Source organism: Quercus lobata, chromosome 2 (assembly GCF_001633185.2).
Source record: "Quercus lobata isolate SW786 chromosome 2, ValleyOak3.0 Primary Assembly, whole genome shotgun sequence".
Classification (NCBI taxonomy): domain Eukaryota; kingdom Viridiplantae; phylum Streptophyta; class Magnoliopsida; order Fagales; family Fagaceae; genus Quercus; species Quercus lobata.
In genome coordinates, this window is record NC_044905.1 from 14640190 (window position 1) to 14784368 (window position 144179).

Here is a 144179-nt window from a genome sequence, read left to right on the forward strand (position 1 = left end):
AGTAAATGGGGTAATTGGTATCAGACCCGTACCTTCTCCCTTCATTATCTCCTCTCAAGCACGTTACCGAACCAGCTGGATTTGAAGGAAATTTATTAACCTTGAAACTCAATCTTGGAATAGGGGTGTCAATTCGGGTTAGCATGTCGGGTTCGTGTCATGTCAAGGTAGGGGTATTCGACTAAATGACTCAACCCTAACCCGACCCATTTAATAATCGTGTCATGATCCTTCAACCCTAACCCGACCTGTTAATAAGGCGGGTTGACCTGACCCAACCCATTTGACATGCTTAATAAACAAGTCGTGTTGGGTTAACACGAATGTAACACAACCCATTTCAACAAGTATAATATTAAATATAACATCCATCTAGAAATAATTTTTTTTACATCCCAAAAAGCAGTGCATACACTTCTTGTCTTCAACTCACATTCAAAATAATATAGTTCAACAAAAATATAACATTCATCTAGAAAATAAGTTCTTTACACTCCAAAAGAAGTGTATACACTTCAACACAAATTCAAAATAACTAAGTTTAACAAAAATAAAATAACATAGTTCAAAAAAAATATATAATATCCTTGAAACTCGTCAAATGTTAAGTATCAATATTGAAAAAATTTGAGTAAACAGTAGACTAATCCTGACTATGACCACGATTATCATCCATAGATTCTTTGTTGATATCCAAATTCATAACATTTTCCACAATCTCATCCAATTTTATTTGTGCAAGTTCTATGCCAAAAAAAAAAAAAGTATTAGTAGTTCTAGAGTCTGTAAAGTTTCAATTTCTAATTATATCCCTTATAAATTTTTGTAATTACTCACTTTTCTTTTTAAATTTAAAATATATGTTGGATATAAAAGATATTTGACAAATCTAAATAAAATAAATATTTATTTGTTAAATGAGTTAGTTAGGTTGTGTTAAGTGGGTCATTTTGGGGTTGACACAAATAAATTGGCGTGTCAAACGTGTCTATTGCGGGTTATGCAGGTTGACCCGCTTATGACACGTTTCTTATCATGTCGCTTTCGAGTCGACCTGTTTATGACCCAAACCCATTAAGGTCCAACTCTAACCTGAAAAAACCCGTGTTGGGTTCGTGTCGTGTTCGCGGGTTGGGTCGAACATTGACATTAGTAAGAGTAGAATCCCAAAGTGAGCTTTTATGATAATAAGGAGTTTCCTTTTCAAGTGGCCTTGCCGTTTCAAACATTTTCTTTGGTTCAACCATCTTTTCCAAATTAGGCACTAGAATGAGGCTAGAATTAATGCCCTCATTACTTTCAGTTAACGTTGATAGAGCCTCATTCTCAATTAATATCAATTCCGTTTTATTAGGGAGAGAAAAATCCAAAATTTTGATACTATGAGAATAAATTTCTTTCATTGCCTGCTCCGTACTCGTTTCTGCCGTTACCAAACCTTTTGAATTAATTACAGCATTAATTCTCTCCTTATCGTCCTCAGTTACCGTATCAGATTTCCCTACCACTGTCTGATATGGTGCCGCTCTGAGATAGGAATCGAACTGTCGTTTATCAGTGGTTGGAGAGCTCTTGCTACGAATCCATAGCTCGCATTGTTTGTCATAGTGTTTCAAACGACCATACCTCTCATACTGAAAACAAACCCATGATTTCTCCCCATTCTTAAGCTTGAACACCCTACCTCGGCATAAAGGAAGAGTAATATCCACTGTGAAACGTTCCCGAATGAAGTTACCTCCATCATCATCTGTGGATTCAGGTGACCTTCGGACCTCTCCAATGGTTTCCCAAATGCTTTCTGCAATATCATGAACCTGAACCCGAAACAATGCTTTATCAAAAACTAGATCTTTGAGTTTTGAAAACTCTTCAAATGTTTGCAAGACCACAAGGTGTTTGTCAAAACTCCATGGCTGATTTTTGATTATCCTTTCCACATCTGAACTGTTGTCGAAAACAAAAAGCACCCTATGATCTCCCAGATTTCGAATTTTGTAACCATTCATCGACCTCCATCGCTGCTGAAACGTACGAACCACTGCCTCCACAATGAGATAGCATGAAGTTAAAAACTTTGCTACTATAATGTATTCCCCTGATTTGTGAATTTTTGGAAGGACAAAACCAGCATGTTCTCTATCAGATAAGACAATTCAGACAAATTTTTAGTGAGGTCTTCCATGGTGAGCAGTGAAGAATAGAAAGAGAAGTAACACTGCATAGAAGAGACAGAAGGAGTAAAAGTGTTTCCCAAAACCTCGAACAAAACAAACCAACAAACTCAAGAGGCACACTTGGTGACTCCAAAGGACATAGGAACAAATTAACAAATAAAAAACAAACTCTCCTTCAGAGAAGGGACAAAAACTTCTACTGCTGAGAGAAGAGGGAAAAAAACCCAACTTTAAAATAGGCAATGAATATCCATTGATCATATATTCAATATTTAAAATAAAATAATATTTTTTATAAAAATACTCCAACACTTCACAACTTGCTGTGAATGATCAAAGAGGTAGTAAGCCAAATAAGGGACGTGCGTTTTGGCAACAGATTATAAGGTAGTTTTTTACTTAAATTATCATCTCACGTTATTTTTTATCTCAACTTTATTTTAAATAATCTAATTTTTTGCTTTTAAAAAATGAACTAGTTTTTAACCTCTTCTTTTTTCTTGTCTTTTTTGATAGAAAATGATAAGCAAATTCTAACATACAAATATGTTTTCCATACATTCATCACTATTGCTTTGACCGAGTCAGAACGCCTGACGAGGTTGCAAGTAAGACAGGGAGCATCAAGAAAGTCATCACAGTTTCCAACCACACTCCCCTCAAGTTGTGCAAATTGCAGAAATTCATCCATAGTTTAATGTCTTCCAAATCTTGTACAGTACTTTTTTCTGGTACAAGAAAATTAGTTAACAAAAGTGAAGTTGGTATGAACCAAAATAGTTGCTCAATGGCTCAGGAAATGGAATGGAAACTCTCCCTCAATGAGAAATTGCAAGAAATTCTCTTACTAAAAAGTCACTATAATATTAAACCGTTGATATGAAGAAATCCATTGCTATGAAGCAAAGATATTAGAGTAAGGATTGCATAAATAAAATACCAATATGCATGAAGAAATGGTGACATTTTTTATATATTAAAAATAAGAAAAGGGTGGATAATAAGAGATTATTGAGAAGGTGATTATATTAGAAACCACCAACAAGAGGAAAATAATATGAGCAAAGAGATTCAAGCAAGGTCCAATCAATCCGTTTATTTACCATGTAGAAATCAAAATGAAATAGAGAATATTGTAGAGAAGGCGTAAGCAAAGAAAGGGACAAATAAAATATGAAGGAATTACATGGTTCGGCCTACATCCACATGACAAGAGCCCAAAGAGCCATATTTTTTCATACACCTTTCTTAATAATACATAACAATGAAATCCATATTTATAATGAAAATTATGTTGTATATATAGGTATATATAAGGATAGGTTGTAATAATGATATAAGGTTGGAGAGTATTCATTTGTGAAATGAATAAAGTGAAAATTCAAGTTCTCGAATTTTCTAAGTGAAATTCGAAATTCAGTATGTTCGATCGGTCGAAACTTTTGTTCAATAGATCGAAGTGGTAAGGGAATTATCTTGGAGTCTCTACCTGTTTTGATTGGTAATCGATTCATGTTCAATTGATCGAAAAGAGCTTTCGATCAATGCTTGATTCCTCTCGATCGATTGAAACTTGTGAAAACTGAATTTCTGCAGAATTTTCTAATAACTATTCTGATCATTTGAAAAGGTTTCAATCCTTGTGAACAGTTTTATAAAACATTTTAACTGTCCATATATACATTTTGAAGGGTTATAACCCTATGGGTATAAATAGAGATTTATGTTCAAGGAAACACAAAAAATCCTATGGGTATTCTCCAAAATTGCTATTTGTAGAACCCAATAACTTGGTTGTATCCTGGGGACAAGTTTGTAGAAACCCTTTAGTAACTTGTGTATGAGGATAAATATTGTCTAAGGATAACATTCAATTGTGCCTCCAAGTCAATCACTAATTTATATTTACTTGATGCGTTCATTTTTTCTTTCATTATTACTCCTTGGTTTAGTGAAATCCCCAACAAATTACACTCGAAAATTTTTAAAAAAGAAAAAATGAAATTGAATTGTATATTAATTATTTCAATCCCACGATTTTCTCTGGTAATTTTTTTAGAAGAATTTTATCTAGTAATCAATTTAATAATTTTCTCTAGTAATTAATTCCATAATTTTCTTGAAATCAATTTCTTGATTTGATATTCACTTTATTTCATAGAAACTAAAAAGTGAAACTACATTGTTGGTTTTTAAAGTTTGCTACATAAACACTTTTGGTCTCTTAAATTTCAAATGAGGACTATTAGTTCTCAAGGTTTTAAAAATGAGTACTATTGGTCCTTTCGTTAACTACTGTTAGTCTCAGTGCCTATGTGACTAGCGGAACATTGATATTACATCTTTTCTAAGTGAAGTGTAAAAAATTTTAATTAAAAAATTACACTTGTACCAGTCTAATGGACAACCCATCTTTATATGGGTTTTCCCAAATTATATCTGGTAGTTTGAATATGATGCTCAACCTGATGGAGTGATAGAGAGATAACTAAGCCCTAACTCATATGGGCTCCACTCCACTCGACGGCTCTACCTCACAAATTACATGTTCCAGTTGACTCCTTGAGTAATTAATATAACATATAGAATCACATTTTAACTCAAAAGGCTAAGCTCAATAGGTATATATTCAATTATGTTATATTAACTACTTATTCTTTTCTTCATTATTCAATGTGTGAATTTACTCACAAGTATAACCCAACATAAGTAAGCTCAGTTGGTGGCTCTATTCACAACTCCAATTTAATTCTGTCGCTACTTTTACTAAAGACTAGCCATCAAATCTATTGGACAAAGATCTTGGATCACAAGTCCAACATTATTGGCAGCAAAGCTATCACTAAAACCATCCATAATGAAATTGCAACTGAAGTCCACCATCTATCATTCTAAATAAATTCAAAAAAAAGAAAAGAAAAAGTCCCCATCGATCACACAAACACGTCAAGGTATATAAAAAATGAGACAAACCAAAGTAATGTTTCTGTCTTTATACATAAATAGTGTAATCCTCAACTTCAATTTTGAAATTATGGTTTGTTTGTATAAACTGTTAGAAAACTGTGTTTTGAGTTTAAAATGAGTGTTTGTAAAAAAGTTACAAGGAGTTGTGGTTGCAAAACAAACACTACAAAACACGCAGGTCTTAGGCCTCGTTTTTTTTTTTTTTTTTTTGGGTTTTAAAAACTGTCTTTTAAACTCTCAAAGCGTCCAAACCAACAAACCTTATATGTTCAACAAGGCCAAACGATTTGTGAGGCAAAGCCGTCATATGTATTAAGGCTCTCTCTCTCTCCCTCTAGGGGAAACCCAAATAGAAATGAGTTGCCCATTAGATCCAGTAGAGTTGTAATTTTTCAATTAAAAAAATTTGTCATATCAAATGTCACATCATTATTCTGTTAGCAACATAGGCATAAAGGGCCAACAATGCTCATTCTTGAAACCTCATGGATTAATAACGCTAGCTTCAAACTTGAGAAACTAAAAGCACTCACATAGTACTTTCCAACAAAGGAATTCTCTCAAAACTCAACACTAAACATTTCATCAATTTTTTCATCATCTCCTATGTTTTTGTGTTGTGGTGGGCATAATCGAATACTAGGTCAAATTCTTGTGAATGAAATGTGATTAATGTCGGTGATTTTTTTTTCTTGTGACTCTAGCAATAGAGTACTCGTCTTAGATTCCTTTCCAAGAATAAAGAAATTCCATTAATTCAAGAAAATTGCTATATTCACAACATTTTCACAACACTCTCACAACAAATCTTAGGTAGTAAGTTGTTATTAGTTCTAATTTAAATCCACAATTGAAATTACTTTTTTACCCACCAATAACAACCAGCCATATAGTATTTGTTGTGAAAGTGCTATAGACATAGAATTTCTCTTAATTTAAAAAAAAAAAAAAAAAAAAAAACTATATTAGTCATCCCTTAAAACAACAACAAATAAATTTTTTTTGAAAGACTAATAAAAATGATTGTTCTTACAAAATTCAAATAAGGAAATATTTTTCTTGGGACTATAAAGAAATATATTCCTAGGGTTTCGTCATGTGACTCCCACGAGATGCCATGTGAATGTATGTAATACAGAATACAAATTATATGTCCTAATTTTTTATGTTCAACTTTTTATGTGTTTGGCACTAGCTATTTAGCTTAGCTTTATATTGAAATTAAAAGTGTGCAAATGTGAGATTTTAAAAAATTGTACATAAAAGTTAAAAGTCAAAAAAAGAAAAACACTAATTTTTTTTTCTTGTGTCTCTAGCAGTAGAGTACTCGTCTTAGATTCCTTTCCAAGAATAAAGACATGTCATTAATTTAGGAAAATTGTTATATTCACAACATTTTCACAACACTCTCACAAAAAATATTAGGTAGTAAGTTGTTACTAGTTCTAATTTGAATCTACAATTGAAATTACTTTTTTACCCACCAATAACAACCAGCCATATAGTATTTCTTGTGAAAGTGTTATAGACATAGAATTTCTCTAAATAAAAAAATTTAAAAAAAAATACACTATATCAGTCATCCCTTAAAACAACGACTAATAAAAGTTTTTTGAAAGACTAATAAAAATGATTGTTCTTACAAAATTCAAATAAGGAAATATTTTTCTTAGGACTATAAAGAAATATATTCCTAGGGTTTCGTCAAGTGACTCCCACGAGATGCCAATGTATGTAATATAAAATACAAATTATTTGTCCTGATTTTTTATGTCCAACTTTTTGTGTATTTGGCACTAGCTATTTAGCTTAGCTTTATATTGAAATTAAAAGTATGCAAAGGTGAGATTTTAAAAAATTGTATATAAAAGTTAAAAGTCAAAAAAAAAAAAAAACTATTTTTTTTTCTTGTGTCTCTAGCAGAAGAGTACTCGTCTTAGATTCCTTTCCAAGAATAAAGACATGCCATTAATTCAAGAAAATTGTTATATTCACAACATTTTCACAATACTCTCACAACGAATCTTAGGTAGTAGGTTGTTACTAGTTCTAATTTAAATTCACAATTGAAATTACTTTTTTACCCACCAATAACAACCAGCCATATAGTATTTCTTGTGAAAGTGTTATAGACATAGAATTTCTCTTAATTCGAAGAAGAAGAAAAAAAAAATGATACACTATATCAATAATCCCTTAAAACAACTACAAATAAAAGTTTTTTGAAAGACTAATAAAAATGATTGTTCTTACAAAATTCAAATAAGGAAATATTTTTCTTGGGACTATAAAGAAATATATTACTAAGGTTTCACCAAGTGACTCCCACGAGATGCCATGTAAATGTATGTAATATAGAATACAAATTATTTGTCTTATTTTTTTATGTTCAACTTTTTGTGGATTTGGTACTAGCTATTTAGCTTAGCTTTATGTTGAAATTAAAAGTGTACTAAAGTGGGATTTTTAAAAATTGTACATAAAAGCTAAAAGCCCCGCCCCCCCAAAAAAAAAAAAAAAAAAAAAAACACTAACTTATAATCCAATGGCAAATAGAAACTTTATGCTCCACTAATCATAACTTGCCATATATTTGGTTTTTATTTTTTATTTTAAACTTTGGTTATTTTACCTGGAATCATATTGGGCTTTTTTTTGGGTTGGTTTAATTTTACTAGTTTTAGGGTGCTTGGAGCCTAAAGAAAAGGCATGATGGAAGGAGAGTGGAAGAAAAGTTGGGTTGAGAATAATATATATATATATATATATATATATTAGAACATTTTAATCGAATGCATAAAAAAATGATATTTAAAGAAAAGGTTAACCAAAATTAGAGTTTTTTTTTTAATTTTTTTTATTTATATATATATATATTTAATTTTTCTTTAAATTCAAGGTGTGGATCACAGCTGATTGATTTGTCTCCCCTAAGACAAATACACAAGACAAAATTTTGGGATCTATGCATAATGCGTCTAGGAATGGCAATAGGCTGGGTATCATTACTTTTTTGCAATGAGAGAGAAAACGAAACCCAAAAAGAAGAATAGAAAAGATAAAGGATAGTGACTATTAATGTGCTGAAAAGTTGAAAAGTGAAGAGTGAGACTAGGGTTTGGAATTTTAGAGAAAATGTGATATATATATATATAGATGGGGGTACTTAGGGTTTTTTAAAATTATATAATCTATACTATTAATAACAGGATTCCCTATTTAGGTTTCAACATTTTGCGTACTAAAATATCCTCGTAGAAAATTTTAAAATCTCTAAAATATCATTATATTTTAGCTAAATAATTTTAAATTAAAAAAATACAAACTGGTTAAAAGGGTAATCTACTATTCCTCAGTTTTAGATTTTTTCCTTTATCTTCTCCACTCAGCCTAAATCTTAGGATACTATCTCTATCTCATTTTTAAACATTATTCCATGTTAACTTAAAATATATATATAAACAATTATTTATATATCATTTTTAAACATTATAACACTAAAAAAAAAAAAAAACAAATAAATAAAAAAGAACATTATTACATGCACAAAACGCATGTGATGAGTTTTGTATTAATATATGCATACACGTCGGGTACGGGGCGGTTAAGAATAATACCCGCACCAGCCCCCAAACACCTACTCGATACCCACCCAAATCTCTTTAACAACCAATTTGTCATAGATATTGGAAAAATATATTAAGGAAATGCTAACGAATGCCCTTAGGACAATGGTTAATAATCCATTTAAAGAAAGTTTTTATGGAAAAAAAAAAGTAATTAATGTTTTGACAGTTTTTTCCATTTCTCATAAAAGTTGTGTCAAAACTTTACTAAAATGAATTGTTAACAATTGCCCTAAGGGCAACCGTTAGCAAAACCCAATATATTATATTATATTATATTATATATCGAGTGCATAACTTTTCTCTTTCAGGTAGGGACCCCATGTGAGAGGAGGACATGGTTTTAAAAATCGGACCGGACCGGCCAGTCCAATTGGTTCAACCGAGAACTAGCCTTTAATCCGGTCAGATTAGGGGTAAAAACTGAAAATCACTTAAAAACCGTGAAAATCTGAAAATCGAGAACCAGCATGGTCGAACCGGTTCAAGACTGGTTGGGTTGTTCACTTAAACTACACCCTTTTTTTGATTTTTTCCTAACCTAAAACTACATCGTTTTGGACAAAAGGAACCTAAAAACTAACCTAAACACCTTTGCCATGTTTGGTTTGCTCGTAACCCATATCTCAAAACTCATTACTCAAACTCATATTTCATAACTCATATCTCTATTTTCACTCTAACTCAAATATCTCTTTTTTTTTTTTGGTAAGCATGGAGAATTTTTATTAACTACGAAAATGAAACAGGGGAGCAAAAACGCTCATACAAAGTGCCCACAGCATCAAGGCTAACCAACAACGCCACATCAGCTGGTGGAGATTGATAAAAAACAAAATCTTGAGAAAGTAAAGCACCTCTCCTAGCAAAGGCGTCGGCACACTTGTTTGCCTCCCTAAAACAGTGTTGGACTTGAACTCTTGGAATTTTTTGCAACCCCTCTTTGCAGTCAGCCAAAATGACATCATTACTATTCAAAATCCCCTCATTTTTTTGAAGCATGTCAACCACTATCTTAGCATCCAGTTCAATCAAGACATTAGGCAGACATAAATCAATACAAAGCTTGATTCCATCCTGAAAAGCACATAACTTAGCCGTGACACTAGTGGTATAACCAATAGCTCTGGCATAGCCACTTACCCATTCTCCATGAGAGTTTCGAATGATACCACCACCACTTGCTCTACCTGGGTTGCCCATTGAGGAACCATTAGTATTCAGCTTTACCTAATCATTTGGAGGAGGTAACCATCGCACTTGAATGGGAATTATGGACTGCTTCACCCTTTCGTTCAGTCCAAGATACATAAATTCAGTAGCTTTGGTTAGCGTCTTTATCTTTAAAGAGTTGCAAATGTTGTGGTTATTGAACACCACCTGGTTTCGTTGAAGCCAAAGAGTCCAAACACCAAAGGAAAAAACAAAACCCTGTCTAATACTCGAGGTTGATATCTAATGTGAATTGCAGTTCAACCTAAGCCAGTCTGGAAGAGTTGCATCATAAAATAAATTCTGATGGAGGGGAGGAGGAAAAGAATCCCAAAAATCATGAGCATGTGGACAATCCCTTAAAGAATGAAGAATTGATTCCGAAGCTATACCACATAAAGGGCAGAAGTGGGGAATGTTTAAGCCTCCGACAGCAAGAATCTCTCTAACAGGTATACTATTATGAAGGCATTGCCATAAAAAACATCGAATTTTGAACATGCTCAACCACATGCCCAAAATCTTGAGGGATTACTGTGTGTTCGATAGGAAAGCCAAGATATTTCCCTAGGGATGGAGTTGATCGGAAATCTAGAATATCACATCATTCCTCTCGTCTTTGTTAAGTGACATTAGGCGAGATGAAGACCCGAGATTTACCATCACTAATCTTTTGACCAAAAAGCCCACAGAAGGTGTCTAGCACATCCCGAACAGCCCTACAATTCTTAATATCTGCCTTAGCAAAAAACACAAGGTCATCTACAAAAAGAGGTGTGAGAAGGTAACCCCACCCCTAGAAGCCGAGATAGGGTCCCACAACTTAGCTTCACATTTTTCAGCAATAAATGCCCCCAATACTTTCATACATAAGATGAACAGATAAGGGGAAAGGGGTCCCCTTGCTTTATGCCCCTAGATGATTGAAAAGGATCCAAAGCACTTCCATTGAAAAGCATTGATATAGTGGAGGAAGAGACACAACTCATAATATCTCTAAAATTTGTGTTAGGTTCCAAATCTAAGTTATATCTCTCCCTCTTTAACTCCAATTTTTGGCAAAATGATGGAGCCCATCCACTGTCACAGCACAGAACGGTCACATGATGCACAGAACGGTCACATGTCTACCTGCGGGTTACATTCTCCCTCTTCTAGTTTCATTTTACTACTCTGCCTTGACCATCACAAAACCCAGCAAGAAATAGATTTTACGCCTATGCACACCACAAAAGAGAAATAAGGAAAAAACCAGGAAAAAGAAGAGGAAAAAAAAAAAAAAAACCATTGGTGACTTGGTGGAGGAGTGGGTCTGAAGAAGAAAAAAAAAGGGCCATTAGGTGGAGTTGTCTAAAGAAGAAAGAAAGAAAAAGAAAGAAGAAAACAAAGCAAAGTGACATTAATGACTTGACAGTAATAAGTTAGAAAAATGGGTTTCACAAATTTGATTTTTTTACAAAGGTGTTGTACAAAGTCCTTTTTACAATTTTATCACTACAATTCATATTTCATAATTTAAAAACACACCCACTTTTGTTTTCAGTTTTTATCGCTTAATTTTTGAGTTTTGAGCGATGGAACAACCCTCAATAATTTTCCCAGACAAATTTTTTTTGGTGGGTTCTACATTTTTTGGACTATGGCAATGGAAACTGACTCATTTTCCACCCAATCCAAACAATTCACTCATCAGACTCTCACGCTTCTCTATCTCTGTATCTCACTCTCACACCTCTCTGTCTCACTCTCACGGTGAGAGTCTCACCTCAATCAAGCTCATGCGGCCACGCCTCTCTCTGAATCTCTCAATTTTTTTTCTTTCTTATCCTCACGACTTCTGATCTGCTTCTCATCCTCACGGTCACGGGTCACGATCTGCTTCTGGTTTTTTTCTTCCTTTGTCTCCATCTTGGTCTCATCCTCTCTGCTTCAGTGGCTTCATCAGGTACTTTGATTTTTGATTCTAATTTTGAAGTCTGGGTTTTTTTTCCTTTGCTTTTGATTTTTGATACTTGATTCTGAAGTCTGGGTTTTTTTTTCTTTGGTCTTGGTCTCGCCCTCTGTGCTCTACTTCAGGTATTTTGATTATTTTCCCCTTTCATTTGATAATTTTCTCGCCCTCTGGGCTCTGCCTCTCCACTATTTGGATGGAATGAACTTATTTATTTAATTCTTCGTTTAAAACTTATTTGCTATTTGGATGTAATGAACTTATTTATTATTTACCATTTGGATGTAAGTGTAATGACTAATGAACTTATTTATTTGGTTGAAAGTTTATTATGTTAAGGAATGATTGATTTGTAACGTTATTATGTTAAATTCTATAATAATAAAAAATGTTATATACTTAATACTTGTATGTCTTTTAAGGAAATATATTTATTACTATTAGTTTGTTAGTTTTAGTATATTAAAAAATTATTAATTATTTTGTTAAAAAAATATTAATTATTTATATAATTTAAATAAATTATTTTAAAATTATTTATGATGTTACCGGTATAATCAGAAAATCGATAATCAGTTCATTTTTTATTGGTTCTTTTATCGTATCGGATTTTAAAACCATGAAAGAGGACTCGTACATTTATGCAATTTATGGATCTCTTGACCTCTATCTAATTTTTTATAATTTTCATGATGGAATAATATTCATGCTTTAACTTTTTCGTTTCTCTTAGTAAAATCCAAATAATTAATTAATTAATTAATTATCGTTTCTCAATATATCCAAAAATCTTGCACTGCTCCGCACCTCCACCGTTAGAATCACCTTGTTCCTGAGTTTTGCTTAATTTCCAAAAAATTTCCCTCCACTCTTCAATCATATGCAGATATGGCGGACAGTGTTGTGAGTTTCCTCGTAGCGAACTTTACTCAGCTGCTTGCAAAAGAATCAGAGTTACTTGGTGGGCTGGAGGATCAAGTCAGGATTCTTCACGACGAGCTGGGAATGATCAACATCTTCCTCCAAAGAACTGAGGGGAAACGAGATGACAGCTACATCAAAGAGGTAGTAAGCCAAATCAGGGAAGTTGCCTATGAGATTGAGGATGTTTTCGATACATTCATCATGACGGCCACAAAGCACAAGAAAAGAAGCAAGCTGAGGAAGCTAGTCTATTGCTTTGACCAAATAACCACGCTTCACGAGGTTGCAAGTAAGACAGAGAGCATCAAGAAAGTCATCACAGACATTTACGGCGATAGGAAGTATGACATTATTGAAATAGCAGCTCAATCAGGAGGAGATGCAGTAGCGGAGGACATATTGCACAAGCATAGGAGATATATGTCGAGGAAGATGAAGTGGTGGGCTTCAGTCATGACACGCAGAAATTGCTGAAGCAGCTTCTTGAAGGAGGTTTGCAACGTGATGTCATTTCAATCATCGGTATGGGTGGCTTGGGTAAGACCACTCTTGCCAGGAAGATCTATAACAACAATTACGTTGAGAATCATTTTGATTTGCGTATCTAGGTTTATGTATCTGAAGAATACAGAACTAGAGAGTTGTTGCTGGAAATTTTAAAAGGTGTGAAGCCAATGCCAAAGGTGAAAAAATTTATGTTGAAAGCCGAGTTGAAAGAGGAGTTATTCCATGGTTTGGAACTTAAGTATAGCTTGAATAAGAATCAACTGAAAGTGGCATTGTTTGAAGACTTGCAATGCATGAAGGAAAAGGATGATGAAGAATTCAGAAATGTACTGAAGATGAACGTGGAACTTATAAAAGACAGCAAATTCAAGAAATCATTGCAAGATTTTGTGCAAAACATTTATAAAAAAAATGGTGAGGGATGGCTGATTATGGATGATGATGAATTGAAAAGCGTGCTGTCCAATTGCTTGTAGGGTAAGAGGTATCTGATAGTCATGGATGACATTTGGAAAACGGATGTGTGGAAAGAGTTAAGGGTAGCCTTTCCTGACAGCTTGAAAGGAAGTAGGATATTGATATCACAAGCCGTATAAAAGAAGTGGCAGAACATGCAAGTCGTAATATTCTTCCTTACTTTCTCCCCTATCTCAAAAAAGATGAAAGTTGGAAACTCTTATCTAAGAAGGTGTTCCAAGGAGTTCCATGTCCCCCGGAACTTGAAGCTCTGGGGATACAAATTGCTGAAAGTTGTAATGGTTTGCCACTTGCAATTATGGTGTTGGGGGGTCTTTTGGCCAGTGATAGGCCACAAACTGAATGACCCCTTGTGATAAAAATTAATTAATTAATTAGCTAAGTTATTAATTAATCAATTTATCATGCAAATACGTGGTAGCACAAACAAATCACCAATAAACTAATAATGCATCGGAAAATAAATAATACAGTGATTTGTTTACGAATAGAGAAAACCTAAAGGCAAAAACCCTACCGGGTGATTTTCAGGTCACCACTCCCGAAACTCCACTATTATCACAACAAGCGGTTACAAGTAAAGGAATCCAAGTACCTTACCAACCTACAGTTGAACCCTTACTCCATTACCCAATTGGACTTGTTCTGTAGTGATAGTTCCCCATTCAGATGCACAACTCCCAGTACGTGACTAACCAATTGCGCAGATCCCAGTACGCAACTTCAATTACCAACTAAGAAGGTTGTTGGTTGCAAAGTTCTTCAATTCATCCACACGATGAAGATCAAGAAGATGCTTGGTCACAAAACCCTATGGTGCACATACACAACAACTTCTTCAAGAGAAAGAGATGAACTAGGGCAAGAGCTTTGTCTCTGGTCACAATTTGCTTGAATAGAGTTTGCTCAAAGTTTGTGCAACTTGTGAACACTTTGACGGCCCTTAAACTGATCCTTTTATATGTCTAGGGTTAGGAGAAAAGAAAGCCGAAAGACACATTCACGGATCCTAAGAAAATCATATTGGAATTTTGACAATCTTAAATCTCGACAGATAACAGGCGTTGAGCAGCTGTCGAGCACACCGAATGAAGAACAGTTTCCTTAAACTCAATAGATGCAGCTGTCAAGCTTTAATAATTTTGCACTCTGAACTTGTTTTCTTGAACAGACTTGAAAGTTTCAATACTTGATCTTGAAACAAGGTTTCTTGAAGTATTTAAAACATCCTAAATCTACCCAAATACAAGTAAAGTGCGTTTTGTCAAAGGATAAGCCAATTACATAAAATCATGACATATGTTCTTAACATGTGAAACAAATATGTCCTAACAATCTCCTCCTTTGGCAATTCGTGATAAAACCACAACAAACAAATGATCATATGAGAGAAGTCATAAATCACTCAACTCATATTCACTTGTTGAATACAATAAAATCTATCCTAACACAAACTCTTGAAAAATTTTGCAAGAAGAGAGTTTATGGCAAGTAGATTTTGACAACCTGTATTTCTGAAACACTTTAAACAAAACTCATCAAGGTATCTTTGTGTGAAACAGAAATAATAGATTGCATACAAGTATAAGAAACATGTGTATAAAGGGAGAAAAGAAACAACACATGAAGGGATAGGTGAAAGAAAGAGATAAGTACAATGTATGTCTATAAATGGTCACAAGACCTCATGTACAAGAGTAATGTATCTAAAAAAAAAAAAAAGATACATACTATCCTCACTACATCCCTCAAAAAGTATCAACACTTCCCCTAACAAAATGGTCTTATACTAACTCTCCCCTTAAGATGGACTACTCTCATACCAAAACTACTCTCCCTTTTTGTCACAAATGACAAAGGGTAAGAGTGTCAAGTAGACATCTCATTGGTAGAGCTAGCATCTCCATCAGTATCATCCGAAGCATCATCGTCATCACCATCGTCATCACCATCATCATCATCCTCATCCTTAGAAGCAGAAGCCACGAGAGAAGGTGGTGAAGGAGTAGCCTCAAGAGCAAAACCACCCATGGACGCCTGTCGTCGTGCAATACCGACACAAACGTTCAACTGATACAATTCCGTAGAGAGTGTATCGAGTCGAGCATCCATGCGCTGTAGCTGCACCATGATATCTCCTAAAGACACATCGCCTGAAGAAGAAGAAGGAGCCGATGTGGATGGAGTCGAACGGGAGGAAGGAGCTACGGAATCCGACTGCCGCGATCGAAGCTGGGCCTCGCTACGTTTAACGGTAGCGTAATCTATGGCACACATGACGGTAAAATGGTCGGAAGAGGGAAAAGGAACGGAAAAATGGCATAAGATCCTCGTGATAACGGAAGGAAAGATGAGCTTATCACGGGACGCCGAATCTAGATGAACATCTATAATAGACAAAATGAAATGATAATGAAAGTCTATGGTAAGATGCTCAAGAAGAGACAACAAAAATCGAGCACGAGGCTCTGTAATGGAGTTATAATGAGAGAGGGGATGCAAAACAAAAGTCATCACCATGTTCATGAATCTAGGACCTTTAGCAAAAGGTCGACATGGTGTAAAAAGACGTTCACCCCAAGAAGAAGGGTGTTCACAGAAAGCAAACATGAGCTCATCCTTGGACACATTCCTCAGACGCTCACAACTAGGATAGTCAGGAAACTCTATCCTAGAGACTCGAAGCACATCCGTAACCAACTGCGATGTGATAGGAATGTGCGTACCTCGAACGCGAGTGAAGAAAAGAAGTACTGACTGATCAATCCCGTGCATGTTGGAGTAAAATTCCTGCATACGTACGAGAGGACAGGTGACCAGAACGTCACATAGTGACTCCCATCCCTTACTATGAATGACAGAGGAAAGGTCGGTGTCTGCAAAATCCGTCAAAATGACTTGGCGTTTCGAATGAATGCCTCGTCTAGAAAAGTTCTCCGAAAATGCCTTAAAGGCATCATTATCACGGAACCGAATATGAGATAGGGTAGGATCAGACGAAGAAGAAGCATCGGAACGAAAAGGGTTCCAGGCTGGAGTGGATTTACGCTTAGGTGCCATAGACATGACTAACATAAACTAACAGAGAGGGAGAGAAAGAATGACAATCAGAAAAGTCCCAAATAGTTTCAAATATATCAAATATATTGAAAAGAAGTACGTATGCATGGGAAATGCATGAACATGTGACATGCAAAGGAAATTGCATCATGGGCTCAGCCCAATCCAAACCTATCAACACATAAACATATAGCACATATCTAAATGCATGGCAATACCATTATAATGCTAATGTGATGCAATGTATGAGGTTTTAAACACATTTAAGTGAAAACCCAATCCAAAATTTCAATGAAAGCTCATCAAATTTGAAAAACCCCAAAAATTTTCAAAAACCCCAAATCTTAGGTTTCAAAACATGAAATGCATGAATGAGAAAGGATTAGAAGCTTACCAAGTAAAGAAAAACCTTGTAAAATCCTTGAGAACCAAGATTGGAGTGAGATTGGAGTGTTTTTGGGAGAGAAACAGAGAAGTATCGAGAGAGAGATTGATGGAAATGAGAACCGGATCGCGCAGAGGCCTTATATAGGAAAGCCAGTAAATCTCGACAGATGCAGGTATCGAGAGGTATCGAGCGATCTAGGTGTTGAGGAAATGCTCATCGACAGTTGAGGTGTTGAGGAGGTATCAAGGATCAACTCATCAGAATTAAGAACAGAAGCTCGATCGATTCACTAGGTGTCGAGAAGCTATCGAGCATACAGACCCAATCTCGATCGATCCACCAGGTATCGAGGTGCAGGCGAGATTGCGATAAGAAAAAGTTTTAAGAAGCTCGACAGATAGCCAGCTATCGAGGAGGTATCGAGGAGGTGTCGAGCCAGCTTTTAAAAACAGTTTTTCGAGATGTGAAAAACACAGACATGAATGCAATTCAACATGCAACTCAACCAACGATCCAATCAACATATTAAGCTCTCAAAATCATCTCTCAAATGAAAATTTAAGCACATGGATCTTCAAAAACACACACACACACACACACACACACACTAAACAAGTCTAACCAATTTTATATTTTAAAAGCAAGTCAAGACAGTTTAGTAAGTATACATTAATACATGTAAAACCTCATGATGGTCAAATCACATTGTTACCTGCACATGTATCAAGAATAGCAAAGAATATTGCGTGTTGTGTGTGAAAAACATTGCAAGATTGCCTAAGTGTACACATGTTATGACGATTTGAGATATGAGAAAATCACTTTAACTCACACACAATCATAACTGCTTGATGGAGACTATCACTTTTGAGGTACATCCTATAACTCCCACATCTCTTAGAATACACGCTTGCAATCATTTTTAAAGCATTTTTAATCTTTTTGCTTTTGATTTTTCTTTGCATATTCTTCTTTAAAACATATCATGCATGGGCTTATTAGAGAGAGAAAAAAATTACCCAATGATATTTGACATTCAAATTTTGCTATGCCTAAACACACAAATGTCATTGACACTGCACTTTTGTTATGCCGAAGCATATAGGTGTCATATTATGATTGGCAGGCAACAGTGGTGAGATAGTTATTTATGCATTTCTCTCAGGATTTTTTAGTCCTTCCTGTCAAAAAGAGTGATATGAGTATTAGTTTAAAAGATAACTTAATCGTACTCATCATAAACACGAGCCACAAAGCTCACTTGCTTAGTTGTGCATAAAGATACTCATCTAAGTTACAAATGATACAAAATTTAGAAGATTTTGTTTCAATGGCCATCCAAGGTACACAAGTACCAAAGTACACAAAACACATACTATTTTTGTATTTTTCTGATTTTTTCAATTTTATTTTTATTTTTATAAAGAAAAACAAAACAAAGCAAAAACTGAAAAATAACCAAGCAAAAACATGTTAAACAAACAAAGTATAAAAACTAGACTGACTCAAAACATGAAAGCTAAACACATAAGTAATGCACACACAAAAACAAGAAGAGAGAGAGAAAAGTGACAGAATCACTTGGACCATTTTCCTTCCACACCTTGGAAGAACCTTTCCATCTAGCAAACCCTTGAACCGGCGGTGAAAGGGAAGAATTAAAACCGTTCAAGTTCGAAAGGAACATGAGGGTTTTGAGAAGATCACCAAGGGGAACGAGAGAGGATTGAAGCTGGTTTTGATTCCCAGATGCTATCATGCTGTTGCTCTGTTGAGTGGCAAGCCATTTGTAGTAATTTGGTCGAGTATGACCGGCAGCTCCACAATGATGACAGAGATGCTGCTTCTTTTGTTTAGGTTTTTGAGAGTTAGCCTTCTTAGCCCTTTTAGCCCTAGGGTTTTTAACATCTTTCTTCTAAAACTTAGGGGGTGCTCCTAAGATAGATTTACCCTTGTCTAAGTTCTCACTAGCTAATTCAGTTTTAATCTCATTGTTCTCAGTTTTAAGATTATTACCAGGAGGAGCAAAAACAGTAGTACTAGAAGAAGTAGTATTAGAGGAAGAAAGACCATACCTTAAGCCTGTTCGATCTGAAGCAGATTTCTGAATGCTTAGCATCTCATCCAGCTTTGCACTTGAAGTCCTTTCCAGTTGAGCTTTGACTTGACATAGTTCTGCTTCAAGCTTCTTGGTCTTCTCAGCCAAGAAATTGTTCTTAAACCTCAGCGCCCCAATAGTCTGATTAGCCTCATCAAACTTTGTGGAAAGCTCTTCACGGTCAAGTTCCATATCACTGAGCTTCTTGGTGGTTAGCCTATACAGTTTCTCATGCTTCTCAGAAAGCTTGTACAGTTTCTCATAGGCTGTATGAATGTCATCTTGATCATCCATCTTCTCAAATTTGGATTCCACCAGTTCCTCTTCTTCAACCAAATCTTCAACAATCCCGTCAGTAGGATTGACCGTGGCCGTGAAGGCATTTAAGATTCCGTCATCCTTATTGTCGGAATCATCCTCAGGCTCAGTGTCGCTCAAGGTAACAGCAAATGCCTTACTCTTCCCAATGCTCTTGAGGTATGTAGGACACTCATGCTTCATGTGACCGAAGCCTTGACACCCAAAGCACTTAAGTCCTGAGGGAACAGTGTACTGACCACCTTCCTTAGCATCCTTCTTCCCCTTGTCTTGGCCTTTAAACCAAGAAGAACTGGATTGCCTGCGGTCCTTGTCGAAACCCTTTCCATTGGCGTTCTTCATAAACTTCTTGAACTGCCTGGTAATGTAAGACTTTATCTTGGAATCTTCATCATCAGAAGATTCATCTGTTTCACTGCTCTTGGCCTTCAGTGCCATACTCTTGCTTTTACCCGACTTGCCTATTCTTGTTAACCCTAGCTCGTAGGTCTGCAAGTTTCCAACCAGCTCAGTCAGAGGAATCTTGTCAATATCCTTTGATTCCTCTATTGCCGTAATCTTGGCATGAAATCTCTTGAGTAGAGATCTGAGCACTTTCCTCACAATCTTGGGTTCAGGAATGGTTTCCCTAAAATTGAAGGCTGAGTTCACTATGTCCTTTAACTTGGCATAGAACTCATCGAAAGACTCATCCTCCTCCATCTTTATCTCTTCAAAGCTTGTAGTGAGCCTCTGAAACTTTGAGTCCTTAACAGCCTTAGTACCCTCATAGGTTGTCTGGAGAATGGTCCAAGCCTCCTTGGCAATTTCAATTGAGGATATCTTCTTGAACTCCTCATTGGTGACAGCATTGAACAATGTATTCAATGCTCTGCTGTTGAAGTTTGCCGTCTTAATCTTGGCATCATCCCAGTCAGCTGGCTCTTCTGTAGGCTTAGTTCAGCCTATCTCCACAGCTTGCCACACTTTCTTATCTAAAGACTGCAAAAAAACTCTCATGCGTACTTTCCAGTATGCATAGTTAGTGCCATCAAATAAAGGAGGTATGATTAATGACTGTCCTCTATCCATGACGAACAGGGGTCAATGGATCAATACAGCAAAGATTAAACCCTAATCAGAGTGTACCCGCTCTGATACCACTTGATAGGCCACAAACTGAATGACCCATTGTGATAAAAATTAATTAATTAATTAATCAAGTTATTAATTAATCAATTTATCATGTAAATGTGTGGTAGCACAAACAAATCACCAATAAACTAATAATGCAGCAGAAAATAAATAATACGGTGATTTATTTACGAATGGAGAAAATCTAACGGCAAAAACCCCACCGGGTGATTTTCAGGTCACCACTCCTGAAACTCCACTATTATCACAACAAGCGGTTACAAGTAAAGGAATCCAAGTACCTTACCAACTTACAGTTGAACCCTTACCCCAATACCCAATTGGACTTGTTCTGTAGTGACAGTTCCCCATTCAGATGCACGACTCCCAGTACGTGACTAACCAATTGCACAGATCTCAGTACGCGACTTCAATCACCAACTAAGAAGGTTGTTGGTTGCAAAGTTCTTCAGTTCATCCACACGATGAAGATCAAGAAGATGCTTGGTCACAAAACCCTATGGTGCACATACACAGCAACTTCTTCAAGAGAAAGAGATGAACTAGGGTAAGAACTTCGTCTCCAGACACAATTTACTTGAACAGAGTTTGCTCAAAGCTTGTGCAACTTGTGAACACTTTGACGGCTCTTAAACTGATCCTTTTATATGTCTAGGGTTAGGAGAAAAGAAAGCTCAAAGACACATTCATGGATCCCAAGAAAATCATATTGGAATTTTGACAATCTTAAATCTCGACAGATAGCAGCTGTCAAGCAGACCAAATGAAGAACAACTTCTTTAAGCTCGATAGATGCAGCTGTTGAGCCAACTGTCGAGTTTTAATGATTTTGCACTCTGAACTTGTTTTCTTGAACAGACTTAAAAGTTTCAATACTTGATCTTGAAACAAGGTTTCTTAAAGTATTTAAAACATCCTAAATCTACCCAAATACAAATAAAGTGCGTTTTGTCAAAGGATAAGCCAATTACATAAAATCATGACATATGTTCTTAACATGTGAAACACATATGTCCTAACAGCCAGTAAGGAGAAAACATATCGAATATGGTCAAAATTGATTGGTCATGTCAATTCTTATCTTATTGAGGATAGGTCACAATGCCAAGATATTGGCCCTAAGTTATAACCACTTGCCCCGACGCTTGAAACCGTGCTTTCTATATTTGGGTATTTACCCAGAAGACTTTGAGATACCTGCAAGGCAACTAATCCAAATGTGGATAGTTGAGGGATTTGTACAGCAAACCGGCAATAGAAATGTAGAGGATGTTGCTGAAGACTACTTGGAGGAACTCATTGACCGGAGTTTGATCCAAGTGGCACATACAAGGACAGATGGAGGAGTCAAAACATGTCGTATCCATGATCTTCTACGAGACCTCTGTATATCAGAGAGCAAGGAAGAGAAGTTTCTTGAGGTTTGTTCAGATTTTAACCTTTTACATATGAGCAAATCCCGCAGACTTTCTATCAACTGTGCTACCCCTCCAGACATGAACCTTTGTGATTCTTCAAATTGTCATTCTTTACTAGACTTTGGGTACGAGTATGATGAAAGCGACTTGAAATGGCTTTGCAATAGGTTTAAATTAGTTTTGGGGATGCCAAATATAGTTCTATCCCTAAGAAAATAAAAAAGCTGGTTCTTTTGAGATACCTGAGGATTTCTGGTGAGCTTGAAGTCATTCTGGCTTCCATATGTAGCCTTTGGAATCTGGTGACGCTGGAACTGAGAACTTCTAAAATAAAATGCTTGCCGAAAGAGATATGGATGTTAGAAAAGTTGAGACATTTGTACTTGGGTGGGCCAACATCTATACCTAGAGCAAGAACAGACGATAAAGCTTTACGAAATCTTCAAGTCCTTACTGGTATGGCTATAAATCAAGACACTGAGAATCTATTTGCCAAGGACATGTTTCCTAATTTAAGAAAACTAGTCGCAGACCCGCGCGTTATGCATGATAATTTTTTAGATTAAATACTATTTTAGTCTCTAGACTTCATAAAGAGTTAAAAAAAAAATAGTTTTATCATATTTTTAATAATCTTGTCTATAACATTTTTTCCATTATCATATATTTATTGGTTGATGATTTGCATAACATAGACATTAAATAAGAGGTAAAACTATTCATTGTGTATGAAGATTATGATTATATATATAATTCCCCTAGTTAGAGTTTGATTAGTTTTAAGTTTAAATTTTGTATTATTATATTTAATTGTTGATTATTGATTTAATTAAGTGAATGTAATGGTTGATTTTATTGCACTATAAAGTTTTCAATGTCCTCTGTATAGCCATTTCTATTTTATTTCTTATTCCTCTTGACCACCTTTTTATTTTCCAAATAACGGTTATTAATTGACTTTTGATTTTATTTCTTTTTTTCTTCCTTCATTTATTCTTTATTACTTTATATGTTCCCTTCCTAGTTGTAAATTTTATGGTTATCAATAAAAAAATAGATATCATAGATGGCTTAAATAATTATAGATATAGTTACGTTAGTAGTATGTGAAAGGTTTTTTTATCTTCTGATTTTCCAAGGAAATATGAAAGGTATTTCTCTAGTTTGGTCTCAATCAATTATAATATCCATAATATTTAACGGAAGTAATAATGAGCCTTAAATATTTTTAATGTATGAAGTGGTTAGGTTAGTGGCATGTCAAAGGTTTTATAAAAAAAAATTTAAAAAAAATTCCAAGGAAATGTAAAAGGCCTTTTTCAGAGAAAAGAAATTGTGACTTTTTGAATTGTAAAAATATGATTGTTTTACTTACCTTGTTTATAGATTTCATTATTAAGTTATAAACATCTAAATTAAAGTAAATGAATATATAAATGCAAAATTATATATAAAGTTACAACCGCACAAGATAAATATGTATAGATATATATATTTTTTAAATTCATGAATCATTATTTCATTTTTTACTTATAAATATCTAAATTAAAATTTTTTTTGAAAAAAAAATCTAAATGAAAATAGATGAAAATATAAAGGTAAAATTATATGAAAAGTTAAAATTACCCAGGATGAACGTTTAACCACCGGTAGATGTGTGTCTAGCCAGGATGACCCTTTATCACACAAATATTTTGATTCCTCTAATGTATGGTAAAGTAAGGCAGGTTTGTATTTAGCCATTTTCTTGATTTGTGCTGCATAATTTAATAGTATGGAGGATGTAATTGGATTTAAATGTTGAATAAAATAATATGAGAGGAAAAAAGAGTAAAAATAAAATATATATAGCAATAAACATCAAATTATCCAAGTCATTCTATGTAATATAATAACATTATATTATTATATACTATATGTATAACGTAGTAGGATAATATTTAATCAAAGAGAATATAAAAGATAACAACTTAAAACGCAAAACTAAATTACATCAACCCAAAGTAAAATTCTAATTAACACAAAAATTTATCAACCTAAAAAATTGATGCAATAAAAAAAATCAAACAAAAAATGAAAAACAAATTGAGAGAGAGAGAGAGAGAGAGAGAGAGAGAGAGAAGTAACATTTTTTGTGTGAGAAAACTATGCATAAAATGAAAAAGAAAATGTCAAATTTATGGTAAGATGTTGAGAATAAGAAAAGTCAAAATAAAGGAAGATAAAAAGGTAGAGAAAAAATGATATTAATGTAGAAAGTAGTGGGGAGATGAAGAGATAAAAGAAAATGAAAGTTTTGGAAAATTAATAATAAAAATAATGGTTAAAAGATATTTTAATTTTTAAATAATTAAGTCACCTTAAATGAGAAAATATTTAAAAAAATATATAAGAAAAATTGAAAAGAAAAAAATGATGACATGGCTGTTGATGCATTAAATGTTACGCTTCAACTTTTAGTAATATATAGAGTAGGATTGGATTCTTTAGAATGGCCAGAGACAGGGCTTTTGTCAAGCCTCCATCGCTTGCATCATCTGCAAACTTTGAAAATTTATGAACTTTTTTAGCTTCCAAGTCCAAACTCATTCCACTTGAAGCTCACAAAGGTAACCTTAGTAGGCGCGTCACTAGTGTGTTGGGTAGCCTTCCCTACCTTCGAATATTGAAATTAGGTTTTCATCGAGAGTGCATAGAGATCTACCTCCTCTGCAATGAAAGCAGTTTCCGTCAACTTGATGTCTTTGAAATGGCAGATTTGTGGATTTCATATTGGGAATTGGGAAAAGGTGCAATGCCAAGCCTTCGACGTTTGGTCATTAATAATTGCCCGTCTTTGATCATGCGCCCTGAGGAACTATGGTGCTTGACTGCCTTGCAGGATTTGGAAGTCTTACATCCCTCTGAAGAGATGGCAAAAACGCTTCAAGGGTTGCAGATGAAGAAGAATGGGTGTAAGCTCCAAGTCAATCCACCTCTGGACGCAACTAATTGATAGAATGTTGATGGCTTTATCTGCTTCTGTGTAAATGTTCCTGCCTTGTCTGTCATTTCAGGTTTCAATTATCCTATCTTAGTGCTTTTGTTTTAAAAGGGACTATCTTTTCCAATAATTTTTTGTGTTTTTGGTGATTAATCCATTAGATATGTACTAGTGTGTAGAATGTTTGAATAAAAGGTTCTATGGTTCTCTAGTGGCTTAAGTTTTTAAATGTCCTAATATGTACTAATGTGTATCCCCCCAAGGTTAGTAGCTTAATACCAGTGACCCTCCTCTTCATGCATAGTGAATAGTGATTTCCAGTAATGCCTGCAGGGTTGCATTTTAGTTTGTAGTCACTATACCAAATCACATTTAGATCTTACAGATAACAGAGGCAACTAAAATAAATTGATATCTTCAATATTCTTAAAAAGTATTGACAGAGGTACATGAAGTCGTGAACCCAGAAATAATGCAGAATTGGAAAGCCATGGGCATAGGTATGAAATGCATCCCTATCTCTGCTTGAATTGGTCCTCTTTTTTTTTTTTTTCTTTTTTTTTCATGTGTTCTGTAGTGCAATCTCATTAACTGCTATGTTGGAAAATAGACGGAGAGTCATGCCCTGTGTTTTGAGGTTGTATTTTTTAGGTGTGGCAACTGACTGCTCTATTTTTGCAGCTTATATTACATGTAACTTTTGCTTATTGATAATATATTTCTAATCTTTTTATCCCAAAAAAAGGGTTATCAGTCATATTGTTTTACCTAGAAAATTGTTAAATCCAATACAATTGTAAGAGACGAGTTGTAGCCATCCCACTATAACGGTTTGTGTCCGGCTCAATGACAATGGGATTTTCCGTGATGTCCAGCAAAGTTGAAGGGAAAGAATGGACGAAGATATTGAGGAATTGTGGTGAAAATCATCTCAAACAGCGGAAGAGGATGAAGAAATTAGGGATGAGAAGAGCCTGGTGGAAGAATTAAAACACAAACGCTAGTCGGCCAGTGTGCAAAAGAATTTCAACGTTTAAGGCGCCAAGAAACTACTCTTGCGTGGTCTTAGATAAGTGGAGGTCTCCCAGAACAGAAGATTATTAATACTATTACACCAATGTCTGTGCCTGCTGTCTCTTGGATCAAACTTGAATCAATGAGCACTCAATACCTCAACAAATTGCAGTATTATAACTAGTAAAAAGTAAGCTAATCGGTTGCAAGGAGGTTTTTTTTCTTTTTTTTCCTCCCCCCCTAAAAAAATTGAGTAACTTTGCGTATTTACACACCAAACATAAGACTCAGCATAAAGAATCTTAAAAAGTGTCTCGATCTTGGATTAATTTGTCCCAAATATGATCCCCTATCACTTAAACCTAAAAATGGGATATATTAATCTATACAAAAATTTCTCCATAGTCAATCTGTAATGACTCCTTGAGACACCCATGATGGAACCACCCTCATCAGATGGCACCACAATTTATTTCTCTAAATTTTTGGGAGCTCCAACTCCCAAAGCAATTGACAGAAAAAAAAATAACCAGCCCATCCTCAGAGCTGCCATGCTAAATCTGGCTGCTGAGGTGAACCAATCTGGACATTAGAACTAGGTGAACCCGTATGCCGAAATCTTACATTTAGATCAGGAGGAAACGGAAAAGAATCATGCTTATGGTGCATTGACAATCTCTGCCAAGATGCTTGCCCATCAGGTACTTTTGATGTTCCATTTGTCTTGAGGCCAGAGCCCAGGCCTAATAGATTTCCAGAGTCTGTTCTCGCAATTTCATAGAACCTGGCTTCATTCAATTATATATCATTTTGTGTCATTTGGTAGATGTTAGCCTTGCCACTTGAATTTATGCCAGGCATTTGAAAACGCGCCGAAGTATAATCAGAATCAGACATTCCAGTTAATGAGGCAAGCCTAACCATCCTAATTTGCGAAGAAAAATCAGACCCAAAACCATCATTTAAGCCATTGATATCAGTGGTAATTATGGGTTTCTGCTGAACCCGAAAAGGAGGCACGGATTTTAGCCCACCAACACTGCTGTTCAGTGAAACCAACTCACAATGGGAATCTACGTCTGTACTTTCAAAGTCTTCTTGACCTTGCGACAAGAATCCATTTGCAACAACAGTGTTTAAGCTGGATGTACGGCGATGTAATGCCTTGCTTGTATCATTATCTGGTATTGAGCCATCTGAAAATTTCTCCTCATTAAATAAAGACTGCTGCTGCTTTGATGCCTCATTTTCTCCTACCCATCTAGGACCAAACTTGAGTCCAGTGGGCAAAAGAGAAACCAATTCGGCATTAAGTTCAATTCAAACTGTTTAGAAATATAAGCAATGCCAACTTTCGTTAACCATTGTTAACGTGTATTAGGGTATGTGGGCTTTAGGCCCACCTTGTTTACTTGTATAGCACACTTACTTGTACTACACACTCTGCCTCCTATATAAAGGCACTTATGTATATTCTATTACTTGAGAAATACAATACAATCATTCAGTATTTCTAATATGGTATCAGAGCAACTATAGGAGGATCAGGAGCAGTTACAGAAGGAATATGTGCCTCATCTGGAAAAAGATCTAAAACAGAGGAGGAAGATAGGGAGGCACGGAAGTGAAAGAGCTCGACAAAGGAGCGATGTTCCCAAAAGACAACATTGCGAGAGATACGAAGACGATGAGAGACAAGATCATAACACCGATACCCCTTTTGAGTTTCACCATAGCCAAGAAAACAACAAAGTCTTGACCGAGGCTCAAGTTTGTTATGCTCATGTGGCTGAAGAAGAACGAAACAAGCAGAACCGAAGGAGCGAAGGTGGTGATAGTCTGGAGGTGACCCAAAAAGGCGCTTATATGGAGTTTGATTTTGAATAATAGGACTTGGAATGCGATTAATAGCATGAACAGCATGAAGGGCAGCTTCACCCCAAAAAGGAGCAGGAACTTTGGCAGAGAGAAGAAGAGCATGAACAGTGTCAAGAATATGATGAAGTTTTCGTTCGGCTCTACCATTTTGCTGAGAGGTACATAGACAAGTTAGTTGATGAACAGTGCCATAGGAATGCAAAATAGCTTGGAAAGCATATTAAGTGTACTCAAGAGCATTATTAGATCGAAAAATTTTGATACGTTTGGAAAATTGAGTTTCAACCATTTTTGCAAAATTAGAATATACTTGCAATAACTCAGAACGATGTTTCATATTAAAAATCAAGCTATAGCGAGAGTAATCATCAACAAAGACAACAAAATATCGAGACCCACCAATACTAGAGACAGAGGAAGGCCCCCAAACATCAGAATGAATAAGGTCAAAGATATTAGTGGATATTGATTCACTAGTATTGAAAGGCAAAGCTGGTTGTTTTCCTAACTGACATGAAACACAATCAAAATTTTCTGTAGACACTGAACCTAACAAACCTCTAGAAGCCAATTATTGTACACGAGAGGAAGATGCGTGACCAAGTCGAGCATGCCAAAGTGCAAGGGAAGGAGTAGAAGAAACTGCAGCAGTTGCAACAACAGAAACAGGAGCAACAAGTGGAAGACGAAGGTTGTCCACGGGAAACATACGCCCAACTCTGGGACCGATCCTAAGCTCCTGTCTCGTCCTTGGATCTGCACAATACATTCAGAATAATCAAAGATAATGCGATAACCTAACTCAGTTAATTGTCCCACAGAAAATAAATTATAAGAAAGGTCAGGAACATTAAAGACACCAGGAACCGAGAGACTGGAGGTCGAAACGGAACCTATATTATGACTAGACATATTATGACCAGATACCTTTGATCCCTTTCCTAGTTCACCCTTTAATGAACAGGTGGAAGATGCACAGGTTGAAGACGAACTACCCAACCCTGAGCTTGGGTCCCCTACTTCTGCTCCGCCTGAAGATCTTGCACAAGACATTCCATCTCGTCACTCAACTCGGGTAAGATCCATTCCTACACATTTACTTGATTATCATTGTTACACTGCCCTTACTACACTGCATGAGCCTCACACCTATCATGAGGCTTCCACTGACCCTTTATAGCAGATTGCAATGAAAGAGGAACTTGATGCATTATCTAAAAACCATACTTGGGATTTGGTGACTCTCCCCCCTGGGAAATCTGTGGTTGGTTGTAAGTGGATCTACAAGATTAAGACTCGCTATGATGGGTCCATTGAGCGCTACAAAGCTCGTCTTGTTGCAAAAGGTTTTACACAGGAGTATGAGATTGATTATGAAGAGACCTTTACTCCGGTTGCTCGTATCTCATCTGTTCGAGCTCTCTTAGCTGTTGCTGTTGCCAGAAAATGGGACCTTTTTCAGATGGATGTCAAAAATGCATTCCTTAATAGGGATTTAAGTAAAGAAGTTTATATGCAACCTCCTCCTGGTCTCTTTGTTGAATCAAATAAGGTTTGTTGCCTTCGGCTTGCTCTTTATGGCCTTAAACAAGCTCCACGAGTTTGGTTTGCCAAATTCAGCTCTACCATCTCTCGCTTAGGTTACATGGCCAGTCATTATGATTCTGCCTTATTTCTTCGTCGCACTAACAAAGGCACTATTTTACTTCTCCTTTATATGGATGATATAATCATAACTGGTGATGACCTCAGTGGCATTCAAGAACTCAAGGATTTTCTCAGTCAGCAGTTTGAGATGAAAGATCTTGGACATCTCAGCTACTTCTTGGGTCTTAAAATCACTCATTCTACAGATGGACTTTATATTACTCAAGCCAAGTATGCCTCTGAACTCTTGTCTCGAGCTGGACTCACTGATAGCAAGACTGTTGACACTCCAGTTCAGTTTAATGCGCATCTGACTCAGTCAGGGGGAAAATCGTTGTCTAATCCCTCTCTTTACAGACGCCTAGTTGGCAGCCTAGTTTATCTCACTGTCACTCATCCAGACATTTCCTATGCTGTTCACCAGGTGAGTCAGTATCTGTCTGCTCCATGATCGACTCACTATGCTGCTGTTCTGCGCATTTTTCGATACCTAAAGGGCACTCTCTTCTATGGTCTTTTCTACTCTACTCAGTCTCCTCTTGTACTCCGTGCATTTTCTGATGCTGATTGGGCAGGAGATCCCACTGATCGCAGGTCCACCACTGGTTATTGCTTTCTTCTTAGTTCTTCTCTGATTTCTTGGCTAAGCAAGAAACAAACTCATGTGGCCCGCTCTAGTACTGAAGCAGAATATCGTGCCCTTGCTGATACCACATCTGAGCTCATTTGGCTACGATGGCTTCTCAAAGACTTAGGTATATCCACATCCTCTGCTACTCCTCTTTACTGTGACAACCAGAGTGCCATTCATATTGCTCACAATGATGTCTTCCATGAACGGACTAAACACATCGAGATCGATTGTCATTTTATCCGTTATCATCTTGTCCATGGTGCTCTCAAACTGATCTCAGTTTCTTCTAAAGATCAACTTGCAGATATCTTCACCAAGTCACATCCTAAGGGACGTCTTCGCACTTTGGTTGACAACTTCAAGTTGGTCTCACATCCACCTTAAGTTTGAGGGGGGCTGTTACCGTGTATTAGGGTATGTGGGCTTTAAGCCCACCTTGTTTATTTGTATAGCACACTTACTTATACTACACACTCTGCCTCCTATATAAAGGCACTTATGTATATTCTATTACTTGAGAAATACAATACAATCATTCAGTATTTCTAACAAACATAATTTTCTGTCACATTAATTAGAAAATAATGGCAAAAATAATGAGGATGATGAGAATGGTGGTGACAATAGATCTGTATGGGATACGAGTGAATCATAGAGAACAGAAGAAAAGAGCAAGCATACCTAGCTAAAAGGTTAAACAACTGACTGATCATAAAATTGTGAGAGAATCTCAATATATTTATATATATATATATATATATATTAATATTCCTAGTTAGATGAAGTTGTGTATGGCAATTCATTCAGGTTAATTATATATGTATTTGTTTCGCGCTCACCCTTTGCGTGACCTTGGTGCTGTATAGCATTGAAATAAAGAAAGGCAACAACAAAAGAATGAGCCCTAAAAAATGGAACTTATGTTTTCATGCAACACTTATGTCTCTTTTTTCCTTTATTTTTTTTAAGACGTCTACACAATTTTTCCCCATAATAAGTGAATTATTGTGACATTTATCTCAATTAGATAGATGACTTTTGGGATTTTTTTTATTATTTAATTTTTTATAGAGAAATCGCATTTTGTTTTAATGTTCTCTTAAACCATTTTTTAAAGGGAAGTACTACATCCACGATACTTTTAGTATTTTACAACAAATTTTAGGAAATAAGTTGTTATTGATTCTAATTTAAACCCATTATTAAAATTACTTTTTTGTCCCCTTGTCAATAAAAACCAATAATAACCCGCTATTTAGGATTTGTTGTAAAATTGTGTAAACTTAGAGTATTGGTTTAAGAAATATTTCTAGAAGTTTTTTTATGGAAAATTAAAAAAAGTAATTTTTTTTTTACAGTTTTTTATATCATATTATATTATATTATATATAATAAAAGTTGGGCTTAGAAGCTGTGATTGTGCCAAATGACTTCACCAAATTGTAGAAATTTTTTTAGAATTTAAAAAAAAAATAGATATAAATTTTTTTGTTCTTATCTTCTACTCCTATAATTTCTAAGTTGATAAAAAATATTAATTTGATTACAATCCAAATTCTACATCTAATCCTTTTTTTATTATAATTTTTAAGTTAATAAAAAATATCAATTTGATTACAATTCAAAATCTTCAACTAATCTTTTTCTATTTCTTTTTAATTATATTACTACACGTAGATACAATTTGAAGGGGGAAAAACGTGGATTGTTTTAAAAAAAATTTATAAAAGACTTTTAATTTGAATACAATTTAAATTTGTTAAAATTTAAATGATAAAGTTTTACATAATTATACTATTTTTAAATTTTATCCCTTAATTTGAATAAAATTTAAATCTATTAAAATTTAAATGATAAAATTTTACATTATTATTAAATTTTAGATTTTCCACAAATTCACTATTTCTTTTATGGGTAGCCATAAATTTACTTCACTTACACGTACTCAACATTCATGGGCGAAGAGAACTATGGTTTTTTTTTTTGGAGAAAACATTAACCGACGTGATATGTTTTCGTTGTTATTATTATTATTATTATTATTATTTTATGCTCAATAACTATTTAGATAAGCATTATACAATCTGACCATATCTATACAATCTAACCATATCTACAATTTTGTGGCTAACGTGAAAATGAGTCATGTTTAGAAAAAATTATTGCAATTTGGTAAAGCCATTTTACATAAGTAACTACTTTTAGTGTTTAAATAAAACACTTAAATTCTTTGGATTTCTTCTTAACACAACGCGACTTTTTTTTTCCTTTAGATTTTCTGTTCACACATTACTTTTTTTAAGATTTACTTCAGCTTTTTACACTTCCATAAATTAGACTAATATTAGACTTTTTGTTCATATTAACTTCTTCAATGTGAAGCGTATATATATCAGATAATTCATAATGAATACTTACTGTAGGGTCAATTTTTGGGGCCCAGGCCCAACAGGTAGGTGATTCTAGCCCAAGGAACCCTAGACAATGAATTTGTAGAGAGCGGGCTACAGAACTAGGCCCTAACGAAGTGAATGTTAGTTAACTTTAGGTCATGCAACGATTGAACGTAAGAATATCACCTTCATGTCCACTGGATACCCGATCCGAGGAGACGTGTGGGTGCACTTCTGTTCCTGATCAAAGGCTATGGTCTTTCTCTCTCTCTTCTATTCTTTCTTTCCTTTTTTGACGATCCCCTCTTCATGGGGATTCCCTTCTCTTATATAGCCTTCTTAAAGTCATCAGAGTCTTACACTTGTTGATCATCTGAACCTTCACTTGAGTGCCCGTCCCATCGGACATCTCCCCTACCTTTCTGTGAGTTGTAGTGGCCAAGGTAACACTGTTCGCCTGTCCTCTCCACATTAATGCGGCCAGAAAAGTAGCTTCCCTGTATTTAATGCGGCAACTGTAATCTCTCCCTTGACATCTTATACTCTCTTCCTTCCCCCGGGCTTGTGAGGCTCATCCTTGTTACCAATATTCGTTGGAGTGATTCCTTATTGTTGGTAGGGTGCATGTTTGGTCCATATTTGGCACATCCGAGGAGACATTCCTCCTTGGACCACCTTTTAAATAAGTTTGGGCTCATAAGAGTTGGGCCAGAAGTCCTTTTGGCGCCCCACTTTCTCCTCGGACGTGGCTAGACTCTGCATGGGGCCCAAGGCCCATTGTTTGATTTGGGAACTTTACCCCTACACTTACTATACAGTTCTTTTTCTCTATTCTTCTACCTACAACCTTGCAAGTATGTATTTGTTTTCTCTATTTTTTTTCATTAAATTGAATAGGTTTTGTGTATTTTTTGTCTTTTATTTAACCTAATTTTTTAAGTTTTATCCAATTTATATGATTATAGTTTGAAAATCAATCATTAAATATACTTAGACATGATTTTTAAAATTATTTTTTGTTTTATGACATGGGTTCCAATGGTAATATATTGCTTTCATCATCTCAATTTTGATTTAGAGAACAATATTCTTTTTAGCTTATTACTAAGCATGTCTTGATAATTTGATGATAAATTGTTCATAACAATTTGATTTTTATTGATTATTAAATTTTCTAATAAAGAACAATGATAAACAAGAGCAAGAATACATATAGTGTACAAAGAGATACTCAACAATCTCACAAAGATACAAAATTCTCATTAGAGCACAATTGGTATGTTACAAAATTAATAATAAGTTTTTTATTTAGATGTTATCATTTTATATTTGATAGTTATTATACCAATACAATTTATTTATTTTGTTATTATAATAATTATTTATTTCGTTATTGTTTATCAGATAATATATATATTTTATAAGTTTATTAGATTTTTTTTTTTTTAGATTTTTAGATTTAAAAAATAAATATAATATTATTTTTCTTCTCCTATAATCTCTAAGTTGATAAAAATCTTGATTTGATTATAATCTAAATTCTTCATTTAATCCATCTAATCCTTATTTAATCTTAATTTGATTACAATCCAAATTCTTTATCTAATCCTTATTTTTTATGTGTAGTGTATTATAAAAAAAGCAACAACTTTCCTTCTTCTTCTTCTTTTTTTTTTTTTTTTTTTTAATTACTATACTACATGCTCTAATGCATCTTTAATTGCAAAAATGTTTTTAGATTTTTAAAAAATATATATAATTCTTCTTCTCCTATAATTTCTAAGTTGATAAATATTTTAATTTGATTACAATCCAAATTCTTCATCTAATCCATTTAACAAACAAGTTTAAGTTTAAGTAAGATTCTTATTCTATATGTTCTTATCGACTTATTTGGATAAAGTAACAATAAGTATTGTATCAATTTTTTTTATAAAGTAACAATTTTACTATTAGCCTAATTTAAACGTTAATTGTTGTTTTTTTGTGTGTGAATAAAGTATCAAATGATAGCTAATATGTATTGTAAGGACGCGATTCGTGGCGGACCGTAACAGTGTCGGGTTCGCACGTGAAAAGGCCCTAACAATATCATTTGTAGAGCGTGGGTTTGGAAGGCTAGGCTTTGATCGACAGGCGGTGGGTTTTTCGTGGTGTTCGTACAAGTTTAAGTTTTCCTTCACCCCTAGAGTCTTTCTCCTGGAGGTGGGCTGGGAGGCTCTGGTTTTTGGCCATTTTTCCCAACCCCTACATTGGTGCACCTTCCTTTTTATTATATAGTCCGTCTTGGCTGATCCTGTCCCTCCACTTGTAGGTCAGGCAGGAGCTTATCTCTATATCCATCCCATTAACCGTCTCGTCTAACTTTCTATTAGTTGCATGGATCGAAGCTTACACCGTCCAAACGTCTTTTCTCATTAATCAGTTCTGGGTATTGGCAGGTGCATTTACTGAAGAGGGGACGCATTTTCCTTGGTCCAATTTCACACCCTGCTTCCCTATGGGCCCCATTCCGTCCACATCCCCTTGAGGGGGTTGTTTGGGGATTGCCTCCACCAAGGTGTTGGTCTTCCCATTGAAGTTTTGGAATGCCGAGGACAGGGTAAGTTCTCAGCCGTTCCCCTTGCTACCCCGGCCACTGATCATCCGTCCTCGGCAAGATACCTCCTCGGCATAGGCCCTGGGCCCAGATAGAGTTTGGGCTGGATTGCCGACCTCTCGGACCCACAGTTGTAAAAGCCAAAGAATGCGGCTCTGTCAGGTTCAGAGCATTAAATGGCAGTAACAGCAGCTTTCCCTGGATATTTTAGATCTTTCTTCCAAGTTTCAGTCCTATACCGTTTTTACCCTTCTTTCTGGGGGTACTTTGGGTCTGCCGAGGACTGAACTGCCCTCGGCGGTATCCAAAGGCTATCTTGTCGAGTTTGGGCCATAGCCCTCCTCGGCTTGGGCCTTTGGATTCTCCCCGAGTAGATGGGCCTGGCCCATAAATCATTTGGGCCCCACATGTATTAACATTAACGTAAACTTAATTTTAAAAAAAAAATCTAATTTAGGTCAAAACAAAAAAAAAAAAAAAAAATTAGGATAAAGTAACCCAAAAAAAACTAATATTGTGTGTGTGTGTGTGTGTGTGTGTGTGTGTGTGTGTGAAATAATGACAAATTTTGCAAAAAAAAAAAAAAAAGTGACAAATTCAAATCCATGTAAATTTGAAGAAAAGCATACAAATTTTGTTTCATGATATTGACAAAATAATAATAATAATAAAAGAATAAATCATATTATGCATTCTGAAAACAAACAATTTATTGCACTATTTTAATAAGTTACTACTTATATATATATATATATATATATGCATTTCATAATACCTTAGTTTCACACAATATGAATTTATTATATAATTTAAAAGTAAGATATTTAATTATTTTTATTATTTATTATATTATCTAATTTTAAGTAAATTAATTAAAAAAACTATTTACATATAAATTTTGATTAAGCCGTGCATCGCACGGACATAATGCTAGTTTCTTATAAAACGAATATCAAAACTATTATAAAATAATTTGGTTGTGCTAGTTTCTTATAAAACGAATATCAAAACTATTATAAAATAATTTATAAACAAATGTCCTAAGTTGCCTACCAAACCCATCAATAAATCAAAATTTATATTTTTCTTTTTGGAAAAGGCCCACTTAGGTAAAAGATTCTTATTTTCTCTTCTTTTCTTCTTTCTGGGCAGGTCCATTTGGGCTTGATCTCTTTGCTTCAGACCAGGGCCATTTGGATTTGCTCTCTTTTTGTTCGGGTCAGGTCCGGAGTTAAACACAATTGGGCATTCTTTTTCTTCTTCTGTTTTTTTTTTTTTTTTTTTTCCCTTTTCCTAACCGGGTCGACCCGGCTTAGTGTTTCAAAATTTCAGTTTGTTGTCTCTCTCCTCTTGGTTTGTTTCTCCTTCATTTCTCTTCTTACCCGCGACTTCTATAACAGAAAATTTGATATTTTCTTGTGTTCTCTTTGATTTTGAACGGAACGTAATTGGTTTTGTTAAGATTGTTTAGAGTTTAGATTTAGGATTTTGAGAGTTTCCATACTTGAATCTGTCAATGGGGTGGGCACAAGTTCATGAACTACCTAGTGTTTGAAAATTTTCTTTTATGAGGGAAATTTCACATGGGTTTGTGTTTAAGTACAAAGTATGTGAGTGGGTCTCTTGAAATTTTACTTGTCTTGCCATTTCTTTTTTTCTTCTTCTTTTTTTTTTAAATAGAAATTCTACTCTAAGGTAATCTAAGTGTATATGTGTATGAAGTTCTCTCTCTCCTAAATACTTGAACTTCAGTCCTTGCCTCATCTTGAAGTTTTATTTAGTTTGACTTGTTAGCAAAAAAAAACTATTTTGACACATCAAAAACTTACTTTATCTATTTTAACACACCATTTTATAATATACTCTACATCGCATCTTCTATTTTTTACCACTTTATTATATAAATACTCTTTCTTAATTCTTTTTTAATTATTTCTTTTTGCTTTCTCAAGACCGATGATCATTAAAGATTACCAAAAAAAGAGAAATTATGAGCATCTAACATAAGAAAGAGAAAAAAAGTATGAATAAAATGTAGTCAAAATATTTATAGCATACTTGTCCGTGCACTTCTATTATTTAGGATTCTATTGTAGCAAATGTCAAATAAATTTGGTATTTGACATATCATATGAAGGTGATTTTTTGTGTTTAATATGCTAAATGCAAAATTTTAACATTTAGCACACATGATTCTAGTGCTTTTTTTAGAGAAAAAAAATCATTTGGTTTATAGGTTGCTTTGATCAAGAGGATTTTGTTTTATTATTTTTCAATTTTGTTTGCTTAATGTCTTTTACTGTCTTGGTGAGTGGTGTCAATGAAATAAATTCATGATTTTGAAAACTTTGAGGTAACTTTTTGAACTTAGAGAAAAAAAATCTTGAGAGTACAAGACCCATTCTTAGACCCTAGGAGTACTAAAGTTCCTTCTTTGAAGTCACGGGTGATTATTGGTCCACGTTTTTCTTGGGTTCTGCCTTGAGTGTGAATGAAATGAACGTGGATTTGGAATTTTCTTTTGATGATTAGCTTCAAGGTGAATGTATGTTGATGGTTTAGATTATTGCATTCTAAAGTGTTCCAAATTTTAACAAAATGGTTTCAAGAATTTTCTGATTAAAATGGATTTTTTGAATTTTCTGAGAACAGTGTCGTTTTTTAAAGATAAAAATTACTCTGATAATTGAGTATCTTTACATATTTACACACCAAACATAAAATTCGGCGTAAGAATCTTAAAAAGTATCTCGATGTTGGATTAATTTGTCACAAATATGATCCCCTATCACTTAAACCTAAAATTTGGATATATTAATCTATACAAAAATTCTCCATAGTCAATCTGTAATGACTCCTAGAGACACCCATGATGGAACCACCCTCATCAGATGGCACCACAATTTATTTCTCTATATTTTTGGGAGCTCCAACTCCCAGAGCAATTGACAGGAAAAAAATAACCAACCCATCCTCAGAGCTGCAATGCTAAATCTGGCTGCTGAGGTGAACCAATCTGGACACTAGAACTAGGTGAACCCGTTTGCCGAAATCTTACATTTAGATCAGGAGGAAACGGAAAAGAATCATGCTTATGGTGCATTGACAATCTCTGCCAAGATGCTTGCCCATCAGGCACTTGTGATGTTCCATGCGACTTGAGGCCAGAGCCCAGGCCTAATAGATTTCCAGAGTCTGTTCTCGCAATTTCAGAGAACCTGGCTTCATTCAATTCAATATCATTTTGGGTCACTTGGTACATGGTAGTCTTGCCACTTGAATTTATGCCAGGCATTTGAGAACGCACTGAAGTATAATCAGAATCAGATGTTCCGGTTAATGAGGCAAGTCTAACCATCCTAATTTGCGAAGAAAAATCAGACCCAAAACCATCATTTAAGCCATTGATATCAGTGGTAATTATGGGTTTCTGCTGAACCCGAAAAGAAGGCATGGATTTTAGCCCACCAACACTGCTGTTCAGTGAAATCAACTCACAATGGGAATCTATGTCTGTACTTTCAAAGTCTTCTTGACCTTGCGACAAGAATCCATTTGCAACAACAGTGTTTAAGCTGGATGTGCGGTGATGTAATGCCTTGCTTGTATCATTATCTGGTATTAAGCCATCTGAAAATTTCTCCTCATTAAATAAAGACTGCTGCTGCTTTGGTGCCTCATTTTCTCCTACCCATCCAGGACCAAACTTGAGTCCAGTGGGCAAAACCCTCTCAATTTTCTGAGAAGCAATCTTCCACACTACAGGCCCAAGACCTGCAGCAAATCGAGTTAGGCTTCTTGCATAACCATGCTCCAAGTGTAGACCTACCTGATTTAGACATTTACATTAGAAAAAATTGTTACAAACAGACAATAATATAAAGCAGGTCCACAAACAACAATCACACATTAAATTGAGACAAGTAAACGTCATTCTTCTTCTTATTGTTTTTTTTTTGGGGGGGTACAAGTGGCAATCAGACCATCTTCGCAATATACAAAACCAAAAACTTGCCAACTTCATGCTCTTTTCAGCAATCAAATTTCGCTATAGCATTCAGAAAAAGACATTTGCACATATTACAAATCTTCATTTCTAAATCCTTTCACTTCTTTCCAATAAAAGCATCCCCCCCCCCCCCCTTTCCCCAGCAGCAAGGACACGAAAAATAAAGAAAGAAAAAACAACAAACCCTTGTACATACCGCCATCAGTTGCTTCAATTCTCCTTCGAGGGTGGCCAAGACAGATGGCCCATGCCCAGAATCCAAGGAATGCTGATAGGTGTCACGCCTATTCTCATCTACTGCAAATTGCTTCTTCCCGTACTTCAATACACTTTTCAAAACAGAAGCTGCAATCCAAGAGAAAATTAGCTTGGCAATTGACAGAAAAGCTAGAATTTTGAAACATTAGAGAAGTATAGATGGTGTATCGTGTATATTTATAAAGCAATAAAAACCAATTCAAAGCTTACCTGGAAATTCATTCTCCCATTCAGACCACCAACTAGTGCCTGTTTCACTGTTCAAAGACCCATGGGAGGCCCTGACCAATGCATCAACAGGAGGGGACTTGTATGAAGTCAACCCTTTTCTTAAATTGTAAGTATTGGAACTCCCTGCATTACCTCCTCCTGATGCAAGAGTTGCATCTAGGGAAGGCTCTGGACAAACAAGCTCATAGGGAGATCCGCTAAGGGACTTCTTCAGGTTCTTGCCTGGAGGCCTGCCTCTCCGAACAACTTTGGGTTGTGGCTCATTATCATCACTCTCTTGCCTCAAATTTTCGAAGTCCTTTTTTGCCAACTCTTGCATAGATCGTGCCTAAGAAAACAGTAAACTTTTAATAATGCAATAAAGAGAAGCCCAAACCAACCAGAAATGAGAATACAAGTACAGACATGGCCAAACCTGTCTAAAAAATACAGTATCTGGAGCATTGTACTGCATTGCATTTGTACAAATTAGGAGCACGTCTTTCTGCACAAATTAAATAGTACAGAATTTCAGATTCTGCTGAGTTGACGAAGAAAACAAGTCTTCACTATAACCAAGAGTAAAGGAAACTAACTTCCTGTTGTACAGGATTAAGGTACAAGGACATTTCATTACATTTTTAATGTCTGGAATCAAAAAACAGCAAAATACCATGTTGTCGATGCACTTTTGTTCACCGATACCAGACAAAAGCCATTTTATAATCATAGTTTTGCACTAGAAAATACCACACAAAAACCACTAGCTACAACAGTATAAGCCAGTTATCGGAGTTGTTGGACTATATGATCCATGATGTACAAGAACATTCAATTAAGACAGCCTGTGCAATCCCTGGAGCCCGGACCATTTCATATATTAATCAGGTTTCACTTTATATTTTTCCAGTAGTTAGTGTAAGGCCATACAGCAAGTTCTAATGAAATAACAAATGTGGGTTATCCTTAAGTTTCCTAGTTGCAGATTCCTTTTGCCGTCTTTGCAGCCTAAAGTTGAATCAAATTAGTTCCTCCTTGTTTTTCCAGTTGTCAATCATACAACAAAATATACAATAATTTGTTCCAAATAATGATTCTTAAAGACACTGAAATTAGCACATAATATTTGTTACAGTGCATTGAAAACTACTACTAGAGAAATTTACAGGATCAATCAACACCTAAAGGCCAAAAGAACACAACTGAAAAACTAATCTAGAGAAAAACAAGATGAAGTATATTTGCAGTATTCCAATAATAATCAATGTCAAAATGACCTAGAAAACATAATATGTTGGCAAAGAATTAATTGACTGTTAAAGATCATTCAACCAAACTTATCAACTATGCTGCAGGAAATCCCAGATCAAACACTACAAATACAGTAGGTGGTCCACATTAACCATCCAACTACACATCACAAACTCTTCAATGCTTTTTGTCCCATTTCACTATTGGCAGCAGAGTATACTGCCATATCACATTCCCAGAGAAAACAGACAAATCCACATTGACAGATTTAATGTTTTTTTTTTAATCTCAATACATAACTTCTTAGCATTGGCAAGTCTAAGTCTTGGTCTCAACAATTCGCATATACATTTACCCTAGGGAGCTTTATGACGCAAACTAATATAACTTTTAATCATTACACCCGAGAGTAGTTCTTTGATGGGACAACTACAATCAACAGATCAATAAGTTGATTCTTTCTTCCACCTCCTTAGCCTGTTTATTTGCTACTCCTTTCCATTGCTTCTAAGATAATACAGTACAAAAGCAACCTTAGCCTGTTTATTTGCTACTCCTTTGCCACTGCTTCTAAGATAATACAGTACAAAAGCAACACTTTCAAGACTCATGATAGGAAGCCCTGTTCTTGAAGTAATCATGTGTTTGACAATTCTTTCATGCTAGAAAATCCAAACTAGTCTTTATCCAAAAAATAAATAAATTTTCAAGTGAGCTGAATGCATGAAATTGAAGGTCATAATAGAGGATATTTTTGATAACTCAATGGTTGGGGGAGGGCGATTTGGACTTTGGATGTCTCAACTAGAAACACCAAGAAGTGCCAGTTGAGCTACATCCTACAAGGCTCTTGGCATGTCATGAAGAAGGATACTATTATAACAAGGCATAGTCACAAGAAAAATCTTTTTTTTTTTTTTGGGTTTTGTTAATTCATGACTTGATAAACAAACTGAGGAGCGAAGGCATGCAAGCCCATGTGTTCAGTGGAGACACACAGGCAAGAACATAAAATAACTAAAAGAAAATCTATGACCTATATAATAATCAAAACTGAATTATAAATCAGAGATTAATTTTTATACAACTCTGATAAAATGTCACCCAAAACCAAAAACAAAAAGAGTGAAGGTCACTAGTTCAAAATTTTAAAAATCTCCCCCTTCACCTCCCCTTGGCACCAAAACTTACTTATCTGAAAAATAAACGACTTACACATGCGCACACATATTTGTGTGTGTGTTTGCAGAAAATGCTTTTCTAAAACCAACCTCAAACTGTTCCAAGTTGGCATAAGCTCCACCATCTAGTTTCTTCCTCACGGTTCCAAAATCCATTGGGTTTTCAATGATGTCATGGTAATCAGGAAGCTGTGAGGAAACAAATTTACAACAAATCAACAAAAGGGTATTCAACTATCACACAGAACTCCAAAAATTACCCAATAAAAATGCATCACCTCTTCAGGATCCACAGGCTCCGAGAATACTCCATGAGTGTCCTTTCTACAACACAGTTAAAACAAACCCAGTTAGAAACTTAAACCAAAAAAATTCAAAGCCCAAAAAACATAGAAGCTAAAGTAAATAAATAAAAACACACACTTTTGAAGCCTGTCAAGGATGAACACCAACAACTTTTTGTCTGGCAAAGGTGTCGTGGGACCAGACTCCACCTGCGAACCTGTCCATATAAAAAAATGTGACCATTATTATTAAATTTACTCTTCACTATTTGTAACAAAAGACAAAAGAAAATTTAAAGAAAAATCAATCACTACAAAAAAAATTCCACACAATGCCTTTTTAGCAAAGAACTAAGATTGATTGACAGTTCGATACCATGAATGGTGTCTGTCGCTTTCCAAACCTTTTCATCCTGCAAAAACCAATCCCAATATCAATGGTGGAAAATACCCACAAAAAGAAAATTAAACCCAAAAGAAAAAAAATCATTGCATAAAATTGATAAATACTTTCTGTCATTATTACAAAAAAAAATAATAATAATAATAATAATAATAATTGAATGGAAAGTTCAAAGTTACATAAAAAAGTTAACAAGTAGCAGAGAAAGTACAGGTGTGGAAAAAAAAAACTGGAAAATAATTAGAGAAAAGACAAATTCAAGCTTCTTCTTCTTCTTTTTTTTTTTTTTTTTCCCAGACATGGGTAGTGTTTGTTTGTCTTTGTGTATTAATATTAATACAGACAATATAAGAATATAAAATTAAATTAGGAAATAAAATTGAAAAAAAAAAAAGAAAGAAAAAAAAAAGTGAAAGGGCACCCAGATTTCAATAAAAATTAAAGAATAATAGTACTAAATAAATTTAGACCGAGTCAAACTCAAAAACTCATCCATCCACTCACCGATTCAACGAGCCCACCAACCCACCAAAAAAGATAAATCTACGAATTTGCGCGCGGAATCCAAAAACAACAAACGGTAACAGAAACAAACAAACACTTGCTTTTTTTTTTAAACGTTTTTTTTTTTTTGGTTTTTTGTTTTTTGAGGTTTGAAATAAATAATAAAAATTGAAAACTGATTTATTAATATGCAAAATTGATCAATCACCATTGGATCAGATCCGAGATTGACGGCGGTGATCTTGCGGCGTTTGATGTCGGCCTCGAGATTGTCGTCGAAATTCGAATTCGGGGGGAGATCAGAGCCGTAAGGGTTCAAGGTAAAGGACAAGGAGTTCGGCAACAATGTCGGGTATTGAGGATGAGAATCGAGGCCGTGAAGGAGCTTGAGCTTCTTTTCTTTGCGCTCGTCGTCGTCGTCGTCGCCGCCGCCGCCGTCGTTATCGTCTTCGCCAGAAACAGAGTCAGAGTTAGGGTTCCGACGAGAGGCGCGACGGCTAGGGTTAGAGCTTAAATTGAAGGAATTAGGGTTTCGTTGTTGTTGTTGTTTGAGAGAGCGCTTTTGGAGATCTAAAAGAGAAGGGCGACCCTTCTTCTTCTTCTTCGCCTGATTGTTCTGTTGTTGCTGTTGCATCGTCATGGTTGTTCCTGATGATACTTCGCCCATTTTCGTTGCTCTTCTTTTCTTTCTTTTTTTTTTCTTTTTTTTTTGCTCTTTGCTTTTTCTTTTTCTTTATCCCCAAACAGACCGTTCAAATATTTTTTATTATTTTTTCGGTTAAAAAAAAAAAAAAAGAAGCTATATAAGGTGTGTTTGGGGATATTGGGAATTGGGGGATTGGGAGAGCCGGCATGTGTGAATTACGCGACGCGGTGTGAAGGTCATGTGATATGGACGCTTTGGCACGTGTCGGGTTTGAATAATTTTTATGCTCTTCACACAGGCGTATCAAATTTGGTGTGAATCATATGCTATTTAACTGATCGATTTATAATTTTATTTTTAAGCATAATTTTATTCTTTTACATCTTGAAATTTAAATGTTTAATTAATAATATAGCCATTGATTTTTTTAATTTTTAGAAATTTTATAAATATGGAAGATATTAAAAGAAAATGTAATCTGTTCATTTGTTAAATTCACATCTAATAAATATATATTAAGCGAAACTGTATATTTGTACTTATATTTTTACTACTTTTTTTTTTTTTTTTATCAAAGTTTATTACAACACTCCTCTACCTTTGGATTTGTATAAATATAGCTGTGTTGAAAAAATGTATACTCTCTTTTACTAACAAAATATTATATTTATAGAAAAATATACTACCCAAATTATAGAAAAAATTATACTCATTTTTTACTGTAATAGACATTGTAATGTAATAATTATTCATATGATTTAGTTATTCAGTAGTTTGGTTATATTTTATTACAATGAATAGTTATTCTTTATGAATAACTAATTTTTAAAATGAAGAATAACTGTTCATCTCTAAAAAAAAATGTAATCCGTATATTTATTAAATTCACATCCAGTAAAAATATATTGTGGAAAACTGTAGGCTACAATCAAGTTTGTAGACAAACTTTTGTCCTTATATTTTTACTTCATTTTCTTTTATTGAAGTTTATTACGACACTCCTCTTCCTTTGGATTTGTATAAATATAACAATTAAAATCTATTCCTCTTTCTTAAAAAAAAAAAAAAAATGTTTATACTCTCTTTTACTTACAAAATATTCTATTTATAGAAAAATATATTACCCAAATTATAGAAAAAAAAAATGATACTCATTTTTTACTGTAATAAACATTGTAATGTAATAATCATTACTATGGTTTAGCTATTCAGTAGTTTGGTTATATTTTTATTATAATTAATAATTATTTCTTATGAATAACTATTCTTTAAAATGAGGAATAACTATTCATCTCTAAAAAAAATTTAATCCATATATTTGTTAAATTCACATCCAATAAAAATATATTGAGCGAAATTGTAGGCTATAATCAAATTTGTAGACAAACTTTTGTACTTATATTTTTACTTCAAATTTTTTTTTTTTTTATTATCAAAGTTTATTACGACACTCTTCTTCCTTTGGATTTGTATAAATATAACAATTAAAATCCATTCCTCTTTCTTAAAAAAAAAATGTTTATACTCTCTTTTACTAACAAAATATTCTATTTATAGAAAAATATATTACCTAAATTATAGAAAAAAAGACACTAATTTTTTATTGTAATAGACACTATAATGTAATAATTATTCCTATGATTTAACTATTAAGTAGTTTGGTTATATTTTTATTACAATGAATAGTTATTCCTTATGAATAACTATTCTTTAAAACGATTAATAACTATTTATCTCTAAAAGGGATGTAATAGCTATTCCTTAGCAAGTGCATTAAATTATAAAATTAGTATATTTTCAAATAAAAAAACTTTCCATATGCACATAACAATTATTAAAAAAAAAAAAAAAACTAATCTCACTTTCAAATTTAAAAAATATGATTTTTTTAGAAAATATAATTATATGAGTAAGATATTTCTTAAAATATATCTTAAGTTTGTTTCAAAATGCTTTCATTCAATTGTCTTCAAGGTTCTATTATTGTATTGTCACCAAGCAAATGAATAGTAATAAGCATTACATTACAACATCTTGTATTCCTTATAATACATATTCCTATTCTTATGAAATTACCATTATAGTCTACCAAACTTGCCATGTTTTGTAGATGAATGGCATGCATGTATAATAATATTTTGTTAAAATAAAATATTATGATTGCATTTACACAAATTTCATTAATAATTTTTTATTAAAAAAAACTTGAATAAAGATTGGCATAATATTTTATGTTTAGTATCGTGTATTTTCTTAAACGTGGAATCAAAATTAATTATTGTTAATTTTCAAACTTTTTTTTTAAAATTTTTTTATATAGTATTAAGACCAAATCAAAAAATAAGAGGCCGAATTGATTTTGATGTCAAAATAAAAGACGTGTTGACCCGCACAAAAGTGGGCTGATAATTGAAGCAATAACCCAAAATATCTACATAATGGATGGGCCTTTAAAAGGAAAGGGACAAAGCAACAATAAACGTGATTAGTGTGCTGGAGCATACGTGGCCATTAGTTTTACCAATCTTACACTCTATCAGCCCACTTTCTTTTTTTCTATTTTTTAGAAGACTATTATCACAGCCCACTTTGACATGCATTATGAAATTCTCCTAAATTGGAAGATTTGAAAATGTGGATATCTATGAGAAAAAGAGATCATCCCATGTTGTTATCCTTTAAAAAAAGAAAAAAAATTAAATTGAGGAATCTAGTTAGTTCAATTAGTAAAGTCTCTAATGATTGGATAAGAGATCCGAGATTCAATATCCGTCTACACTAAAAACTAATTGGTGTCTTGGTCTAAGTTTGGAGTAAATTGAAACAATAATTTTCCACCCAATTCCACTTATTAGTAAAAGGATTCACTGCTCATCGACTTGGGTGAGCATCATGGTGAATAAAAAACGGGCCATAGTTGGTTGCCTTAATGTCCAAAATGATTTGCAAAATCAGCCCTATTTCAATATCACATTTTTAAGTCACCACCATAGTATATACCAGTTCTGCTTAGGAAAATAAATGAAAACTATCTTAAAATGTAATATATTTCTCCACATGATTGCTTGTTACCCTACATGATTCATATAAAAAACAATAAGGTAAACCTAGAATGGTTATTGGGATGGTCCTAGGTGGCTAATCTTTAAAAATAATAAGTGTTAAAGGCATAAGATATGAGTATAATAATTAAACAATAATTCACCTAGTGCAATATAACTGTAGGTTCCAATAACTAAAATTTGGTTGGAGGTATCGCGATCAAGGAGTCTAGCTATGCCAAATTCAGAGACAAAAGCCTCTAGCTTAGAGTTCAATAGAATATTGTTGCTTGATATATCATGATGAATAACTACTAGTATGCATTCATGATGCATGTAAGATAAGGCATGTGCTATACTTTTGATGATGTTCATCCTCTTAGTCCAATCCAATTCCATTGCTTCAACATTGTTGTTGAGGATACAACATAAGCTTCCCCTTTCCATGTATTAATAAACCAAAAACATGCATTGTTTATGCAAGCAATAACCATGAAGTTTCACAATATTTCGATGCTGAAGTTCTGTTAACTTCTTTACCTCGTTCTTGAAACTCTTGTCAAAAGTTAGGTCCTTTGCCTCTAAGAGATGAAGTTTTTTCAATGCAACAACTTTTCCGCTAGGAAAATGTGCTTTGTAAACACTACCATAACCACCTATTCCAATGCAATATCTAATATCAAAGTCCTCTGTGACCTCAATGATGTCTTCATATGCAATTTTTTCATCATAAATCCATATTGAGAACATGTCCCCATTTTTTGCACTCCTTGTCTCTGATTGTGTTTTCTTAACTTGACATCGAGAGTGAAAAATATACCCTATAAATAAAAGTGCAAAGAAAATGGTAAGGGAAACCAAAATTTTTACTTGGAGCATGGTTTGAGAACTGAGAAGTTGGAGGGCAGTGAGTAAAACCTTTGATATCACCACATAAATCCTTATTTCCAAAAAATTGTTTGAATGCATAATTTTGGGAAATATCTGGGATTCGAGTATTTAACCCTCCAAAGAATTGTATGACAAGTTAAATTGAGCCATGTTAATGAGAAAAAGGGGAATGTTGCCTGTAAGGTTATTGTAGCTGAGGTTAACATAAATTAGGAGGGACAGGTTTCTAATTCCAAAGGGAACAATTCTAGTCAAGTAGTTATGGCTTAAAGATAAGGAGTTTAACAACGAGCGATTAACCAAAGTGGAGGGGATTTGATCAACTATCTTGTTATTGCTAAGGTTCAACTCAATCAAACTCTTCATATTGCCTATTTATAGGGGAATGGAACCGTTGATATAATTTGAATCAAGAAACAAATATGACAAATTCTTTAGCGGTCTTTTTTCTGATACTATAAAACCACTAATCCCATTAAAAGACAAATCCAAATACTCGAGATTTTTTGTGTCTGTCCTATGGAGCATGCCTCTCAAATTGTCTCTCGTATAACAGACTAGTTGCTCTTTAAAAAAAATAAAATAAAATCTAAATCTAAATCCAAAAAGAAAATAAGAATTAAGTAAAACTATCCTCACCACCCAAATATTCTTCTGCAGTTCTTAAATCATACAGGCTCAGCTCTATTACAAATTTCATCTTTCATTGTTCAATTATGATGCCGTTTGGAGTGGGTGTCTGCGTTTTCAGATTCTGCGTTTTCAGATTTTTTTTTTTTTTTTTTTCCTTGTGCGTGAACAGTAACATTACATGGGTTTAATGTGCAAGGGCAAAAATCACTGTTCATGCACTGTTTATCACTGTTTACGCACTAAAAAAATATTAAAAATGGGTTCCACGGCACTATTCACACATTTAAAAATTATTTTGCTACAGTATTTTCAGTTTTCAGTTTCAGTAACAATAAGTTCAATCCAAACGGACTCTATGTCTAATACACTGAAAAAATCCTTTTTTTTTTTTTTAACCAATTGTGAGAAAAGCCCAGAAAGTGGTTTATTGATACAAATAAAAGCAAGCTCAGTCTCAAACATGACAAATCCCTATCAGTCATCCCGCAAATTAAATTTCCTCAACAAAGGATGACATGCTAATCCAAACATTAAAAAAAGTTCCTAAGGCCTAGGGAGGGGAACAAAGTTTTCCAATACATTATGAGACATTGCAAGCAATTTACAAGCCTCAAAATTGGTTACATATTATTCAGCACGTGAAATTATTGGTGGGAATTAAAGTTCGTGAGAGTAATATTATACAACAAATAGAGAATAAAGTTCACAGTTTGCTCTAGAAGTCCTGAACCATGTAGCCTCTAACCTAAACGACTATTAAATGGTTTCAATTATTAAGTTTCAAATTTTATGGATTAGATTTGGCCCCGTATCGATCTAACCTAAATTATTTAATGATAGCGCATACACCTTTTATTATAGTCTTTATGCCCAGCAGCTAGGTTTGCGATTATGGTATTTTTCTAAAACATGTGGCATTTTGGTTTGAGCCAACCTAAATATTAAAATTCATGAGATGTACTATTTGGCATTAGCAAATGTTATTATATGTCGCTTTGAATTGACAAACTACTATATTTGATTTAATTTTTAAGCATGTTTTCGGCTTGGATATCTAATTATATATTAGTTGTTGATATGGAATATTTGTTTTAACTTAAAGAGTTATTATAAATGGCTTAGACAATTGATTCAAATCTCCTAATTCGGTATATTTTTTCACAGAATGCAACAAGTCCATTTAAATTTAAATTTTACAAATATGATATTTTTCTAGGCATTTATAAATATGTTAATATCAAGTGTTATGATGAATTGGGAATGAAACTAATGGGGGATGTCTAGTTCCAAATTCGAGTTTGATATTATATGTGCTTGCTCTATTTCTTTTTCCTGTTCTTTTTTTTGAAGTTGAAACCGTTTTCAGGCCATTAGTTTGGAATTTGGATGGCTTGGATATTTTTATATCACATCAAGATATAAAAGAAGATGGGTGAATCTTCAAATCTAACCCTACTCCTATAAGATGGTCCTCTTCTTTTTCTTTTTTAATCAAGGAGGATAATATTATATATATATATAGAGATCACCTAATATAATTTTTTATGAATGTTACACCACTCAATATAACTTTTAATTGAATATCTCACTTTTATCATTAAATTGCATACTTTCATTACTCTTAATATATATGTCAAATTTTGTATTATTTTGAATGCTAGTATTTATTATTTGATCAATAAAACTATTTTTTATGTATATTTTTTTAATTAAAAATTTTAAAATTTCACAAATACAGAAGATATTTGGCAAAATATAATATAATTGCAGACTTATCAAAATACACATTAAAAAAAAAATCTATAATTACAATAATAAAAGATGAGGTTTCGAACATTGATTCATTTAATTAAGGAAAACAGGTTATAGTCTTACTAAGTGAAGAATCTTTATATCCAATAACATTAACAAAAGTTATATTAGGGATAACTTAGACTAAAACCTATGTATATATACTATATTGTGTGTTGTAAATACTATATTAAAAAGAAATGGATTTGCATGAACTATAGCAAATTGAAGTTGTCACATCACATCATGACGCAGTACTGCATTTCATGTAAAAGCTTACCGATTGGCTTGTACGTGTAAAATTGTATCAACTGTGTGCTTTGAACGTATCCAAACAATTAATTAATTAAAGCAACCGTAGCACCGTTTAATTGGGGAAGAAATTATGAGGATATTGAACCAAATGAAGACGTGTGCATGGATGGATTTTTCAATTTATTTTTTAATTTAGTTGTGAGTATGAATTAGTGATTTTATTTGTTTATTAAGTTTAGCAGCTTCTTTATTTATGTATCTATTTTTTAAAAAATTAAAATTTTTAAGTGCAATTTTTATTCTCGTGGATAATTAATTTTTAAGTGCAATTTTTATCCATTTTTTTAATCAAATAATCAAATAAATTTTAATAAAAAAAATCCAAGTGCACACTTAATATGAGCACGTCAAAATTAAATGCATGGTAATGAAGGGTCATTAATTAATTAATTAATAGGATTAACTTTCTATGCTTAAATTTACTATAAGGGCTGTCGTGCCGAGTAAGGATTTCAACTCAAGTACGAAGATAGATTAAAAGTTATTAAGACACGAGTGGAAGAAAAATTAATTCTATAAATATTAATATATACTGATAAATAATAAATTATAATAAATAAGTAAAAACCCAATTCATAGCATATCAATCAACTTAAGAAATTAATCTAAAAAAAAAAAATTAAACATGTAATTTGCTTACTCAAAGTAAATTAGAAAATAAATCAATATAAAGTGTTAAGAGTATGGCAATTTACACAAGATGAATTAAAACAATGCAACATAAAATTAAAGAACAGGAAAAATAGAAGAAGATAGAGAATTTAGTAGTTAACACTTAGGCTTGTTTGGAGTCGACACCAAATAAAAGAAAATCACAATATGTATCAGCACGTAAGGTTGGTATTGAGTTGGCATCATGACCATTGAGACAATGTCATTAAAAATAAAATTTTCCTTATGCTTCCCACATCAATAATATATCTAGAAAGTTGCCTTGATTACATTTATTAAAAAAATTATTTTTAATTTACTTTCTGGGTTCGTTTGAAATCCGCTTATTTTACTAAAATTGAATTTTTTTTTACTAAAAATACTGTAAATAAAAGTAAAAGTTAACTGAAATAGTACAGTTGAACTCATGAATAGTACTAAAAAGTACAATGAAACCCATAAATAGTAACAAAAATAAATTAAATAGTAAAATAAGTTAACAAAAATAATTTTTGCCCAACCGATAACTAGGAGGCAAATTTTTTACGTAAATCAAGGTTTTTTTTTTTTTTTTTTTGGTTTAAGAATCACTTTATAATCAACCATTTCATGGCATCCAAAAAACCATACATCAACACTCGGATTACAAAAAGTGGCAGCTTGGATAACTCTGGACGCATCAAATATTTTAGTGTCGGCGCCTCTGGTTTCTGAAAATGAATGCCTACTTTACCCACCAAGTCCATCACCGGTTTGGCGGTTTCCTTTAATGCTTATCACTTATCAGTTATCATCCAAAAGCAAAAAAAAAACTAGTTTAACCCGGCTGGGGCAACCCTTTGGCCTTTTACCCTTATCTTAATAGGGCATTGAATTTGAGGATATATTAATAATTTATACGTATAACATACGGAGTTAGTTTAATATCATGGTTGTCGATCAAGTACCTTTGAAGATCATTGTACGTTTTCATTGGTATGGACCTGATCACTATATTCCCTACAAATCATTTGCCCACCAAAGGATTAATTTATCGCATTCGATGTTGTTAATTGCATTTAAGTATAAAATATAGAAACTTTTTTTTTTTTTTTTTAGAATACAGTATTTTAACACATACATAGGAAGAGAGGGAGAAATGTTTTAAAGAAACTAACAATGATGTATTACATCTTTTAAAACTTTAAACAATATTGTATCTTTAATATATATTTTTTATTGAATGCAAATTTTGACAAATTCACAATTTAGACTACATTTTTCTCTTATTGATTATTATACATTTCATGTTTGTAAAATTTCAAGATGATGGAAACTAATAGCCATCTCATCTATGAAAAGTTTAATTTTTAAGTTTTTATATTTTAAAAATCTGCGTAAATGATGAGTTTATAGATCAAATAATAAATAATATCCTATTCACTTGATATTTAATATTCGTGTTAGAAGATAGAGAACATATAATTCAATAATGAGATTTTTAAAATATTAATTCTTTAAAAGTTATCTAGTGATAAAAAAAATATTAATTCTTTAAAAGTTATCCGATGATAAAAAAAATGTTTAAAATTATACTAGATGCAACTTCATCTAACAAAAGTCAAATGCTTGCCTTGTAGATGATTTCGGAGTATTTTTAATTTGTAGATTTTTATTTTATAAAGGATAAAATGGTTTTAGACCGTCCTACGTATGAGAATTTTTGAACAGACCATGGCCACTTGTTTTGTATAAAGTATAAACCACAATAACTCAGAGATGCGGCAGTACCCAATTCAATTGCCTATAAAGTCAGTACAACGTGTAATTGTGGTTAAAGCCGAAACGCATGCAAAAGCAGTTGATGGTCAAGTGAACGTTAACTTCTTCCACATTCTTATAACACCATAAGGTTTCTTCAATTTCAGTAGTGAGTCTAGTGACTAAAGGCCAAGCTTTCAAACTCTATCAAAACTCAGAATAAGCTTCATAGTTTAGAACAATGTGTATAGGTGCGTTTGCTTGGCAAGCCCACCCGCTATACCCCTTTCTTCTCTTGCAAAATAGAGATGAATATCACAACAGGCAAGCTTATTAATTTTGGTTTATCATTTATTTTTATTTTTATACTTTGGTTTAAACATCAGTATAATGAGATCGGTATTTTTTTGTGTGCTTGAAGGCCTACAGAACCATTGGCTTGGTGGGAAGGTTGTGAGATACTAGGAGGTAGAGATGAGGTTGCAGGAGGCACATGGTTGGCTTGTTCAAGAGGAGGGAGGGTGGCTTTTATAACAAACGTGTTGGAGCTTCATACTCTCCCCGAGGCAAAGAGTCGTGGAGACCTGCCTGTGCTTTTCTTAGAGGTATACATGTGGCCGACCTTCGTTTTGACTCGTGATTAGTCTGTTAAGAATCCATAACATACTCCAAAGTTTTGGATTTAAGAGTTTTGGGTGTAATAAAACAAAAGATACTCCTACAGCTAAATAAACCTAATGACTAATCATTTTATCTACTAATCTTGTCTGTTAAACAAGGACTCCTTATCCACTTCTTACAAAGGGAAATTGCTAAATAGTAAATTCTGACTTCTTGACATTCACTCAAGGAGAAAAAACTTGGCTGCCCCTTTGTTATTGACTCAATTTCGTAGTTGGTTCACTTTTTATTTCTAACATGTAATGATTGCAGAGCACAAAGACTCCCAAGGAGTTTGCAGCGGAACTGATTAAAGAGGCCCATCAATACAACGGATTCAACCTTATTGTGGCTGATATCTCTTCCAAAACCATGTTTTATGTCTCCAACAGGCCGAAAGGAGAACCCACTCTCATGCAGGAGGTTTCTCCGGGCATTCACGTGCTTTCAAATGCAAAGCTTGACTCCCCATGGCATAAGGTTAGAACAGAACATGTACTCTTTTTATTCAAAATAGAACAAACACAATGGAAAAGGAAAAATACATACTGCCAAATTGGCTACTAAGATTAGCATTTTTTATAATAACATTATAGGATGGACAAGATAAGAAGAAGAAAAAAATTCAACATAGTTTAGGCAACTTAAAAAACAAGTTATATGCAGAAAATGACGAATGATTTAAGAAGCCTCAATAAGCTAAACAATACAAATAATGTAGCTTATGAAGATATTTCTTCCCTACGTACCATGGATTATTGTTTCTTATAGCATGGTTTGAAAATAAGATTTGCAACGTGTTTCATTCTTAATCTCCAACACACCAGAACAAAAGAACACTTCCTATATCTGGATCATTATATGTCAGCAGATTCATCCAGCAGAGCCGGAGTATCATCCTGCATACTACATTGTTTAACCCTAAAATAATACGTATAACCAAATAAACAATAAACAATAAACTTTTGCCTTTTTCTTTTTTAAATTCTGCAGGCTCAACGCTTAGGACTGAGTTTTAAGGAACGGCTTGCTAAACATGGCAAGGGTGAGATACCTTTGAAGGAGATGGTTGAGAAGCTAATGAGGGACACAGTTAAAGCTGATGAAAGCAAATTACCTCATATTTGTTCCCTAGACTGGGAGTTCAAACTAAGCTCCATATTCGTAGAAGTTGACACCCCACTGGTAAATATTGTTAGCTAATATACAATTCCCACCCTGGAAATTTCTAAGTTTTACTCATCCCTCTATCTTCTGATGTACAGGGACTTTATGGCACTAGGAGCACTGCCGCATTAACCATAAAAGCCAGTGGGGAAGTTAGCTTTTATGAGATGCATCTTGACAAGGACACATGGAAGGGAAAAACTGTAAATTACCATATTCAGAGGCTGAAGTCATAAATGGAGAGAAAGCAACTGAAAGACAGCGCCTGAATAAGAGATTGCCCATCTATTTACTCACATGTATGCAGTAAGCCACTTGGTTGATGTATTTTGTAAATGCATAAATAAAGGCCTAACATAGGCATATTTATATCATAACATACTCCCAAAACCATTAATCAAATTAAGAAGGCAATTAACTACTAACAATAATCAAATTAGAATACAATCAATCATGGATCTTGTGTTCAGAAACTTAGCTATGGAAGTGCCTTTTCTGCGGGGTTGGGGGGAACCCTAGGGGAATTGCACATATGGAAACACTGAGTCAAGCAGACAAGTTGATTGATTGTGTCTATGGTAGGAATCTTTTGCAGTTTGCACCAAGAAACCAGAAACTTGAACAATGAAAATGAATTGCATAAATGCAGTAATCCAATTTAGCCATCACTGTCCTGGTGATACAACCTGTTCCATAAGTGTGGGTGCATTTGATAGTCTCTGCCATTACTGACAAACTAATGATATGGGCACCATTTGATTGGAATATGAGAATCTGGAAGTTATTAGAGGTACCCAGTGTAACACAGAATATGAAGATAAAATAGAGAAAGAAAAGCAATAATTTTTTTCCTTGCTGAGTAAAAGAAAAATGCCTATCTCTAAATTACCATTTTGAAATATTAGACACTGTAATAAATATAAAAATTATCAAAACATGTGTAGTAAATTGGTCTAAAACAAAAGAAATCTTTAGAATTATCCAAATTTTATGAATACGGTTTTGGGGAAACTGAAGAGACTAACCATTCACAAGAATGAAACAATTACTAGATATATATATCCCTCATTACAGTCAACTGTAATTATAGAAATACAGGCGTTCATAAAATAAACCAAGACATAAACTAGCAAATAGCAATCTACAATCCTATGTGTGCAATGAAACACACTTTCAAAAAAAACTTGATAAACTCAACTTATATACCGTATGAAATTACAATGACATCGTTTTACTTCACCTTAGTTGCTTGCATATTGTAAACTATATGGTGTAAATGTAACTGCAGTTGTGTTCTTCTCATGTTTAAATGTGTTTATTGCATCAATTAATTAAATTGTAATTCTTAAATTAAGACTTTGTGATGTCTTATCTTTGAAAGAAAGATGCAAATATATATGGTATCGTTCATCGAAAACAAAAATATCCATGGTCTCTTATCTTTGATACAGATAACATCTCAACCCCTACCCCCTTCAAAACAAAGAAATTAAACAAAAAAAGAAAAAAAAGAAGAAAAAAAAGGAGAGGATAAGGAGCAAAAATAATTACAGTAGAAGCTGGAGTAATTTTAAAAACCTAACCTTTTATCTCTTTCAAATTGCAACAACCATGATGTTGTTTCTCTATCCAACTTGAATCCTGCCAGCTCTGCCTCCTTACAGACCTCCTTACACTTGGCCAGCCTCCCAGAAATCATGTAAATTTTAATCATGTCCCGGTATATGTCATATGTGGGAGAGAAGCCTGCTTCTTTAAGCTTCGAAAAGTATCTTACAGCTCTTGAGAGATCATTCAAAGCAACAAAAAGCCTAATTACCACACGATAAGCTGGAAGATCAATGAGACAGTTAGAAGCCTCCATTTCCCAAACCACAGCCAATGCCTCCCTGTACTTCTTCTCTGAATAACGGCTATGAATCAAAGTAGTGTACAAAACAACACTTGGATCACGCCCAGATTGTTTGAACCAATTAAACAGACTCTCTACAATTTCAAATTTCCTAAGCTTAATGCAAACTTTCATGATAGCTGTACAGTCCTGTTGGCTTAAACTGAAATCCTCTCTTTCCCCAAGTTCATCCAGTAAGGCCACAACAAGCATTTGTTTATCCGGGTGCTTCCCAAGCTCCAATATTAACTTTGCATAAACACTAGAATCCAACATTCTTTTACCATCCTTGGCTACCAAAAGAACCTTCCTTGCAAGACGCAAGCTTCCTCCTCTAATGAACCCTCTCACCATTGCCTCGATCACACCCCGACTCGCCAAAGAAGTGAACTTTTCTAAATTGAATGGCATCTTCAGCTCATGATTCCTTGCCAGGACCTCAACTGTCGAAGCCAATACCCGATCATCCGGGAAAAGCTGAGGTTGTTTCTGAGCCCAACAGAATGTCTGTAAAGCTCTCTCAGGAAGACCCAGGTGACCCAATTCCCGAATTGTTAATGACAAGGATCCTTTCCTTAAAAATCTAGCCCACTTGTTGAGAATGACAGACACATCTGCCTCTGAACTAAGGCTTCTAATTTCTCTGGCTATACCAATAAGAACACCAGGATTTTTGTACACTTTGTTGGATAAGGATACACGTGAAGAAACTGCCATTGGAGAAACTAATTTAACATTATTCTTTGGTGTAGGAAGTCCTATAGGTCTAAGCTTATGGGGAAGTGGGAGTGGAAGTGGCCTTTCTCTATTCAACTTTCCAGGTTTCTGAGGTATTCTCCCTTGGAAAAGGGATGAAATAGCTTCAATCTCATCTGAATCCCAAACAATACCATCTTCTCCGTCTCCTTCTTGGTTATGTTCTTCTTCTTCTTCTTCTTCTTGGGTATCTTCTTCTACTGCCAAGTGAGGTTTTTGACTATTTATCAAATCAGTTAGAGATGGGTCAGTGGGGCTTTTGCTTTTGTTGGCCTTCTTCAAGAATAAATTAACACCAAAGTCCGGAGGAAGCTTGGTGCGCCGTGGATACTGAAGGTTCTTGGGCAATCTTCTCCTAGTACTTGAATGGGCAGAGGCCATCAAAGCTACCCTGCCATTTCTTCCCCATGAGATGGGATATAGACTAATGGTAGAGAATGTGCAATCCATTGTTTGGAAAATTGGAGTGGTGTGTGTGTGAGAGAGTTTGAAGATGTGTTGGTGTTAAACTACTTAGACGCATTTCGATGTCACTGAGAAATTTCAGCAAACACCTGGTGTGCTTGGAGAGGTTTATCATAAGCAAATACCGACAGGGTAATCATTCCCGTGCTTTCCGTTTTCTCTTTCCTAAAACACTGTTGCTTGTTACTTATTAGTTACTGGATCGTCCCCAAAAGCTAATTTCCTAACCACATCACATCAGGAAGCCCATAAAGCCCATCAGGTTAATCACTTTTTGTTCATTTGTCAATCATGTAAAAAAGGCCCGGAGGATTTAGTCTCACACTCCGCAAGCCCAATGGACCAAAATACAAAGTAAAATAAAGGTTATCCTGTGTCTCCTTTCTCAAGCTTTTAGGGTCACAACTCGCAAAGTCACGCGATGCGTGAAAAAATGTTGTAAGTTAAATAGTACATGCGTTATTTAAAAGAATATAATGTAAAATTTAGGGTCCAATTAATCCAAAATGAACCGAATTGACTTAAGTAGATCAAGTTGGATCAAATAGACTAAATTGAACCGATATGGACCAAAATTTTATGCTAATGTGACTCAAATGGAATATAACAATAATAAATACTACACTCCAGGTTTTAGGTTTGTCATACTTTATATTAAAATAAAAGTTAATTAAGAGAACACCATGATGAACACTAGATGCAGAGCACTCAAGCAATAGGGAAGTGCTGTTGTACACAACTGTAAAAATGTAATTAGTCACGTTTAAAGTTCATACTTCATAATACTCTTCACCTTCTCATTATTTCAGAATTGCAAAAAGTAAACTGTAGGAGTCAATCGTGTTTTTTCAAGCTCATGTTCATCAACCGAAAGGGAAAGAGGGGAGAAATATGCCTCATCTCTGTGTGCATTTCTATATTTTCTGGGCTCTGATGGCTTTGTGAAATTCATCAGCAACACAACCAGACACCATCTATTAAATACAGACCATGACCCTCTAATTTGCCACAACACTAGTGCTAGTCACAACCATCACATCACGGTTGCAGCCATGACACATCCATCTTAAATGACGAGAAAGTTTATATAATTGCTCAACGTTCTAATTCCTGGCAGGCTTATGCAGGTCATTACTTCTTATGGCGAGCATATACATACAAATTCTCTGAAAATATGTTGTACTTGCCTGGTTTATAAATTAACATTCAACAAGAAATGGGAAATCCTTTTTATTAACAATCTCAATAACGGTGAACCCTGTTTATCATGATCACATTGAGCAGACAACAAAAACCCCACCATCCATTCTTCCCATTGATCTCCCCCAAGTAATCCTATTAGAAAAAAGAAGCTATAAGCACATTCAGCAATACATTTAATTTTATAAAGAAGAGGAAAACTTAAAGCAGTTTGACACCGGCTTCCGTCAAAGAATCAATGACAGCTTTGACCTTCCCATGATATCTCTGTTCTCTTTTTAAGTGGACAGCAACAGCTGGGATGTTTTTAAGCAGTAGGCGCTCCCCCAATATTTTTCCAATCTTTGCAGCAGCAGCCACATCCCGGGTAGTTTCCAAGCTTGGCCTCAAGGCCTTCTCCTGTGAGCTTGCAGCAGAGGCAACGGTGGCAGTTGGTGAATGTATCACCTGGGCAGTCACGTACTTGTTTGTAAAGTGCATCTTCAGGACATAAGGCTTAAGATACTGTGTAATTCTTGGAGGCCTAACAGGTGGAGGAATAACCATTCTGTTTCACACATAAATCATAAGTTGAATCATAATATAGAACCGAGAACTTTTAATTACCTCAATTGCATACTCAAGAACATTATATAGATCCTTTAAAAAATGAACATCTATGGATAAAATATCACAAATGATTTGTTTTCCCTTGTGCTGGAATATATTACAACCAATAACTTGACTAGAAAATGATCAGAAAGCCAAAGAAGAATAACTTAAATCAAGATAATAATAATTTTTAAAAAAAAAGGTTACATCATCCAATTATATGACCAACCCAACTTACACGAAGTCAATGATCAACTGCTTTCCAGATTTAAACCAAATAAATGGGAAAACATCTGAATTTTATATGGGAAGTGGTTTATAGGCCCCTTAGACACTGCACTCTAGGTAACTGAGCCTAATATCACTGGCTTGAGGTGGGGTATCAACATGATCTTAAAATGCCTCCTTATTCAGTGGAGAAACAAATGATTTCAGACCTAAGGAAACCATGATATTACATTCAGATACACTACTTCAATTTTCCTTCCTATTTTAAGTTTTATGAATTGTCTCTTCAATTTTGGACTAAAATGCTGATAGACTGTCTTTCCCTTTCTGTTGAACAGAACAACAGACATGGAAGCTTTTACATCTACTACACCCATATTAAAGAGGGAACCTCCAGTGAAGAAAGGAAAACAATTTTAAGTAAAACTCAAATGATGAACAAGAGAAGCCTATTGAGCTCTAAACTTACACGCACAAACTCTCCCCATCCGATATAATTGTTAAGAAGAGAAGGAAAATAAAAATAAGTACACTACATTGCCTTATAGGCATTATATCTAGATAAGAGATTGCATGCTATATATTCTAAAGAACTTCACCTTATAGGCAAAACCTTCTCACCAAACCACATGCCAAATTCAATGCAATGTTCAAACCCTTACACAATAATACTTCTACCCATATTCTTTTCTCTTACCACAATTCTCTTGAAGCAATCAAATAAAAATGCTTACTGCTACTGCAAAAGATAAATGAACAACTGTTCCTGCCAATTTTACCAACATATTGTGAAACATGAAACATCAAGCATGATTTTTTTATTTATTTTAAGAATCAAACAGTGAAATTTGAATGTGAGATCTTCTGACTTCATATCTCCAAAGTCCATAATCAAGAACATTATACGAAGAACTGCCTTTTCCTCTTAAATTTAAAAAATTCCCAAAGTATCAGTCTAATATAAAAGCTAACATCTTCATCTTTTCTTCATTTCTCACCAAACCCATACTATTTTTAACAACCAAACATCAATAATAACCTAAGACTAACCCAAAGCTCTAAATTTTTTACCCTTTCTAAATATCATTTCCTATTTATAGTGTATAACAAAAGGGTATATCTAATTCACAAAAAAAGAAAAAAGAAAAAAAGAAAAGTTATTTCATACAGTCGATTGGCCAAAAACAAAAAGTTTGAAAAACAAGATCTTTTAATCATCGCACATCAAGAAGACAAATTAAGGAAATGAATGTGCACAACCAGGGTTTTTTTTTTTTTTGAAGCTAATTAAAGATGGTGAGGATCCTAGTCCATGGAAGACCATGCCTAGGTGCAACCATAGCAGCAGCTTTCTGCTGATGACCAATGCCTAAGGGGCCGAAACGAGTGAGAAACTAATTGAGATGGTTCAATTACAGCTTAACTTAAGTCCTAATGGGGTCCAAGTAACATCAGATAATACCCTTTCTTGGGTTACTGTGAGTTTAAGAGATTATATCTATTGGATCCTATACTTCCTGTCATCAAAATTTTGAACCCTTTTCCCTACATTATCTCCAAACCAAAAGGACAAGAGAGAATATTGAAATGGTGTATATCACAGAAAGTATATTAAATGCTAATTCTTTGTTGGTTGAGATTCAATACCCAAATCTCAGCAGTATGATTTCTCAATATTTTTTTTTAACTTTTTAATAATTCTTGTTGGGTTGCCACAAAGAACAAGCCCCCACATAATTCAACCAGTACCAAAAACATAAGCTTTGCTCAAAAATGTTTTCTAAACTTAAATTTCCACCAACTGATCAGGGCCGGCCCTTCCCTTAGGCGAGTTAGGCAATTGCCTAAGGCCCCCAAGTGGAAGGGGCCCCCAAAATTTTAGAAAAGAACCAACCGGGTGGTAGAGGAAAAAAAAAAAAATATATATATATATATATATTTAGTTTCAAATGAATTACAAAAATAATCTGGCACATCCTTTTAACCAAAAAAAAACAAAAATTTTGGTAAATCCTATTAAACATTGGTTCTAAACAAAATCATTGACCAAAAATCAACCAGATAAACTACAAATCCGATCTAAGAGATTAACCACAAAACAATCACAAATCAAAACAAATAAATCCACTCAAAACCCTAAAAATTTTACCTTTCTCTCTAGTCTCTGCTCTCCGCCTCTCTCTAGTCTCCAGTCTCCACTGTTCAGTCTCCAGCTGAACCGCCTCAGCCTCTCTCTGATTCTCTGCTCTCCGCCTCTCTCAAGTCTCAACTGCTCACCTCACCGTATCAGGTTCTGAGGTTCAGGAATCAGGTATAAAATTATAAATATTTGGGCCATTTTATTTGTTAAGAACTTAAGATAACTTTGTTTGTTTGGGCCCTCCCTGGCTGGTTTTGTAACTTTGTTTTTCACTTCTTATCATTATGGCTGCCTGGACCCTCCCTGGACTGGGCGTTAAGTTTGGGCCTTCAAGGTTTTTTTTTTTTTTTTTTGTTATTTTTTTATATTATTATTATTTTTTAAAGTCTGCATTTTTTTTTTTTAGTTATAGATAGGATTTGTTTTTTGTTTGTTTGTTTGTTTGTTTTTTTTTATTTATTATTATTATTATTTTTTTTTGGTGGGTGGGCCTTATTAATAAGTCTTGTGTCAGTGTTATGGCTGTGCTTAAATTTTTGTTATGCTTGTGCTTAATTTTTTTTTTTCAATTTATGTAGGTTGAGATTGCTAAAAACTTGTTATTGTTCAGTGAAACTACAATAATACTTTTTATATAAATCAAGTTCTATTCTTATTGCATCAATTATCAAATATTCGTCAGAAACCAACAGCCTTAGTATAATGAGAAACACCTTGTTCTTTTCATATAGAATAAGAAACTAAAATAACAAAAAACTTTGAAGAGTTTTTGTACCTACTGGGATGACAAAAAGGTAAGGAAGATCCAAGTTTAGACTTCAGAGTGAGTACTGAGGCTGTAACCCGGTGCTTAGATCAACTCCTGGGGTTTTTCGTTGGACCCTATAAGTTTTTACCTAAAAAAGAAAAATGAAAAAAGAAAATTCTAAAACCTCGTTTAGTGAGATGATGTGTATGGGTTGGGCTAGGTATGCTGGAATCTGAGTCTGGTCCATGTGTTTGGGTTGTTTGGGCTGGGAAACTAGTTACCTGGGTTTTATAGTTTATAGGCTTTTAAGAAATGATTATGTTCACGATGTTAATAAGGACACAAATAGGTGTATTCAATGCTTCTAAGTTTGAATTTTTCTTAGAGGTATTTTTAAATTGCACAGAAATATTGTAAAAACAAATACAAGCATTTTGACTTTGTGGGAGCACAGCCAGTGAATTTTTTACAATTATTTTGGGAGTGATTTGAAACAATACTGGATTATTGGTAGACAGATTATTTCTAATTTTTTTACCATTGGTTTGAAGTTAATTGGTGAGACACTAAAAATGTCCAAGATTACATTGAACCTGGCACTATAAGTTTTTATTTGATAGGTGTCGAAGGGGAAATTGATGCCTCTATCTACGATGTTGGGAAGCCAAACTGAAACTCGACTATGGGCTCTTGAGATGGTACCCAAAGGCTTTCGATGTGATGACAAAGTCTATCCAAGCCAGAAAACAAAAGTTGCACATGACAAAACAATAACAAAAGCCTAATGAAAAACACATTACAATACTTAATTAGTACATTAATAGTCTTGGTCCGATAGTTCAAATCAGTCCTTTAGTGGTATGGTATTATCTCTAGCAGTAGGGTAATTTTAAGTTAATAAGTGTGTTTACATGGTAAAAAATCATATTTTTTATTATTAAGTCAACATGAGGGAGAACTTCCATAATTTCCAAAACATTATGGCCTTCATCATAATAATAATAAATAAGGATTAAAGGCTTCATAATTACAAATAAAAGAGGAAAAATAGGATGGAAAGAAGGGAGAGAAAGATCCCTAACTCAGTGCAGCAAGTATTAAATTAAGATTTCGGTGAGTATGTGTGTATAAGGCATGAATGAGGTGAATGTGAGTTGTTTTGAGTGAGTGTGATATGATTAATTCTGAGATTGAAGCTTTTTGTGAGTAATAGGCTGTTTGTGACTAGTTGGAGGACATTTTTGAGCTGTGATTGTGTAAAGGGGAGAGAAGAATATCTAGGATTAGATGAGTGTAGGCTAAAGATGATGAGTGGTGAGCTTAAGGAGAGCTAAACCACCAGCAAAAATGGCAAACGAACCCCAAAGTCTTAGAGGGGGGTGGCTGTTCCCTTGTGGGCTGGGGTGCTTATACATTTTTAATGGAGTTTAGAGAAGTATTAATTAACAAGCATCCAAAAAAAGTAGATCTGATTCAGGGGAGTAGGCCAGCTGAATTAATAACTTGGATTTGGCCTAAAAATGGGAGATTTGCTTTTGGAGCTGTTTTACTTCTTTAGGCAAGGTAGTATTTGGAGTAATCTTGCATTAAATGTTAAGATTATTGAGATTGTGTTTAGCCAATGGGATTAAGGCAAGTATTAAGGAAGAATTCTAATGCTGCAATTGAGATTTAGACTCTAGAAAGTAGGATTCAACACCCTAAGTCAGGTGTCTAAGTTTAAGCCCACTTTAGAGGGTTCCGCTGGAGATCTCTTTATGCCCTTCAAACCACATGTTCCCAATTTTTTCCCCTTTAGGATTCATGGGCTTGGCACATGAATCACATCTTAAACGTTTTATTAACATTTATAGCATCAATTTGTTGAAGTTTGGATAATTTGGTTTCAACTCCTCTTCTGCTGGAGGTGCAGTCTTGAGGAAGATGATGGAGTCCCCTCATCCTTTTGACTTCAGCTAATATGACAGCCCTTGAGCACTGTTCACGTCAGGTAGAAGGTGGCAAAAAACTGATGGGACAGCCCTTAGTTCATCCTCAAAGACTTGGTCCTCTTGTAAGGGGTTCTAGTTGTTTTTTTGGTTAGAGATGAACAAGGGTTGGTTGCCCACTTTCAAGCCTCTTGTTGGGACCTTTTTGGGCTAGAACTTTGCTTCATTTCAGCACCATTAGTTGGGCCACATGACCCTTTCTTTGCTTGGGCTTGCTCCCTTCTCCATGAGATTTTTGGACCTACAAAATGGGCATTAAAGACATGCTTTGCCATGAGTTTTTTACTCCTTGTGGGCTTTAAATAACTTCTCATAATTTTTATTTTGGATTACTTTGTAAATGATATTTTCCTTGGAGTTTTTTTTTTTTTTTGTTTAAATAATGGCCTCCAATATTTTTCTTGAGAATAATATTTATCATGAGTTTTAAATAAATATGGTAACAATCATTATAATGGAATAATGTGATGTTTTTATGAGTTTCTCTATAGATAAATCATAATGGACATATAGGATGAATAATTACCATGAGTTTTGGTAATAAATATTATGAATGTTGTGATGTAAGATGAATAGTGAACATGATTTTATAATATGAAATAAATAAATGTCATGGATCTAATAATCATATCTTTCCATGAGCTTTTATAAGATGATCGCTATGGGTTTTAAGAGTAGATAATTCATAAATTCCATGAGCTTGTAATATTATGGTAATAGGTTTAAGGATCTAAAGTATTGTTCATTATTGGACTTTTAAGTGAAATAATTATGATATAGTATTTTGCCAAGTATTAATAACCTTAGGCTTTCGATAAATAGTGCCAAGTAGTTAGTTTGGGCTTTTAATAGTGCTAACGTAAGTTCGGCTTTTGATATTGCCGATGAGAAATGGGCTTTAATGTTGCCAATGAGAATTGGGTTTTGATGTTGCCAATGAGAATTGAGTTTTGGATAAATAAATCGCCATGGGTTCAAACCATAGGTTTTGATCATGGATTTGAATTCCATTGATAAAATTGTTTTGCCATAGATTTGAATCATGGACTCTTCAAATATTGCCAAGCATAAGTATTCTCGGGCCTGAAATAGAATAAGATGTGTGTATTGGGTTCATAAGGCCAGTTTTGGACTTAGCTAAATAATGATAATAAAATTGGATATAATAAGAGTTTTTTGGGCTTTTTGTGATAGTTTATATCATGACCCAATTTAAATAATGAAATATGAAATATTTGTGATTAACATAATAATAAAGCCAAAAAATATTAGGAAAACCCAATACCTTATAGTGATATAAATAGGTGGTACTCAAATAAAATTAGATGTAAAAAAAGCACCTTAACAATAGGAAAAGTTTAATATTCTTTAATACCAGGAAATTTGAATTATATACATCTTTATTGAAAACACTAAAAATTATCAGTTGAGCTGCAAAGCTATTGGCTAAATTTGGCACTAAAAGTATCCAATTATCTTCAATAACTGACAAGTTCTAAAGAAACGTATGTGAGTTCAAGATTCATCTATTTGCCCATATTACTATACTGTCACAATTTGCTTCAGCAGGCATATCACTATACTGTCAAAATTTGCTTCGGCATCACCTTCTGCAGAATGAATATTTTTGGTAGAAGGAATATCATGAACAGAGAGAGAGAGAGAGAGGTTTTAATTTATAGCGGACTTGATAACTAACATGCTTTAATTGTATCAAATCCAATGTCTGGTAGGGACATCATTTGAACATATAAACCAAATACTACTTATGAACATATTTCCACACTGAGAAATATAAACAAAAGACGACTCTAACCTATATTAGTGAGTTCTAAAGTCATCAAAGGCCATACACCAGCCATTCCAGTGCCTACAAAAGCCCCATCAACAACAATGAAAACTACCAAGATTATGGGGGACTATACATCAGCTGGAGCAAAAATTCCTTACGTTCCTCAGCTGGGCAACCAAAGAATGCCCTCACCCTTCCAGCATTTGCAATAAGGAAAGTGTAGGCCTTATAGCGCATTTGCACATCAACACCAATCTTCACCAATTCTGTGAAAACTTCTTGTTCTGAGTACACACGTGGTCGGCCTCTTTCCGCAATAACATTTCCCTCCCTGATTGCCTGTGCGACGTCTTTTATTGCTTCCCTTATACTTTCAAACTCCCTCGCAAAAACATCTGTTTTCCTTTGATAAACATTTCCCTCACATACATCCCTTGGAGCCTTTCGTTTCTTGCCTTTCAACGATGTAGCTGACTGAGAAGGTGGTTGAGAATCTGCCTGAGAATTTGCTTCAATAGGAGGAGGTAACTGATTAGTACCATCATTCATATCATTCAAGTCCTCCAGAGTAAGAGTAATTTCATTCTGTGACGTCACTTGATTAATATCATAAAGTAAGCTTCCATTTCGTGAGGTACCATGCTGGTGCGCATCCACCTTCGAACCCCTTGCAAAATCCCTTTCTTTTGCAAAGAGCAACAACAGCTTATCGTAGTTGGCAATGGGTGTAGTCATCCACTTTTTTGCACCAGGTTTTACCTATGAACAAAAAAAAAAAAGTTCCTTTACATATGAATTTCATAGATTTTAAAGTTATCATTTTTTGATAAGCAAGTTTTGCCGACAGGGGGAGGGGGGAGGAGTTTCAAACTAGTGACCTTCGCTTCATGAGGCATGGTCCCCAGTTGATTGTGCTACCCCTGAGGGTTTTCATACAAGTTAAATTATGACAAGGAAACAAACCTTTATCAATGCCTTCCACACCTCAGGTTTAGCAGTCCACATTTTTGTTTCCGAACTCCATGTAAAACCATTTGTATCCTTAAAAAGGTCATAACACTCATTGAAATTATGTTTAAGAGTTTTCATTCGATTCTTCAAGTGATCTTTTTCAAATGGCTTGCCAATCTTTTCACGCAGTTCTTTCACTATATTATCATATGCTTTTGTAGTGAAAACCTTGTCAATTCTGTTTCCCATGCTTTGTTGGCGAACAAGTGCTTCAACAAAAAAGTCATCCCAACGTTCTGTCCACTTTACTATGTCCCTTTTATCGACATTAGTCCTTTTTTTGTTTCCCATTTGTATTGTCTGCATATCAAAATAAATAGGAGATGAATAACAAATATTTATCAAAAGATAAGCAGGGATCCTAATCAAACCCATTATGTATTACTTGATGGAAGGTAATGAAATGAACTAAAATAAAACACATCTGTAGGGAAGCATTTGGATGCTAGAAAAGAAACAAGAGGGGGTAATTACTTCTATTTGATTAGCCAATTAGAAACAGAGACATATCATATATGCTTGTCTCAAAAACAATGGTTGGAAGAATTTCACCAAGCGGTGTCATTCTGTTTAAACATTTTCCATTATCGGTATCACCATAAATGAGTGTATGGTTTGAATTGAAACATTATGAAAGTGTAAGGTTTAATTTGAAACTTCTAAAAATCTGGGGTTTGATTTGAAACTATCCCTAAGTTATGGCTTTAAAATGTAATTTGTCCAAACATAGTTGGAGAAATAGGAATGAACATAATGGGAAGACAAGGAATGAAGTACAAATACAGAAGTTGATTATGCAGGATTTTAAGGGTAGGCTCACAGTGAAGAAGTTCAGAATTTTCACTCAGAATTGAGTCCTTTGCATATTGCAGTATTTGTAGAATTCCTATAGACGTGATTGTTAAGTAGTCCCTTGTGTGTTAAGTTACTGTTAGTGATTGTGAGGTTTGCTGTCTGGGTTTTTTTTTTTTTTTGGGGGGGGGGGGGGGGGGATAGGTAAGTTACACATACGCACACACACATAATGGGTTTTGAATCCATGACCTCACCCTCCACACACACTTATAAGAGGAGGAAACGCCATCTGTACCACAACAAATTGTCCTTCTGTCTCTGGTTTTGTTCTTTTTGGATACTCTCACTCTAACCGCTTTCTTTATCATGGGCAGAATTGAGAATTAGAAAAAATAACATTATCGGTCTAACTTCAAAAAAAATTATGACATCTTCCTTCCTCCATTTCTCTTACCTTATCTTCAGTTTTATGCATAGAACAGATATACAAATAAATATGTGTGTGTGTAGAAATATTCAAACAAAAGGTACAAGGAGAGAGCATCAGCACATGTACTTGTCAACAAGAACTTACCTGAAGTTCAGAGATCAAGTGTAAACCATCATTTGCAATATCCAAAACAAATACATACAAGTATTTGCATGGAAGTGTGTGTGTGTGTGTGTGTTCGAACACAAGGTGCAAGGACAGAGCATCAGTACATGTATTTCTCAACAATTGAACTTACCTGAAGTTCAGAGATCAAGTGTAAACCATCATTTGCAATATCTTTTTTGATAAGTATGCATATACGAGTATGCATTCAAGTGTGTGTGTATTCAAACAAAAGGTGCAAGGAAAGAGCATCAGTACATGAATTTCTCAACAAGCGAACTTACCTGAAGTTCAGAGATCAAGTGTAAACCATCATTGCAAAATCTTTGCACCAAAACAAATGCTTATGTGTACATGCATGCAAGTGTGCGTGTGTTTTCAAACAAAAGGTGCGAAGAAGAGAGCATCAGTTCATGAATTTCTCAACAAGTGAACTTACCTGAAATTCAGAGATCAAGTGTAAACCATCATTGCAATATCTTTGCACCAAAACAAACGCATATGGATACATGCAGACAAGTGCATGCGATCGTGCGTGTAGAAACAAAAGGTGCAAAGAAAGAGCATCAGTGCATTTACTTGTCAACAAGCAAACTTACCTTAAGTTCAGAGATCAAGTGTAAACCATCATGTGCACTAACTTTGCACCGAAACAAGAAAAAAATCTAGAAACGGCATAGCATGCCATATGATAAAAGCATTATCTTTGGATTGTTAATAACTACCAGAACTAATCTGTTACACACATATATACTTATGTCTAATGGGTTGGGTTCAAGTTACACCTGGTGTAACTCTAAGTAATGTTACATCACCCAATAACTTGTTATTGAATTAATATTTTGAAAATCCAACCATTGAATTACATGTTCTATATGTTCTTAACATGCATGTCAATTTTCATATCAATCAGATGCTATTTACTATTTGATCTATAAACTCATATTTTATGCATTATTTTAAACTACAAAAATTTGAATTTTAACAATTAATTGATGATATGGCTATTAATCTTTGATAATCTTGAAATTTTGTAAAAATGAATAATATACAAAAATAATGTAATCTAAGGATGGATTTGTCAATATTCGCATCTAATTAAAAAATATTGAGTGGTGTAATATTGTTTAGATTTACACCAGTGTAACTTGATCCCCAACCATAACATAAACAATAAAATTCAAGAACATAATGACATAACAACAAGATAGTGATTTCACACAATCTTGACATTAATCAACAAGGAACAAGAAAGAAAGATGGAAAAACATTTCAGACCAAGCAAAAAAATAAAATATTAAAAAATTATTATTATTTCGAATGTGAAAAAATTAAATTTAAACACAAGCAGGACTTTTTGCTAGTTCTGGTGTTACGCGCCTAAAATTAAAATTAAAACGAAACGTGCATATTATTTATTTTTACCAAAGATTATTAGCAGGAATGGGGTAAATTTACAAAACCCTAAGATAAAAAAGAAAAAAAGAAAAAAAAAAAGGCAAGAACGACGTCGCAGTAAACTAGTGAGGCTCTCGTGCTAATCGGACTGTAAGGAAACCCTAAATTCGAGTTTTGAAACTTTTTGTAGGTCACGTACATATAGAGTAATCTAAGAGATAGAAGAAGAGAAAAAGAAAAGGAGAAATGAGATATGGCTATACCTGATGATGAAACGGTATAAGTTAGAGTTGAGAAAGATGAAGGTTTTCCTTAGCAGCGAGTGGCCGCCATTCTGATTCTAGTAGTAGAGCGGTGAGTAGTAGTAGGAGTAGGAGTTAAGAGTCCCTTATCCTCCAAAAGTTCTTTGGGGGGTGGACCATGGTTCATGCTGTGTTTTTGTGTTCAGTTTTAGGAAAGAAGGAACGGTGAACACTAGTATAGGGTCTTTTGGGCTTTGAGACTGGTGTGAAATTTTGTGAATCCCTTCATCCCTGGCCTTCTTTCTTTCTTTCTGTCTATTTTTTTTACATTTTTGGGCTGTGGCCCAACATGACTTGAGTCCGACAATAAGTAGACCTGATTCGTTCGGAAATAATTTATTTAGTTTTTTTTACTTTTGTGACAAAAACGACCTGATATTTTGAGGAAAAATCATATCTGGTTAAGCAATAAGCTAACCAAAGCAAAAAAAAATAAGCTTCTTTTTTGTGGGACTCACAAAAAAAACTAAACAAAAACAAAAAGATCCCTTATATTAGCTTATAATCGCATCACAGATGCACACCCAATCAAGTCAAATATTAAAAAGTTCAGAACTTAATCATTTTATTTTATTTTATTTTAAATATGAGATGGGTTTGGGCTCATATTAATAATTTAATTGTTCGGATTTGTATCTAAACACATTCTTTAATTAATAAAAGTGTTTTATTTTATGTGAATTATATGAACGTTAGACATCATTCATTTGATGAATAGTCTATGAGATGATTGTATGTGATTTAAGTATGGAATGTGATTTGCCTATAGAAAGATATAAATTTCAATTAATTATAAACTCATAAATCTTAGTTTGTAGAGTACGATGAAATTGGACATTTCATCTTTTCAGTTTATGACATATCAATCATGATGACTGTCTCAATCGTAGAAGTGAAGATTTCCAATTGATATATTGGTGTATTTGGAATACATTGAACTAGACCACTATAGATCAATGTTCTATAACTACTGTCACTTGAACAAATAATCTCAAGAGAGGCATACATTAATAATTTAGGTAAAGGTTGAGACTTTGTAAATTGTAATTAAAAAAAAAAGGGATTGAAATACAATTTGGTTCTTAGGAGTTTACAGACGTTAGTGTTTTTGACAATTATTTTCGTTCTTAAAGTTTTAGTTTGGTCCCCAAGTTTACAGACACAGCCAATTTAATCCTTTTGTCGGTTGCCATTACAATTTTGCATCAAGTTCGTATAATGAACCCATCTTTAATATTAAATTTAGGTTTTCTTTCCCTTTTCAATTTTTTCAATCTCTCTCTCTTCTCTCCTTTGGCACAACCACCTCTTTTCTTTTGGTCGCTACCACCACTCCTTTATCAGCCAATTTAATTTAATGGGTTTAAGTTTGAAATTTACTATCGACGGGTGTGTGAGTACGAGTTATTCTACTATAGATTTGGTTTACTCCTCTTGCTTTTTTTTTTTGTGTGAATTTTGGTGAAGTGTGTTTGTTTTAGGATTTGATTGTAGTTGTTTTGTTGGTAATTTTGATGAGCAATTTGGTTTATAATGTAAGGTATTGAGAATCTGAGATATGAAATTTGGATGTAGGAGAGAATGTCTAATATATTCTCAATTGTCTATTTATTGTTTAGGAGTAGATCTATCATGCTCCAAACTCAGCTGTATGAGTCAATGACTTGAGAAAAGTTACACATGCAGCACATCAATCGTCTATTTATTGTTTAGGAGTAGATCTATCATGCTCCAAACTCAAAACTGTTTTGAGTCAATCACTTGACAAAAGCAGCGTGCAAGACCGTATTAAAGGATTGTGTTTGTTTTATTACACAATGTTTTTTTATAACTTGAATACGTGACTTTAAATGACATTTATAAGTCACAGTTACACACATTGTCTAAAACAAGTTTTTGCCTTACTAAAAAGAGTCATAAAAAGAGTTATAGTGGGTCTAGAAACTTGAAAGGAATAGTACAGTTTTCTCCTCCAGGTAGGAGCTCTCTCTCTCGTCTCTAAACGAGTTGACTCCCTCCCTTGGTTTTGTACCGAGGGTTTGTCTTTTCTTTTGTTGGGCATGATGGTTGACGAAGTGATCAATAGACTAGAGAACATGAAACTTACAACAGAAAAGGAAGAAGTTATAGTGGTTTCCGATGAAGAAAGAAAGGATGAGATTGAAAGTTGTGCGCAGAGTTTAATCGGAAAATTCCTTACATGCAAACCCTTCAACAAGAGGGCAGCTTATAATACTCTTAAAAAGGTGTGGGGCTTACACAATGGGGTCCAGATTATGGAAGCTGGTCCAAATCTTTTCCAATTCAAATTTCATACGGAGTTTGACATGGATAGGGTGCTCAAAGGGGGTCCATGGTCATTTGATAACCAAGCCCTAATGTTACGCAGGTGGCAAAAAGGCATGACGGCCAAAAACGTGAAATTTGAGTCCGTTTCCTTATGGTTCCAAATCTGGGGGGCCCCATTTGATATGGTATCTCCCAAGGTGGTGGTGGAGGTGCGGAGGAGACTAGGGGTTGTAGAGGAAGTTGAGAGGAGGCAAAAACAGGAGCATCAGAACCTTTTTATGAAGATTAAGGTTGCGCTCCCAATAGCAAAACCGATCCGGAAAGGTGGATTTATAGTAGGCTCGGACGGTGGTTGTACTTGGGTTACCTACAGATACAAGCGGCTCCCGATGTTCTGCCATTACTGTGGCTTGCTGGGACATGATGTTCGTCACTGCGCTGGCTTCTTTGCAGCGTCAAAGAATGGGGGCGAGGTGGAATGTCAGTATGGTGAGTGGCTAAAGTCTATGCGGGCACGTTCATGGTCTCCACCTAAAGGTGGATAGGGTCAATCCACACATAGAGTTGAAGCGGCAGAGGAGGTGCCTGACCGAAATAGGAAGCAACAAAACACGACGGCGACGGCGGTAGACGTTACAGCAGACAATAATGACAATGATTCATGTAATAAAGAAGGTGGCGAAATTTCAGAAACTGGTCCAGATTTTCAGGGAGTTAATGCATGCATGAATGAGGGGAACATAGCTATCACAGATATCATGGCTTCAACGAGAATGGAAATTAATTCGGTGGGTCTAAGTGGAGCTGAAGTGAGTGAGGTAATGATTCAATGAAGTCTAGTGGGGAACACGGGGCGGGTACTTCACAGAATGGGCTTATCAAGCCGAGGCCCAAATGGAACAGGCTTTTATGCATGGAGTGCGGGCCTGTTGAGGAAACTAAGGGTGAATTATCCACTTCTCTGGGGAAAAGAAGGGTTTCAGCCATCTTGGAGGAGGACAATGCAGACGAAATGGGGATACATGGCTCCAAGTGTGGGAAAACACAAGATGATTTAGCTATTATTGCTGAGGTAGGGGTGTCGGAACACCTTTGCCAATCACAATGAGGCTTTTGTGTTGGAACTGCCAAGGGCTTGGGAACCCTTGTACAGTTTGTAGCTTTTAGAAGCTCTTGAAGGATCAAGCGCCCACGGTTTGTTTTTTAATGGAAACACGACTTAATAAAAAAGGTTTTGATAAGCATTGCAGGGAGGTAAATTTTCCTAACAAGTTAATAGTTAAGAAGCATGATTTAAGGGGTGGGTTGGCTCTGTTGTGGAAGAAGGATGTATCAATGGATGTTATTAATTTTACTGAGAATGTGAGAGACCGCGCCCCCGGCCCCCTTTTTATAGGATGTTGGGCTAAACCTATGTGAATGGGTGGAGTTGTGTTATTGCCTCTCAAAATGGAGGTTCGACTAGTTTTCCCTTTAGATTAAGGGTTTTACAATGGAGTCGCCACTTATTTAATTATTGGAAAAATAAGAAAACCATAATTGAAAAATTCCTCATTTTATTAATTTGAAATTGAATTTTCATTAATCATAGGAAAATTACATGACTTTGGTCCTACATACAATCTAAAATAAAGTACATGGTTTTGTTTCCTAGTTACAATCTAAAAATCGAAAATTACATGGATAAGCATTTGATCTAATAACCCTTAATCTAAGTTCGAAGGCTATGTTACAAGGTGGGAAGGTGTTAGGCACCCACCTTGCTCGGTGAAACCGGTCTTCTAGACTATGGTGGCCAACATTCATATGATATCATCCAATATGTTATCAATCAATTTGCATGTTGAATTTAATGTGTGTGCGTGTGATGACCCTAATTCAGTTTATTAAGCATTGAAAAAATAAATTCTAGTGAATGTGTGTGGATGATGATAACCTAGATTCAAGGATTTGAAAGAATTATTAAACAAACATGTTTTTCATACTTTTGATATGGATTTAAGATTAAATATAATGATATGCATGAACATGTGATGAACAACTAAGAACATGTGAAGAACACATAAAAACAATTAAAAACATTCAAGGGAATTATCATGCTTTAATATTAAATTCTCATCATAACAACATAAACAAATAGTTAGGGAAGGAGATTATACCTTCATGCAAGATCCATATGGTGGAGGAGAGACTCTTGATGGAGGTCCTAAGGGTGGAGGAAAAGAAGAATTAGGAAAGGGAGAGTGAGTCTCACTCAATACCTTAAGTCTCAAGAAGACCAAGATATGACAAGACTACTAAACTTCACTAGAACTTCAGAGAAGAGAAGAGAGAGGGGTTTTTTGTGTTTTGGAATGAAGGAGAGGGGGGAGGTCTATATAGTAGTGGTGGAGGAAATATGGATGGAAGGCCATTTAGGTGCCGTTTGGATTCGGCTGAATGTTGCGTCTGCATCCGCGTTTCAGCTTTTTTTTTTTTTTTTTTTTTTCATTTCACGCGTTTTGCAAAAAGGCAGGGACATTAACACTGTAGCAGTACTGTTTATACACTGTAGCAGTACTGTTCATGGGACCCACAGTCACTTTATTCATAAAAAAATATATTAAAAATGGGTCCCACGACACTATTCACACATTTAAAAATTATTTTGCTACAGTGTTTTCAGTTTTCAGTTTCAGTAACAATAAGTTCAATCCAAACGGACCCTTAATGAGGGTTGACAAAGAATCATGAACTTAGACCTCATTTTAGCCTTTGGGGAAATTTGGTGCATTAAATGTGGAGATTGATAAGAGTGAGAAGCAAGCAAAGTTCGATTTTTCCATAATTTCTGTAACAGCCTGTAGAACCAATTTCGAAAAATCATATTTAACTCAATTCTGATCGGAATTGTCTCATTCTTGTGCTCAAATTGAAGCCCCGGATGTCTAGTGTCTGGGAAAATTAACCTCATTCACAGATTCAAAATATTCTGAGAGATATCACTGAAATGGTGAGCAGATGTCATTTGTTAGAAAATGGTTTCAGCACAATTAACATTAATAGGTCCCAAATTAGCTCCCAATTAACATTAAATGACTCTAATCACTCTCATTTCAGACTTAATTGGTTCCAAATTTACTTTAATTAAAAGATAATTGCACAAATAACTTATTGAATAATTAATGTTTAACTATCTAGTTAATTAGGTGTGTTCAATCCTACCATAAAATGTAGTCCTAACCAATCAAATTATGACACACCATCGATCTCAAATTGATTTTACTTATAACCAATTGAAATCAATTGTTTATAATCACATATAGTTAGACTCAATTTGTGATAGTGCATTTCAGCCATTAAAACTTGATTTCATGATAACTTTCAATCTAATGGTCCGATTTGGGCTCATGACCAGTCGATTTAATCGTTACAACATCAAGATCATTTTGGTGAAATGAGATTAAGAATCTAATGACTAAAATCAAGATGCATATTTTCAATGTAAAGTTACCCTTTTACCCTCCATGTGAGATTAAATGCGGGTTGCAAAATAGGGTGTCAACAGAGAATCACATCTTAGCAAAGGTAGTTGAAGAGGATGGATTTGCATGGTACCTCACATGCTTTTATGGATGGCCCGACTCTAGTTAGAAAGCTAAATCGTGGGCTTTGTTATCACACTTGTCTTCATTTGTGGATGGTCTATGGCTGTGCATTGGAGATTTTAATGTGATATTGCATTCCACCGAGAAGCTCAGTCATCGGTTGCCTTCATACAAGCAGATGGATGAGTTCCACGAGGTGTTGGAACAATGCTCTTTATCAGACTTGGGCTTTCTTAGCTACCTTTTCACATAGAATAACAAGCGACTTGGACTCGCCAACACAAAAAAACGCCTTGACCGAGCTGTTGCTATTGAGGAATGGAGAGCAAAGTTTCCAAAGAACATGATCACACATCTGTCCTCTCACGCATCAGACCATTTACCAATCATTCTCCAGACCAAGGCCTCCAAGTATTGCCTCTCTAGGAGCAATATGGGGTTTAAGTTTGAAGAAGCTTGGTTATTATGGGAGGATTGAGAAGCTGTGGTTCAAGAAGGTTGGAATAAAATAGAAGGCATGGGTTTAGCTATGGCTAACGTGAAAGAGAGGATTGAAGGGTGTGGTAGGGAGTTGCATGCATGGGGTGCATAAAAAACACACCCTAACACCGAAAAAATAAAGGCACTTCAAAAGAGGATAGAGGTGTTGAATATGGGTGAGTGCACTGAAGAAAATAAAACTGAGTTTCTAATGGTCAATAAGGAGTTGGATGACCTCTTGCTTAAACAGGAGATTTTTAAACGTTCTCAAATCTCTTGGCTTAAACATGGAGATAAGAATACAAAATTCTTTCATTCTAAGGCCTTACAACGAAGACAGAGAAATTTTATTCAAGGGATAAAGAATCATGATGACAGATGGATGGAGGAAGTGGAAGAGATAGCAGGTGTGGCTACCAGGTATTTTGAGAATATTTTCAAGGTCAGTGAATGTGACAGGTTGGAAGAGTGCCTAGCTACAGTGCATCCTAAGGTGTCTCCTAATATGTGGGATATTTTGTCTAGTGAATATGGTCTGGAGGAAATTAAAGCAGTGTTGTTCCAAATGGGACCAACAAAGGCTCTTGGACCTGACAGTATAAATGCTCTCTTTTACCAAAATTTTTTACATATTGTTGGAGATGATGTGATTAATGCAGTGCTGGATTGTCTGAATAATGGAATTATGGAACCTGATGTTAATTATACACATATTGTTCTCATTCCTAAAATAAAATCACTGGAAAAAATTACTGATTACAGACCCATTAGCCTTTGTAACGTCATTTACAAAATTATCTCAAAGGTCCTGGCAAATAGATTGAAGCAAATCCTCCCCCACTTGATTGCTACCACTCAAAGTGCTTTTGTACTTGGCCGTCTCATTATTGATAACTTTCTTATAGCATATGAGTCCTTACATGTCATGCATTGTTGCAAAAAAGGTAGAAGAGGTACCCTTGCTTTGAAACTAGATGTTAGTAAAGCATATGATCGGGTTGAGTGAGCCTTCCTAAAAGGTATCATGACAAAACTAGGCTTTCTTGAGGTGTGGATTGAGCGGGTCATGTGTTGTGTATCTACCCCCTCGTTTTCTGTCCGTATCAATGGAAAATCCTATGGTAACATTATTCCGTCTAAAGGACTTCGACAGGGAGACCCATTATCTCCTTATTTGTTTCTTTTATGTGCAGAGGGTTTCTCATCATTACTTGTAAAAGCTGAGGTAGAGAACAGGTTGCATGGAGTGTTTATATGTAGGAGAGCTCCTAGCATATCTCACTTATTATTTGCAGATGCTTCCCTACTCTTTTACCGAGCCACTCAAGATGAGGTTCAAGAAATAGTGGATATTTTGCAGCTCTATGCCACGGCTTTTAGGCAGCTTATAAATCTTGAGAAATCCTCAATATATTTTAGCAGCAACACAGATGATGGGCAACAAAATTGGATAAAAACTAGGCTGAATGTTAAGGAAGTGGGCTGGTTTGAAACCTACCTGGGCTTACCAACACTGATTGGATGCTCAAAATATCGAGCTTTTGCCTTTCAAAAGGATAAAGTGTGGAAAAAGCTAGAAGGATGGAAGGGGATAATGCTATCTAGAGCCAGAAAAGAGGTGTTAATAAGTTTGTTTCTCAATCTCTACCAACATATACTATAGGGTTGTTTCAACTCCCTGTGAAGCTTTGCGATGAGCTCAATGCCATGTGCGCAAGATTTTGGTAGGGGCAGGTGTGAAATGAGAGGAAAATTCATTAGAAGAGTTAGGACTCACTATCTAAACCAAAGAAGGAGGGTGGTATGGGCTTTAGGGATATTCGTTGTTTTAATCTAGCAATGCTAGCCAAGCAAGGTTGGAGGTTGCTGCAACAAAAGGATACGCTGCTATATAAATGTTTCAAAGCGAAGTACTTTCCACGGTGCAATTTTTTGGAGGCAAAGGATGTACCTAATAGTTCCTATGTGTGGAAGAGCATTATTGCGACTCAATTGATCCTAAAGAAAGGAAGCTGTTAGACAGTGGGAGATGGTTCTAAAATTCGGGTACTTAAAGACAAATGGATTATGAACTATCCCACTAATAAGGTGCTGCATCCACTGGTGGAAGAAGAGTGGGAATGATGGGTTCGGAGCTAATTGATTGGTCAACCAAGCATTGGGATAGGCAATTACTTGATCTGAAGTTTCACCATGAAGATCTAGATGCAATCTCTCAGATTCCACTGAGTCATTGACAAACAAATGATACTCTGTTTTGGTTGCACTCTATAGAGGGGGAATTTTCGGTAAAAAGAGGGTACCATTTGGCTAAAGAGTTAAAGAGGGAGAATGATGTAAATGGAGAGAACTCATTGTCGGTGGGAAGTAGCACAATGTGGGGCAAGTTATGGAAACTCCACATACCAAACAAGGTCCGAATTTTTGCATGGTGCGCTTGCCATGAAATTCTGCTTACTCGAGAGAAGCTTGCTCGAAGACTCATTATGGAGGATGACACATGCCTCCTATGCAAAAGAGACTCAAAATCTGCAATTCATGCCTTATGGGAGTGTAGTGTGGCTGGATGTGTGGGTGGGCTGTGCGAGACGGTTGCCAAAAATGGTGGGAGGACAACTTGATGTGCTACAACTAGTGGAAGAGCTACTGAAAAAATTAACAACTGAAGAGCTCGAGCTATTTTGTGTCCAGGCTTGGTTGATTTGGAATCAACAGAATACTACTATCCATGGTGGGAGTATGCAAGACCCGCCTCGGCTGAACAAGAGAGCAATAAAATTTTTGGAGGAGTTTAGGGAAGCTCAACAACACCTGGCGATCCAAACATCCATTGCTAGAGAAGTCCAGTGGAGCCCACCGTCAAAAAATGGATTTAAGCTAAACTTTAATGCAACCATTTTTGAGGATTTAAATGCATCGGGGTTCGGTGCAGTTATACGCAATGAGGAGGGCAAAGTGATGGCAGCCTTGGCAACGAGAGGACCACCCGTTTCAGATTGTGAGGAGGCTGAGGAGCTGGCTTGCCGCAAAGCCTTGGAGTTTGCTATGGATGCGGGTTTCATCAAGCTTCTCATAGAGGGTGATAATGTGTCAGTCATGCGGACCATTTCACGCTCACTGCCTAACAGTTCACGTTTGGGACACTTGTATGAGGATATCCAGTGTTTATGCACAGGCCTACGAGCTGTGTCAGTTGGGTGGGTAAGCCGTACAGCCAATGGAATGGCTTATTGTTTAGCAAAGTTTGCTAGAGGGATTGTTGATGAGATTGTATGGATGGAGGAATCACCCCCCCTACTCTAGAAGCTCTGTATTTGGACTTGGCTAAATTTTAATGAAATTCATTCCACTTTCAAAAAAAAAAAAAAAGAGTCATAATTATCTCCAAAAATTAATGGAGTAAATAATAGCTAATAAAATACCATTAACATTTCCAAGAAATAATAAAAAAAGAAAAATATATATATACATTGACATGATCCATAGTATGTACCATAGTAAAGAACAATAAAGAAAAGTCTGTGGATTCAGAGTTGCATTGGATAATGTCAATAAGTTTTACATGAGATAGCAAATTAGAATAGGGTTTTTCAATTTGTACACTTCAATTTTACTATGCTGATTTGTTTTCCCTGGAATTGGTAGTTAAGCCGTCATAGTGGTTTTTTCTTTGGAATAATTTTTCCATCGGTTTTCTCAACATCAGCATATTACGCATGCTTTTGGTTTTGGTGTCATTCCTATTAGCACAATATCGTGTTCGATTGCTTTAATCAAAGCCCTTACATAATTGGACTAAATAATTAACTGGACATAATTGGCACAGTCGGAGTCTCTGCAAACAAGCATCATTAACTACAGATCTTTCGAAATTGACAAATATTATAAAGTGAGAACACATAAGATGGATCCTTAGATTCTATCTGTGATCATAGCTGACATAATAAACAAGTATTATGTGTATGAATGAAAATCCAAAATCAGACTTGACTTGAGGGAAGGACCAGGGCTGAACCATTGAAATTGATTGTAGTGGTAGAATTCAAAGAGAAGAAATTAACTTTATTGATGTCCGAAAAGCCTATTGCCGTCATTCTTGATGATTTGAGAAGTAATGATCTTGTATGCTCTTTCTGTGGGATGAAAACTATCCCAAAAAACATAGTCATTCACATCTGTACAGATTGCAAACGATGGGTTACATATTGGAGCTACCTCTATTAGTCTTGAACCACAACACCCTTTCTCCGCTATCTTAAAGCTTGTATATGCAATATACAGAAAAATTATTATTATTATTTTATAAAGAAAATAGCAAAGATCAATTGGTGAAACAGGAGGTTATTCGCTATTTATTTGATTTTTCAAAAACAATTACTTAAGTAGCCTCAAATGGCACTATTTCGTTATGTTGCCTCATTTGGAACTCAAGTCTCTGAAAGTCGAGTTCCAAGGGATAACTCAAGTCTCAAAGACTCGAGTTCCATAGAGAAAAAAACCTCAGTTGAGATTTTTTAAAAAGTTTTTAGTGAAACTTGAGTTTCAAAGAGTCAAGTTCTTCACATTGCTAAATAGCCTCGTTTGGAACATTTGGAACTAACTCCCAAATACTAGAGTTCCAAATGAAGCTACTTAGCAAAATAGTTTCATTTGAGGTTACTTAATGAAATTGTTTGTGAAATTCAAATAAATAGCAAAAGAGGCTAGTGAAACAGGATGATGGTAATGGTTGATGACAAAGTCATTAAGATAACAACAAATGATTAAAAAAAAAAACTGCTGTAAAATATTCTTTTGGTTCCTAAAATATAGGTTAAGTTTTAGGAATTTAAAATGTGTACATTTTGTTATTTTGACCATTCATTTTAAATTTCAATGACAAAAATAGAGCAAATATAGTCTAGGTTCCATTTTTGTCACTAAAATATGTATTCTATTAAATATATTACAAAAAAATTAATGAAAGTGACAAAGTTTTCCTTTCAACCAATTTTGAATAAACCATTTTTGACACATAATTAGTTTTATAAACTGCTATGTCCAAAATAGGTGTCTTTTGGCTAAATATTGCAGAAAATCGAGTTTATTTGTGATATAGGTACTATTCAAATTTATTTGGGAAATTGAGGAAAGAGAGTTAATTTTGGCAACGGTGTTGCCGAAATTCTAACAAAAAGTATGAGAGGGAAAAGTTTGAATTTTGGTAATCTCATTACCGAAATTCTTACTGCTCGAAATTATTGCCTAGCTGCCAGATAAAGTGCTAAAAGGAAACCAATTGTGGCAACCAAGTTGCCGATATTGTAGGGGAGTGAGGAGAGAGAAAATAGGAATTGTGGCAACCAAGTTGCCAAAAATGGGAGGGAAAAAAAAAAAAAAAAGAATTGTGGCAACCAAGTTGCCAAAAACTTGGGTAGAAATTTAATATGCAAAAATAAAAATATATCAAAAAGAGTTGGAAGGACATGAAATAATATTAGGGGGAAAATGGCGATGAAAATAATCATAATAATATTCAAATTTCAAAAATATAGTATAACAATTCTTGATTACATAAAAATATTCATCATTCTTTGTAAAATGCATATATAGTTTACAAAATTTTGCTACCAATATTTATTTACAGTTGTTTATTTGTTTCTATGAAAAGGAAAGTTTTTAAAACTAAAATTGATTATGTCACAAGAAAATTAAATGAATTAGTTATATTATAATTTGAAAAGTGGATATGAGAAGAACTTAAATATAAAAACTTAATAAGTAATTTTACATCTCAAAAGGTAAGAAGAATGTTATTTTTTAAATAATGAATTTCAAATATAAGAAATGCTCCATTTCAATCTTATTTCAAAATCAATTATATCATAAGAAAATTAAATGGATTACTCAAATTATAGATTAAAAAGTTGTTATTAGGAAAACCTATATATACTAACTAAATTAATAAGAAGAGTTGCTTTTATGTAAATAAAAAAAAAAAAACAAAAAAAAAAACTATAATGGATTTTAGATATGAAATGGTCCCACTTAAGATTATGCTCTTAGCCTCTTAGGCCTCAACTTGATTTAAGCCAATACCGATTGTATCTATAGCTCATTAGTGGCGTGGTCTTGTCATATTGTGTTTCTTTTGTAAATAATATTTTCTCATTCAATGTTGAAATTTTATTTTGCATAAGACAAATCCCTGGAGCATTAAGAAAAGCTCATCTATGTTTGCTTTGATATGGTTTCAATGAAGCTATGAATGTTTAATGTAAAGATTTGTTTATTAGCAAAAAAAAAAAAAAAAAAATTCCCTCCCATTTTCGGGAACTTGGTTGCCACAATTCCTATTTTCTCTCTCCTCACTCCCCTACAATTTCTGCAACTTGATTGCCACAATTGGTTTCCTTTCCGCCACAGGCAGCAATAATTTTGGTAATGAGATTATCAAAATTCAAACTTTTCTTTCTCATACTTTTTGTTAGAATTTCGGCAACACTGTGGCCGAAATTCACTCTCTTTCCTCAATTTCCCAAATAACTTTGAACAATACCTATATCACAAATAAACTCAATTTTTTGCAATATTCGGTCAAAACACTCTCCAAAATAATATACATACCATATTTCAAGGAAAAAAAAAAAAAAAAAAATCTGTGACAAAATTTGTGAGTTACCATTCTTTTCAGGGTGTTCAATGAGATCAAGAAGAGGGTTGTAAATATCAAGATAGACCATTCTGCTATCGGGCATGTCCTTGTAAAGGGAATCCAACAAGGTAGTTAGTTTAGCATTGAACAACGTTGCTAGCTGATTGTGGCCTTCTCCACACTGTCTGCGTACTCCTCCAGCAACAGTTCTTTATGATGGCACACATCTGATTGGCGGAGCTCCGAGTACTCCAATCCTTCGTGCTCCTAGTGAATAAATTTCCTCGAAAACATAACAAGGGACGTCAAGTATTATTATTGTTCTTGTCAGTTTATTTTAGAAACGAGAGTATCCAGAACTTATGGTTATTATGAGGTCCTGTTATTCTTGTCTATGTCATTCTTTTTTGGTTCTTTGGTAATAGAAATAGGAAAGCAACTCTATTGCAACAATAATGAGCTTGAGTGTGACCAAGAAAGTTGTGTCATTGAAATTTAAAATTTAATAGATAGGATGAAACCTTACCTTCAAGAATTGGGTACCGTACTTAAGCATAAGGTCAGTGTAGGAATTGAAATCGTACTCATATCTTCGTGAAGTAGGTCCAAAATATACATTGGCGATGTCGTAGCTACTCAATGAAATGAGATATAGACTTCTAGTTAAGATGAAGTTTGTCTTGTTTGCTCCAACAATTCCTTGAAGCCTCACAATGTATTCTTTCAACATTCCAAGTTGATCGGACAATGACCATCTTGACTTTGATAAAAAAAATTTTAAAAATTTAAAAAAAAATGATAAAATGGGAAATACATATTACACAAACTATGCGTGCACCCAAAAAAAAGGAACAAAAGTATTGTGTGTGTACCGCTAGTTTGGGTGTCAAGGGATCATATCCAGAGCCACCAGAAGCGAAGCAAACACCTATAATGAGGTCTTGAGGTTGCAGGTTTGGATCCATATAAGGAAATTTTTAAAAGAATGAAAAATTTTATTTTGACTTGTATGTATTCTAAAAGTTCAAGTCCGTTTGGAACAACTTATTGGTGTAGCTTATTTGTATAATATTTATCAAAATATATAGCTTATTTGTATAAACTTTGAATTTTGTTTTTTAGTGTGAGTAGAAAATATAACTCATATAAAAAGTAGAAAGAAAAAAAAAAAGGAAATTACATTTTTTTTCAATCTTAAACTATATCACATTTTACATTTACCCCTTTAAACTACGAAAATGCACCATCAACACCTTAAGGGTGTGTTTGTTTATAAGTGAAATAAGGTAGATGGAAAATTTTGGAGAGAAAATGGGAAGGAAAGCTTTTTTAGACTGTGTTTGGTTGGGTGAAGAGGAAGGAAAATAAATAGTGGGGCCCAGGTGTTTTCTCCCCAAGCCCACCAAAAAGTTTTCTCTCCAAAATGGAGAGAAAAATGGAGTTGTTTAACGGACGAAAATGCCCATGTGCACTTGCACATGGGCAATTTGTCCAATTACTTTTTTCTTCTTTTTATCTTCTTTTTTTTTTTTCCTTTTTTTTTTGTGTGTGCGTGCTTTTTTGAGCACTTCTTCCTTTTTTCTTTTTTCTTTTTTCTTTTTTCTTTTTTCTTTTTTTTCCTTTCCTGGATGTTGCCCTTTTTTTTTCTTGGGCTGTGGGTGTGATAGTTATTTAGTTTATCTATTTATTTATTTTTTAACTAGACATGATAATTTTTTGGGACATAATTTTTATTTTTTAATAAATTGGGTTATTTTTTTTGTCACTTTTTTGTTTTAATTGGCCATCATTTTTAAACAATGGTGTAGGGACACGATTATTTAACGACCCAGGAATGGCATTGGGCTCGTAAGTAAAGGGCCCTAACAATATGATTTGTAGAGAGTGGGCTTGAAAGGCAGGACCTTAGTCACAAGTCAGCGGTGTAATCGGGGTTTCTATGGAAGCTTATATATGGGTGGACTTGGCTTGACTAACTAAGTCTTCCATTAGTACGGATTGTAGGATCTAAGTCCTCGGACAGCGTCCGAGGAGCATTGTATCCTTCCTTTTCTCCCTTTGCAGGATTTTCCCTCCTCCTGGGGGGATCCCTTTCTCCTTCGTTTTCTTTCCCTTTTATACTAGTGTTCATTTCCCCTTTTAGTGTCCACGTGTAAATTTTACTTTCTAGGGTGCAGACCTGTCCTGTCAATCCGTACTTAGAGTGGTTGGGGGTCGTTAGGAAAGTTAAATGGCATGGTTTGGAGCATGGGCTTGTCAGATGCAAGATTATGTATTACGATGTTGGCAACTTTCTCCCTTGTCCTGCCCTTGTACAGAGTTTGTCCTTTTCTTCGGACGTTTTGTGAGGTGCTGAGCATAAGGTCGTCCTCGGCCATATCCTTGTGCCTTTTTTTGGGCCTTCATTATGCATCCTCGGCAATAGCTCTCCTCGGCTTAGGCCTTGGGCCCTAACGTAGAGTGGGCCTAGGCCACGAATTCTCTGGCCCCACAAATGGTATATGAGTAAATTTATACAAATTCACTTTTTTCATCCCTCTACTTTTCCACTCCCCCCTTCCCCCCCAAAAAAAAGATAAATTAAAATATTTTCTATCCTCTCACTTTCCACCCCTCCAACCAAATGAACCCTAAAACCAAAACCTTGTAATACTTAGACCCCTTATGTCACTTTCCCAATTAAGTTGGACAAAAAACATAGTCACATGAGTTGTGCATGACACCAACAGGCATGGAACCCACTAATCCCAACTAAAATGATTAAAATGCGCCCCCCCCCCCCCAAAACCCAAAACAAATCCCCACTTTTTTCCTAAAATCTTGTTTGGCTAGAGAGAAAAAGAAAATTAACAGAAATATGAATTCAAAAAACAGTGCCACTAAGATGAACAACAATTGTGAGGGGCATTTCGGTCATTCTATGTAAGCTTAGAGGGTTCCATTTTAGCCGATGTTACTTGAAACTCAAATAACTCAAGTGACTATGGGCTAGTAGTGTTTAAGTATTGTTGTTCAAAATGATGTGAAAATTATGGCTTAAAAAGTGTTGTGAAAATACGTGTTTAAAGTACTCATAATGTAAAAAATGTGTTTGGTACCATATTTCAAATAACATAGTTTAAAATATGGAAAAAGATAATTGTGGGCTCGTTTGGTACTGCTGTTTAAGCAACAATACGTATTTCCACAACACTTTTTCACTCGTATGTATTTTTACAATACTTAAACGTACTAGAAATCTCTTACCAAACGGTATGAGTGCGTATTTTTTTTTAAAAGTAAAAAATATCTGACATGAATAGTACAGTTAGTACTATTTTATTTTATGAGCCTCTTCACTCGCCCTTTCTTTTTTCCTTCAATGCTCTTCGTCCCTCTGAACGCTAGGTCCCAACATCTTTGCTTTTCTTTTGTTGTTTCTTTCTTTTGTTTGCTCTAAATGTTTGATTTGGTTTGTGTTTTGTGGGTGAGGGTTAAACTCAAATGGGTTTTGTTTACTAGGTTTGAGATTCTATTTCTATGGGTTTTGTTTTGTTGGTGGGGTTAAATGCAAGAGAGATAGGAAAAAAAAAAGAAAGAAAAAGAAAACCAATGGGTTTCATAGGAAAAATAAAAAAGTCATTTAGGAGAGAAGAAAAAGTTGTATGTTCACATCGGTGGGTTCCACAAATTTTAATATATTTACAACAATGTCAATGAGTAACTTTGTTTGTATTTTTTGGAAATACGTATGAGTAAAAAAAAAATGTGAAACAACGTGTAATATTGTTTAAAAACTGAAAATTATTGTTTAAATGCATGTATCAACGAGCCTTTAGGGGACAATAGTGCATTATTTTAGTATATATAAAATAAGATATAGTGTATGATGTCAGGGACGGAACAACTCAAGGGCAGAGGGGGGCCATGCCCCCCCCCCCCAAAAAAAAAAACCTTTGAAAAAAAAAAATACCAGTATGTATATTAACAAAAAGAATTTTAATTCTGGCTCTTAAATTTATATACTTGGCCCCCCTCTCCAAAAAATTTACAAATTGACCCAAGAAATCCAACAAATAGATAACAAGCAAAATCTATTAAAAAAAAATGCACATATCCATATAATAAGAAAAATCTTTTGACAAATCATAAATCTGATCTAAGCAAAACCAATAACAACAAATTAATTACAAATCCTAGCAAAAAAAATCATAAAAACCCAATAACCTTTACCCAATTTCTCCTTCTCACTTGAGAGTTCTATGCCACTCTCAAATGACTTGACCCTCATAGCCATAGAGACAACTCCTATGCCACATATTGATCGCTTTATCCACACATCAATTAAATTTTGAAAATATTAAGATGTGCTAATTGACTTGTAAAACTCTTAATTATAAAATCCTATTATTAAACTTTTTTTTAAAGAAAAAATACAAATAATAATTAATAAATTAATGCTAATAATACAACTTTGTCAACTTCTAATATTAATATTCCAATTTCTTAAAATCTAAGAACAAAGAACTTTGGCCCCCCAAGTTTGTATCCTGGATCGTCCTGTACAATGCGATTTTCCCAAAAACACAAACAAACAAAAAGAAAATAATACCCAGAGAGAGAGAGAGATCATGAATTAATACCTATCATGTCCAAGGGGACCTTGCCATCGCTGAATCTGCCTGTTGCAACTTTTCCTTTAAAGTCATTCCCATACGGACTGTAATTAGCCTTAGATGGAGTTACTCGATTGTCGTTGTTGCCTGTATCCACTGTCGAACCTCCTAAGACAAAAATTGCAGGATAGGTTTCATTTGGTGGTAGCTTTATGACAGCCATGGTGTTGTAGAAGAGAACAAACAATATGAGATTGAACAATAATATAGAACAAGGGTGGGAGTTCACAAAGAGAGACTGCATTTTCTTCATTGGCTTGCTTGCTCACAGACTCAATGTGAAAGACGTATGTACAGGTTGGCGGGGTGTACAGTTTCCTTTGCATATGATATAAATAGTAGGTTGAACTATTATTTTAATCCTGCACCTAAACTATGTTTCAAGTGCTCCCGTGCTTGTGCATGTGGAAGCAGTAGAGTCTTGCAGGTTCTCCCTTGCAAGAGTGTAGTGGTCCTCACCTACGTAGGACCATTGTTGGGTGAAAGTATGGCAGCAGAGTTAGAAGAACTGTGGAAAAAGTTGTCTTTCACAGAGGAGGAGGATGAAAGCATTGTGTTGGGAAGGAATACTACAGAGGCTGCGATAGCAATAGGAAAAAATTGTCTGTTGATGAAGGTGCTTTCTTACAGGAGCATAAACATTGATGCTCTTAGGAAGAACCTTAGAATGGTGTGGAAACCGAATAAGAGCATCCAGATAAATGAAGTCAAAAATGAACTCTTTCTAGTAGAGTTTGGAGATGGAAGGGATAAGAAGAGAGTCATGGAGATGTGTCCATGGACATATGAGAAGTCCTTGATTCTGTTGAGAGAGTTTGAGGGCGAACGGATACCAAAGGAAATCTCACTTTGGCAGTCCCCTTTTTGGGTGCAAATACACGATCTCCCTTTAAAGAGCAGAACCAGAGAAACGGGCAGAGCTATAGGAGCAAAGCTGGGAAAGGTTTTGGAAGTTGACGTAGAGGAATCTGGTGTTCACTGGAGGAAATTTTTGAGAGTGAGGGTGAAGATTGATGTTACAAAGAAACTTGTGAGGGGAAAAAAGATTGTAATAGAGGGGGGAGAGCAGAGGTGGATAGCCTTCAAATATGAGAGGCTTCCAAATTTTTGCTATAGATGTGGGTTGCTCAGCCATGGTTTAAAGGATTGTAAGGAAGGGAATGATAATGAGGACTAGGTGGATTTGAGTAAACTTCAGTACGGGGCATGGCTGGGAGGTGAAGCGCCGAGGAGAGGTGGAGGTGAATTTATGAAGGCTCGACAGGAGGAAGGAAGGCCGGGGAGAGGATGGTCGGAGAGCAAAGAAGAGGAAAGTCAAGCGAGAGTGAAGCACACGACGGAAAAAAGAAGTGGGGCGGAAAAAGCGCCGGAGTCAACACAACCACCCTTGGGGAATGGGGACATGGTGAATGAGACAAATTGTGCAGATCAAAGTTGTCAGGAACTAGTGAAGGATCATGGAAAAGGAAAAAGTCTTGGCCTTGGAGAGATGACAAAGGAAACATTTCCTATTTCTTGCAAGGAAGTCTGCGGAGAGATGACAAATGAAACCATACCTATTTCATGCAAGGAAGCATGCAATGAGAGTGAAACGCAAAAGGCACCAACGGATGGGATGCAGTGGGAGACAGGGACTTTTCAGGAGGAAGATAAGCTGTTTGACTTTAAAGTGGCGCCAACGGATGAAGCAACTAACGGGCTAGAAGGCCAGGTAGAGGTGGAACGTGGGCTAGGCCCAATGGCACTATGTTATAAGGAGAACACGGGCTGGATTGCAGAACAGCTGGGCCCAGCGAGTGGTCATTGGAAGAGGCGTGCCCGTGAGGCCCGCAATGAGTTTTTGAAAGTGAAAAAAGCCCCAGACGTGAAGAAGAGAGCTGACCCCATCACGTTAGAAGAACTTGAGCCACACATCTCAACTCAGAAAAGAAGGAAAGTAACAGAGCGCAACACAACACAAAAGGTAAACTCAACTTTGGATGGCGATGAGGCGGTGGCTGCGGAGCAGCACCGCCGAGCCCAATGAGTGTCTTGGTGTGGAACTACAGGGGTTTAGGGTCATCCCCAGCAATTAGGATCCTTTCCCATGAGGTGAAGGCAAAAAACCCAATTTTGGTCTTTCTATCTGAGACCAAGGTGAGCGTGAGTCGTATTAAGGGGCTTCAGAGGAAGTTGGAGCTTACTCAAGGCATTGCGGTACCGAGTGATGGCCAAAGTGGTGGTTTGGCGATTTTATGGCATGAAGGAGTAGATGTGAGGCTTCGGAGTGTTTCGCACTCACATATTGACATATGTGTGATCGAGAGGGTGGGGCGTGTTCTTGGAGAGCAACCGGTTTCTATGGCCACCCCGATGCAAGGAAGAGGCATATCTCATGGGAGTTGCTTAGGACGCTGAAAAATCAAAGCACACTTCCATGGGTTGTGCTTGGTGACTTCAATGAAATCGTTCATCCAGAGAAGAAACTGGGCTGGTGGAACGGGATGCGGATCAGATGAGAAGTTTTCGGGAATGTTTGAATGAGTGTGGTTTGCTTGATCTGGGTTTTGTGGGGCAGAGGTTCACCTGGTGTAATGGAAGATTCGGAGAGCATCGAACGTTGGTTAGGCTGGACAGAGTAGTGGTTGATGAAAGATGGATTGAGCTTTTCCCCGAGGCACAAGTCCAGCACTTTTCGATGTCTGCTTCGGATCATTGTCTTCTTGCATTATTCCTAAGAACGAAAAAACCCATCAAGCCAACAAAAAGGAGGTTTATGTTTGAAGAGATGTGGGTTTGGACAAGAGTTGCAGGGGAATAATTGAATCAGTATGGGCTCCCACTCAAGCTAGTGTAGATGGGTGCATTGTCGACAAGATTAAAATGTGCCAATCCCAGCTTAGACAGTGGAATCAGAGGACCTTTGGAAATGTTAACACAAGGCTAAAAAGACTAAAGGAGCGGCTCCAATTTCTTGAGGGGAAGAATCTTCTTCACGAGACAGCTTGTGAAATCAAAGAAGTGAAGAAGGAAATTAATGAGACTCTCATAAGGGAAGAGGTGATGTGGAATCAAAGGTCGAGGGCGCTTTGGCTGAAAAGTGGGGATAGGAATACTAAGTTTTTTCATACGACAGCGTCTCAACAGCGTAAAAGGAATAAGATTGAAGGGATTATGGAAGAGGGGGTTTGGCTTGATAGTCTTGAAGACATAGAGAGAGTGATCCTCAACTATTTTTCAAGCATCTATAGTACAGACCATCCCAACTCTTTTGAGGCAAGTTTGAATGCGGTGGATAAGCGAGTCACTCAGGAGATGAATGGCGAGCTGCTGAGAATGTTCAGTGAGGAGGAGATTCGAGCCGTATTGAACCAAATGCACCCGACCAAGGCACCAGGCCCCGACGGTATGTCACCCATTTTCTTTCAACAATACTGGGATGTGGTGGGTTAGTCAGTGGTAAAATGTGTTTCTGAAATTATTAATACTGGTGTAATGCCTCAGTCTTTGAATGAAACTTATATATGTTTAATCCCAAAAGTTAGTTGTCCCCAAAAGATTATTGAATTCCGTCCGATTAGTTTGTGCAATGTTGTATATAAAATTGTATCCAAAGTCCTTGCAAACAGGTTCAAGAAGATATTACCTGGTGTGATTAATGAGTCACAGAGCGCTTTTGTCCCGGGAAGGCAAATTACGGATAATGTATTGGTGGCCTTCGAGACAATGCATTGTATAAATCAGAAGAGAAAAGGAAAAAAAGGGTTTGATGGCCATTAAACTCAACATGAGTAAGGCCTATGATAGGGTGGAGTGGGCGTTTTTGGAGGCAATGATGAGGAAATTGGGTTTCCAAGAGGAGTGGATCAAGCTGATTATGATGTGTGTAACTACAGTCTCATACTCCGTTCTTATCAACGGGGAACCAAAAGGCAAGATCACTCCAACGAGGGGCTTACGCCAAGGGGATCCTATCTCTCCCTACCTTTTCCTTTTGTGTGCGGAAGGGCTAACGGCTATGCTTCGAAGGGATGAGAGAGAGGGGTTAATTAGTGGGATTTCTGTGTGTAGGGGAGCACCAAAGATTTCACATCTCTTGTTTGCCGATGACTGCATTATTTTTGGGGAGGCAAGTGTTAGGGAAGGAACAGGGTGCTAAAGGTTCTGGATGATTATGAAAGGGAGTCGGGTCAAAAGCTGAATAGAGAGAAGACGTCGCTCTTTTTCAGCAAGAATACGGGCAGGGAAATCCAAGAGGATATCAAAGATTGCTTCGGGGCTCAGATTATAAATAAGCATGAAAAATACTTGGGTTTGCCTACCCTTGTGGGGAGAGGAAAGAGGAGGAAGGCTTTTAACAGGATAAAAGATCAAGTGGGAAGGAAGATAGCGGGGTGGAAGGGCAAATTACTATCAAATGCGGGGAGAGAAATTCTCATTAAAGCGGTTGCCCAAGCAACTGCAACTTACACGATGAGTTGTTTCAAACTCCCGGATTCCCTTTGTAGAGAGCTAAATGCTTTGGTGAGCCAATTTTGGTGGGTCAGAAGGAAAAGGAAAGGAAGATGGCATGGATATCGTGGGAAAAAATGTGCATGCCCAAATCAGAGGGGGGTATGGGCTTCAAAGACTTAAAGGCCTTTAATCTGGCGCTCCTAGCAAAACAAGGGTGGAGGTTGAACCAAGATCCGGATTCTCTCACTCACAGAGTGTTTAAAGCTAAATACTTCACAGAGTGTACGTTTATGGAAGCACAAGTGGGAAAGAAGCCATCCTCTGTGTGGAGAAGTTTAATGGCTGCAAAGGAAACTATTGAAGCGGGTTCTCGGTGGTTGATTGTAAATGGGAGGAAAGTGAACATTTGGCGAGATAGATGGCTTCTGTTGCCCGATGCACCCAAAGTTAGTAGCCCTCAGAGACACAATACTGAAGTGGTGATGGTTGCACAACTCATTGACCATGAGGTTGGTATGTGGAAGTCTGAATTTATAAGGGAGGTCTTCCTTCCCCATGAAGCGGATATCATTCTAAGTATTCCGTTAAGCACACAAACGCTAGAGGATTCAAAGGTATGGGCTTGGTCAAAAAATGGCCTATTCACGGTGAAAAGTGCGTATGGGGTGTCACTAAAACTGTTAAGGAAGACGAGTCAAACGAGACCAACTGGGGACAGCTTTGACAAAACAAAAATGGCGCAGCTGTGGAAGACAGTGTGGAAGCTCAAGTGTCCAAATAAAATTAAGCATTTTCTTTGGAGGGCTTGCAAGGAGATTTTGCCAACAAATTACCGCTTAGCTGCAAGGAAGGTGAGTAACAATGACCAATGTGGATTTTGTGGCGAATGTGAGTCTTCGGGTCATATTCTATGGGATTGCAAAGTGGCTGTTGAGGTGTGGAGGGAGGTGGATATTGGTCTTCCAAGACTGAACCAGCCTACAAGGGACTTTGTAGATGTGTTTTGGGCAGTGATGGAGAGAAAGGGGGATGTAGATTGGGTTTTGTTTGCTATTACAACTTGGCATATATGGAATAATAGGAATAAATTCAAGCATGAAGGAAGATGTAAGGAGCCGAAAAGAATAGCCAGGGAGGTGCGTGATTTTGGATTAGAAATCCAAGAAACTCATCTGCCAAGTCCACGTACTACTGCAAGGGTTTGCAACCAATGGAAGCCACCGAGACAGGGGAGGTATAAGGTAAATGTAGATGGGGCAGTTTTTGCAAATTGGGGTTGGTGCGGTTTGGGGGTAGTTATCAGAAATGAGAATGGTTTGATTACGGGGGCAATGAGCAAAAAACTACCCTTTCCCCTTAGGGCCACGAAGGTGGAAGCGAAGGCTGTGGAGGAAGGAATTAAACTGGCTTGGGATCTGGGTCTTAGGGACATAGAATTGGAAAGTGATGCTCAGGTAGTGGTGGGGGCAGTTGCTGGAAATGATCCAGGCCCGTGCTCAATCCAGAAAGTAGTTGAAGGCGTAAAGTGTTGGCTGAAAGGGTTCATGTCCTGGAGTTGCGCTCATGTGCGTAGACAAAGTAACAGGGCAGCTCATATATTGGCTAGGGAGGCTTTTAATGTTACGGGCTGTGTAGTCTGGGTAGAGGATACCCCTATTGTAATTGAAAATCAGATTCAAATAGATGTAAACGTTATGGACAGTTTGTCCTAAGGAATGAAAGTTATGTTTTCACTATGAAAAAAAAAAAAAAAATCTTGCACCTAACATTCCTAGCTCCGACAGTGAGGGGAGGTTAAATGTGTCATGTCCTAATTCATAAAACTAAATAAAAATGTGACATGTCTTATACTTTAAGTATGGTGATTTTAATAATATGATATAAAATCAACAATTTAAATGTTGAATATTTTGGGAATTTTAGTCTTTGTTAGTATAAACTATAAAGTATAGGAGACCAACCATAAGAGCTTTTATAGCATTTTTTTTCAAAATTTTTTTTATAAAGTTTCAATCGGTAATGTCTGCTTCTGATGATTATGTTTTTTATTATCAAACTAAGACATCAATTAGTTTTTGATGTAAACAGAGATTAAATCTCATATCTCTTATTTAACCATTAAAAACTTTACCAATTGAGCTAACTGAAACCCACTATAACAAATGTTTTTTAGTACACTCCGGTTTGGATATTTTTCAAAAGGGAAAAATTATTCAACTTAGCATCTTTTTGAAAGACCACGTTTAATTTTTTTTTTCTCAAAATTCCTTTTTTTTTTAGATAAAAAAATCTTATGGGCAAATTATAACTTACCCACATGTGGTTTGGTGAAAATTTAAGTTGCTTACCTGTAATTTGAAATTTAACACTTTACCCATCTGAAGTTAGCTCAGTTAGAGTTCTGTAACCCACCTAGCTCTGTTAAAAACAGGGTTAAATATATAATTTTGTTATACTTTTATGTCTCTCTCCTCCAAAAACACAAAAAAAAAAAAAAAAAAAAAAAAAAAAACATAAAAATGTAAGATGAAAAAAGATCAAAAAGATGTCGGTAAGGTTTTGAAAAAAAAAAAATTAAGAGAAAAGCTTCCTTTGCCTAAGCTAAAGTCCACTCTCATTCTTTGGTTGAGTCCACAAACAAACTTCCTACAAGCAAATCAATGTACCAAGGTACCAGTGATTAATGATTTACATTTTCTGTGTGGATTGGATACTCTGAAATAAATGAAGGCCGAAAGAAAGGTTGTAAGCAGTGGGCCAGTGACGTTACACCGACTAGTTGAGTGGGAGATTTCAAGAAAAACATGCTTCTCAATTGAAAGGATGTATGGTATGAACACTCAATCAATGGATTACTTAGCAAAATAGGATTAGTTGCTGTAAACATTATAAACAAATTAAAAGACAAAACTACACGATGCTTTTCAATCCCAAGCAATTATATTTGGCGTTGTGTTCAATATTGTTCTCTAGACATTGGAGGGGAGTACTTCAAAGCAGCTGTGCCCACTCCTTTAAAGATTCCCAGTTGTCCCTTGAAACAAGTTTCAAGTTTATGATCACAAATCATGTAGATATACTACTTTAATCTAGTATTCACTCTAAAACATAACCAGCAACCAAACAAATCAATGAGAAATTACAATGTATTTGAACATATATAAAGAAGTGACAACAGCACGATAAGGAGTATATCAGTGCATACAACCCAGTAAATCAATGACGAAACAAGATTTCATGTAGTTGTATATAATTTTTTTTTTTTAAAAAAAAAAAAACCTTACCAACATCTTTTTGATCCTATTTGATATTATATTTTTATATTTTTTTTGTTTTTGGAGGAGAGAGATATAAAAGTAAAGCAAAATTACACATTTAACCCTATTTTTAATAGAGGTGGGTTATAGAACCCTAACCTCAGGTGGGTAAAATGTCAAATTTCTAACCACATATAAGCAACTTAAATTTTAGCCAAACCTCAGGTAGGTAAATTGTAATTTCCCCAAATCTTATACATCTAAATAAAAATACTTATAGAAGATCTTAATTTTACGGGAGACCATGAACCCCACCTCATCTATATGTATAGTTCTAACTCTATCCTCCATCTCAACCACCACATCCCATTAGCCAATTGCAAATTAACATATATTATATGTGGATTAGGTTTCGAAATGGAGCCCAATGCCATTCTAATCATAAAACCGCAAATTAACATATATTATATGTGGATTAGGTTTCAAAATAGAGCCCAATGCCAGTCTAATCATAAAACCACAAATAGCAACAATTGGAATTATCCACAATTTAGAGCTTCAGAAGGTTCATGCTTTCATTATTTCTTGTAAATCTTGAGATTATAAGCATATTTGACCTATTGATGCCTGATTCTCATATTCAAAAAAATTTAATAATAGGTGACGTGGCAAGATTGATATCGTTTATTATTATTATTATTATTTTGCTAAAAATAGTGTAGTTCAATTGGTTAACAATTCCTAATATTTCCAATATGTCCAGGTTTCAAATCTTCACTCTCTTATTATAACTATCTAATTATCCAAAAAAAAAAAAAAATCCTCTATTTTATTTATTTTTTGAGAATCTTTATTTTTGTGGTTAGGGAACAGAGTTACAAAGATGATTTGACTATGCCCTCAGATTTCTTTTATTATTTTTCTATAAATACTTAAATAGGATAGGACTATAGGAGTACAAAGTAAAAGAAAGAATAAAAAATAAAAAGATAAGGGTAAATTGCAAGTTACACTCCTAAAATTTGGGAGTGTTTGGATATTACATCCTGAAATTTCAGAATTTAGATTTTATCCCCTAAAGTTTGGGAGTGTTTGGAATTTACACTCTGGCGTTTCAGAATTTAGATTTTACCCCATAAAGTTTGGAAGTGTTCGGATTTTTCACTCCCAAATTCTAAAACTTTAAAGTGTAAAATCTAAACATCTTCAAACTTAAAGGAGTAAAATCTAAATACCCCTAAAATTTAGAGGGTAAACTTCAAATTCTAAAATGTAAAAAAAAGAAAATGAGGCGGTCGATCCTTTTGGTAGATGAATACCAGGAAAAAGACCCTACATCATCAAATAGTATTGTCAGATGTGAACATTATTAATACTAACTTGTAACCTCATGCACATACATGAATGCACCAAAAGATATATAATAAGATGCATAGTATAATTCTCATATATATAATTTAAATATTATTGATAATCATTCTTATTCTTATATTTTGTTAACTCTTTAAAAAGTCTTATAAGAATATTGTTAGGTATAAAATGTAAACTATCAATGTTTATTTATTTTTATTTTTCTATTACTTCTTAATTTTTGTTATTGTGAAGCGTTTTTTTTTTTTTTTTACAATTCATTTATTCTAAACTCTTTGAATTTTGTATTTAATAGCTCACTTAGATGAATATTTAAAAAGTGGTTCCACATTTGATTCTAAAATTAAGAAATAAAACTCTCTCTAAAAACAAATAACTTAGGACACATGGTACAAAAATGACTCTAATTTAATTGGATTTTCTTTGAGTTTTGCATTTTTTTTTTTGAAAGTGAGTTTTGCCTACTAATATTAATATATATATATATATATATATGGCATGGTTTGCAATTGTAAATCTCCTAAAAGTGGGCAACTAATGTCTTTTTCGGAAATATCTCAAAAAAAAAAAAAATGGCACGGTTGAAACTATATCAAGGGGAAAAAAAAAAAAAAAAAGTCTTTTTCGAAAAAGGCAACTAAAATAGTAAGCACTAATAATTCTGAAATTTTAGGTGGAAGTTTGGATCGTAATAAATTCAGAGGTTCGTATTCGTACTATAAAGCAAAGAAAGGGATATTTAAATGCGGTTCATTAAAGCCACATGATCAAGCAGTTGATGGATGAGGCCATTCAATTGACAATTACTATAAGAGAGCTTTACGACAGTTAAACTCAATATGAGTAAGGTATACGATAGGGTAGAATGAGTTTTGTTAAAAAGGTGATGAGGAAGCTAGGTTTTCATGGAAAATGGATTAAATGGGTGCTGAAATGCATTACAACTATCACGTATTCAGTCTTGATCAATGGGAAGCTCACGGTAAGATCTCCCTGAGTAGGGGGCTTTAACAAGGAAACCCATTATCCCCCTAACTGTTCCTCCTATGCACAGAAGCCCTTTCAGCCCTTGTTGTTGAAGCAAATAACAACCAAAGTCTCACTAGAATATCTATATGTAGGGGCTGTCCTAGGGTTACCCATTTGTTCTTCGCGGATGATAGTCTACTATTCTGTTGGGCAAAAAGACAGGAATGCACCAAGTTGGTAAAAATCCTAAAACTCTATGAGGCAGCCTTGGGACAAAAAATCAATGCAGATAAGTCCACAGTGAATTTCAGCAGCCACAATACAACCCCCGAAGCAAGAAGTGAAGTCTTGGGAATCCTTGGACCTATGCAGGACACAAGACAAGGTAAATACCTTGGCCTTCCATTTGTAATAGGCAAGTCGAAGAATCAAGGATTTGCAGAAATAAAAGAGAGAGTTGGAAAGAAACTATCAGGTTGGAAGGAAAAATGCTCTCAATGGGTGGAATGGAAATTCGCATAAAAAGAGTAACCCAGGCAATCCCCACGTATACCATGAGCTGCTTCATGCCCCCAAAAGGCTTGTGTGATGATTTGGAGAGGACGGAGAGGAATTTCTGGAAGGGTCAGAAAGAACAGGAGACAAAAATGTCCTAGGTCAGCTAGAGGAAAATGTGCATGTCTAAGGCACATGGAGGTATGGGCTTCCACAATCTCCAAGCTTTCAACTTAGCAATGTTAGCAAAGCAAGCATGGCACATCTTGGCTAATCCAACATGCAATGATTTTCTCCACTTGACAAAAGCAGCGTGCAAGACCGTATTAACGGATTGTGTTTGTTTTATTACACAATGTTTTTTTATAACTTGAATACGTGACTTTAAATGGCACTTATAAGTCACAGTTACACACATTGTCTAGAACAAGTTTTTGCCATACTAAAAAGAGTCATAATTATCTCCAAAAATTAATGGAGTAAATAATAGCTAATAAAATACCATTACCATTTCCAAGAATAATTCTATAATAAAAAAAGAAATATATATATATATATGTACATTGACATGATCCACAGTATGTACCATAGTAAAGAATAATAAAGAAAAAGTCAGAGTTGCATTGGATAATGTCAATAAGTTTTACATGAGATAGCAAATTAGAATAGGGTTTTTCAATTTGTAAACTTCAATTCTACTGTGCTGATTTGTTTTCCTTGGAATTGGTAGTTAAGCCGTCGTAGTGGTTTTGGTTCTGGTGTTATTCCTATTAGCACAATATTGTGTTTGATTGCTTTAATCAAAGCCCTTACATAGTTGGACTAAATAATTAACTGGACATAATTGGCACAATCGGAGTCTCTGCCTCTCTTCTTGTTTTATAAATAAGAATTTATTCAGTAAAACGGTGATACAATTGGAACATTTTGCAAATAAGCATCATTAACTACAAATCTTTCGAAATTGACAAATATTATTAAGTGAGAACACATAAGATGGATCCTTAGATTCTATCTGTGATTATTGTTGACATAATAAACAAGTATTATGTGTATGAATGAAAATCCAAAATCAGACTTGACTTAAGGGAAGGACCAGGGCTGAACCACTGAAATTGATTGTAGTGGTAGAATTCAAAGAGAAGAAATCAACTTTACTGATGTCCGAAAAGCGTATTGCTGGCATTCTTGATGATTTGAGAAGTAATGATCTTGTATGCTCTTTCTGTGGGATGAAAACTATCCCAAAAAACATAGTCATTCACATCTGTACAGATTGCAGACGATGGGTTACATATTGGAGCTACCTCTATTAGTCCTGAACCACAGCACCCTTTCTCCGCTATCTTAAAGCCTGTATATGTAAAATACAGAAAAATTAATATTATTATTATTATTTTATAAAGAAAATAGCAAAGATCAATTGGTGAAATAGGAGGTTATTCGCTATTTGTTTGATTTTTCAAAAACAATTACTTAAGTAGCCTCAAACGGAACTATTTCGTTATGCAGCCTCATTTGGAACTCGAGTCTTTGAGAGTCGAGTTCCTACTCCAAGGGGTAACTCAAGTCTCAAAAACTCGAGTTCTATAGAGAAAAACACCTAAGTTGAGATTTTTTTTTTAAGTTTTTAGTGAAACTTGAGTTACAAAGAGTCAAGTTCTTCACATTGCTAAATAGCCTCATTTTTACATTTAGAACTGACTCCCAAATACTAGAGTTCCAAATGAAGCTACTTAGCAAAATAGTTTCATTTGAGGTTACTTAATGAAATTGTTTGTGAAATTCAAATAAATAGCAAAAGAGGCTAGTGAAACAGGATGATGGTAATGGTTGATGACAAAGTCATTAAGATAACAACGTATGATTACCATTAAAAAAAAAAAAAAAACTGCAATAAAATATTCTTTGGGTTCCTCAAATATAGGTTAAGTTTTAGGAATTTAAAATGTGTACATTTTTTTTTTTTTTGACCATTCATTTTAAATTTCAATGACAAAAATAGAACCAATATAGTCTAGGTTCCATTTTTGTCACTAAAATATGTATTCTATTAAATATATTACAAAAAAATTAATGAAAGTGACGAAGTTTTCCTTTCAGCCAATTTTGAATAAACCATTTTTGACACATAATTAGTTTTATAAACCGCTATGTCCAAAATAGTATATATACCATATTTCAAGGACAACAATATATATTTATGTGACAAAATTTGTGAGTTACCATTCTTTTCAGGGTGCTCAATGAGATCAAGAAGAGGGTTGTAAATATCAAGATAGACCATCCTGCTATCAGGCATGTCCTTGTTAAGGGAATCCAACAAGGTAGTCAATTTAGCATTGAATAACATTGCTAGCTGATTGTGGCCTTCTCCACACTGTCTACGTACTCCTCCGGCAATAGTTCTTTGTGATGGCACACATCCGATTGGCGGAGCTCCGAGTACTCCAATCCTTCGTGCTCCTAGTGAATAAATTTCCTTGAAAACATAACAAGGGATGTCAAGTATTATTATTGTTCTTGTCGGTTTATTTTAGAAACGAGAGTATCCAGAACTTATGGTTATTATAAGGTCCTGTTATTCTTGTCTATGTCATTCTTTTTTGGTTCTTTGGTAATAGAAATAGGAAAGCAACACTATTGCTACAATAATGAGCTTGAGTGTGACCAAGAAAGTTGTGTCATTGAAATTTGGAATTTAATTGATAGGATGAAACCTTACCTTCAAGAATTGGGTAGCATACTTGAGCATAAGGTCAGTGTAGGAATTGAAATCGTACTCGTATCTTCGTAAAGTAGGTCCAAAATATACATTGGCGATGTCGCAGCTACTCAATGAAATGAGATATAGACTTTTGGTTAAGATGAAGTTTGTCTTGTTTGCTCCAACAATTCCTTGAAGCCTTACAATGTATTCTTTCAACATTCCAAGTTGATCGGACAACGACCAGCTTGACTTTGATAATAAAAAATAAAATAAAAAATCAAAATTAAAAAAAAAATGATAAAATCGGAAATACATTTTACACAAACTGTGCGTGCACCCAAAAAAAAGGAACAAAAGTATTGTGCATGTACCGCTAGTTTGGGTGTCAAGGGATCATATCCAGAGCCACCAGAAGCGAAGCAAACACCTGTAATGAGGTCTTGAGGTTGCAGGTTTGGATCCATATACGCAGGTAAAAGTTCTTTAATTTCCAATTCCTTCACTAAAAGTTGAAATGGAATCAGAAATTGAACTTTGGGCACGGATTAAGGAAATTTTGAAATGAATGAAAAATTCTATTTTGACTTGTATGTATTCTAAAAGTTCAAGTCCGTTTGGAACAACTTATTTGTATAATATTTATCAAAATATATAGCTTATTTGTATAAACTTTGAATTTTGTTTTTAAGTGTGATTAAAAAATATAACTCATATAAAAAGTAGAAAGAAAAAAAAAGGAAATCACATTTTTTTTTCCAGCTTAAATTATACCACATTTTACACTAACCCCCTTAAACTACGAAAATGCACCATCGGCACCTTAAGGGTGTGTTTGTTTAGAGGTGAAATAGGGTGGATGGAGCTGTTTAATGGACGAAAATGTGCACATGGGCAATTCGTACAATTACTTTCTTCTTCTTTTTATCTTTTTTTTTTCCTCTCTTTTTTTTTGTGTGTGCTTTTCCTAAGCACTTCTTCCTCTCTTTTTTTTTTTTTTTCTTTTTTCCTTTCCTGGATGTTCCCTTTTTTTTCTTAGGCTGTGGGTGTGATAGTTGTTTAGGTTTTTTTTTTTTTTTTTTAACTAGATATGATTTTTTTTTGGGACATGTTTTTTATTTTTTACTAAATAGGGTGATTTTTTTTGTCACTTTTTTGTTTTAATTGGCCATCATTTTTTAACAATTGTATATCAGTAAATTTATACAAATTCACTTTTTCCATCCCTCCACTTTTCCACTCCCAAAAAATATATATATATATAAATTAAAATTTTTTCTATCCTCCCACTTTTCCACCCCTCCAACCAAACGAACCCTAAAACCAAAACCTTGTAATACTTAGACCCCTTACGTCACTTTCCCAATTAAGTTTGACAAAAAACATAGTCACATGAGTTCTGCATGACACCAACGGGCATGGAACCCACTAATCCCAGCTAAAATGATTAAAATGCGCCCCCCACATCAGTTAGACTTTGAAAATATTAAGATATGCTAATTGACTTGTAAAACTCTTGATTATAAAATCCTATTATTAATTTTTTTTAAGAAAAAATACAAATAATAATTAATAAATTAATGCTAATAATACAACTTTGTCAACCTCTAATATTAATATTCCAATTTCTTAAAATCTAAGAACAAAGAACTTTGGCCCCCCAAGTTTGAATCCTGGTTCGTCCTGTATGATGTGATTTTCCCAAAAACACAAACAAACAAAAAGAAAATAATACCACGAGAGAGAGAGATAGATCATGAATTAATACCTATCATGTCCGAGGGGACCTTGCCGTCGCTGAATCTGCCTGTTGCAACTTTTCCTTTAAAGTCAATCCCATACGGACTGTAATTAGCCTTAGATGGAGTTACTCGATTGTTGTTGTTGCCTGTATCCACTGTCGAATCGCCAAAGATAAAAATTGCAGGATAGGTTTCATTTGGTGGTAGCTTTATGACAGCCATGGTGTTGTAGAAGAGAACAAACAATATGAGATTGAACAATAATATTGAACAAGGGTGGGAGTTCACAAAGAGAGACTGCATTTTCTTCATTGGCTTGCTTGCTCACAGACTCAATGTGAAAGACGTATGTACAGGTTGGCGGGGTATACAGTTTCCTTTGCATATGATATAAATAGTAGGTTGAACTATTGTTTTAATCCTCCACCTAACCTTCGTCTTTGTATTAATTTTGTCCCTAGCTCCGACAGTGAGGGGAGAATAAATGTGTCATGTCTTAATTCATAAAACTAAATAAAAATGTGACATGTCTTATACTTTTAAGTATGGTGATTTTAATAATATGATATAAAATCAACAATTTAAATGTTGAATAGTTTTGGGAATTTTAGTCTTTGTTAGTATAAACTATATAGTATAGGAGACCGATCATAAGAGCTTTTATAGCAAATGTTTTTTTATTTATTTATTATAAAGTTTCAATTGGTAATGTTTGCTTTTGATGATTATGTTTTTTATTATCAAACTAAGACATCAATCAGTTTTTAATGTAGACAGAGATTAAATCTCATATCTCTTATTTAACTATTAGAGACTTTACCAGTTGAGTTAACTAAAACCCACTATAACAAATGTTTTTTAGTACACTCCAGTTTGGAAATTTTTCAAAATGGAAAAATTATTCAACTTAGCATCTTTTTGAAAGACCACATATAATTTTTTTTTTTCTCAAAATTCCTTTTTTTTTAAGATAACAAAATATTATGGGCAAATTATTACTTACCCACCTGTGATTTGGTGGAAATTTAAATTGTCTACCTGTAGTTTGAAATTTAACACTTTATCCACCTGAGGTTAGCTCAGTTAGGGTTTTGTAACCCACCTCTATTAAAAACAGGGTTAAATATGTAATTTTGTTATACTTTTATGTCTCTCTCCTCCAAAAACACATAAAAACATAAAAATGTAAGATGAAATAAGATCAAAAAGATGTTGGTAAGGTTTTGAAAAAAACATTTAAAAGAAAAGCTTCCTTTGCCTAAGCTAAAGTCCACTCTCATTCTTTGCTTGAGTCCACAAACAAACTTCCTACAAGCAAATCAATGTACCAAGGTACCAGTGATTAATGATTTACATTTTCTAGGTGGATTGGATACTCTGAAATAAATGAAGGCCGAAAGAAAGGTTGTAAGCAGTGGGCCAGTGACGTTACACCAACTAGTTGAGTGGGAGATTTCAAGTAAAACACTCTTCTCAATTGAAAGGATGTATGGGCCAGTGACGTTATACCGACTAGTTGTGTGGGACTGGGAGATTTCAAGTAAAACATGCTTCTCAATTGAAAGGATGTATGGTATGAACACTCGATCAATGGATTACTTAGCAAAATAGGATGTGTGGTAAACATTATCAACAAATTAAAAGACAAAACTACACGATGCTTTTCAATCCCAAGCAATTATATTTGGCGTTGTGTTCAATATTGTTCTCTAGACATTGGAGGGGTGTCCTTCAAAGTAGCTGTGCCCACTCCTTTAAAGATTCCCAATTGTCCCTTGAAACAAGTTTGAAGTTTATGATCATAAATCATGTAGATATACTATCTTAATCTGGTATTCACTCTAAAACTTAACCAGCAACGAAACAAATCAATGAGAAATTCCAATGTATTTGAACATATATGTAGATATACTACTTTAATCTAGTATTCACTCTAAAACTTAACCAGCAACGAAAAAAATCAATGAGAAATTCCAATGTATTTGAACATATATAAAGGAGTGACAACAGCACGTTAAGGAGTATATCAGTGCATACAACCCAGTAAATCAATGACGAAGCAAGACTTCATGTAGATGTATATAATTTTTTTTTTTTAAATTTACCATAATCTTTTTGGTCTTATTTGATATTATATTTTTTATATTTTTTGTGTTTTTGGAGGGGAGAGATATAAAACTAAAGCAAAATTACACATTTAGCCCTATTTTTAATAGAGGTGAGTTACAAAACCCTAACCTCAAGAGGGTAAAGTGTCAAATTTCAAACTACAGGTAGGCAACTTAAATTTCCGTCAAACCACAGATGGGTAAATTATAATTTCCCCAAATCTTACATATCTAAATAAAAATACTTATAGAAGATCTTAATTTTAGGGGAGACCATGAACCCCACCTCATCTATATGTATAGTTCTAACTCTATCCTCCATCTCAACCACCACATCCCATTAGCCAATTGCTAATTAACATATATTATATGTGGATTAGGTTTCGAAATAGAGCCCAATGCCATTCTAATCATAAAACCGCAAATTAACATATATTATATGTGGATTAGGTTTCGAAATAGAGCCCAATGCCAGTCTAATCATAAAACCACAAATAGCAACAATTGGAATTATCTATAATTTAGAGCTTCAGAAGGTCGTGCTTTCATTATTTCTAGTAAATCTTGATATTATAAGCATATTTGACCTATTGATGCCTAATTCTCATATTCAAAAAAAATTTAATAATAGGTGACGTGGCAGGATTGATATCCTATTATTATTATTATTATTATTATTATTATTTTGCTAAAAATAGTGTAGTTCAATTGGTTGACAATACCTAATATTTCCAATATGTCCAGGTTTCAAATTTTCACTCTCTTATTGTAACTATCTAATTATCCAAAAAATAAAAATCCTCTATTTTATTTATTTACAGAATCTTTATTTTTATGGTTAGGGAACAGAGTTACAGAGATGATTTGACTAAGAAAATCCTGCGTCTGCGTTTTTCTATTTTATTTATTTACAGAATCTTTATTTTTATGGTTAGGGAACATTAAAAAGAGATACTATTCACACATTTAAAAATTATTTCGCTACAGAGAGTTTTCAGTTTTCAGCTGTATCCAAACGGACCCTAAGCCCTCAGATTTCTTTTATTATTTTTCTATAAATACTTAAATAGGATAGGAATATAGGAGTACAAAGTACAAGAAAGAATAATAAATAAAATAAAAAATAAAAAATAAAAAGATAAAGGTAAATTGCAAGTTACACCCCTAAAATTTGGGGTGTTTGGATTTTACATCCTGAAATTTCAGAATTTAGATTTTATCCCCTAAAATTTGGGGGTATTTGGAATTTACACTCTGACGTCTCAGAATTTAGATTTTACCCCATAAAGTTTGGAAGTTTTCGATTTTACACTCCCAAATTCTGAAACTTTAGAGTGTAAAATCTAAACACCTTCAAATTTTAGGGAGTAAAATCTAAATACCTCTAAAATTTAGAGGGTAAACTTCAAATTATGAAATGTAAAAAAAAAGAAAATGAGGTGGTCAATCATTTGTTAGATGAATACTAGGAAAAAGACCCTACATCATCAAATAGTATTGTTAGATGTGAACATTATTAATATTAACTTGTAACCTCATGTACATACATGAATACACTTAAAGATATACAATAAAATGCATAGTATAATTCCTATATATATATATATAATTTAAATATTATTGATAATCATTCTTATTCTTATATTTTGTTAACTCTTTAAAAAGTCTTGTAAATATATTATTAGGTATAAAATGTAAATCGTCCATGTTTATTTATTTATTTATTTTTATTTTTATTTTTATTTTTATTTTTATTTTTCTATTACTTCTTAATTTTTGTTATTGTGAACTTTTTTTATTTATTTTTTTACGATTTATTTATTTTAAACTCTTTGGATTTGTTATTTAATAACTAACTTAGATGAATATTTAAAAAGTGGTTTCACATTTGATTCTAAACTTAGGAAATAAAACTCTCTCTAAAAACAAATAACTTAGGACACATGGTACAAAATTTGACTAATTTAATTGGATTTTCTTTGAGTTTTGCCTTTTTTTTTTTTTTTTTTAAAGTGAGTTTTGCCTACTAATATTAATTTATATATATATATATATATATAAATAATATATGGCATGGTTTGCAATTGTAAATCTCCTATAAATGGGCAACTAATGTCTTTTTCAGAAATATCTGGAAAAAAAAAAGAATGGCACGGCTGAAACTATAAAAAAAATAATAATTAAAAAAAAAAAAGTCTTTTTCAGAAAAGGCATCTAAAATAGTAAGTACTAATAATTCTGAAATTTTAGGTGGGAGTTTGGATCATAATAAATTCAGAGGTTCGTATTCGTACTTTAAAGCAAAGAAAGGGATATTTAAATGCGGTTCATTAAAGCCACGCCACTTCACGTGATTAAGTAGTTAATGGATGAGACCGTTCAATTGATAATTACTATAAGAGAGCTTTATGGTAGTTAAACTCAATATTAGCAAGGCATACGACAGGGTGGAATGGGTTTTTGTTAAAAAGGTGATGAGGGAGCTGGGTTTTCATGGAAAATGGATTGAATGGGTGCTGAAATGCATCACAATTGTCATATATTCAATCTTGATCAATGGGGAAGCTCACGGTAAGATCAGCCCGAGTAGGGGGCTTCGACAAGGAGACCCATTATCCCCTTATCTGTTCCTCCTATGCACAGAAGCCTTTTCAGCCCTTATTGTTGAAGCAAATAACAGCCAAAGTCTCATTGGAGTATCTATATGTAGGGGATGTCCGAGGGTTACCCATTTGTTCTTCGCGGATGATAGTTTATCATTCTGTCGGGCAGAAAGACAAGAATGCACCAAGTTGGTAGAAATCCTAAAACTCTATGAGGCAGCCTCGGGACAAAAAATCAATGTAGATAAGTGTGCAGTGAATTTCAGCCACAATACAACCCCCGAAGCAAGAAGTGAAGTCTTTGAAATCCTTGGACCTATGCAGGACACAAGACAAGGTAAATACCTTGGCCTTCCATCTGTAATAGGCAAGTCAAAGAATCAAGTTTTGCAGAAATTAAAGAGTGTTGGAAAGAAACTATCAGGTTGGAAGGAAAAAATGCTCTTAATGGGTGGAAAGGAAATTCTCATAAAAGTAGTAACCCAAGCAATCCCCACGTATACCATGAGCTGCTTCTTACTCCCAAAAGGCTTGTGTGATGATTTGGAGAGGATGGAGAGGAATTTCTGGTGGGGTCAAAAAGACTAGGATAGAAAAATGTCCTGGGTCAGCTGGAGGAAAATGTGCATGTCGAAGGCACATGGAGGTATGGGCTTCTGCAATCTCCAAATTTTCAACTTAATAATGTTAGCAAAGCAAGCATGGCGCATCTTGGCTAATCCAACATGCAATGATTTTCTCCACTTGACAAAAGTAGCGTGGAAGACCGTATTAAAGGATTGTGTTTGTTTTATTACACAATGTTTTTTTATAACTTGAATACATGACTTTAAATGACATTTATAAGTCACAGTTACACACACATTGTCTAGAACAAGTTTTTGCCTTACTAAAAAGAGTCATAATTATCTCCAAAAATTAATGGAGTAAATAATAGCTAATAAAATACCATTAACATTTCCAAGAATAATTCTATAATAAAAAAAGAAAAATATATATATACATTGACATGATCCACAGTATGTACCATAGTAAAGAATAATAAAGAAAAGTCTGTGGATTCAGAGTTGCATTGGATAATGTCAATAAATTTTACATGAGATAGCAAATTAGAATAGGGTTTTTCAATTTGTAAATTTCAATTCTACTGTGTTGATTTGTTTTCCTTGGATTTTGTAGTTAAGCCGTCACAGTGGTTTTTCCTTCGGAATAATTTTTCCATCGGTTTTCTCAGAGTCACCATATTGTGCATGCTTTTGGTTCTAGTGTTCAAGGACAGAACTGTCTTAGGGTTGAGGGGGGCCATGCCCCCCCCCCCCCCCCAGCCTTTGAAAAAAAATCTTATAGTATATATATTTACACAAAACATTTACTTTAAGCTCTAAAATTTATAAACTTGGCCCCCCTCCCCCAAAAAAATTGACAAGATGACCCATAAATCTCAAAAATAGATAACAAGAAAAATATTTTTTAAAAAAATACCCAGATAATAAGAAAAATCTTTGGACAAATCATAAATATGGTCTAAGCAAAAACAATAACAACAAATCAATTACAAATCCTAGCAAAACAAATCACAAAAACCCAATAACTTTTACCTAATTTCTCCCTCTCATTTGAGAGCTCTCTGCCTCTCTCAAATGACTCTACCTCATAGACACAAAGACAACTCTTATATTGTTGATCGCTTCATCCACACACTAGTTAATCACTAACAACTTGGATCAGTTGGTGTCTTTAACTCATCAATGGAAAAAAATTATCTATTTTTTGAATGGTAGAATTTTTTTTTTTTTTAATATTTTATTAACTTTGGGACACACTTGGCATGCATGTGTGAGATTAGTTAACTTTGGGACACACTTGGCATGCATTTGTGACTTAACTAAACTAATGTAATGATTGGAAAATCTTTATTATTTACTTAATTAAAGACTCAAAGTTACCGTCCATTATGATGTGATTGTTTAATAAATCTCTTTTAATATTTTTTTTCTTTACTATTTTTTCAAATTTGCAATTTTTCAAAGGAAAAATTCTCAACCTTACCAAGACACCAATAATTGTCTTACCCTTTTTTACGCTAAATATTAATGCATGATATTATTAACCATTGTTTTGGCTGTTTTATTAATATAATGCTTGACATAGATTTGAACTTTTAACTATAGTCTTTTGTATTTTTTTTAAGAGTCTTTTAACTATACATATAGCATTATGAAGTTATTAGTTATAGAAGTATGTGACAAGAGTAGATATTTTTTTTAAAAAAATTTATAATGTCGATAGAATAAAGAATCAGACTAATCTTGGTCAGACCTTGAAAGTATTAGGACGTGCCAATTGACTTACAAAACTCTTGATTATAAATTGTCATTTATGATTTTTTTTTTAGAATTAAAAATAAAAAAATTAAAAATTAATGCTAATAATGCATTGTTGTCAACCTCTAGTATTGATATTTCAATTTTTTTAAAATTTTTGAACAAATAACTTTGACCCCCTAAGTTTGAACCCTAATTCTGTCCCTGATAAACTGCTTTTAATATTTGGTAGGAAAATTGTGCTTTTATCACACATGAGCCTCCCGCTCGGTCATAACTATTAATTCTGTGTCATTTGATTGTGAATAGCAAATTTGGACAAAATATTTTGTGGCTAGCTAGCCTCCCAAGTTTCCTAGCAAAAGACTTTTTCTTTGTTATTAACTTACTGCTACGTTGAGTTAAGACTTACAAGCCTTACTGCTCATGGTACTGTACAATTCCGTTGACTTGCTTTTCTATGCTCGCTATTTACTTCTTGATCAGCTTTCCTCTAATTGCTATTTTCTTCTTCTTGATCAGAGTAACATCCCCATTATTTTCATTAATAAAGAAATGAAATTACAATATTTGAATATTGAACTACGTGATTTTGATATTTGAACTACTTGATTTTGATTTTCATTAATGGTACGCTACAATGTTTGAATATTTCACTCGCGACTTGGCCTGAGTTGCGAATGACTCGTGAAATCCAACCTGTCAAAGACTCTTCAAATTCTAGAATGTGCTTCTTGAATGGCCTGTTTCACGAGTTGGCACTCTCGAGCTAGTCGTGAAATCCTCATTTTCACAGAATCTTCACCAAACTCTCACACACAACCCTTACATTAAATCCCACAAAAATGTAGGAAATGATTGAACATAATTACAATCAAATTTGACACAGAATTAAAGCCAATAAAAAACATAGTTGTAAATCACAATTTACAAAACTCTTGATTATAAATTGTCATTTGTGATTTTTGATAGGCCAAAAATGAATTGACCCCTTGTGATAAATTAATTGATTAATTAGCCAAGTTTATTAATTAATCAAATTAACATGCAACGTATGTGGCAGCATAAACAAATCACCAATTAAACTAAGTATGCAGCAGAAAACAAATTGACACGGTGATTTGTTTACGAATGGGGAAAACCAATACAGCAAAAACCCCACCGGGTGATTTTAAGGTTACCACTCTCAAGAATCTACTATTATCAAAACAAGTGATTACAAGTAAAGGAATCCTAGTACCTTATACCAACCTACAGTTGAATCCTTACCCCAATATCCAATTGGATTTGTTCTGTAATAACAATCTCTCATTTCAATGCACGACTCCCAGTACATGACTAACCAATTGCACGGATCCCAATACATGACTTTAATCACCAACTAGAGAAGGTTGTTGGCTGCAAAGTTCTTTAATTCATCACACGATGAAGATCAAGAAGCTTATTGGTTACAAAACCTTTCGGTGCACAAACACAGCAACTTCTTCACAAGAAAAATGAATTAAGGCAAATTCTGTCTTCGGTCACAATTTGCTTGAACAAATTTTGCTCAACACTTGTGCAACTTGTGTCACCTTTGATGGCCCTTAAAATAATCCTTTTATATGTCTAGGGTTGTGAGAAAAGAAAGCCCAAACATACAATCATGGATTAAATAAAAACAGTTCTAAAAAACTGAACTTCATAAACCTCGACAAATAGGGTATTTGTTGAGTTGCTATCGAGCCACGGGCTGGATCAGCTCTTCAAGGCTCGATAGATGCTAGCTGTCGAGTTTTAACGAATAGAACTTTTCTCACTTGAATCTTAGACAGACTTGCATGGTTTTAACACTTGAACTTGAAATAAGGTTTCTTAAAGTATTAAACACATCCTAGATCTACCCAAATACAAGTAAAGTGCGTTTTGTCAAAAGATTAGCTAATTGTATAAAATAGTGACATATGTTCCTAACAAGTGAATCACATATGTCCTAACAATTTTTTTTTCAAAATAAAAAATACAAATAATTAAAAAATTGATGCTAATAATGCATTGTTGACAACCTCTAATATTGATGTTTCAATTTTTTAAAATCTTTGAACAAAAAAAAATCGACCCCCCCCCCCTAAGTTTGAATCCTGGTTCCGTCCTTGCTGGTGTTATTCCTATTAGCACAATATTGTGTTTGATTGCTTTAATCAAAGCCCTTACATAATTGGACTAAATAATTAACTGGACATAATTGGCACAATCGGAGTCTCTGCCTCTCTTCTTGTTTAATAAATAAGAATTTATTCAATAAAACGGTGATACAATTGGAACATTTTGCAAATAAGCATCATTAACTACAGATCTTTTGAAATTGACAAATATAATTAAGTGAGAACACATAAGATGGATCCTTAGATTCTATCTGTGATCATAGCTGACATAATAAACAAGTATTACGTGTATGAATGAAAATCCAAAATCACACTTGACTTGAGGGAAGGACCAGGGCTGAACCATTGAAATTGATTGTAGTGGTAGAATTCAAAGAGAAGAAATTAACTTTACTGATGTCCGAAAAGCCTATTGCCGTCATTCTTGAGGACTTGAGAAGTAATGATCTTGTATGCTCTTTCTGTGGGATGAAAACTATCCCAAAAAACATAATCATTCACATCTGTACAAATTGCAGACGCTGGGTTACATATTGGAGCTACCTCTATTATTCCTGTACCACAACACCCTTTCTCCGCTATCTTAAAGCCTGTATATGTAATATACATAAAAATTATTATTATTATTTTATAAAGAAAATAGCAAAGATCAATTGGTGAAACAGGAGGTTATTTGTTATTTATTTGATGTTTCAAAGACAATTACTTAAGTAGCCTCAAATGGAATTATTTCGTTATGTTGCCTCATTTGGAACTCTGAGTATATGAGAGTCCAGTTTCAAAGGGTAACTCAAGTCTCAAAAATTTGAGTTCCATAGAAAAAAACGCCTAAGTTGATATTTTTAAAAAGTTTTTAGTGGAACTTGAGTTTTAAAGAGTCGAGTTCGTCACATTGCTAAATAGCCTTATTCTGACTCCCAAATGCTAGAGTTCCAAATGAAGCTACTTAGTAAAATAGTTTCATTTGAGGTTAATTAATGAAATTATTTGTGAAATTCAAATAAATAGCAAAAAAGGCTAGTGAAATAGGATGGTGGTAATGGTTGATGACAAAGTCATGAAGATAACAACGTACTATTATTATAAAATAAAATAAAGTAAAAAATAAAAAAACTGCTGTAAAATATTTTTTGGGTTCCTAAAATATAGGTTAAGTTTTAGGAATTTAAAATGTTTACATTTTGTCATTTTGACCATTCATTTTAAATTTTAATGTCAAAAATAGAACAAATATAGTGTAGGTTCCATTTTTGTCACTAAAATATGTATTCTATTAAATATATTATTACAAAAAAAATTAATGAGTGTGACGAAGTTTTTGTTTAAACCAATTTTGAATAAACCATTTTTGACACATAATTAGTTTTACAAACTGCCATGTCCAAAATAGTCTACATACCATATTTCAAGGACAAAAAAAAAAAAAAAATTGTGACAAAAATTTGTGAGTTACCATTCTTTTCAGGGTGTTCAATGAGATCAAGTAGAGGGTTGTAAATATCAAGATAGACCATTCTGCTATCGGGCATGTCCTTGTTAAGGGAATCCAACAAGGTAGTCAGTTTAGCATTGAACAACATTGCTAGCTGATTGTGGCCTTCTCCACACTTTCTGTGTAATCCTCCGGCAACAGTTCTTTGTGATGGCACACATCCGATTGGCGGAGCTCCGAGTACTCCAATCCTTCGCGCTCCTAATGAATAAAGTTCCTTGAAAACATAACAAGGGACGTCAACTATTGTTATTGTTCTTGCCAGTTTATTTTTAAAAACGAGGGTATCCAGACCTTATGGTTATTATGAGGTTCCGTTATTCTTGTCAATGTCATTCTTTTTTGGTTCTTTGGTAATAGAGATAGGAAAACAACATTATTGCTACAATTATGAGCTTGAGTGTGACCAAGAAAGTTGTGTCATTGAAATTTGAAATTTAATTGATAGGATGAAACCTTACCTTCAAGAATTGGGTAGCGTACTTGAGCATAAGGTCAGTGTAGGAAGCGAAATCGTACTCGTATCTTCGTGAAGTAGGTCCAAAATATACATTTGCAATGTCGCAGCTACTCAATGAAATGAGATATAGACTTCTGGTTAAGATGAAGTTTGTCCTGTTTGCTCCAACAATTCCTTGAAGCCTCACAATGTATTCTTTCAACATTCCAAGTTGATCGGACATCGACCAGGTTAACTTTGATAAAATTAAAAAAAAAAAAATTTGATAAAAAGGGAAATACATGTTACACACAAATTGTGAGTGCACCCAAAAAAAAGGAACAAAAGTATTGTGCGTGTACCGCTAGTTTGGGTGTCAAGGGATCATATCCAGAGCCACCAGAAGCAAAACAAACACCTGTAATGAGGTCTTGAGGTTGCAGGTTTGGATCCAAATATGCAGGTAAAAGCTCTTTAATTTCCAATTCTGCCGCTAAAAGTTGAAATGGAATCAGAAATTGAACTTTGGGCACAGCTTAAGGAAATTTTTTAAAAAGAATGAAAAATTCTATTTTGACTTGTATGTAGTTTAAAAGTTCAAGTTGCGTTTGGAAAAATTTATATGTATAATATTTATCAAAATATATAGCTTATTTGTATAAACTTTGATTTTTTTTTTTTTTTAGTGTAAGTCAAAAATAGAGCTCATAAAAAAAGTAGAAAAAAAAAAAAAGAGAGAGAGAGAGAGAGGAAAATTACCTTCATCTTTTTTTGCAGCTTATAAAATATACCACATTTTATACTTATCTCCCTTAAACTACGAAAAATAGTGCCGTTAAGATGAACAACAATTGTGAGGGGGCATTTTGATCATTCTAGGTAAGTTTAGAGGGTTCCATTTTAGCGGGTGTTACTTGAAACTCATATAACTCAAGTGACTACGGGCTGTTTGATAAATATTATTGTTTAAAATAATATAAAAATTGTGGTTTAAAAAATATTATAAAAATATATATTTAAAATAATCATAATGTAAAAAATATATTTTAACATATATTAAAATATGAAAAAAAGATAATTGTATGTTTGATAGGATTGTTTATTTTTTTAATAAAAAATATCTGACATGAATAGTACAGTTTGTACTATTTTATTTTATGAGCCTGTTCACTCACCGCTCCTTGTCCTTCTGAACCTCAGGCCCCAGCATCTTTGCTTTTCTCTTGTTGCATGTTTCTTTCTTTTGTTTGCTCTAAATGTTTGATTTGGTTTGTGTTTTGTGGGTGAGGGTTAAACTCAAATGGGTTTTGTTTTCGGGGTTTGAGGTTCTGTTTCTATGGGTTTTGTTTTGTTGGTGGGGTTAATTTGAACTGGGTTTTATTTTATTTGAAAGAAGAAGAGCACCAAAACAGCAAACCCAAATAATTAAAATTAAAAAATAAAAATAAAGAAAGAAGAAGAAGACTTTCGACCACCAGTGTGGGTTCGTGCAAGAGAGATAGGAAAAAAAGAAAAAGAAAGAAAAAGACAAAAAGTGAGTTTCGTGCAAGAGAGGGAAAAAAAAGTCATTTAGTAGGGAAGAAAAGGTTGTCTATGCTGTTCACATCAGTGAGTCCCAGGAATTTTAATAATATATTTACAATAATGTAGTAACGTTGTTAAGTTTTAGGGGACAATTGTGCATTATTTGAGTATATATAAAATAAGATATAGTTTATGATGTGATTTTTCCAAAAATACAAACAAATAAAAAGAAAATAATACCACGTGAGAGAGAGAGAGAGAGATCTTGAATTAATACCTATCATGTCCGATGGGACCTTGCCGTTGCTGAATCTGCCTGTTGCAACTTTTCCTTTAAAGTCATTCCCATACGGACGGTAATTAGCCCTAGATGGAGTTATTCGATTGTTGTTGTTGCCTGTATCCACCGTCGAATCTCCAAAGACAAAGATTGCAGGATAGGTTTCATTTGGTGGTAGCTTTATGACAGCCGTGGTGTTGTAGAAGAGAACAAGCAGAATGAAATTGAACAATAATATAGAACAAGGATGGGAGTTCACAAAGAGAGACTGCATTATCTTTCTACGCTTGCTTGCTCACAGACTCACAGTGAAAGACATTCAGGTTGTCGGGGAGTTCAGTTTCCTTTGAATATGATATAAATAGTAGGTTGAACTACTGTTTTAATCCTCCACCTAACCTTCGTCTTCGTATTAATTCGTTTCTCAAAAAATAAAGTCTTTGTATTGATTCTGTCCCTTTTTTTATCAGTATTAATTCTATCCCTAGCTCCGACAGTGAGGGGAAATTAAACGTGACATGTCTTAATTCATAAAACTAAATAAATAAATAAAGAATAATGCTAGAAATATAAACTTTTTATAAAATTTTTACAAATTACTAATGTGGTGAATGATTATTAGTAAATAAAAAAATGATGTTAATAGTAAGTTTAGATAAAAACCCATAAGAAGTTGGCCAGATTTAATTCCACATTAGAAAATGAGTGTAAGTTAAAGAGGTTTAAAGTCTGTGTATCTAAGAGTTGAGTCATTTTGGATATACACCACTATAAGTTTCTTTTAAAAAAACATTCTCCCCTTTGTATTAAAAATATTTAGTATTCTAAAAAAAAAAAAAAATTGGCCACATCAACAGTTTATAAAAATGTTGTAAAATAGTTTGTGACTGTAACATTACTCATATATTCTGATAATTTTGTTTTTTATTGTCAAACCAAGACACCAATTAGTTCTTGATACAGGCAATAATTAAACCATAGATCTCTTATTCAACCATCAGAGACTTTATCAATTAAGTTAACTGAAATCCACTATAACAAATGTTTTTTTAGTACACTGCGTTAGGATATTTTTCAAAATGGAAAAATTATTCAACTTAGCATCATTGAAAGTTTTGGACAAACATTCACTTTTTGAAAGACCAAGTATAATTTTTTTTTCTCAAAATTCCTTTTTTTTTTTAAGATAACAAAATCTTTTATATCTAAATAAAAATACTTCTGGAAGATCTTAATTTTAGGGGAGACCATGAACCCCACCTCATCTATATGTATAGTTCTAACTCTATCCTCCATCTCAACCACCACATCCCATTAGCCAATTGCAAATTAACATATATTATATATGGATTAGGTTTTGAAATACAACCCAATGCCAGTCTAATCATAAAACTACAAATAGCAACAATTGGAATTATCCATAATTTAGATCTTCTGAAGGTTCACGCTTTCATTATTTCTTGTAAATCTTGAGATTATAAGCATATATGACCTACTGATGCCTGATTCTCATATTCAAAAACAAACTTCTTAAAATTTAGGGATGAAAAATAAACTTTTGGTAAAGTTTAGGGAGCAAAATAGTATTTTACCCAAAAATTAATAATAAGTGATGTGGCAGGATTGATATCCTTTATTATTATTATTATTATTTTGCTAAGAACAGTGTAGCTTAATTGGTTGACAATTCCTAATATTTTCAATATGTCCAGGTTTCAAATCTTTATTCTTATTGTAACTATCTAATTATTCACCAAAAAAAAAAAAATTCTTTATTTTATTTATTTTTTTAGAATCTTTATTTTTGTGGTTAGGGAACAAAGTTACAAAGATGATTTGATTAAGCCCTCAGATTTCTTTTTTTATTTTTCTATAAATGCTTAAATAAGACGGGACTATAAGAGTACAAAGTAAAAGAAAGAATAACAAATAAAATAAAAAAATAAGGGTAAATTATAAATTACACCCCTAAAATTTTGGAGGTATTTTGATTTTACACTCTAAAATTTCAAAATTTAGATTTTACCCCTTATAGTTTTGGGTTTTTGAAATTTACACCCTGACATTTCAAAATTTGAATTTTACCCCTTAAAGTTTGGAAGTGTTTGGATTTCACACCCCCAAAGTCTGAAACTTTAGAGTGTAAAATCTAAACATCCCAAATTTTAGGGAGCAAAATTTAAACACCCTTAAAATTTAAAGGGTAAAATCCAAATTATGAAATGCAAAAGAAAGAAAATGAGGCGGTCAATCATTTTGGTAGATGAATACCAAGAAAACGACCCTACGTCATCAAATAGTATTGCTGGATGTGAACATTATTAATACTAACTTGTAACCCCCATGCATATACAAGGATATACTTAAAGATATACAACAAGATGCATAGTATAATTTCTATATATATAATTTAAATACTATGAATAGTCATTCTTATATTTTGTTAACTTTTTAAAAAGTGTTGTAAGAATATTATTAGGTATAAAATGTAAATTGTTCATATTTATTTATTTATTTTTATTTTTTTATTACTTCTTAATTTTTGTTATTGTGAAATAATATTTTTTTAACAATTCATTTATTCTAGAACTCTTTAGTTTTTATACTCAATAACTCACTTGGATTAATATTTATGATGTGGTCTCATATTAGATTCTAAAATTAGGAAATAAAACTCTCTTTAAAAATAAATAATTTATGACACATGATGTAAAATTTGACTCTAATTTAAAATTATAATTAGACTTTTTTTGAGCTTTGCCTAATAATAATAATAATAATAATATGGCATGGTTTGCAAATGTAAATCTCCTATAAATGGGCAAGTAATGTCCATTTCGGAAAAGGTAACTAAAAATAGTAAACACTAATAATTCTGAACATTTTAGGTGGGAGTTTGGATCCATAATAAATTCAGAGGTTCGTACTATGAAGCAAAGAAAGGGATATTTAAATGCAGTTCATTAAAGCCACGTGATTAACCAGTTGGTGGATGAGACTGTTCAATTTAAAATTACTATAAGACCCCATCAAAAAATAAAAATTACTATCAGACTGCTACTTTTAACTATTGCATCCCATTATGTCCGACGCTGATATATACAATACATCAAATAGCGATAAATAGGTTTAGGATTAATGGTTTGGTAGTATTGTTAGAGAGGCCCACCACCTTGTATTGTTTGACCAAAGTTTGGTTATTTGAATAAAGCCACGGTATTCTTTCTTAAAAAAAAAAAAAAATGTTTGGTAGTATTGAATCCGTTAAGATGATAATATATGTCTATTTTTAGATGTACTAAACTTAAACCAAGTCTATAAATAGCTATTGAATTATGTTATAATTATGTCACAACTCAGACGCATGATAAATTGTGATTGAATTATCTTTCTCAAGTATCAATGCTTGACATATGAGTAACTGATGTAATCTTGTGTATGATTTTAGAATAACTCATATATACATCAGCTAGATGATGAGACAAATTTACAGCTTCATAAAAAAAAAATTTATTGTTTGATGTACAAATAAATTACAAATTATATATAAATAATAATTATGATATACCTTAAATAATAAATTTTTAAAACTAATAATTATGATATATCATAAAATTATTTGAAATTTATAATAAAACTCTTTATAAATATTTTGAAATATTTTGATAATTGAATTTCAATGAAAGCAATTTTTAAAAAAAAACTTTGCAATAGAGTTGTACTTATAATAATAATAAATTATATATGTTGATTTTCAAAAAAAAAAGAAAAAGAAAACTATATATGCTATAGTACTATAGCATATATAGTTTGTTAATCATAGTATTGTTTTATTAAAATTTTGAAACTTGGCAGGTAGAGTTTCAGTTAAAACAATTATTTTCACTTCATTTTTTTTATTAATAAAAAATGTACATCATTTTAATGTACTTGTCTTATAGTGTATTATATGTGTTGAGTTTATAGTTATAGGTTGGCAAACAATGAATAAATGTAAGACTTGCAACCATGAATAAATTTGGCAATCTTGCGTGTTTAACCAAACAAAAGGTATCATATTTTCTTAAGGATTTGTTAGGTTGGGGTAATCAAAAAGTTGGAGTATAGAAAATAGTGAGAGGGTGAAAAAAAATATGAAGATAGAAAAAATTTAGTTTTCCCTCATGTGTATTTGGTTGGAGGGATGAAAAACTATTTTATTTGGTTGGAGGGAAAATTAAGTGGGAGGATGGAAAATATAATTTATATAAATTGAGTCATATGTTCTTATTAAAAAAAATGACAAAGTTTAGTTACAAAATTATTACATATTTTGAAAATTTAACCATTGAACAACATGTTCTTTATGCTCTTAATAGACATGTTGAATTTCGTATATCCGATATTGTTTATTATGTGATCTATAATCTTATATTTTATAGATAATATTAAACTACAAAAAATTGCAGTTTAAACAATTTATTGATGATATAGCTATTGATTTCTAATTTTATAAAAATTTTGCAAGTATGAAATATATATATATATATATATATAAGAAGATATAATCCAATGGTAGATTTGTTAAAATTCACCTCCAATAAAAAGATATCGAGTAAGGTTGTAATATTAGGATACAACCAATTTTGTACCTAATTAAATTTTGTCCTAAAGAAATTACACCCGATAAAATAAAATAAAAATAATCAACAAAAAAAGCAATCACACCAATTTTATTAAAACAAAAATCATGCCCAATTGAAAAAAAAGAAAAAAAAAAAAACAATTAACCAAAAAACCCAATCTTGCCCATTTAAAAAGGGAAAAGCAAACCAAAAAATAAAAAATAAAAATCTATCATGCCCAGTTATTTTTAATTTTTATTTTTTAACCTAAAACGAAGGCAACAGCCAACCAAAGGAAAGGAGCATTTGCGCCCAATTAGGAAAAGAAAAAAAGAAAAAGAAGGAAATAGCCAACCCTAAAAAAAAACAAAACAAAACAAAACAAAGGTTGCATAGTAGAACACAACGGTGTACTGTAGACACCTCATTTTGTACTCGATTAATAAACTTTAGTCACCGGTCCCAATGATGAGCTTGACATGCCTACAAAAGATAATCAACCACAAAAATTGTAAGTTGTATATTATAGTTTTTGTTATATGTATGTTGTTATTATTATTATTAGGAGAAATTACACTTTACCATCCTAAACTTTACTCTAGATTACAAATTGCACCCTAAACTTTTCAAATGCACGTTTGCACTCTAAACTATGACTCTTGTTACACTTTGCACCCCAACATTAAGTTTACCGTTAACTTGGAAGGAAATCTAAAGTTTAGGGTGCATAGTGTAATCAAAAGTATAGTTTAAGATGGTAGAATATAATTTCTTCTTTATTTTTAAGGGGATTGAGAAGAGGGGCAATTGGATCTTTTCACATAATATCATATTTTTCCATCTAAATTAACCGCAAACTTAACGTTGAGGTGCAAAGTGTAACAATGACCATAGTTTATGATGCAAAATGTGCATTTGAAAAGTTTAAGGTACAAAGTGTAATCTAGGTATAGTTTCAGGTGGTAAAGTGTAATTTTCCCTTATCATTATTATTATTATTTAGTAAGTAAATCCTACATTTTTCTTTTAATTTAACTAAAGTTCAGTTGATATCAAAATATCAAAAGAAAAATAATTTTCTTGAATCTTTGCTTTTTTATGGTGATTATTGATTGGAAAATAATTTATTGTATAAATATAAGCTTTGTAAATATTATGTATTGTCATATTAGAGTTAATATTGTTTGTATGACTATGATTATGATTATTGTTGTTGTTGTTGTTGTTGTTATTATTCAAAAATTAGACTAATAAATCCTTTTATTTGAGTTTATTTCAACTTCATTATTATAGTCATGACTACAAATATTGTAAGTTATATATGATATTTACCGTAATAAATTGTAATAGTCACCATAAATGAATTTGATTATTTTGTATTATTGTTCTTTGTCTTTATTTAGTATTATTTGGTTGTGCTTTTTTTTTTTTTTTACAAGTATCACTCTACAATTCTCACAATCTTTCAGTTGTTATCACAATTGTAGTAAGCATCTTGACTCTCTAATTTTTATTATGTTTGCATTTTGTTAATTTGAAATTATTTATTATTATTTATTCTTATTATGACCACAAACATTGTAAGTTAATACTTCATTTATCATAATAAACCAGCAGATCTAGTGAGTTTTTCTATAACTCAACTCTCTGTCAATTGTAGTATTGTGATTTTTTTTTAAATTATTTTTTACTTTGTTATTATCAATTGTTACTTCTATTACTTGGAAATAATATATTGCATAATATAACTGTTATTTTATAATAAAAATAATGTAAAAATGCCTTGTCAATTATATTATAGTTATTGTTACATGTGTATGAGTATGTGTTTTATTTTTATTTTTATTTTTATTATTTAGTATAATAAATCATACATTTGTATTTCTTTCGATTTCATTAAAGTTTAGTTGGAATAAAAAATGTAGTACGCTTCTTGAACCTTTACTATTTAGGGTGGTTATTGGTTGGAAAATACATTGTTGTATATATGCTTGTGTATATAATAAGCTAATATATTGTAAATATTATATATGGTTACATTATAGTTAATATTATGTGTATGATTATTTTTATTATTAATATTACTATTATTTGAAATGATTATTTTTATTATTAATATTACTATTATTTGAAATTTATCTTGATAACTCCTTTATTTGAGTTTTTTTCAATTTCATCATGGACTACAAGCATTGTAAGTTATATCTGATATTTAGCATAAAAAACTGTAATAGTCACTATATATGTGTGAGGACACAATTCCATTGCGGCCCAATAATGATGTTGAGCTCGCATATGAAAGATCCCTCACAATATGATTTGTAGAGAGTGGGCTTGAAAAGCTAGCCGCTGGTCACGGGGCGATGCCCGGTCATGGTTTTAAAGGAATTCATGTAGAAAAAAGGAGTTGGGCTTGAACATTTAAGCCCTAAGGCGTCGCACCCTATGGGATGGGACTCCTCGGAGGTGATCCGAGGACCATTGAGGTCTTACCCCGGTTACCCAACGATGGACTTTTTTCAGTGAAGTCCGGTGTTGTTGAGATGTTCTCCCCCATGTAGTCTTTCTTTTTTGGAGGTGGGATGGGATCCCCCTTTAGATTTACTTACTTTCTTCTTTTATACTCGTCTGCGTTAACTGTCCTTCGTCCACGTGTAGGGTCAATCTTTACAAGACTGATATTTGTCCCATCAGTCTAATCCCAGAATTGTTGGGGATGGTTGATAAGGCTGCAGAGTACAACTCTGTCAGGTGCAGAGTCTTATCTGGAAGGGTAGTAAGGATAACTTCCCCCAAGATATTTTGGATCTCCTTACAAATTCGTCCCTATACCAATTTTACCCCTTTATTCCGGTGGGATTCTGGATCTGCCGAGGACTGAACTGTCCTCGGCTGCCTCCCAAAACTGTTTTGTGCTCTGTATTGTAGAGCTTGGGTCACAGCTCTCCTCAGCTTGGGTCTTCGGATTTTCCAGGAGCAACTGGGCCTGGCCCTTAAATTATTGGGCCCCACAATAGCCCCTCAAAACCCTGCTACCCGACTTCTTGGTTGGAAATGAGGGTTTTGGTAAACCCGGGCCTTCAGTATGGCTTTATTTAATTCAGCCCTGCATTTAATGTGGGCGGTTTTCCACCTGTCCAGGAAACTCGCCGGTTTACCAGGTATTCCCTTTAATCCGTTCGTAATCTACTCCTGCCGTTTGACTGTCCAAGATGCGCCTTTAATGACTTCCCTTTACGAGGCTAATTTGCGTTCGGCGGCTCATCTGGTGAGGTGGGGAAGTGGAACGGACACACCTTTATTCTTCAGATTCCTTTTGGAAACCTGAATGAATTTAATTCCCTTCGTTTTGCCCTTCCTATAAAAAGGCAAGCAGGAGGCCATCACTTTCGTGCAGACTCCCTTCCATCCTTCTGAGATCTGAAACCCCTAGCCTCCTTTAGCGTTCACTTAACCCCATTGTCATACACCCAATCAGAATGCGTTTACCATAACGAGTGATGAAGGAACCATACCCCTCCTCAAAGCACAGTGTTCTAATAAAACTTGAAATGGCTCGGTCAGGGCAAGGCTGGCGGAGACTTAAGATTCGTCTCACCTTCCCTTCAGCCAAAATCCGAAGCAGGGACTCATCACGTCCAACTTTCGGCGTGATTGAGTCGAGAACTCCCATCATCATAATCAACCGCTCTCTTATGAGCTCACCTAGTATGGCCCCAGCGTGTTAGGAGTCGGGACCGAGGCAAGGACTAAGTGTCTCTGCTTCTTCCTTTCTTCGTTCACTGGTGGCCCTCTCCGCCTTCCTTTCCTAGTCTTCCCAGCACCAAATCCATTCTGGTGCTTTCTCTTCTCCCTCTTTTGCTCCTTTTCTTTCTTTTCATCTCTTCTCTCTTCTTCTCCTCCTTCTTTACTCATGTCCTCCATCTTCCTCGTTCATCTCCTCCATCTTCTTCATTGATTTCTTCCTTACTATTTCCTTCTCTTTCATCTTTTTCCAAAGAAAGTTCTTTATCATAATATGAGCAGCATTGAGGCAGAGATTGGAGAGACTTTTGAAGACGAGTTTAAAAGACGCCTGACTGTTTACATATCTGTACTACGGATGTTATTGTTGCTTAGGCAGTTCACATTTTGTATAGGCTTGTTTGAGCCCCTCTTTGTACGTTGTAATAATTTTTCGTATTAATAAAAAAATTGTTGTCATTTCATTTCGCATATTCTGTCTCTTTGTTTTTATAAATTTGCAAGTGCTACTCGGCTCAATAATATCACATCTAAATCAATGACGACTAAGACCAAAATACTTAATAATAAAAAGATGTTGCCATAACTCCATAACTTTAATAGAAGTGCTTGGCACAATAAGTTCGACCAGTGAAAAGTAATACTTACCCACGCTAGCCGAGGAGAGAACCGAAGGTTTGATGCCGTGTGAGAAATAACCATCTGAAGACATATCACCCGCCAAATGAACAGCCCTCTTAGGCTACTGAATACTGGGGCGTCCCACCACCGTCCTTACACCTTTGTTGGCCTTAACCTTTTATGGTGTTTAGGCCGTGGACGGAGTAACCTAACATTTTTTATCAAGTAGCCCATCTTACGGAATTCAAACCTCTTCTTATCCAAGTAGTTGGTTTCTCCCATTGGCTTGGGTCCGAGGACCATACAAAGCCTTGGTTCTGTCCAAAACTTGTAATAATAATTTTCTTTTTTAGTTGGTTTCCCCACAGGCTTGAGTCCGAGGACCATACAAGGCCTTGGTTCAGTTTATCCCTTTTCCTCAGGTATCTCACAAGTTGCCGAGCAAGAGGTTGTCCTTGGCAACGGTTATTCCTCGGCGTGGGCCGTAGTCCGTGGGCCTCCATGCTGAGCGGGCCTGGGTCGCGAATTTACTAGGCCCACAAATTAAGAGGCATCTCCGTAGTCTTTGATTACGTGGTACTTTTTGGCGTCCTAGCGTTCGAGGCGCGCCTTCTCGAGACTCCTTTAACCTCAGGGTTGCAGACGACGTTGGGAATCGAGCCAGAGACATTTTGTCTGTAGCGTTCCTTGGGACGCTGCGTGAATTAAAGGCCACCGCCTTATCTTTTAACATAAATAGGAGAGAAAGTTGCTTTATCCACGTACAAATCCTTTAGTCTCCTTCCTTAGTACATCATGTTTGAGGCGAGGGTTGGGGAAAAGGAACTTTCTCCGCCACAGAGGCGCCATGTCCTCCTGAGGCTCAAAAGAGTGATGTACGGGCAAAGGAGGCATAAATTCAAGAGAATACTCCAGTTCGACAGAGGGGAAAGGGTGTTTCTCCCTCTTTTAGTCAAAATCCGAAGTAGGTTCTAGTCATGCCAGATTTTTGGTATGTCTGAAGAAGGAATTTCCGCCATCAGCGCCGTCTGCCTTGTAGCAGGCAAATTTTTGCGGGGGCTCCCCAACTCCCGGTTCCCTGCACCTTTTCTGTAGATGGTGTTAGCCTGAGGTCAGGTTCCCTGCACCTTTTCTTCACCGGTGCAGGCCCCAAGTTGGGTTCTTTGGCTGCCTGAGTTATGGGCATGTAGAAGCGTCGAGGAATAGTTTCCTTAGACGACATCTTGGAACAGTAGCCAACCTCTCCTCTGTGCTACCTCCTCGGCTTTTCTTCATTCTATTGTATCTTTTTTCTTTTCACTTGCATGGTTAGTTGTAATGTAAGTTTGTTTTAGCTTTTCACTGTACACTGTACTGTTCCTTTGTCTTAATAAAAGATAAGTTCATTTCTTTACACATGTTTTTCTTCTCTGCAACAACTACTTTGTGCATGAATATTAAATGTAAGCTTGCCCTTAATAATATTCCGGGCAGGAAAATGCCTTAACGCAGATTCCTACCAGTTTAAACTCACAAATATTATCAAGTATAACAAGGGTAAGCCTTAATAAATTAAACTCTTGGAACTAACCGGGATAACCGCTGAGTGCTGCGCGATGCATGCTAGACCAATGTCCGAGAAGGTGGCCGAGTAGCGAGGGACTTTGATTGTGTTTTTGGGTAATATATTGCACTATATCACATCGATCCCTTTGGTGTTGGGGATCCGAGGGTAGACTGGGGGATCCGTGCAGTTTTAGGGATCAACCCTACTGTTAACGGGGAGTTCTCCTCGGATGGATTTTAATGTTCAAGTAATAGTTTTTCTTTTATGTACTTGGTTTCCCCATAGGCTTGAGTCCGAGGACCATGCAAGGCCTTGGTTCTGTCCAAAACTTGTGGATTTTCTTTTTTGTACTTGGTTTCCCCATAGGCTTGAGTCCGAGGACCATGCAAGGCCTTGGTTCTGTCCAAAACTTGTAAATTTTTTCTTTTATGTACTTGGTTTCCCCATAGGCTTGAGTCCGAGGACCATGCAAGGCCTTGGTTCTGTCCAAAACTTGTGATTTTCTTTTTTGTACTTGGTTTCCCCATAGGCTTGAGTCCGAGTCATGCAACCTTGGTTCTGTCCAAAACTTGTGATTTTTTCTTTTTTGTACTTGGGCTTGAGAGGACCATGCAAGGCCTTGGTTCTGTCCAAAACCTTTTTGTAGTTCCCCATAGCTTGAGTCCGAGGACCATGCAAGGCCTTGGTTCTGTCCAAAACTTGTGATTTTTTCTTTTTTGTACTTGGTTTCCCCATAGGCTTGAGTCCGAGGACCATGCAAGGCCTTGGTTCTGTCCAAAACTTGTTGATTTCTTTTTTGTACTTGGTTTCCCCATAGGCTTGAGTCCGAGGACCATGCAAGGCCTTGGTTCTGTCCAAAACTTGTAAAATTTCTTTTATGTACTTGGTTTCCCCATAGGCTTGAGTCCGAGGACCATGCAAGGCCTTGGTTCTGTCCAAAACTTGTAAAATTTCTTTTATGTACTTGGTTTCTCCATAGGCTTGAGTCCGAGGACCATGCAAGGCCTTGGTTTTGTCCAAAACTTGTGATTTTTTCTTTTTTGTACTTGGTTTCCCCATAGGTTTGAGTCCGAGGACCATGCAAGTCCTTGGTTCTGTCCAAAACTTGTGATTTTTTCTTTTTTGTACTTGGTTTCCCCATAGGCTTGAGTTCGAGGACCATACAAGGCCTTGGTTCTGTCCAAAACTTGTAAAATTTCTTTTATGTACTTGGTTTCCCCATAGGCTTGAGTCCGAGGACCATACAAGGCCTTGGTTCTGTCCAAAACTTGTAAAATTTCTTTTATGTACTTGGTTTCCCCATAGGCTTGAGTCCGAGGACCGTGCAAGGCCTTGGTTCTGTCCAAAACTTGTAAAATTTCTTTTATTCGGTTTACTTTTCGACCATAAGCCCCTATACCAGGGCGGGGAAAGTTGGCTTGAGGCCGGAAGCCCCTAGAGATGCCCGCGCCCTTGACACTGTAAGGCGTAGCCCCTAGCAGAAGCTTATGCCGGAGCAACAACTGTATGTCGCCGGAGTCGGAGGAAACCCCAGGAATTTCTGCTTGCTAGAGAGCTGACTCCACCGCCACCTGCGCCAACGCGCAAGCCTTTCCACAAACGGCGCCAATTGTGAGGACACAATTCCATTGCGGCCCAATAATGATGTTGGGCTCGCATATGAAAGATCCCTCACAATATGATTTGTAGAGAGTGGGCTTGAAAAGCTAGCCGCTGGTCACGGGGCGATGCCCGGTCATGGTTTTAGAGGAATTCATGTAGAAAAAAAGAGTTGGGCTTGAACATTTAAGCCCTAAGGCGTCGCACCCTATGGGATGGGACTCCTCGGAGGTGATCCGAGGACCATTGAGGTCTTACCCCGGTTACCCAACGATGGACTTTTTTCAGTGAAGTCCGGTGTTGTTGAGATGTTCTCCCCCATGTAGTCTTTCTTTTTTGGAGGTGGGATGGGATCCCCCTTTAGATTTACTTACTTTCTTCTTTTATACTCGTCTGCGTTAACTGTCCTTCGTCCACGTGTAGGGTCAATCTTTACAAGACTGATATTTGTCCCATCAGTCTAATCCCAGAATTGTTGGGGATGGTTGATAAGGCTGCAGAGTACGGCTCTGTCAGGTGCAGAGTCTTATCTGGAAGGGTAGTAAGGATAACTTCCCCCAAGATATTTTGGATCTCCTTACAAATTCGTCCCTATACCAGTTTTACCCCTTTATTCCGGTGGGATTCTGGATCTGCCGAGGACTGAACTGTCCTCGGCTGCCTCCCAAAACTGTTTTGTGCTTTGTATTGTAGAGCTTGGGCCACAGCTCTCCTCGGCTTGGGCCTTCGGATTTTCCAGGAGCAACTGGGTCTGGCCCTTAAATTATTGGGCCCCACAATATGAATTTTATTATTTTGTATTGTTGTTCTTTTGTGTTTATTTATGATTATCTTTTTTTTTTGACAAGATTTTTATGATTATCTATTTGTGTTTATTTCTTTCTTCTCTTGCAAGTATCACTCTATACTTCCTACAATCCTTCACTTTGTATTGCAATTGTAGTAAGTTTCTCGACCCTCTAATTTAATTGGAAATTATTTTCTTATATAGATGGTTTGTAAAAAATATACCTTAAGATATTGTAATATTTGAATGTCAATGTTTATATATTAAAGATTTTGTAAAATGCTTCTTCATTTACATTATAGTTTCTATTATGTGTGTATGAATTTAAGAGTACAATAATTAGAATTGTAAGTATGATTATGATTAATTTCTTATATTATTTTTAATTTAGCTTAATTAATTAATTAACATGTATATGATTTTTATTACTATGTATTTATTTTCCTTCTTGTTTATTTTTGATCATGTAATGGGTTTTTCTATTTTCATTTTCAACTATCACTCCCTAAAGCTAGGATGCATAGTTTAATATGACAGTTATAGAATATTTGTTATTACATTAAATCCATATGATGACGTTTACTAATTTGTACAATAATACATGGTTGTCGCTAGACATGAAAGTCGAACTGGTTTACAGAATTTAATGACTTATAATTCATATAGATACCTAATTCTACTACACTTAGAGGGAAAACGGTAAGTAAGCAAATGAAAAATGACATGCAAGTCAATGTGTATTATTAAAATTATTGTTGTTGCTAGTGTTATTATTATTACTTACATTGTTATTATCTTTGGCGTCATTGTTGTTCGAAGACATGTATTACCGTACATGTATGAGCCAATTATGGGACAAAATGGGCTTTTGCCCTTTTTGGGCAAAGTAATTAGCCTTTTGCCCTTCTTCCCAAACTAAAAAGGGAAATGCCCCTCTTTTGAAAATCGAGTTTCTTAAAATCGAGTTAAAAAAAAAAAATTTTCTGGAGCCCTATAGCGACGTTTTTAAGGACCTATAATGACGTTTTAAGAACCTATAGTGACGTTTTATAACTTGATATTCATGAAATCGAGTTATAGGCAATAGAATTGCCTATAACTCGATTTTATGGATATCAAGTTACAAAACGCCACTATAGGTCCTTATAAACGTCACTATAGGTCCTTGAAAACGTCACTATAGGTCCTTGAAAACGTCGCTATAGGGCTTAAATCGATTTTTAAAAACTCGATTTTCAAAAGAGGGGCATTTCCCTATTTAGTTTGGGAAGAAGGGCAAATGACTGATTAGTTTGCCCGAAATGGGCATTTGGCAATTTTGTCCCCCAATTATGAGTATGATTATGATTAATTTCTTATATTATTTTTATTTTAGCTTAATTAATTAACATGTATATGATTTTTATTACTATGTATTTATGTTCCTTTTTGTTTATTTTTGATTGTGTAATGGGTTTTTTTATATTTCATTGTCAACTATCACTTCCTAAAGCTAGTATGTAGATTTTAATATGACAATTATAGTAGGTTTGTTATTACATTAAGTCCATATGATAACTTTTATTAATTGTACAATAATATATGGTTGGCACTAGATGTAAAAGTCAAATTGGTGTACAAAATTTAGTAACTCATAATTCATATAGATACCTAATTCTATTACACTTAGAGGGGAAGGCAGAAAGTAAGCAAAGGAAAAATGACATGCACATTAATGTGCATTATTAAAATATTGTTGTTGCTAGTATTATTATTATTATGAGATTAAATTCAATAAGGACAGGGTGTAAACCAAAAGCCAGCCAATAAAAACATGCCACATCAGATTTTTACTTAAACTCATTGTAAAATCAATACATCCTAATACGTCTAATAAAATTCTTTATAAAAAAAATAAAAACCTATTTCATGTTTTCCCTAAAATCTCACTCTCTCAGCTCCTGCGTCTCCAGCCACAATCCTCGCTAGACCTCCATTTGCTGCCACACTACCTCATTGGACCTCCATTTACCATTGCACTACCTCACCGAACCTCCGTATGCCGGCACAATACCTCATGTTCCAAATACCATAAAACATACCAAATTATTAATTATTCAGAAAAGTGCAAATCTAGGAACATTAATCCTAATGCTATGGGAACACAAACGGTCTAATTATGGACAAAGAACATAAATTAAAATTTTATAATTGCGTGAGGCTTATATTCCTCAAAACAATTAGACTTACAGATTTCCTACAATTTCATTGACAATATCAAAGTAGCTAAAGCATTTTAAAGCATTGCCAAGAAGCAATTTTCTACCATATGTCAGTATTATCCTACCAGTTCAAATCTAGCTTGTTTCAAGATTGAGTTTCATTTCATCATCTTTCCTTCCTAGCAATGAGTGCATGAACATACTGGGAAAACAATAAGTGGGATCAAACCATAATAAAAAATTACCTAGCGAAACCCATATCTGTCCTTATTTCAAAAAGCAAAATTCGTCCTTACTGCGCAAAACTTATATCTGTCCTTATTTTAAAATAGCAATACCCAAAGGTCCCAAACCGTGAAGATATCAAAATATAGCAAAACCCATCAATATTAAGAACAAGAACAAATCACCTAGGTCCGGCAAAGTAGTGTGGCGGTTGCAGACAGAGGTTCGGTGAGGTACTACAGCGACAAACCGAGGTCCAGTGAGGTATTGCGGCAGCAAACAGAGGTCTGATGAGAATTGTGGCTGGAGACACAGGAGCTGTGGAGGGAGTGAGATTTTAGGGAAAACATGAAAATAGGTTTTTTTTTTTTTTTGAGATGCTATTAAGTGTATCAGGATGTATTGATTTTACCATGAGTTTAAGTAAAAGTTTAATATGGCATGTCCTTATTGGCTGGTCCTTATTGGCTGGTGTAAACCAAAGGGTTTACACTCCATCCTTATTGAATTTAATCTCTATTATTATTATTTACATTATTATTATCTTTGTCATTGTTGTTGTTGGAAAACATTTATTACCTTACATGTATGACCCAATTATGAGTATGATTATGATTAATTTCTTATATTAGTTTTAATTTAGCTTAATAAATTAACATGTATATGATTTTTATTACTATGTATTTATGTTCATTTATGTTTTTTTTTTTATTATCATGTACTGGCTTCTTCTTCTTTTTTTTTTCAATTATCACTCCCTAAAGCTAGTATGTAGTGTTTAAAATGACAATTATAGTAGGTTTATTATTACTTCAAATCCATATGACATTTATTAATTGTACAATAATAAATGGTTGGCGCTAAACATGAAAGTCAAACTAGTGTTTGAAATTTAGTGACTTATATAATTCATATAGATCCCTCATTCTATTACACTTAAGAGGGGAAAATGGTAAGTAAACAAAGGAAAAATGATAGGCAAGTTAATGTGTATTACTCCCCCCGCGGCCCCGCGGCCGTCCCACTTTGTTTGTCCTGTTTGAAAAGTCAAACTTTTTAAGGGAACATCATTTATTGTCTTGTCTATCTTTTAAAAATGTATAAGTTTCCAAAACTACCCTTAAATAAATTTATCAAAAAATTGAATTAGTAAATTAATAGGGGTATAATAGGAACATTAGTAAATTAATGACTTTTATTTTTAGAAACATGACAATATTTTGGGACATCCCAAAATGGAATAGAGGACAAACAAAGTAAGATGGAGGGAGTATTAAAATTATTGTTTTTGCTAGTGTTATTATTATTATTATCTTTGTCGTCGTTGTTGTTGGAAGGCATGTATTACTGTACATGCATAACCGAATTTTTTTACAATTTTAATTATGTTCATATTGTAGGATATATTCAGAAAGGAAGAAAAGACACTTGCCTCTTGCTCTTACCATGTTAAGATGTGAATGAGAGCGGGGATAGATGGCATGCGCACGCGCGCACACACACACACACATATATATATATATATATGTGTGTGTGTGTGTGTGTGTGTGTGTGTGTGTGATTGGATTCAAGTTACACATGATGTAATTCTAAGTAATGTTATATCACCCAATAATTTGTTATAGAATTCATATTTTGAAAATTTCATAGTTGAATTACATGTTCTATATGTTTTTAACATTCATGCCAATTTTCATGTTAATTGGATGTTATTTATCATTTGATTTATAAACTCATCTTTTATGCATTATTTTAAACTACAAAAACTTGAATTTAAACAATTGATTGATGACATGGATATTAATCTTTGATCACCTTGATATTTTGCAAGCATGTGAAATATACAAAAATAATGTAATCTAATGGTGAATTTGTCAAAATTCACATTCAATTAAAAAATATTAAGTGGCGTAACATTGCTTAAAGTTACACTAAGTGCACAAAAAAATTATCTCTCCTCTCTCCAATTTCGACATTTGTATTGCCACAATCCAAAATTTTAATTTTTCTTTATCCTATTTCGGAAATGGGATTGCCAAAATACAAAATTTTCTCTTCTTTCTCCTCTCTCCTATTTCGGCAGTGGTATTGCAACAATTCAAATTTTTCTCTCTTCTCTTTTCGATCAGTTGGTCAATTGGGCTGTCGGGCACAAGCGCAAAAATTAGGCAATAACAATTTTGGCAATGGTATTGTATATTGTGAAAATTTCTTTTTCTCTCTCCTCCATTTAGTCAGATCATTTCTCTCTCCTTTCTCCTACTTTTTGTCACAATTTGGGTAACACCATTACCGAAATTTACCTCTCTCCTCACACAACTAAATAACTTTGAACAGTACGCATATCACAAATAAACTCGTATTTAAGCAATATTTAGCCAAAAGACTCCAATGGAGCTAGTAATGTGGGAATTTTGGTCCAAACATTTTTGCATCATTTTCTTTCCCATTTTCTCCCCAATCTTGGGAGATTGAGTTTTGGTGGGTCTAGGGAGAAAACACCTAGGCCCCACTAATTTTCATTCTTCAAATTACTCCAACCAAACACCCCAAAACATATTTTTCTCTCTACTTTTCTCGCCCCTTTTTCCATCCCCCCAAAATCCCTCCTACCAAATGGACTTTAAGGCTCAAACTAGGATATTTGTAACTTCAAAGAGACAAGAATGATGGAAATGGTGTGATGTGTGATAGAGATAGTTGATACCCATGTTTTAAATCCTATTTCGTTCTAGCGGAACAACCAAAATTTTTAGATCTGGTGCACTTACCCCCCATGAGCAATTTCGGTATAAATTTTGATCCATTCTATACGAATTTAGGTTGTTTCTATCTCTCAATTCTAGAATATTCTGGGTTGTGTTAGAATTTTTTAAACCTTGAAGCCTAAATTTGTCATTTGACTCATTTTATTCACATATCACATGTAAAATTTTGTGTTAGTTAATTAGATATAATGAAATATGAAGTTATATAGGTGCACTGATACCAAAATATTCTGTTCTAGTAGTTAATCTGGAACGGAATTCAAAACCTTGGTCGAGCCTAGTGATAATTGGGACTAGTGAGTGAGAGACTAATTTTTTAATAGTGAACTCTTAGAAAACTAATCCAAGCTTTTAAAAGCCTTTTTATATCTCTTTGGTACTAAACCTATAGTTAAACCAACAGAGTTTTGGCATAGGAACTTTTAGATCTTTTGAAATAACAATGAATGATATTATTTATACGCTTAATGGGGCAAATGGGAGTTGGTGGACGTTTTGGTCAGTTGGTTGGCCAAACTAGCTAACCAAAATTGATCTTTGAAATTGAAATGAGTGATTTTAAGTTTTTGTCTCAAACTTGCATACGCCACTATTGTAAGGCGCTCAAACTTGTGTATGACATATGCTACTTATGCAATGAAGTGATAAGGTTCTACAAAACCAGAACCTATGATAGAGTAGTTGACTTCAAGCACAACTAGCCTCCAAGATTTGAGGAAGAGAGAGAGAGAGAAAGGAATAGAATGTAATTGACAAAAGAGATTATTTCATTGCTTAATTCCCTCATACATCAAGCACTCTCTATATATTAATACATGTCTATCCCTTTGCTGTAACTAACTAACAGAATAGGAATCTCAACTAACTACTAACAATTTAGCAGTTATATGGTACAGCAGCTCACAATAAAATTTCTTGCACTCACTCACGTAGCCAATGATCCTAACAATATCCCCCTTTTAAAGCACCTTGCCTACAATGTGAGGCAATTGTTGTTGTAAACTGTATAAGTTCTCCCAAGTTGCATCATCTTGATTGCTTTCTTGCCACTGGACTAATACCTGAGTGATGGTTCTAATTTGAAGCCTATGAGACCTCTCTTGTAGCACTACAATAGGTTCAGGGTTAACAATGCCTTCTGCAGTAAAATTTGGTAAGGTAGGAATGGGAATGATTTGCTGTCCCAGTTTGGCCTTAAGGCAGGACACATGAAATACTGGATGAATTAAGGCATTGGAGGGTAGGTTTCACCTATCTTCTACAAAACTTGGAATGACCCATAGTACTTAAGAGTTAGCTTGCCAAGAGTTTTATGATTAATTGACTTCTTTCTATAAGGTTGCAGCTTCAAATACACCCACTACCCCACTTAAAATGACCTTTCAGACCTGTGCCTATTAGTTTGTAGCTTCATTCTTTCTTGAGCTAAAACCAAATTATGTTTTAGCAATGACAATATCTACTGTCTTGACTTGAGATGCGTATCAACTACCTCCACTCTAGTAGTTCCAGGAACACAATCCTTTAATCTTAGTGTTGGATAACCATATAGGACTTCAAAAGGAGTTGTTTTAGTGGAGGTGTGAAAATTGGTATTGAACCAATATTAAACTAAAGGCAACCAATCAACCTAAGCAGTAGGTTTATCAATTGCAAATGCCCTCAGATATTGCTCCAAGCTCTTGTTCACTACTTTAATTTGCCCATCTGTTTGTGGATGATAGAATGAAGACATGACCAGTTCTATTCCTTACAGCTCTGCATTAATTCCTTCCAAAATTGTGAGGTGAAAGTAGGATCTCTGTCGCTTACAATAGAAGCTGGCATTCCATGCAACTTAAGAACATTCTACACATACAATTCTGCCACCTTGGAAGCTGTGTAAGGATGTGCTAAAGGAATGAAATGAACATATTTGGTCAACTTATCCATAACTAACTAAACCACATTTTTCAAGTGGGATTTAGGAAGACCCTCAATAAAGTCCATATTTACATCAGACTAAGGTGTAGAGGGAATGGACAAAGGTTGAAGTAACCCAATTGGCTTACAAGTCTCATGCTTAATTCACACTCTTTGATATGCTGCCTTAAGTACTTCCTTAATCCAAGCCAGTGGAAATCTTGTTGAATTCTGTGCAAGGTCTTCAAATAGTCTGAATGTCATCCTAAAGGACTGTTGTGCACATAGTGCAAGACAAAAGATTTGAGATGGCTATTAGGCCCCAAATAGATTCAACCCTTGTATAATAAGAGTCCATTTTGCAGTGTAAACCCTTTGGGAATTCCTCCCCCCCCCCCTCCCTCGGTTTGAAAGCTTGAAGCAGTTGGTATAGGTTAGGATCAGACTCATAACTATCCTTAAGTTTAGCAATCCAAGTAGGAGTGAGAAAAGAGATAATGTATAAAGTACAAGCATTAAAGGAAGCACCCTCTTCACCGTCCTTCTTGGATAATGCATCAGCTACCAAGTTGTCCTTAGCCTTCTTGTATTCAACTATGAAAGCATACCTCATAAGCTTGGAAATCCATTTTTGTTGAGCTGGAGTGCCAACCCTCTGATCCAGCAAGAACTTGAGACTCTCTTAATCACTCTTGATAAGAAAGGGCCTTCCCACCAAATATGGCCTCCATTTTTTGACAGCTGTCACCAAAGTAAGGAGTTCCTTTTCATAAGTGGAGAGTATAAAAACCTTTCCCTTCAAAGCTTAGCTATGAAAAACAAAAAGCCTGATATTTTGCATGAAGACAACACCCAACCCAAGACTAGAGGCATCACATTCCACTGTGAAGGTTTGAGAAAAATCTGGTAAAGCCAACACTAGAGGATTGGAAATAGCTAACTTGAGATTATTGAAGGTTTGTTTAGCCTTGTCAGTCCATGAAAAGTAATTCTTCTCCAACAGAGCAGTTAAAGGTGTTGCTATTTGACTATACCCCTCGACAAATTTTTTGTAGTAGCCAGTTAGACCAAGGAAGCCCCTCAAAGCCTTAATATCTTTAGGTATAGGCCACTATTGCATAGCAGCTATCTTTCTAAAGTCAATTTAACACCCTCCTTGAGATAATATGGCCTAGATACTTCACTTCCTCACAAGCAAACATGCACTTGGATTTTTTTTGTAGACAAGTGATGCTTAGCCAGCAATGCCAATACAATCCTAAAGTGCTTAACATGGTCAGACAAGGACTGACTATAAACCAAAATATCATAAAAAAAAAAAAAATACTAACACAAACTTCCTTAAATAATGTTTGTGTGGATTCTTTTTTTATATAGGTAAAACAACACACAGGCCCAAGTAGAAAGCAAAGATCCTAGGCCAAATGTTTTATGTTTAAGGGACTGAGATTGGTTCACTGCGGTTAAGTTGGGCTAATTTCGAATCAAGTTGTACACAAAGCGTGAATCCTACAACACATACATATTAACACACAAAAAAAACATATACGTATTGTACAGCAAGGAACAATAAAAAAGTGACATGACAGAAAAAATGAAATAAATGTTAGAGATCCTTATGATGATATAGAATGTTTCATTATTTTCTTAAGTTTTTAATACATTACGCTTACTAGTATATGTTACAAGGTCCAAATAAGTTCAAAAGTCACAGACTTAGATGATTCCTCAGGCCTCTAAGACTTACGAAATTTGAAACTCTTTGAATCCAAATGTATTTTCTAGTGGCTGTTTCAGGGTCCCGAATGGTGTTTTCCCTCTCTTTTCTCTTTTTGAGTTCTAACAGACTTTTTTCAAGAATCTTTTCCTCTGATTCACTATTGCTGAATGCCTTTCACTGTTGGTTGCCCCTCCTTTTATAATGCCATCCTAGGGTTTCTAGTGTACCATTGATTCCCTCCATTTGTTGCCCTGTGTACCATAACTAATGTTGTGTCAGCAACATTGGTGATCGACTCCTTCCTTATTTTCTCACTATTTCCCTCTTTTAAGATTCTCTCTTCAAAAGAACCCCCAATTGACTTTCCTATTCTGGGGGGTCCTAAAGGGTTGACCTTTAATCTTTCTTTTTCCAAAACTTCTAGATACCACATTTTCAGACCTACCTTTTGGCTACTTTCCTTTTTGTCATTATTCCTAAATGGGAGGATTCCCTTCCATTGGCTGAAAGATCCTCAACCACCTTCTTTCATGATCCATCTTTTTGGGTTCCTCGAGGTTCCAGACCCTTATTTATGAATTACTGGTTCCCCAAGTCTTCTGCCCCTTTTCTGCATCATTAGGAGGTTGATGGGACATATCTGCTCTCATTCTTTATGCTTTTGGGCATGTGTCCTTGAGCTATCTCAATCCCAATTTGGCCTTGCTGCATATCCCGAGGACTCTAGGCTCCTGGGAATCCCCAGGTACCCTAGTTCAGTTTTATCTCTGGGTTCTCTAGCGATTTTCTCTCTTAAGGGCTGGGCTAAACTTCTTCTTTCCTTGTTTCATAGAGTCCAATGTTTGCCCATTCATGGGCTTGGACCCATTCCTATTGACTTTTAATGGATTTGGGCCTTGCCTTTCATTGAAAGCTCAAGTGGTTCTTGGATTTCAATCTTTTTTATATTGTTTTGGGCTTTGGTACAATATTGATATTTTGGACCTCAACAACATTTAAAAACCTCATTCATCAAGGACTAAAATGTGGAAAGGGCATTGGTCAAACCAAATGGCATTACAAGGAACTCATAATGTCCTTCATGGGTTCTAAAAGCAGTTTTAGGGACATCATGTTATTTCATTCTAATTTGGTGATAACCTGATCTTAGATCAAGTTTAGAAAAAAGGCTAGCTCCATGCAATTCATCTAAGAGTTCATCAATGATAGGGATAGGGTATTTATCTTTGATTGTAGCTTGATTCAAGGCCCTATAGTCAACACACATACTCCAAGAACCATCTGCTTTTCTTACTAAGAGAATAGGGGAAGCAAATGGACTCTGGCTATTCCTAAAAGACCCCACCTCCAATAATTCTTTTACTATTTTTTCAATTTCAATTTTTTGGTAATAGGGATACCTATAGGGTCTTTGGCAGACTGGTCGGGTGCCCTTCTTAAGATTAATTTAGCAAATACCCCATCAAACTCTTGCAACAAAGACTCAATAACAACTGAGCATTGGTTTTGATCAACAATAGCACATTGCACTACTATGTGAACAAGTAGACCTTTCTTAGTAGGTTTCTTGAGGAATTGGGAAGTATCTTGTGAGCTAGTACTTGCTACCTTAATTCCTTGTAAGGGTAGAACTCACCCTTGAAAACTGGCTTATATGGGGAGGGTGCTCAAGAGCTTATAAACATATGGTTAAACTTACACTTAATCCATGTGGGATACTAGGATTAATAACATTCCACTACGCTCCGTGGCCAACGTCCACGATGGCTCACTCTAGCAATACTAACCCGATGGTAGCCTTTCTCTTTTTTGGTGGCTCTACTCACCTATCAATATTTTTAATCTAGCCTCTAGGTCGCCTCCTTCAAGATCTGACCACAAAGCCACAACTTATTTGATCCCATACTCAATGAGTTACACCTAATTACTTGGAGTGGTAGTTGACTTTGATACCAAATGTTACAAACCCATGGGTATAACTCACTATTGAAAATCGGCCTGTAAGGGGAGGGTGTCCAAGAGTTTATAAATACGTGGTTAACCTTACACTTAATCCATGTGAGATAATAGGAGTTACTATATGGGTTTAAAAGTGGGTATAGGCCTTTTTGGGGTTATCTATCGGGCTTTAACACACGATGCTGATCATTTTGACAATGATTGAGGCTTTCTTTGTCATTAGGATCGGAGACTTTAGGTATAGGCCAAAATAGAATGGAGTGTTGATAGAGTGTATGTTATGTGAGTATGTGTTGAGTCTTAAATCAGGTGTTTATAGGTGGAATAACCTTGTGTGAGTTGTGTTAATGTCTAATTCTTGTAACTGGTTTCCTCATAAAATTTTTGTTCCAAATAACCTATTGTCTAAACATCCATTCATCTAACCCTTGCTGTAAACTAGCCTCAACCATCAAGTTTAATTCAAAACGGCCTGCGCATAGGATTTGATCAATTTTTCCATCAACTCATATATTTAATATTTAAGCAACCTAAAAACTCATTTCTTCCATTTCGATAAAAAAATTTCTGTGGATTAAAGTTGTATATATGCTTAGTTGAAAGAAAGGGGTACCTGAGTAGCTTTTCTCCATGCTTGATCCACCTCCTCCAAGCTTTGAGTGTCTCTAATCCATGCAGCTTCAAATCTGCACAGTTTGGGCAATTGGTCAATCTCTTGGTTGGCAACTTAGGACTTAAAAACCATAAGAAGTCCTGCGTTAGAAGAACTAGCCAAGGCTTTGCTACCTTGTTTGTCTTGTCCCTTTGATTGAGTAGACAACATGTTTTTTGATAATTTAATAGTTGTACTGAGAGGAGAGATCTGAACTTGGACATCTCATTTGAAAACATAGCACGGGCCAGTTGAGCTATTGTAATTTGTCAATAAGGTCCACCAAAGACATATATAGCGGCTTTTTTTACTTTAGACCCTCTCGTTATTCCTTTTTGTTTGTCCAATAAAGTGATCCATAAAAAAGCCTATCAACAACTGGTTAGCATTTCACCGATTCAGTAAAGAATAAAGACTATAGTTGAGATCATGCTGGGGCTTGCATCATGCATGTCCAATTCTTTGCCGCAACTCCTAGCTTCCAGTTCCACATGAGGCAAAGAGACTCTTGCCATTGCCGGCACACAACAATCTTTGCATGGCCCATTGCTCTTGTAAGTTGTAACTTTTTCACTGTTGATCTACTTTTTGTTGGAAGTAGTATAAATAAAAGCTTAAAAGTTAAAAAAAAAAAATGATTTAACTTTTTGTTGACAAATAAAAGCTAAAAATTAAATAAAATAAGTTGATTTAACTTGAAAGTAACATATATAAAAGTAAAAAAAGAAAAAAGAAAAAAAAAAGATTGTTTAGCTAAAAGAGAAATAAAAATATATTAAATGTGGAATTCGCAAATAGTAATATTATCTTTCAAGACACCATAATAATACCGTGTCTTGACTTAACGCATGTGGGACCCAAATCAAAAGGCAAAAAAACGAATGGTGATGTGGGTCCCTGCAAAGAATGATGTCGGACCCACAAACAATAAACAAAATAAGTCAAATGTTGGATAAGGAAGCAGAACCCAAATGTACAGTCATTCTTCCTCTTCGTCTGGGAATATACAATTAGATGTTTGAGTTTTTCAAAAATTTTAATAGTCATTGAGCCAAATTCATGTTGCTCACAAATAGTTTAGTTTGTTTGAAAACTTGAGGAATCTTGTAGATCAATTAGTATTCTAGTATTCTATAATGTTGTTAGAGGATACGTCAAGATTCAAATTCTCCCTCTCCCAACTATTAATTTTTTTTTTTAAAAAAAAATTTAAAAAGTTTAGGATCTGTTTAGTAAGAGATTTTTGATAAGGTTGTTTAAGTGTTATGGAAATACGTATGAATAAAAAAATATTGTAAAAATGCGTGTTGTGGTATTTAAACAACAGTACCAGACGGTCTCTTAATTATGTTATTGATTTCTTTCTCAAATAAAAGGCTATTGATTGTTTTCTTTTATATATATTATTTTATTTAAATATGTTAGAATTTCAATTTATGACATCCATTCTATGATGATCATTATTTATCATTAGATTAAAACATCAATTAGTTTTTGGTGTAGGTGAGGCTCGAACCCTAAGATCTATTATTTAACGACAATAAACTTTACTAGTTGAGTTAATTAAATTTCACAAATTATTGATTTTTACTGTCTAAATGGAATGGAGTAAGTTTGACAGGTTGTTTTTAAAAGCTAGGTTCATTTAATTAGCTATTCTAGAAAAAAGAAAATGGCTAAAATACAAATTTCACCCTCTATATTTTAATAGAATTCATTTTAGTCATCTAATGTTACTAAATGGAGCGTTAATTGTTCAAATTTTAAAATTTTTTTCTTCAAATTTTTTAAATTAAAAACAACCAATTAGTGATTAAAAAATATTTTCTATTTTATAATTGTGGGGCCCGAAATCTGAGGTCTCAGCCCACTTTGTATTAAGGGCCCAAAACCCAAAGCCGAGGAGCCTTACTGCCAAGGACGTGCAATGAAAGCTCCTTGAAGGCCCAAGGATGTGGCTGAGGACGACTTTACGTCCAACCTCTCACAAAAACGTCTAAAGAAAATGACAGATTCAGTACAAGAGCAGCACAAGGGAGAAGGCTGCCAGCACCTTAATGTGGAGTCCATCGCCTGACAAACCCATACTCATACCATGCTATCCAGCTTTTCCCAACCACTCTGACGTGAGGATTGATAAGACGAGTAACCACCCCAAAGAAGGAGAAACTGACACGTAGATGAAGAAGGGGAAATGAATACTAGTATAAAAGGGAAAAGAGAGCTAAAAAGAGGGGGGTCCAAAAGAAAGGAGGAGAGAAAAGAGGAAGGCTGGTGAGAAGGTAATGCTCCTCGGATTAAGTCCGAGGAGCCAAACCTCTTAAACCACACCAAGGTAAGGCTCAGCTATGCAGTCCAAGCATACCTTTGTATGATTTCTCATTAAACCAGGACCAGACCCCTGCCCAGTGCCCAAGGGCATGCCTTTCCAAACCCATTCTCTACAAATCATATTGTTTGGGCCATTTACATACGAGCCCAAGGTCATTCTCGGGCCGTTAAAAATCGTGTCCCTACAATAATTTTAATAGAAATTGACAGAAAAACTTTAATTAAATAAACTTGAAATTAGTGGACTGAAATGAACGAAAATAATGTTAGAGGATTGAAATGAACTATAATGAAATTTAGAGAGTGAATTTTGTATTTTAACCAAAAAAAAAAAAAAAAAAAAAAAGGCAGTTAAAAAAATTATCCGGAAATATATTGGAGGAAGTCAGATTACTAAAAAAATCATAACGAACATAAACTTAACCTATAAAAACAAATTGAGATAGAAGTTGTAGTGATATCGTGATAGTGGTGGTAACTTTCTATCCATCAAGTTGTTTAGTACTTTAACCTGTGTTTAATGCCAACATTGACCCCAAGCACAACCAAAATCCTTTTCTTCTTCTTCTCCATTTAATATATAAAGCCAAACCATTTTGAACTTATATATATCACCAGTAATTTAAAACTACCAAAAGAAGACAATGTTGCTTTGAGTATCAAAAGTCAGAACCAAATGCCTTTGATACTAGACATCTCTATTGTTTTTCTTTTTTGGATAGAACTAGACACCACTATTATTTTTTTTTTGGGTGAAAAAGGAAATGCATTAAAGAAAACTAAATAGAACAAAGTCTAAAGCATGAAACACCCCAAGCGTCAGCTATAAGTTGGTGCAAATACTTGAAGGAGGAGATGAATACAAGTATACAACACAAAAGATAATAGAGACCCCTTCTTTAGCAAAAGATCTACACAATGGTTCCCTTCGTGGTGGTTATGATGCAAAAGAGCCTCATCAAATGACTAGAGCAGGGTTTTCGATTTTGCAATAAAAAATTAGAGCATTGAAAAAGTGAGCAAAGTCAGTTATAAAACAATGTAAT

At 34.6% G+C, this 144179-nt stretch overlaps 11 protein-coding genes and 5 non-coding genes across 20 annotated transcripts; 5 read left to right on the forward strand and 11 right to left on the reverse strand.

Annotated features, from left to right (window-relative positions):
- The first annotated feature begins 11642 nt into the window (after positions 1 to 11642).
- LOC115978313 (putative disease resistance RPP13-like protein 2) lies at positions 11643 to 13654 on the forward strand. The gene is made up of 2 exons (XM_031100332.1): positions 11643 to 11927; positions 12820 to 13654. The coding sequence occupies exon 2, from the start codon at positions 12822 to 12824 to the stop codon at positions 13329 to 13331; it is 510 nt and encodes a 169-aa protein (XP_030956192.1). The 5' UTR covers positions 11643 to 11927; positions 12820 to 12821; the 3' UTR covers positions 13332 to 13654.
- Positions 13655 to 22056: 8402 nt separating this feature from the next.
- Positions 22057 to 25252, forward strand: LOC115959888 (putative late blight resistance protein homolog R1B-17). Its single transcript, XM_031078537.1, has 3 exons — positions 22057 to 22424; positions 22547 to 22713; positions 24828 to 25252. Exons 1-3 carry the CDS (start codon positions 22057 to 22059, stop codon positions 25250 to 25252), a joined length of 960 nt encoding a protein of 319 aa, XP_030934397.1.
- Positions 25253 to 38143: 12891 nt separating this feature from the next.
- On the reverse strand, positions 38144 to 44279 carry LOC115974647. The gene is made up of 9 exons (XM_031095089.1): positions 43714 to 44279; positions 42975 to 43011; positions 42738 to 42816; positions 42593 to 42638; positions 42405 to 42503; positions 40319 to 40387; positions 39883 to 40231; positions 39611 to 39759; positions 38144 to 39234 (listed from the first exon to the last, which is right to left on the reverse strand). Exons 1-9 carry the CDS (start codon positions 44170 to 44172, stop codon positions 38380 to 38382), a joined length of 2142 nt encoding a protein of 713 aa, XP_030950949.1. The 5' UTR covers positions 44173 to 44279; the 3' UTR covers positions 38144 to 38379.
- A 9009-nt stretch (positions 44280 to 53288) lies between these two features.
- Positions 53289 to 55414, forward strand: LOC115974650 (transport and Golgi organization 2 homolog). Its single transcript, XM_031095093.1, has 5 exons — positions 53289 to 53537; positions 53635 to 53818; positions 54147 to 54353; positions 54867 to 55058; positions 55139 to 55414. Exons 1-5 carry the CDS (start codon positions 53455 to 53457, stop codon positions 55274 to 55276), a joined length of 804 nt encoding a protein of 267 aa, XP_030950953.1. The 5' UTR covers positions 53289 to 53454; the 3' UTR covers positions 55277 to 55414.
- Positions 55415 to 55480: 66 nt separating this feature from the next.
- Positions 55481 to 58394, reverse strand: LOC115974648 (pentatricopeptide repeat-containing protein At2g01860). 3 transcript variants are annotated; one of them, XM_031095090.1, is made up of 2 exons: positions 56624 to 58394; positions 55481 to 55776 (listed from the first exon to the last, which is right to left on the reverse strand). In XM_031095090.1, the coding sequence occupies exons 1-2, from the start codon at positions 58135 to 58137 to the stop codon at positions 55614 to 55616; spliced, it is 1677 nt and encodes a 558-aa protein (XP_030950950.1). In that variant the 5' UTR covers positions 58138 to 58394; the 3' UTR covers positions 55481 to 55613. The 3 variants fall into 3 exon arrangements, with proteins under 3 accessions (XP_030950950.1, XP_030950951.1, XP_030950952.1); XM_031095091.1 differs by having other exon boundaries at positions 55608 to 55768; positions 56624 to 58388; XM_031095092.1 differs by having other exon boundaries at positions 55729 to 55814; positions 56624 to 58387.
- A 957-nt stretch (positions 58395 to 59351) lies between these two features.
- On the reverse strand, positions 59352 to 62551 carry LOC115974651 (50S ribosomal protein L18-like). The gene is made up of 2 exons (XM_031095094.1): positions 62321 to 62551; positions 59352 to 59899 (listed from the first exon to the last, which is right to left on the reverse strand). The coding sequence occupies exon 2, from the start codon at positions 59896 to 59898 to the stop codon at positions 59554 to 59556; it is 345 nt and encodes a 114-aa protein (XP_030950954.1). The 5' UTR covers position 59899; positions 62321 to 62551; the 3' UTR covers positions 59352 to 59553.
- A 4141-nt stretch (positions 62552 to 66692) lies between these two features.
- On the reverse strand, positions 66693 to 71221 carry LOC115974652. 2 transcript variants are annotated; one of them, XM_031095096.1, is made up of 4 exons: positions 70902 to 71108; positions 69525 to 69679; positions 67803 to 68150; positions 66693 to 67598 (listed from the first exon to the last, which is right to left on the reverse strand). In XM_031095096.1, exons 3-4 carry the CDS (start codon positions 68139 to 68141, stop codon positions 66957 to 66959), a joined length of 981 nt encoding a protein of 326 aa, XP_030950956.1. In that variant the 5' UTR covers positions 68142 to 68150; positions 69525 to 69679; positions 70902 to 71108; the 3' UTR covers positions 66693 to 66956. The 2 variants fall into 2 exon arrangements, with proteins under 2 accessions (XP_030950956.1, XP_030950955.1); XM_031095095.1 differs by lacking the exon at positions 69525 to 69679 and having other exon boundaries at positions 70902 to 71221.
- Positions 69185 to 69246, reverse strand: LOC115978467. Its single transcript, XR_004088743.1, has one exon. It is a non-coding gene; the product is annotated as a small nucleolar RNA snoR101 (small nucleolar RNA).
- Positions 69337 to 69400, reverse strand: LOC115978464. The gene has a single exon (XR_004088740.1). It is a non-coding gene; the product is annotated as a small nucleolar RNA snoR101 (small nucleolar RNA).
- On the reverse strand, positions 69488 to 69551 carry LOC115978461. The gene has a single exon (XR_004088739.1). It is a non-coding gene; the product is annotated as a small nucleolar RNA snoR101 (small nucleolar RNA).
- Positions 69643 to 69706, reverse strand: LOC115978465. The gene has a single exon (XR_004088741.1). It is a non-coding gene; the product is annotated as a small nucleolar RNA snoR101 (small nucleolar RNA).
- Positions 69803 to 69866, reverse strand: LOC115978466. Its single transcript, XR_004088742.1, has one exon. It is a non-coding gene; the product is annotated as a small nucleolar RNA snoR101 (small nucleolar RNA).
- Positions 71222 to 73003: 1782 nt separating the features above from the next.
- On the forward strand, positions 73004 to 73774 carry LOC115959896. Its single transcript, XM_031078549.1, has one exon. The coding sequence runs from the start codon at positions 73004 to 73006 to the stop codon at positions 73772 to 73774; it is 771 nt and encodes a 256-aa protein (XP_030934409.1).
- A 15298-nt stretch (positions 73775 to 89072) lies between these two features.
- LOC115959902 (uncharacterized protein At4g02000-like) lies at positions 89073 to 89762 on the forward strand. The gene has a single exon (XM_031078563.1). It carries the CDS (start codon positions 89073 to 89075, stop codon positions 89760 to 89762), a length of 690 nt encoding a protein of 229 aa, XP_030934423.1.
- A 10201-nt stretch (positions 89763 to 99963) lies between these two features.
- Positions 99964 to 103920, reverse strand: LOC115974653 (GDSL esterase/lipase EXL3-like). The gene is made up of 5 exons (XM_031095097.1): positions 103587 to 103920; positions 102193 to 102323; positions 101837 to 102070; positions 101338 to 101593; positions 99964 to 100465 (listed from the first exon to the last, which is right to left on the reverse strand). Exons 1-5 carry the CDS (start codon positions 103870 to 103872, stop codon positions 100266 to 100268), a joined length of 1107 nt encoding a protein of 368 aa, XP_030950957.1. The 5' UTR covers positions 103873 to 103920; the 3' UTR covers positions 99964 to 100265.
- Positions 103921 to 112952: 9032 nt separating this feature from the next.
- LOC115974654 (GDSL esterase/lipase EXL3-like) lies at positions 112953 to 116808 on the reverse strand. 2 transcript variants are annotated; one of them, XM_031095099.1, is made up of 5 exons: positions 116472 to 116808; positions 115033 to 115157; positions 114693 to 114926; positions 114193 to 114448; positions 112953 to 113329 (listed from the first exon to the last, which is right to left on the reverse strand). In XM_031095099.1, the coding sequence occupies exons 1-5, from the start codon at positions 116746 to 116748 to the stop codon at positions 113130 to 113132; spliced, it is 1092 nt and encodes a 363-aa protein (XP_030950959.1). In that variant the 5' UTR covers positions 116749 to 116808; the 3' UTR covers positions 112953 to 113129. The 2 variants fall into 2 exon arrangements, with proteins under 2 accessions (XP_030950959.1, XP_030950958.1); XM_031095098.1 differs by having other exon boundaries at positions 115033 to 115163.
- Positions 116809 to 144179: the final 27371 nt, after the last annotated feature.

Bases quoted from the DNA above. Each gene is read 5' to 3' on its own strand.
- LOC115959888 (XM_031078537.1), top strand. From the start codon at position 22,057: ATGTGGATAGTTGAGGGATTTGTACAGCAAACCGGCAATAGAAATGTA. The intron at 22,425-22,546 runs GTTTAAATTAGT...TTCCATATGTAG, and splicing joins TTGAAATGGCTTTGCAATAG to CCTTTGGAATCTGGTGACGC. The intron at 22,714-24,827 runs GTATGGCTATAA...GAACTTTTTTAG, and splicing joins AAATCTTCAAGTCCTTACTG to CTTCCAAGTCCAAACTCATT.
- LOC115978313 (XM_031100332.1), top strand. From the start codon at position 12,822: ATGGCGGACAGTGTTGTGAGTTTCCTCGTAGCGAACTTTACTCAGCTG.
- LOC115974651 (XM_031095094.1), bottom strand. From the start codon at position 59,898: ATGGTTATTCCTCCACCTGTTAGGCCTCCAAGAATTACACAGTATCTT.
- LOC115974653 (XM_031095097.1), bottom strand. From the start codon at position 103,872: ATGAAGAAAATGCAGTCTCTCTTTGTGAACTCCCACCCTTGTTCAATA. The intron at 102,324-103,586 runs GTATTAATTCAT...TTCAACTTTTAG, and splicing joins GGTCCCCTCGGACATGATAG to TGAAGGAATTGGAAATTAAA. The intron at 100,466-101,337 runs GTAACTCACAAA...TTACATATACAG, and splicing joins TGAGCACCCTGAAAAGAATG to GCTTTAAGATAGCGGAGAAA.
- LOC115959902 (XM_031078563.1), top strand. From the start codon at position 89,073: ATGGCAGCAGAGTTAGAAGAACTGTGGAAAAAGTTGTCTTTCACAGAG.
- LOC115959896 (XM_031078549.1), top strand. From the start codon at position 73,004: ATGGTTGACGAAGTGATCAATAGACTAGAGAACATGAAACTTACAACA.
- LOC115974654 (XM_031095098.1), bottom strand. From the start codon at position 116,748: ATGCAGTCTCTCTTTGTGAACTCCCATCCTTGTTCTATATTATTGTTC. The intron at 115,164-116,471 runs GTATTAATTCAA...TTCAACTTTTAG, and splicing joins GGTCCCATCGGACATGATAG to CGGCAGAATTGGAAATTAAA. The intron at 114,449-114,692 runs GTAAGGTTTCAT...TATGTTTTCAAG, and splicing joins ACGCTACCCAATTCTTGAAG to GAACTTTATTCATTAGGAGC.
- LOC115974648 (XM_031095090.1), bottom strand. From the start codon at position 58,137: ATGGATTGCACATTCTCTACCATTAGTCTATATCCCATCTCATGGGGA. The intron at 55,777-56,623 runs GTTAGGTTTTTA...CCATATCATTAG, and splicing joins CAATTTGAAAGAGATAAAAG to TTTGTCAGTAATGGCAGAGA.
- LOC115974647 (XM_031095089.1), bottom strand. From the start codon at position 44,172: ATGGGCGAAGTATCATCAGGAACAACCATGACGATGCAACAGCAACAA. The intron at 42,639-42,737 runs GTGTGTGTTTTT...ACTGTGTTGTAG, and splicing joins ATCCTTGACAGGCTTCAAAA to AAAGGACACTCATGGAGTAT. The intron at 42,504-42,592 runs GTGATGCATTTT...GTTTCCTCACAG, and splicing joins AGCCTGTGGATCCTGAAGAG to CTTCCTGATTACCATGACAT.
- LOC115974652 (XM_031095095.1), bottom strand. From the start codon at position 68,141: ATGGGAAACAAAAAAAGGACTAATGTCGATAAAAGGGACATAGTAAAG. The intron at 67,599-67,802 runs GTTTGTTTCCTT...TTTTGTTCATAG, and splicing joins TGTGGAAGGCATTGATAAAG to GTAAAACCTGGTGCAAAAAA.
- LOC115974650 (XM_031095093.1), top strand. From the start codon at position 53,455: ATGTGTATAGGTGCGTTTGCTTGGCAAGCCCACCCGCTATACCCCTTT. The intron at 54,354-54,866 runs GTTAGAACAGAA...TAAATTCTGCAG, and splicing joins TTGACTCCCCATGGCATAAG to GCTCAACGCTTAGGACTGAG. The intron at 55,059-55,138 runs GTAAATATTGTT...TCTGATGTACAG, and splicing joins TAGAAGTTGACACCCCACTG to GGACTTTATGGCACTAGGAG.